Below are 144,179 nucleotides of genomic sequence, written 5' to 3'. Positions count from 1 at the left end.
GCAAAGAACATTGAGCCGACGACGCGGCGGCTGCCTATGTCGTCATCGGCTGCGCCGATTGCTAGATCAGCAAGCTGTCCACGTAGAAACTAAAATGCTTGTTTTAAAAATATCTGCAGCTCCGATGCAGCTGAAACTTTGAGGTTTAGTTGCTTGGCACATCAGAAATAAGATGCAATGAACAGTTTTTGTTCCAAAATTGGTGTCACCCTTTAAAGAAAGGATGCGAAAAATAACGAACATTGCAATTGTCATTTTGCGCCAGTGCAGTTTAGCGCCACTAAGCGCATTTCGAGCGAATGAAGCATCCGCGCTCACCTTCGCAAAGTGAGTCAGACATTCGTCTGGGACATACAGAAATTGCTAAAGTAGTGCGCGTCGTGATAGACGATGGGTGATCGGCAGCCCATCGGAAGTCAATAAAAATGAATATTTTATGGTCCATCTCGCACAGAAAAACAAAAAAGGAAGAAAGAACAGTGAAAGCATTTTGTTAAAAACAGCCGTCATCTTCTTTTTTTTTTTTTTTTAATCGAAACACTGTGCCGCCCGTCAAAGTATGGCGGTGACTGCTCAATTAGACATGGTTAGCACGCATGTTTCGCTCGTTCAAAGCACGGCTTGGAGCACTGCAACATAGTCACGTATGGATATAATCTTGTGGTTTCTCTTTATTTTTATTTCTCCAGGATTTCTTTCAATGCCGGGAAAAAATGGCCATGCAAGAGGCAACTATGTTGTCACCAAAAGCTGGGTCGGTCGTTTCTGAACCCCCTCGAGAACTTAACGAAAATAGCTTGGGCGTAAAGTGAATATAAATTGCATTGAATATTTTGTCGTAGTTGCCTAATTAAGCAGAATATAAAAAGTGGTCTGAGGAGCGTCATATTATGGCAGACAATTAAAACCTTGTTTCACAAAGCTGCAGTCTACCATTGTGCTCAAAGCCGTGAGTGAAGTATTATGATACGCCGTGTATAAGCTACGCACGTAAAAGTCACCCGTCCATGGCGGAATTAAGGAAAGCGGCATTATTTTTCTTCGGTCAAATCCCGTCTATGTGATGTTCCAAATACCATTGAACATTTCTTCATCAGTTGCAAAGATGGAGTATTCGCCTGAAATATTCTACAGCGGGCACAGAAAAAAAAAACGAATTAATTTGACTTCACACTGTGCGTTACATTACTGCTATGCGACCTGATGATGAACACGTAGACGTGTCTTTTGTTACTAGACTGCATACCCTATAGAAAACTCTCATGATGGGGCAAGCATTGTGAATCTTTTGCACCAACGAAATTCCATATAAGTCAAATTATAGCTTATACCAGGGAGGTGCATGCACAGACAAACCTACAGCTGGAGTGGCACTCCCTCTTGGCCGTGTGCTCCGCCTTTTCTCCTTTCTAGAGCTTATTGTTGCCTAAGAGCGACTTGTTTCGAGATGGACATTGCTTCCTAACAAATTCATGATTCCATCTCTAGGAGATTTAGAACTTATGTTTTCGATACCTGTCTTCTTTTGAACTAGATTTTATATTTACTTTCTAAAGACTTTGTAATATTTCATGTGCATAGAACATTATTTCACTACAACATATACCATTCGGGAAAGATCTAGGAGCGCAAAGTACGAACCCGGACGAAGTGAAGTGACAAGACCAATTCCGTATCGTCGTCTTATTTGAAGAAGGGCTTTTATATACCTGCATCTTGACCATGCACAGCCGAACGAACCCCGAACCCCGAACATTAACGTGTTAATAGACAGAAACTAAGAAAAAAACATTCTACTGCTGCGTTACTAGCACTGGTGTGTCACTGATGCACACATCACATCTCTGGATACAGATGGCTTGTACAAATGCACATGCTGCTCTATAACGGCACTGCTGTAGCACTTTACAGTAGGACAGGCGAGGCTCGCAGGCTGCGAGATTCTTCTTCGAGTAGGCTTGAGGGCGGCCGGAAAAATTGTTTTTTTTTTTCTTGATATAATGAGAGATCGTGCTTACACATGTGCTCATGAACACAGCGTTTGCCCAACGTAGGGTCTTTCGCACGTAGGCGGGTGCTCGCGTCGCTTGTTTTGCGCTGAACGAGGACGTTTTAAAGCGAGAAAGTTTAAGGCCCCATCCTCCTGAAAATCCGGCTTTGTTTGCGTCGGCGGTGTCAGCGTAGTGAACGAAAACCCACGAGCATGCCGCGGGCAGCAGGTAGTTGACACGTGACATTACAGAGCCACTGATTGTCGATGGGCTGTGAGACGTAACGATACTGAGTGCTGTCACTAAGTTTGGAGGAGCTGCCAACTCGGGTTGCCTATTTGAGGTGGGAAGGTGGAACAGGAATTAGCCTTCTGGGGCACGGGGATGCCGAGTCAGGCACGTGGCTCCAAGGTCATGTAGCCAAGTTTGTTGCGGCGTGGTTAAAGGGGTGCTTTATGTCTATGTCGGATGGTTAATTTCGAATGTTAGCCGAATAAAGTTGTAGCTTGCTACCGCATACTGATAACAATGTGTGAGATATTGGAGGCACAATTTAAGGGATTGGTGGATAAGCGAACAGATGCTACATGCATGCGCGAACAAGGAACCGCAAGGGCAGCCGCAGGCTGGAGCCATTAACGGTATCGCATCGTGCTCGTAAAGGCTTAAGTGCTCCCCTTATTGTTATGTTATTTATTTAGAAGAACTGCAGGCTCTTACAGTTGGCAAAAATAGGAGGAGCATAAACCCTGTTCTAAGTGCGAATGCACCAAAAGTAAAATTATTACAACGTGCAAATGGAAAATACAAATTGTAAAGAATGGAAAGTACAAATACAAAAATGCAAGGTTGAGAAAATACAAAATAATGCTAAGACAAGACTCTGAAACTAAATGTTGTTATGAAACCATTGTATGAAATGATCAAAGCATGTTGTTATCCCCTAGTGTATTATAATTTGTTTTGTGTGTTTTTCAAACTACAACTTGTCTGCTCACCAATTACAAACAACTTATTCTGTGTCCCAAGCGCCTTAATACTCTGAGATTGCAGGTCTAAGCAATGAAGGCAGGTGGTACACTGCCTGTTTTTCGACTTGATTATGGAAGGAGGAAGGGAGAAAGGGACGTGCGGTCTCGCAGTGTCTCGCCTTCCCTTACAGGGCAGCTTATGAGTCGACCACTGAGAATAAGTGCGCGACTGCGTCTCTTCTCGTAGTTAATTTCGCGCCCTTCTTCCTTGATACGCATTTCCCCCTCTGCATCTCTCCCACTCAGATCGCTTTTTTTTTCCTCCCCTCGGCGCTCCTTCTCTCGCCACTTCTACCTCTTCCTTTCAACTCATTTCTGCTCAGGGCGACGAGGAGGCCACGATCGCGAGAGTTGAAACAACAGCAGCTGTCGCTGTGAAGCACATAGCGACGACACAGACGGTTTCGAAAGGGTTTTGTGCTCTGAGCCGCTTCCAACTTGACGCATGAGCGCAAGACGTGGACATCCTGACCTCCACCTCATCCACCAGATCAAAAGCTTGCTGTGTGAAGCAGCAGGTTCTGGTGCGTATTTTTTCGTTGGCCGTTTACTGCGTAAAAAGCGGCCGTAAATGTCTCATTGGAGACGCAAATAATTATTTATGCTTAATGGAGTTTAATGTCCCAAAGCGACTCAGGTTATGAGCGACGCCGTAGAGGAGGGCTCCGGAAATTTCGACACCTAGCGTTGTTTAACATGCACTACATCGCACAGCACAAGAGTGACTGCTTTTCACCTGCATCAAAAAGCGGCCGTCGCGGCCGAGATTAAATCCCGCATTTTTGGGCACACGAGCCGAGCGCCCTAACCACTGCACCACCGCGGCGGGGTGCGAGGTAAAGAACGATTCCTCCCTCTAACGAAATACCGCGTTGCATTCAAGTGGCATCTATATCCTTAAACATGTTTCCTAACCGTACGCTGTGTTTTTAAGCTACCGCGCCTTTTGCATCGAGCTATAGACTCTATAATTTCGGTTAGTTACTTCGATGAGACGCGGAAATGTGTCCGGCAGCGCACGACTACCGCTTGCTGGACGCTGTTGTCATCTGCCCGTTCCGTGTCGTGGTTTTTTTGTTTTGTTTTGTTTTGTAGTGTAGCTTTTGAAACGCATTTGCTGGCCCGGTAAATCTCTTTTTGCTCATATAACTCAAGCTTCTTTTAATATTTATTAATCTTGCCTCCGCATTTCAAGGAGATGCATGCCACAAAAATGAAAGGGATCAAAATGCGGACGAGTCTACGCCATCGCTGTTTAAAAACCTGCGGCGGCACTAACGGAAAGGCAGCAGCGCGAAGCCTTTCAGAGCACCTCAGTCATCAAACGAAGGAAGGTTAAATTTGTTCGAAATCAAAACTGGTTCTACAAGTTACATGAAGAGAAAAGTGTGAAAGGTCACTGAACAATTGTAGAGGGGGGAGCCTCAGTTCGCAAGCCGAGCCAACGTTAGGACAAGGGGAACTTGTCTTCGTCTGGACAAGTCCACTTGTCGAAGCATGGACTCGATGTAGAGTGCTCTTTCATACTGTGTAGATATCTTCTCTCTCTCGTTCTGCCGTGAAGAGAAAAGCACAAACATGGCGCCCTGCTAAATGATGGCAGCAGAGTGAGTAAATTAAAACGGACCACGAATTTTCAAACCGCCCCTTCCTTTAACTGTTTATATGTATCAACAAACAAACTTACCAAAAAAATTCGCCATCACTCTTAGTCAATACCTTGACATCGATCTTGGCATCGTACTCAGTGAATAGTAAAAGACTAGCTGCAGCAAGCCCAGTCAAATTTGATTATATTAATAGGTCTATAATGTCGCAGTTTGTCCCCAAATGTCCCTGAACACGGTGGCAAAATGCGAAGCGACTGGGGCAGAGCGAGACAGCAGAATTAAGATATATCACAATCTTAACTGTAATTAATGCGCACGAAGTTTTCTCCATGGGCGCCGAATCAACCTTTAGAGCTTATATCGATCTCAAAAACACCGCATCCAGATAGAACTCGGGTCTGTTTTGCCCCATGACTCATTACAGACTAGGGGATTCTGAAGTCACGTTTCGCTCGTGGCCTGTCTACGTGATTCGTTTCAATTTCCTGTCACTTTCGCAACCTATATGTTTGAAGTTCCGCTATATGCTACCCTCTGCGTGTGAAGAAATGCCCGAATTGGTTTCTAAAGAAAGCGGGAAACTAGAAATATAATTATCGACATCATTATTTTGTGCTATGCATGAAGTTGGTTCTAGCAGCTACGGAAGAGAAGTTAACTTTACATCACTGCTGAAACAATTATTAGATCAGCTGAGGAATTATTGAGCTCCCAACATGAAGTGGCAGCTTATATTAGGCGTGCCTGCAAAGTAGCATGGAAGAGGACCGTGGTACTTTGAAATAATTTAAAGCAATTATATAAGATAATAATGACCTCGACAATAGTGCAACCGCACTAACTACCTCACTCACGTTGGACATGCTAAACCCACGAAAGGGAAGACAGGGGTAGAGCACGGGAAAAAAAAAAAAAAAAAAGAATGAAGGCTGCTGTAATGAAGGGTTCCGTGAAAATTTTGACCACCTAGGGGCTATTTACCGTGAGCCGGCATCCTCCAGCCCACGGTCATTTTGAGATCTAGATGCCATCGGAGCACGGTCGCCGGGGCCTAGGTTTGATACCGAGGACCTAGTGTCTACCTAGGTATTAAATCTACCCAGTGTATACCTAGTGTCTTAATGCTATAACCAGCTAGCCACTACGATGGACTCAACATTTCTCCAGTGACTGAAATAAGTAAGCCTAGTTGGATTCAGCTTAGAACTTCCTTGGTAATTCATTAGCATACCCGAACTTACATATCTAAACCCTCCTCCCTTTTTCGTTCTGCAGCACTACTACAAGCATTCTCGCCAAAACCCGATGTCTGAAACCGGTTTCACCTTTGATATTTCTGAGTGTGGACGGGGGAGAGGAGGAAGAACACAGCTGCGTCACGGAGAACCTGCTTACCTCGAACACGTGTTTAAGGTGTTGTGAGCAAAACATACTGCGTGGTGCAGAGAGGAGAGGAAAGGCTGGACAATTACTCGCGTTCAGGACACACTATTTCTGATCGATCATTAACGCATACTAGATTAACGTATACTACTTCTCGAGTTTAGCGTTCGCAACCTTTCCGTGCTGAAATTACGTTTTCAACATGGCGGCGCTCTTTGAAGCAGGCCGTCTTTCTTCGCAGTCAACTTGTCGTTGTTACTGGGTTTTGTGGCTTAATCATTGGTCAGATATGGTGCATCCGACGTTCATTTGGCCTCGTCTCACCTACAGCAACATTCATGAGCGTTAAATTGCCGCGGATTCGTTTGCGCACGATGAATTTAAAGCGCGGACGTGACAAGCAGCGTTACTCAGAAGCCTTTTCTGAAACTTACGAATGTTTTCTTAAGGTTTGGTACACATACAGAATCTATATAAACTCCTTTAAAGCCACATCTGCATACGCCATGACCAGACGGCGTGCAGAAAACGCGGCGCGGAGTAGCACGCTTAACTGCTTAACGATCCCTCGGGATTGACGCTTAACAGGGCTCCTAGCTTCCACAGTACTGCATGCTACTGATGACCCATCCTGTTTTCTGACGAAGAGTACATTCGCGTGCGACGACGGGAACAACGGTCAATACTACAACGGTAGTAGGAATCAACGGAGGTTGATGTCATTGCTAAGAAACAGAAACATGTGTACGCGCAGAGGAGTATGTGCAGAAGAAAAAAAAATGTCAGCAAAAAACCGATAAGAAGGGCAATCCAATAGTTGCAGAGATCGTGTATTTCAAAATGATGTTCTCGTGCAGGACGTTCAGGCCCCGTCAAACTGCTTCATTAACCCCGATTTGTGCTTGCCGAACTATGGTACAAAGTTTGATTCGTATCCAGTACATCACCAATAACAGTATTAGTTCTAAGAAGACCATCTCCATGAAGCACATATAATGTGTGGTCTAGAGGCATGGCCGCCAGATTTAACTCAGATCGTGAGTTCTACACGGCAGCACGTCGGAAGCAAAGCGGCGCAGAAACACCTAAAGGCGTTACTTAATCTACGTCGACTACCACTATGCTTTTATGCTTTGATGCGCGGCCGGTACGAGCGGACGAGCGCTGTCACCCACTCGCGGGTAACTCATCCCAAAGTGGAGCGCCCTGAACACGCGCGCACAAAGTATTACGGCTAGAACGCGCGACATTGACGAGTAAATCTACACTATCTTCTCCGTTGCACATGGTCGTGCACTACAGTAGAACCGGGAAGGCCCGCTATAGGAGTCTAGTATTACCAATAACATACGCAAGTTGGCTTCATCATTCGAAACAAGAGACTCAAACAACCGTTCACGGCGACCGCTCATTTTCTGCGACGTAGCCTAGATACGCTTCCCGCTCCTTATACACACCCAGCGCTCATCGCTTGATCGTTGTTTTTTATTCAGAATAGGCTAAATATTAAAATTAAGGCCTAAACTTAGCATTACGCTCTAAACTTAGAAAAAGCAACATACGTTACCTGTGAATGCAAAAATGTTATTTTTTATTATTATTATTGCATTACTATTTAAAGTCATGAACGAACTGATTCGATGTGAAAGCTTCGTTTTGAATGCCGCATATTTGACTTTCTGTCAGTTGCACAAAACAAGTGCTTTCATGTGCCCGATACCTTTAGTCAGATCATAAAGTAATCTGCTTTTTTTTTTCTTTTCACTGAGGCCTATATTATGAATATCGATGCTGAAATTTCTTTCTCCAATGCTTTCCTTTTAACTAGCTTTGGGTTCCAGTATAATCTGTACCACTGTAATTTAGTTCTACATCCTGATACGTAATATCTCAGGATATTTGCGGCTTAGATATCCTGCGACATTCTTGCACTTGCTAAAAATTAATTAAACATGGCTAATAAGTAGGTTTCGCGTTTCGGGAACTCTGCAAATGAACAACGGCGCATAAACGTAATAGAAACCTAATATATAACAGATTCACAAGCAATGCTGACCTAACACAGATATGACAATATGTGAATGATGCAACGGAAATTATTAACGTCCCACCCCTAGATGGAGTAAAAGCGTATTTGTAAAAATAGAAATTGTGCGCGGATATTAGCAAATCATAAGTTTTCATTTGTTCTCATTAGTATGCAATCTGCCTCATTTTTCTGGTAAATTCCCATCACGCTTTGTTAAAAGGCTTGAAGCCGCATACCTTACCGTATTTATTTATAGAAATATTCCAACTTATACAATACACAGCAAACGAAACCAAAAACAGAAACGTTATTGTCGATAAAAAGGTTCCGCCCAATGCGTCTTTTCTTGCAAGCCCCAGAGTATTAAAATGAGGTCACTACATTCCACCCATTACCATCTCGACGAGCTGGTGTAGGAAATGATTAAAAATAAAAAATCTCCCTGAAAAGGCTAAGTCCCTAGCAGAATCCAGAGATGAAATTCTATACCTTAAGCTCCCCCTGCTACTTCGAAGTAAATGCCGTTCTCCCAGAAAAGGCCATCGTGAGTAATGCGCGCGGATCAAATAAATCACAAAATAAGCCATATATTCGACTGCATTTCTATGCAAGAAGACACTAAGGAAATGTACAAAGGCTGTTTAGCATGCAAAGGCTGTGATTCGACATTAAACAAAAAAAAAAAAAGAAGAAAGACAGAAATCGTCCGTAGATATAAAAGCCTCGCCTCTCTCTCTTTTTGTAGTAATAACTGATTTCGAGCCGTCGCTACATGAATAAATCGAGTATGAACAAAAAAAAAAAGGAATCAAATAGAGCCAAAAATAAAAGTTTCAGCTTTCAGCTACATATTACGGGCCTAACCACGAAACAACTAAAATAAGCAGCAATCGCGAAATCTCATCATCGAGAAGGGACATCAGAAACCAAGAATGATTCTCTGGCACCGTACAGATACCTTTTCTTGGAACATTTCGCTTCATGTAGCTGCTTTATCGTTTTTTTTTTTTTTTTTTACCGGAGAAAAGAGAGGAAGGAGCAAAAAAAAAAAAAGCTCAAATTAAAACGTTGCCAAAATGTGACACCAGAAAGATTTTATTCTTTTGTGCGTGTTTGTGCACACTTAGTATCCGTACAGCTCGAAAATATTTGATTTCGGCACATCTGAACTCAAGCAGGAAAAATTAGGAACTTATTAGGGTCTTGGTGTTCGCGAACAACGCGAAACGTGCCGGCGCGAAGGTATTGGAATTCCTGGCCTTCTTGTGTGCGTTTGTTTCAACACATGCTTGTGAGCGCGCGGAAACAAAACGCACACGCACGAAAAATGGGCCCATTTAGAACTTTCCGGATTCTAAACATTATTCCCAAACAGTGCAGCCAGAGTTTAAAAAAAAAAAACGGCAAAGAAAAGATGAACATGCAGCGGTTTACTTTTACTAACACAGGCACAGACAGAAAACGGCGACGGAAAGAAAACAATGAATAGTCCTTGACTAGTAAGCGAATTTTATTGCAAATGAAACCGACAAACTTGATCAGCCCATTGTCAAATTTTCGGCAACTGATTGCATAGGTTAAGCCTAATTTGCATGCAGTTCTTTACATCTGATTCGAAAAATGCCGCAATCGTTAAAAATAGGGCACTGTGAAAAAAAAAAAAAAGTGCAACCTAGACAACATTTCAAGGCTGCACATTAAAATACGGTTTTGGAGTTGAATGCTAGAATCAGAAAATAAGATCGCCAACTACGTTTTGTATCTCTTGAAAGGCAGCGGGTGCCAGCATGTAATGTGCGTTTCGACTTGAATGAATATTGTGTTTGGCTCAGAAGAATAAAGCGCACAACCTACGCTTCACTGTTTGATACGAATGCCGCGGGCTTTTAAATTGAGAAAACAAAAATTCAGAGAAATTTCGTTAAACTTCTAATATCGTGAAGAAAGCGGTGTTGCAGAGGTTTTGATCTGATGTCGCCTACCTTCGTGTAGTTGACTTGAATGAGACACACATTTGTCGCAATATATTTTTTTATTCATTGCCTTCACGGCTGCAGTGCCATACTACGGGACTTGCCGGCGCCTAGGCAGCGCGTTGTTACGCAGCTGTTAACAAATCGCTAAACATAATAACGCGCATTGCTATGCAGCTGCTGACCAATCACAGCTTGGGTTGGCAGCCTTCGGGTTAGTGCTTTTAGTGCGAAAACATTCATACGTTCACCGCCACCGACCAAGAATCTCGTCCGATCTTGTCTGTGCCGTCACTCTGATTGGCTAAGCTGTTTCGTGAGGTCACGTGGCCTCGAGCGGATAATTCAAACTACTGTCTGGTAAAGCGGCTCCAACGGGCGGGTCTTTCAGGTTCTCCAGCCAACCGAGAGAGTGATGCAGCCTTGCAGTGCTTTCACACTATAAAAAGAAGAATCTGAGCGGATTGAAACCCGAGTACTCGGATTCGAGGGCACGTGCTTTCGCGCGTTATAATATACCTCCCCCTCGAGTAAACAACGTGACGTCAGGGAACGCACGTGCGGCGACTGCAGCGCTCTCCGATGCAGCGGCGATGCAGCGCTCTGAATGCAGCGCGCTTGTGTCTCGATTATTTCTTACACCGTGGTCTCGACCAAGGCCCATTTCTTGTCTCCACTAGCCTCCAATGCGTTCCTGTGTGTTCCAAACCGATGGAGCTGTCCGAGTACGCGATGTTATTGCCTGAAATCGCTCGCCGGCGGTATGTTGAAAAGTTAGTCGTTGACGGGGACTAATACCCCGACCCCTTCGTTTTGAAGGACTAGAAAAATGACCCCAAATTGTGGTCAGATGTTCGTTTTAGTGACATATGCGTGTACCTTGTTCAGACGCCCAGCCGTAGCTACACCACGGATAGCTTGAAGTCCTATCGCTCGTTGAAGGCTTACGTTCTTGCAGCGGAAGGGCATGTGCGCCAAGTTTTCATTGCCGACGCTGGCATAAAGTCCTGCTTTTTAAAAACTAAAGCGGTGCCGTCGCAGAGGACCACCGGCGAACTATATGAAGCTTGCTTTTGCATGAGGAAGGAACCGTACAGGCAGCCCACTGCACATGCATGGCCGGGTAAGCTGTGTTCGGTGTGACGTCGAGCAATAGCGTTTTAACAGGTTACTTTGGTAGGCAGGAATATGAATGCATGCGGCAGATTGGAAATGCATTACATGCAAATCGTCCCACCAGAATATATCATTGACGCATGAAATCAGCCTGCGATATGCAGAGCATAGGATCTCGCATGTTTTGATCGTGTTATACGGTTTTCGACGTCGCTGGTTCGATCCCGGCCGCCGTTGCAGCGGCGGCCACTTATCGATGGCGCCAAAGTTTAAAGTGTGCTCTTGTGTCGTGCAGTGTCAGGCCTTAGGTGGCTAAAATGCTCCGGGTCCATGCTATGCGACGTGCCTCACAACCCATATGCCGCCTGAGCACTTCAGACCCTGCCTATCTAGCCTTTACGCTTGCAAGTCTAGCCTTTACACTTGTAAGTCGTACATATGCTACCAGTTTGCTACAATTAAAATGTTTATTACCCTCTACCGTCCCTGTGCACGCTGAACGTTTTCTAGAGGTTCTGGAGTGCTGTAATAGCTCGATTGGTAATCTACAAGTTTCATAGTGTGTGCGCTCTTGTAATGCTTCACATTTAACAGTAGTAGGTTAGGAGAAACTTGCACGCATGTGGCTTATTTATTCTTCAAGGTGAAAATGCTTGTTTCATCTGGACTCACTCGGTCTACTACGTACTTCACAGCTTTGTGAGTGGAACAACAAGTTCCGGGAAAGTGTACGTAACATTTTTTATGCCCTCTGACTACTTGATCTTCATTACCTCAGTTTTAGCTTAAACTCTCTGACAACATACCTTACTAGTTGTTACTTGCCATTGAGATGAGCTTATATGAGCCCAACAGAGGTTGAGCTAAGCACTCTTTTTGAGGAAACATGAACAAATGTTAACGAAGAAGCTTAAGAATGAGTTACGGCTTGCCTTCTCAAAGCCCCTAATTCTATGGATACAAAACAACCTGAAGTCAAACAGTTTTATGTAAATCACCAAACAGTGTAATAAGTCCAGTGAATGATAAACTAGCTGAACTCTAAAACAATTCAGCATGGGCAAGTTCCGCAGATCCGGTCTGTAGGTGTTGGCTTCCATTTATCTCGGCGTAGTGCGTGCACACACACTTTCAGGAGATTTTCGTCCCGTGGAAACAAAAAAAGCGTATAACAGAGCTTTTCTTGGCGCGGTTGGTGCATCCCACTGCACAGCAGCTAGTAGGCATTACGATTCAGGGTCGAGGCAAAAGTCCCAATGCCCGCAATGAAGAGTTTTGTTGCTCGCGCAGCGAATCTCTATGCGATCGCATGCATTCAGGCGACTGTTTTGCCCATCGGTAGGGTCCCTAGAAATATTGCTAGTCTGTCGTCCGCCGGCCGCGGCGGGGGCTGCCGCTGAATGATCGCCGCGGTGGCGCTGCGGTGAACCGGAGTGCGCCACTGCTGACGGAGCAGACGACGCGCGCGCCCGTGCGCTTCGAAATGCATTCGCTGCATGCTCATTGTCAGGTGCCTTGCACATGCGATGCCCCTCTTTAGTCTTTGATTTCAGTTTAGTCGTAATATTGAATTCGCAGCCGAGTTGTTGGCATAACCACGGATGCGACTTTTTTTTTTTTTCGTGAGCGAAGTTTTGCGCGCATGCCCCTGAGCCGATGTAAAAACGAAGCTGCTTTTTATACCCTATTATCCTGCTGAAGCTACCGCCGTGCCGTATTGTAATGAAGACGTCTGAGGATTTTGTGCAAACAATTACGCTTGCATGGAGAACTATACTAGACGCACATTCTAGGCTCCAAGGACCATGTGTGCGAGCAACAGAGCGCTGTCGCCGGCGTTTTCATTCACGCTATAGTTTCATCTTAACTTCTTCGGACGTTTAGCTAAGTTATAACACGTATGTAGAACTAGAAACTTTCGGATGCATGCACAATTAAAGCACGCAAGATGGGAACCCGAGCCCTTCAAATCGCACCGCGCTTCAGGCAAACTGCTGATAGGCATTCTTTGGTACTTAGGAAGCCTAGTAGCCACTCATCAGAATATGCCATCACTTTTGTTGACTTCCGTTTTGCAACCTCTAAAACATATTTTAACAGCCAGTTGTTAGTTGAGAGGAAGGGCACTAACACTTCTTTCAAACTCTGTCCTTGAAGGTGTTCATTTTCATTTTTCATTTCACCGAGAGCTTTTAGCAGCTTTGCCACCTTGTCCTTCGTACGACAAACTGCTCGAGACATAGAAGTCTGTTTCTTAATTTTTTCTTCTTCTTGACAGGGTGTTCTGAGTTAACTTTCGCAAGTATTTTCAGGCTATATGCATGTTGCATCAGAAATAATGGTGCAGTTCGTCGCAAATTAAGCAACGCCCATTGTAGGTGGGAAATGTCTTGGTAATAGGCTTCAATCCGCTGCCAGGACACAAGCTGAGTTTCGCAATGTCCTGAATAAGATTAATTACCTTTTCTATGTCGACTTTACAGCTATCTCCTTGACTTTGTTTCCTCGAATGCACACAGCAGCATTCATGGCAGCTTCACCACTGCGATGGAACAGAACTCGCCGATGGCAATTGCCTCCGGAGATTCGTCCTCGCTTGAGTGGCACTATGCGAATTTTCATTGTTCAACATCAGAAAGATCGACATTTGTCCCCAGTGGCGGTGGCATGCAGCTTTCTGCATTCCTGGAGCAGGCTCACGTCACACGATCCACCATCGCTGTATTCTTCAACTGGCTCCAGATGCTTCAGGATCAGTGCACTTTTTTTCTTTCTCCACAGGTCTCCCTGCTGACTGTTTTTGCTCGTACAAGTTGCGCTCCTCTCTCTTGAGAGGCAGGGGTTTCAACAAGTATTTTGGAGTGTCAGGAAACAGCGTTGAGATGGCATCCTTCGTGAGTTGCGTAACATCCCGGGGAATCGCAATTACCTTTAGGTATTAAAACTTCGCTCAATAAAGCAGGGTTTGAAGTGTCGCTCACAAACGTCGACACTAGCTTATTCGTGTTACAGTAATGTGAGGGCAACCCCGATCCGCATCATCCGATATTTATATATACCGATATTTATATCAACGTCCAGGATTTCCTGTCTGCAACTCACAAAATAATGAGGAAGATATTCACCACTTGTGGGTTTGCCCGCCACTGAAGCCGACAATATCGGCACCTGACGGCAGTGGGCCTTTCACCGAGCAACCCATCTTCGTACATTGCTTGCACGCAAGGGCCTTATCATCGTTCTCTCTTCAATTTTATTAGAACACAGCCAACCTATTTTCTTTCATTTATTACGCCTTTTAATTTTCTTTTTGCATATTCCTTTATGCCCTAGCTGAGACAATAAACAATGTTATTGCCTTTGCCGCCGCGCTTGATGTTGCGCTCCCACTCTTGCCTCTTCCCTGCGTCTTTCGGCGTCCTGAAGAGAGAACATTTCACCTTGCACGAGCGCTACCCGGTCTTGCACCCGGGCAAGAAACACGTATAAGTGCTATCACGCTTACCCGGTTTTCTGGACATGACGCGATCACATATCCATAAAAAAGGCACACTTGCACACATGCTAGCTAATTTGCGCGCATCCGGCTCGCGAGCGAAAAAAAGTGCAAGTGGTGCACGAGCCTTGTCACGGCACCCACGGATCAGCGCGGCGCACATTCGCAGTACGGTACAACCGCCACAGCATCACGTACACAACGCGACCACGCTCCGAATGCGTACAGCGCCCCCTGCGCTTTCATTCGGGAAGCGGCCAACCGGTTCCATAGGGAACCCCGCTCGGACGGCAGACTAGCAAATACTTCTAGGGGCTCTACCTGTACACGCCGGAATTGAAGGCCGTACTCGATTTGGCCACACGGAACGTCAGCGGCTCAACAACCAGGGAATTCGCGAAATTTATGCAATTCTACAGGAACTGCGGCCGGCTGAGAAAGTGATCCTCATTACTGTGTAATCTATAACTCTTCTGTAATCGTACAGATACTTAAATTATGATTAGTTTTCAGTAAAACACGCACGTACACAATCATCGTTCCGTCTGTAGCCGTCGTCGACGCGGGCTCAGACCGTTGCTGGGCTGGACGTCTCCACGGCTGGCTGTACATGCTTTATGCCATTTGAACATTCGCAGTAAACACATCGCATCATTGCCTTGATCACAACAGTAATTAGTGCCTTGATAGGCAGCCAGTTCCTCCCTGCAGGTGCCCTGTCGTCTGCTCGAAAATTCACACCGAAAACGTACCAAACCTCGAGACATGCGCGCCGCGGCGCCCTGCACGCCAGCCGCGCCGGACTGTAGAAGCGGCAGTTTTTCGACGCGCCCGTCGTAGCCGACGTACCGTAGCCGACGTCGCCGGCTCTGCCAGTCGCGTCAAAAACGTCGGACTATATTGGGGCCTTGAGGGAGTACCTATCTCTCGACCGATTTGCTTTACCCCGTTTTAGGCATTGCATGACCCCTTTAATGTTTTAACCATAGAAGGGCGGATCAACCTGTCCTTTCAAAAGCCATGCCTAGATTTTGATAAAATATTGTGCTTCTATGTCGAGGTGGCTTAGAATAACCTTTTGAAGGCCCTTGGAAAATATTCTTTCGTCTTTTATATATGACCAAAACTTTTCCTCATTTCATGTCATTTAGAAAACTGCCAGATTAAATAAGCAACTAGAGGTTGAAAATTCTGTCTGGTAAATTCTGTCAACATGTAGTGCTAACAAATGTCATCGTCGAAGCTAGTGTACCCCAAAAAAGTATAATACACCTACGATTCATCTGTACGATGGCAAAGAGGGAGTTAAAGTGGCCCCAGAAAAAAAAAAACATTGAAACCAACTGGAATGTCAATCGGTACTGACACACTCAATTTTTTTCCAATTGGAATTTTTCTTCCAAGTGGGCAGCCCAATTGGGTTCAATGGGTTCCAGTTAGAATTCATATTCCATATAGAACCTATTGGAAAGTCTATTCGGAACAGTTGATTCGATTTGAAAATATCATTCCAGTTGGTTCCAATTTGATAGGTCAATTGGATCCTGAAACTACATGTGCAAAGTAGTCTATAGAGTGCCATCTGTGCATAACTATAGTATGAATCAGTTCATATATGTTCCAAATGATTACTCGGTTAGATGAATATTTGCCATCTGGTTAGCCCACTTTGTCAAACCCATTGCATACAGTGAGACAATTACCATCTGAGACCAATTGGTCTGGCCAAATGCACTGGGTGTATCCATGGGAACATTTCCATATTTCACAAAGAAAACAAACACAATATTCAAAATAACAACAATCAGCAGTAAACTTCTGGAAGACAGAAAACTGGACGAGTTGGTTTGGATATATGACTATCAGTAGCTTAACCTGTAAAACAAAATTCTTCCTCTTACTATCGCTGCGCCTACAAAATTAAATAAAATAACGGCACTCGAATGGCAAGACTGACCCCAGCCTGAGAGTAGGAAGAAGTATGTTTGTTGTGTGTATGGAATCTTGTGTTATATGCATCTGTGAAACTGTACAGTATTGTTTCTTATGCGAGACGTATGCTTGCCTGTACTCCTTGATTTTCATCAAGCATGTAATTACCAGTTTCCATGCAAATTGTCAGTTAGTCTTCCTTTTGTCCCATTTGGTATGTTTCATTGGACACAATGTATAATGAGTGTGACCCATAGTATATACCATTGGCACATCCCATTGAACCCACTGAGTGCAATTGGTCTCACCCATTGACTGCAATGGGTTAAGTGTCCCAAAACACCGTTGGTTCCAGTTGGAAAATTAAATGATTGCAGTTGAAAATATTCAATTGGTCTTTTTTGACTGAGCTCGTATAATGCAGGCCCTGAAAGCGTTGATTCAGGTTGAATAAGTACTAGTAAAACCCCTTTATAGTAAAGTCACTTGGATCAGCAAATTACTATATCAGCTAGGGTAATTGTGATAATATCCCATGCAGATACTGGTGAAAATCATAACTGGTCTTACTGGTTTATGGAACAATTCCCAGCTGGTGCCAGTTGGTTCCCATTTAGTTTCAACTAAGTTCCCATTGGTTCCAATGGGAACTCATTAGGAACTGAATTTGGGAACCAACTGGGAATTCCTCCATAAACCATGTAAGCAGTTACGATTTTCACCAGCTATTAAACTACAAATATACGCTTTGCTGCTTTATAAAAACTCTCTATACCTTCCATATCTCTTTCATATCATCTCTCTGTGCAATTTTCTTTCTTTTTTTCAGTTATAAGATTTTTTGTTTACAGCCTGAAAGTATATATACCTTGAGTTCTTAACATGTATGCAACGATCAAATTTATACAGATGAGTTTGATGTCATGTGTAAACCAAAGCCTTGCAAGAAGATGTACAGCATCACTTTCCGCTGTGTCATCGAAGAGGCAATAAACGAGAAATGTGTAGTGCAGCAAAGGAGCAAATGCTGTGTCCCCATGCACTTCTTGCCGCCGCTAGCCTCGCGCTTCAGGCTGCACATTAATTGTTGCGAATGGTTGGCCGTTTTATTCCTTCCATACTTCTCGCTGCCCTTTTATTATCTGAATGAACCGCGCCATTTCTTTTCACGTTTGTTTCCAGCTCTACTTTTGTTTTTTTCCTGCACATCCTTTCCCTCACATGCTTTCCCTCACAACACCAAGGCCTATGTAAAGTTAGCTTCTGATCAGAGCTGCTAAGCCTAGTGGTAAAGCCATTTTAAAAAACTGCTTTTGCGATTTTATAGGTATATCGGGCGTGCGGCGATGTCATTTAATCCATGGGAAGTATGTCGGCGCGGCCAGACGCACTTTACTATAAAAATTTTTGTCAAAAATGTCTTTACTATAAAAGTGAAAAAAATTAGTCATCTACGGAAGACAAACTGGGACTTGAGTTTTCCTTAAATGTAACCGTGTTTGCTGTAGCAAGGTTCTATATTCATTTCAGTACAATTGGCTAGCCGTTTGGTCTGTACATCGGATGCCAGTTTATTTTCAAGATGTTAGTAAGCAGGAGATATATATGGCCTGTCTGTCTTCATTGGTACTTGAAACAACCACAGTCCCAACAATCTTATATTTTAAATAATATTTGCCAAGTGCTGTACTAGAAGCTTCACTTTCAGAAGACTGCAAATATAAATAAAGTAACTGCAGTACTCAAAAGCAGTAGACTACTGCTTCATGTCTCCTTAACCATAAAATGAATGAATGAACATTATATATTTTACACTTGACCACGGCAGCTTGCACTTGGTAATGTTCACGCATAAACATTTCCGCCTGTCTGTCCTTCCCCCCCCCCCCCCCCCCACTCCCCTTTTCGCCTGTGACGGCAAGTGTAAACATGGCACCACTGTTCCTGACACAACAGTGAGTGCTGCTGCGCACTTTCAACTAGTTTTGACCTTCACCCATCTTGCACCATCTGTCCCTTCGATGGACCCTCGACACCACACGTACCTTAAATTCTGCTTGGAGAATGGTTGTGACTCAGCGACCGCAGATGAAAAAGCTACCACTCTGTAGCTTGAAAGTGCATGACCCAATACAAAAGCAACATAAATAATAAAATGGCATACAAGGGAGCTTGCAAACAAAGCTAACGAATTACACGGCAATATGTATATATTGCCACCTGGCAGTTTGAGGTAACACTTGAAAGACGAAGAAGTTGTAGACTCTCATGCGCTTCGGCTAGCTAGGACTGCGAGACTTTTGAGCCTGTGTCTCTGTGTTACCGTTTCCCGTGAACCGCTGTCTTGACTGTGTGTCTCTGCCCCTGTTGTCGTTTCTTATAAATACCTGTATTCGTGACAATATATATATATATATATATATATATATATATATATATATATATATATATATATATATATATATATATATATATATATATATATATATATATATATATATATATATATTGAAATGTGGATTGAATAGTTGATTGGAATGTCTAGCGCTGGCAGTAATTCGGGCACAGCAGGATCGGAATACCAGCCGCAGGGCACAGCTTCAGCGCGAGAGAGAGGGGCGCCGGAGACCAGCGATGGTGATGGCGATGCCGCAGCGATGTTTCTTCTTCGTCTTCTTTACATTTCCCCCGCGTGAACAAGTCGCCATCCTGGCGATTCACGGAGAAGAGACAACTAGAGGGTTGTAATACGGCTTGAGGCGGCTAACATGGACAACTTCACGGCCGCGGCGGCGGTGGTCGGAAGAAGGGGTGACTGGCTCGATGATGTAGTTAACAGGGGATGTGCGTTCCAAGACGCGATAAGCTCCGTGGTATTTCGTTTCTAGTTTGCTGGTGGCAGGAACGCATAGCCAAACGAAGATGTCGGCCAGGAACGTCGGAGCAGGGGTATCGCTATCATGCTGATCTTTGCGATAGCCTTGAGTGTTGGAGGTAAACGTGCGAGCTAGCTGACGGCATTCCTCAGCCTTCTGTACAATATCGGACAAAGCACTGTACTCAGAGGCATCTGGATGGTATGGCAAAATTGTGTCCAGAGTACAAGATGGTTCACGGCCGTATAAGAAAAAGAAGGGCGAAAAACCAGTTGTTGCTTGGGTGGCAGTGTTGTACGCGAATGTTACGAATGGCAGTACCTGGTCCCAGTTGGAGCTCCCAGATTCAGATGTAACATACATTGCGAGCATGTCCCTAAGCGTACGGTTGAAACGCTCCGTGAGGCCGTTGGTTTGCGGACGTGGTACGCGGTTGTAGCCCGATGTATCGATTTGCAAGACGACAGGAGCTCTTGGACTACTTCGGAAAGAAAGACACGACCTCTATCACTGAGCAGCTCGCGAGGGGCACTGTGTCGAAGAATGAAGTGGTGCAGAAGAAAATGGGCTACCTCTCGGGCTGTCGCCGCGGGAAGTGCAGCAGTCTCCGCATAACGGGTCAGGTGGTCGACGGCGGCGATGACCCATCGATTACCAGCGGCACTGCATAGTAGCGGACCATAGAGGTCGATTCCCACGCGATCCAACGGGCGAGCTGGACACGGTAAAGGCTGGAGAGGGCCAGCGGGGTGGCGTGAAATCTTGCGTTGTTGACAGGCGGTACAAGAGCGAATGTAACGACGTACGAAATTGTACATCCCCGCCAGTAATACCTCTGACGAATTCGATCATAGGTTTTCAAGACGCCGGCATGAGCGCTTTGCGGGTCAGTGTGATGGTGGGCACAAACCTCGGAGCGGAGGTGGCGCGGAATGACAAGAAGCCATTTTCTGCCATCTGAGTTGTAGTTCTTTCGTTAGAGCAGGCCGTCCCGAATGGTATCTAATTATCTAATTATCTTTGTATCTAATTATCTTTCCCCTAAACAGATTACATTACTAATTTCTGTGATTATCCAAGTAAACATTTAAAAAAAAGACATAAAGTACCATCCCCAACGCTTTCCTTGGCCTCGACGACTGTTGGCTTCTTTCCTTCATGTATTATAGCGAGCACCCTCATTTTCCCTTGATTGATCTATATATATGTATGTTACATATAATGGAATAATAATGTTGGTGTACATCAACCATACTCAGGACAAAATGCAACTTCAGTGCCCTCAGAGATGGGGAAAAGAAATCATTTACCCTTGAAGTATATTTATTTACCAATTAAATGAGGCAGTAAGAACTGTAGCGCCTGCAGTGTCTTGCATAATTTATTCTTAAGGGTGGCAAAACCCATTTATCAGTGCATCGGGTGAAGATATATTTCTCTTTTGGTTTTACATTTGCGAGGGACACAAGAAAAGTGCTGCTGTGGGAGAAGAGAACCTCAGATAATATACTAGTTGGTATTTAAAGAGGACAATAATACAAATAATCTCATATTTAAGAGAAAAAAAATATTCTGTTATGAGCTGTATAACTGTCCCAGACTATTAATCTGATTACTTTCTCTTGAAGCATTAGTAACTTTTTAATGTTAGTGCTTGATGTGATGGCCCAGACCAAATGGCAATAGTTAAAATAAGATTGAAATATTGTGTTGTAGAATATATCAACTTTAGATTTGGAGAAAATTCAGAGACATCTGCAAAGGATGCCAACAGACTGTGGCACTCTCTTTGCTATATATGTAATCTGTTCTGTCCCTTTCATATGTGCCCCAAAAATGATGCCCAACGATTTAAAGCAATAGATAATTTCTGTTCTGTTATTAATTTTTAAGGTAATTAAAATGGGCATTGATAAAATTACTTTAAAGTTTAAAAGTCAAAAGAATGGACAATTTTAACAAGTCCATTTGATCTTAACCGTGACTGAAGAACAATGGTTCCTCTTTTTAATAGGTTACCTATATATGGATGAATCAGTAAGAAAAAGGTTTTATCTTCAGCATACAGAACATATACGTCGAAAGCAAGTTTATATAACTATATCATTAATATAAGCATTAAAAAGAAACAGACCCAGAAGGCTACCCTGGGAAGCTCCTCCTTGTATAGTTCTTAAACCAGGCAGGCTACCATCTATACAGACAGCCTGTTTACATTGACTTACATACGATCGAAACTGAATAAGAGGAGAGCCGCGGATGACGTACCTTTCAAGTTTATTAAGTAATATTTTATGATTGAATAGATCAAATGCTTTACTAAAGTCTAAAAACATACTTAGCGTTGTATTCTTACATTCAGTACCCTGTAAAATAATTTCTTTTTGCAGCAGCAGAGCAGATTCAGTGGACCGTCGTTTGCAAAATCCAAACTGAAAGTCATTAATATTAAGAGTGTTTATTGAAGAGTTCTCAGTTTTTTTTAACTATAACTTGAGCTTTTGAAAAATCCAATAGAATAGATATTGGTCAGTAGTTAGATATTTCTTTCTTATCTCCTCCCTTAAAGATTATTGAAACCTTGGCAGACAGGAATGAACATCTCAGAAATGATGAAGACACAATTCATCGTTCCTTTTCTTAAAAGAATGACCAGACAAATGAGTACTCATCTTGTTCGTTTGTTGCTATATGTGCCCCTATCCATTTTTGTGTGCTTTCATCCTGTCATGCAACACAAACATGCTCAATCTGCTCCATTAGTGAGCTTCATTTCTTGCCATATTGAACACATAATTTGTTCTCAAATTGCTTCATATCTTCACATTAACACATTCTGGCAGTTGAGCTGACTGCTGTGTCAGCCACTATAGCTGACACCAGGTTGATGTGAGAACCCTCCTGCACTGGACATACAGTAGAATCCCTTTATAGTAAAGTCACTGAGACCAGCAAAAGTCTTTACTATATCAGGGTCTTTGCTATATCAGTTGCTGGTGATGACATGGTCCCGAAGATGCTGTCTAGTAGTTGAATGTCTAGTAGTTGAATGTCGAAGTAGTTGAAGATGTCTTGTTGCTTAATGAAAAAAAAAAGACACTCTCAAATAGGTACCACCCCGCCCGTATTATCTCTTCATTCAATGTTTTTCAGTTACAAAAATTTTTTACATCTAGTGGAAGTACCTCTTAAGCATGAGGATGTGGCTACGAATACAACCAAGTTTTATTTAAAGTGAAAATCAAAGCCTTGCATGAACATGGTGTCACGTTTTGCTATTTCTCTCTTTTAAACGGCAATAAATGATAAATGCGAGTGGCAGTCAAGTGCTGCAAGACTACACACGCTGCACCTTCACGTCTTGCCACCGCTGCCTCATGCTTTCTGCTGCGCAGTGCTGGGAATGTTCGCCCGTTTCTTCCCCTTAACTATTTCGTGGTAAACTTTTACTCTCCTTTACTTTCTGAACGGACCGCGCCGCTTCCTTTCCAAGTTTGTAGAAAGCTTTTTCATTTTTTTTTCTATACGCGCTGCGTGCTTTCCCTCACGGCTCCAAGGCCTTCGTAAAGTAGGCTTCTTCTAAATATTGCTAAGCCTAGGGGTAAAGCCACTTAAAAGGAGATCTCGTGTTATTTTTGTTCTCAAATACAGAAAAAAAATTATTTTCCTCGTGATTCTAGGTAGTGCGTGGGCGGCGATGTCATATCGTGGGAGTCATTGCCGCGGCCAGGCATACTTTACTATAACCAATTTTTACCAAAAATATCCATACTATAAAGGGGGGAAGAAGTACAGCTGTCTATGGAAGATGAACCGGGACTTCAGTTTCACTTTACTATATCCCAATTTATTACAGCGGGGTTCTGCTGTAGTTATATGCTGCATTAAGTGGTGAACAAAGCTCAGTGTTTCTAAATGCATCCGTGAGTTACCAATTAGTACTATCGATATTATCATATACATTCTGTCAGAATCAGTAAAACTGTACGCTGCAGAACATGCATGGTACAGTGAAGTGAAGCTGCAGTTCCCTTTTGCCGCCTATCGATAACATCAGTTGTTTTTTTTTTCATTTGATGTGTGTATCTATATGTAGTACAATCCACATGGTAAGTATAAGTATTTAAATAGCGCCCCAACCTGATGACACAGTTATTGGGTGCTCGACTGCTCTATTCAAGAATATGGGATCGATTCACGGCTGTGGAGACCGCTTTTTGGCAGTGCCAAAAAGCAAGGTGCCCATATGTGCTACGCAAAGTCAGTGCACAGCTATTAAAAATTTATGAAGCCCTCCACTACAGCATGTCGCATAGCCTGAGTCGCTCTGGGATGTTAAAGCTCATCCCAGATGAAAAAAACACTCATTTTCTGCTGGATTATGGAACCATGTACCGAAATTATCCAACTGGAAAACTGTGCTTTCCGGCTGGCAAAAAGCAGTTCCAGCTGGAATGACATCCATTTCCTGCTGGATTATGGAACCAGAAATCATGTCCAGCTGGAGTTTTAGGATTTCCAGCTGGAAAATTTACACCTCCAGTAAAGCCTCTAGCTGGAATATCATATTTTTCCAGCTGGAAAATATGGCAGTCCAGCTAGAAATTCAGCTGGAAATGTGCTTTTCCAGCTGAAATGGGTACGCTTGAACAAAGTCTACCAGGCGTCCATTTTCATGGGGGATAAACCGACTTAAACCTATTACTAAGTGCAATTTAATTAGTACACTCAAATTAATGCACTTGACATGTATGCCATCTTAAATGTGTGTCAAATTCAGCTGCCTAAAAAAACAGCTTGTTATAAATATATGACAGTACAATGCAGATGTTTTAAACATTAAATATCTCACTTCCTCTTAGGCATGAAAATGTTCAACACAGCATGCCTCTTCAGGGCATGTGAGTTTCAAGTTACATATCATTAGCATAAACACATTCACTATACAGCTAGGACAAAGGCCTCTATAGTTTCTCTCCAGCTAACCCTCTCCAGTGTAGACTGCTTTATCCCTACAAGCTATCTACTTCATCAACACACCTGGCTATCGGGTCCCCTTAATTGTTTCATATATTTTTTTCTGGAATTCATTCCTTTGCAACTGACTGTTGGATATCTTGCCTTCGAGCTCTTGCTTGTTCACTAATCCACTAGGCTCTCTTCCTACCTCTGCTGCTGTCTTAGATTCAATTTCAAGCCTTTTTGAAGTTTCTATCTCATCAGTGGTCACAAGCAAGGTATATACTTGACATTTGAGGCATATCGATTACCAGCTGCTAGTCCTGATTTCAGTGGGAATATACTTGCCAGATGCACTACACTAGCATTACAATAAAGGGGCAATTCACAATAGCCCACATTATTATTTTAGACAAATGAAAAGATTATCACTAAAGTCAGGGACCCCGCCGGGGTGGCGCAGTGGTTACAGCACTTGACTACTGTTCCGAAAGACGCGGGATCGAATCCCGGCCTCGGCGGCAGCTTTTCGATGGAGGCGAAAAGCAAGGCGCCTGTGTGCTGTACGATGTCAGTGCACGTTAAACAACCCTAGGTGGTCGAAATTTCCGGAGTCCTCCACTACGGCGTCTCTCATAGCCTGAGTTGCTTTGGGACGTTAAACCCCACAAGCCAACTTAAAGTCAGGGGGTTGTCATAGTGTCTGAGAACCCTCACCAGTTTTTACGAGAGGTCTGAGACCCCCGCACTTGAATATATCCAGTGTCCAGCACTGCACGAATATGAAGCAGGTGCAACCTTTTAAGGCAAAAGCCTTTATTGCCTCATTGTTTTCGTCAGCCAAAGTGTCACACTTTTGCAGCGGCACTGAATGGTGGAGACAGGATGAGGTCATGGAGGTCTCGACCAATCACAGAGCACCACCACAGTATGCGCGAATGCGTGGCTTATATGGCCTAATCGCAATCAATGACTGTTTACTAATCAATGACTATTTAATCAATTAATTGCTAATTAATGGCTAACAACAGATAAATGACTAATTATTTAATTCATTACTAATTACACATGAAGAACCTGTGATGAAGAAAACAAAAGTCAGTCCCTTTACACAGAGGCTGAAACTAATTAAGGTATTCTCACATACCATCTCTTTGGTTTTGCCGGTTCGCACTGTGTTTTAGGTGCTGGCTGAGCACATTGTCAATATGCTCGCGCAATATTATTCACATGCTGTACTTGTTGCCAGTCAGACCAAGATGGTAGCTCTTGCAATATTTTTTGCTAATTTTCATTGCATTCATTTGAAGTGTAAAAATTACAGTATATATTTTTTCTACTTAGTTCATTTTACATTTAACGTGCAATTAAGATTGTACTTCCTATATAAAGTGCTTTAAAGAACATAGCACTCTCACTGCTTAAAGTGTATTCAAAGACATTTGCAAAATTTCTATTTAAACTTATTCACTCTTATAAAATTTTCTTCCCAACCAGACAGTCAGAAGTTCATTTCTCGATGTGAACTGTGCTACAAGATAGCAGTTTCAGATAAAAATATTGCATATGTTACAAGTGCTGACACTTTCTTGTTTCACTATAAGCTGCTTTACATCACACATCATCGATCATGCTGGCAGAGTGCAGGGATCACTTTTTTCAGGTGCATGTCATAAAATGATCACTAAAACTCCCTAATATATATATATATATATATATAATAGAGTGAAGGGTACGCTTCATTTAAAGAAACATTTTATTAGACTCGACGTTTCGATCGGAGACGGATCTTTCTCAAGAGTGAATCTTCTTGGATAGTGTTGCGGCTTTTTAAGCATTTGGACATAGACCACACCTGGGTAGGAAAACAAAACGTGGGAGACAGAGGAAAGAGACAGATACAGTAGGGAAGGATGATGTCCAGGTGTGCCATCGCAGGTGCATCGCAGGTGCTGGACAGGCCTGTCGAACTGCACTGACACAGGTGCCTGGATGCATAGTCTCTGCTGCGAAAGAATGCGGGCTATTTTCACTCTTCCTGGCCACGACGGCCGAAGAGTGGGAGTAGGGGAAAAAAAAAAAATGTCGGAAGCAAGCGAAAGAAAACAGAAAGGGGGGAGGGCGGTAGGAGGTAAGTGGCTCTGACAAGACCAGAACACACCAACACTTTGGTATTCAAAAAAGGTGATGACCTCAGACGACTTGGCCAGGTGTGCACATTTCCTGTGTTCGTGACATCGGAAGAGAGGACAGGACCCCGTGGTTTTCGTTTAAGCCCTGTTGTAGAGTATTAAATTTAAAAATGAAATATGATTCTCGTTGTTCGCGCTCACGAGTGTTTTTGAAGCCACTCTGTAATATTGTGACTTTAAGATTATCGAACTCATGTCCCTCCTTGCGAAGGTGCTTCGAAAGGGGGAGGTTGGGAAGGGTTTGAGCGTGCGAGCGGTGGTTATTAAATCTCAATCGGAAGGAATTATCTGTTTGGCCAATGTACTGCATACCACAGTCACCACACTCGAGCATGTAAACGACATTGCTAGAATCGCAATTTAAATCTTCTCGTATAAAATGTTTGAAATTTGAGTGGGTGCTTTTAGCTAGTGCTGTGGATTGCATGTGTTTACAGATTTGACATCGGCTTTTTCCGCATGACGTGCAACCCAAAGGTCTCGGTTTATTGACAGTTGAGTGGACAACGTGGTTTTGTAAATTCTTTGGTCTTCTGTATGTTACCTGAGGAGCAGTCGAGAATATTTTGGAAAGTCGTTGACTTTGTTCTATGATATTGAAATGTTTTTTAAGGATTTTGTTAATATTTGGGATATTGTCTGCGAAGGTTAGAATGAGATTACAGTGTTGTGGTGTTGGCTGTGATTCCGCAAGGGTGTGATGACGATTACTTATTTCAGCCTTTTTTATGGCATCTTCGATGATAGAGGGCGAGTAGTGTTGTTTCTCTAGTGTTACTCGCATGCGATTAGCATTTTCTTGAAAATCTATGGATTTTGAGCAAATACGTTTGAATCTGATAGCTTGCGAGTATGGGATTGAAGTCTTGCAGTGGCGTGGATGGCAGCTTTTGAAGTGAAGGTATTGTTGTCTGTCTGTGGGTTTTTCGTAAACGCTAGTGATTAATGCGCCCCCTTCAACTCGAACCAGAACATCTAAGAAGTTGATTTTACTAGTTGAGTAGGTGTGTGTGAAAGAGATGCTAGGGTGTATGTTGTTGAATGAGGCGATAAACTTTACGAGTTCGTCCTCTGTTTCATTCCAAATCATGAATATGTCATCCAGAAAGCGTTTGTAAAAAATTGGTTTGATTGCACATGAGGACAGAAAGTCGGACTCAATTTTGCTCATAAATATGTTTGCGTAATTTGGAGCCATTTTGGTGCCCATAGCTGTACCACTAGTTTGAAGATAGTATGAAGATAATTCCTTCCGATTGAGATTTAATAACCACCGCTCGCACGCTCAAACCCTTCCCAACCTCCCCCTTTCGAAGCACCTTCGCAAGGAGGGACATGAGTTCGATAATCTTAAAGTCACAATATTACAGAGTGGCTTCAAAAACACTCGTGAGCGCGAACAACGAGCATCATATTTCATTTTTAAATTTAATACTCTACAACAGGGCTTAAACGAAAACCACGGGGTCCTGTCCTCTCTTCCGATGTCACGAACACAGGAAATGTGCACACCTGGCCAAGTCGTCTGAGGTCATCACCTTTTTTGAATACCAAAGTGTTGGTGTGTTCTGGTCTTGTCAGAGCCACTTACCTCCTACCGCCCTCCCCCCTTTCTGTTTTCTTTCGCTTGCTTCCGACATTTTTTTTTTTCCCTACTCCCACTCTTCGGCCGTCGTGGCCAGGAAGAGTGAAAATAGCCCGCATTCTTTCGCAGCAGAGACTATGCATCCAGGCACCTGTGTCAGCGCAGTTCGACAGGCCTGTCCAACACCTGCGATGCACCTGCGATGGCACACCTGGACATCATCCTTCCCTACTGTATCTGTCTCTTTCATCTGTCTCCCACGTTTTGTTTTCCTACCCAGGTGTGGTCTATGTCCAAATGCTTAAAAAGCCGCAACACTATCCAAGAAGATTCACTCTTGAGAAAGATCGGTCTCCGATCGAAACGTCGAGTCTAATAAAATGTTTCTTTAAATGAAGCGTACCCTTCGCTCTATTATTTTTTAAGCGGCCAAGTACGTTAAATGTTCTCGCATCCTATATATATATATATATATATATATATATATATATTATATATATATATATATATATATATATATATATATATATATATATATATATATATATATTGCCACCTGACGGTTCGAGGTAGCGCTTGAACGACGAAGAAGTTGGAGACTCTCGCGCGCTTCGGCTAGCTAGGACTGTGGACTCTTGAGCTTGTGTCTTCGTGTTACCGCTTCTTGGGAACCTCTGTCTTGACTGTGTGTATCTGCCCCTGTTGCCGATACCCATAAATCCCTGTCTTCGGGACAGTTTTGGTGGAGGTGCTGGGTAATTGTCCTCTCAATGTCGCACACCCCTCCGCGAACCAACGACACCGAGCTTTTGCCTGTGGACACGCCAGTTCATCGCGTCAGCCGAAGGAACCTGGGCCTTCCTCCCGAACACGGGCCCTTGGAGTCCACTTCAACAACGAGCCTCCGGCCAGCCACGCAAAGCACTACGTCGGTCATGCAAGTACTCCTGTTTACGTTCAAAACCCCCGAGTGCCGAAATCGTTGCACGGCACTGCGCATAAAGACGTTGAGGATTGGCTAACTCAGTTCGAACGAGTCGCATCCTGTAATCAGTGGGACGACAACTTAAAGCTAAAACAGATGCCAAACGAGTCCGTCATGATGTATGTTGAGGACATGACGAAACTATTTCGACGTGCGGATCCCAACATGTCTGAAGATAGAAAGCTGCGCCACCTCATGCATGGGGTTAAAGAACAGCTTTTTGCTGGTTTTGTACGTAGCCCACCAACTACAGTTACCTCATTTTTAACAGAGGCGGTCACCATGGAAAAGATCCTACACCAGCGCCGCTCGGCGGTCTACGACAGCCCAATCCTCGCTACGACTGCTGCCGAGCCTCTTACAGCTGTTGTAAGCAATACTGAACAGCTCCGAGATCTTATTCGTGCGATTGTACGCGAGGAACTGCAGAAGGTCTGTGGCACGTTCCAACCCAGGGGTGATTCTCTCGCACATATGATCCGCGAAGAGATTCAGCAAGTCACGCAGCCATCTCTGCATGTTGCTGAAGCTCAAAGTGCCCCTGTTCCTGATTATCCTCGTCCGACTTACGCTGACATTCTCCGACGCCCAGTTCCCGTCCAAGCTCCGTTGTATAACGTTACCACCAACCTAGTGCATGCCCGTCCAGCAGCCAACGCAATACATTCCTGTACAGCAGCCAACGCGGTACGTGCGGCCACCGCGATCAAACATTCGACGAACGGACGTCTGGCAGGCCCCTCGGAGCTGCCGCCTTTGCTACCACTGTGGGGAACCTGGTCACATTTTCCGGTGGTGCCCTTATCGGGAACTCGGACCGGAGGGTTTTTACACCAACGCACCTAGACGCACGTTCGGACAACTACCTCGTGACATTGGAGACAACCTCGCACAAGAGAGCCTCCAGATGGCGCGCCGACAATCCAGGTCTCCATCCCCACGTCGGCAAACCGCTTCAACAACTGGTAACTTCCCGCGAGCACCGCCTGGTCGCTCGCCAAGCCCCCACCGGGAAAACTGAGTAGAGCGACCTCCGGGGGCGGGGCCGCTAAATGTCAGCACAAAGAAGTCCTCCCAATGAGAACAGATATGGATTTTGGAGCAGAAACGAAAGCATTTGGTTCACGAGACCGGCTATCGCTGGACATCCTGTGTGCATCGATGGTCATAATGTCAGCGCTTTAGTGGATACCGGAGCAGACTTTTCGATTTTGAGTGGGAAACTGGCAGCGACCCTTAGGAAAGTTATGACACCATGGTGTAGCACGCAAATACGCACGGCTGGGGGGCATGTAATTACTCCTATTGGACAGTGCACGGCCAGAATCCAGATTCGTACGTCAACGTTCGTTGTCAGCTGCGTCGTTCTCCGGGAATGTTCTCGTGATTTGATTCTCGGTGTGGATTTCCTGCGGGAATATGGCGCCATCATCGATCTCCGACAGCGAACGGTCTCGTTCTCAACGGAAAAAGCGGTTGCCAGCCCCACCGATGGCCAACGTACGTGCGCCCTACGGGTTTCAGCCGAGTGTGTTTCAGTGCCTCCCCGCTCCAGCGTGTTTGTGAGTGTTGTGTGCGACGGGCTTCGTGACGGGCCGATAATAGCTGAAAGCAACCGTTCGCTTTTATTTTCTCATGGCATCTGTGCAGCTCGAAGCTTAATTATTCTCAGCAATGGTCACTCTGAGCTTCTCGTCACGAACTTCACGAATGAATCTCGCGATCGCTCTACTGCCATCGCTTTCGGCGAACTGTTAAAGGAGGTTTCCGAATGTTTTGCGTCTGACATTATTGATACTCCCAGTGTTCTAGACCACATCGATGTTAGCAGTGACCTTTCTTTCTGTCAATAACGCGCCCTGCGTGTTATTGTATCTCGACTGTTATATTATAGTATAGTATTATTATAGTATCTCGACTGTTTGCTAAGAACTTGTCATCCTTCTGTACGCGCGACGGACTCCTCTACAAGAAAAGTGCCGGCAACAGTGACCGAGCCTATCTTCTAGTCATCCCTGCAGATCTCTGCGATGAAATCCTTCATGCTTGTCATGATGAACCCACCGCTGGACACTTGGGCTTTACACGCACTCTTACCAGAGTGCGCCAGGCCTACTACTGGCCCAAACTTACCGCCACCGTTCATCGATATGTTAGAGGTTGCCGCGAGTGTCAGCGACGCAAGACACCGCCATTGAAGCCAGCGGGTTTCCTGCAGCCTATTCCCCCACCACTAGTACCATTCGACCAAATTGGTATGGACTTTCTTGGTCCTTTTCCTCTATCGTCAGCTGGCAATAAGTGGATTATCATGGCTACAGATTATCTGACACGTTACGCGGAAACTGTGGCGGTGCCACGTGCAACACCCTCTGAAGTGGCACAATTTTTCATGACGCAGATTGTCCTCCGCAATGGCGCCCCTTCATACGTCATCACTGATCGTGGCAAGGCATTTACAGCGCGTCTTCTTGAAGAAGTTTTCCAACTAAGCCAGACACATCACAGAAAGACTACTGCTTACCATCCTCAGTCTAATGGCCTTACTGAGCGACTAAACAAAACAATAGCGGACATGCTCGCCATGTATGTCGATGTCCGGCATAAAACATGGGACGAGATATTGCCTTATGTCACATTTGCATATAACACGGCCGTCCAAGAAACAACTCAATTCACTCCGTTTCGCCTAGTATACGGACGCGATGTACAGACCATGCTCGACGCTATGCTGCCATGTGCGGCTGACGACCAGCTGCTTACCGCTGACGCAGAAGACTTCACCAACTACGCTGAGGAAGCTCGCCAACTCGCCCGTAATCACATTACAAAATAGCAAGCAACAGATGCACGCCGATATAACGACCGCCATCGCTATGTCGTGTTCCAGCCTGGTGACAAAGTCTGGGTGTGGACACCTGTCCGGCGCCCAGGCCTGTCAGAAAAACTTCTCAATCGTTACTTCGGACCCTACAGAGTGTTACGTCGCCTCTCAGAAGTTACGTACGAGGTTATTCCAGACGGAACTGTACCGAGTTCTAGTCGTCAGTGCTCGTCTGACCTGGTGCATGTGCTTCGCATGAAGCCGTATTTTACCCGCTGAAAGTCGTATTTGCCATCCGGAGCAGTTTTTTTTCTGTGAGCTTGCGGTTTTTTTTTCGAGGGGGGGGGGGGGGGGAATAATGCCACCTGACGGTTCGAGGTAGCGCTTGAACGACGAAGAAGTTGGAGACTCTCGCGCGCTTCGGCTAGCTAAGACTGTGGACTCTTGAGCTTGTGTCTTCATGTTACCGCTTCTCGGGAACCTCTGTCTTGACTGTGTGTATCTGCCCCTGTTGCCGATACCCATAAATCCCTGTCTTCGTGACAATATATATATATATATATATATATAATTTCTCCCATTTAAATAGAAAGATGTGCAAAGGGTGCCAGCCCTTTCTCTCACCCTCTTAGTTCCCCCTCAACAATTGTGCTCGAATTTCTAGTCTCTCTGATAGAGCCAGACTTTAAGCACTGAAAGTAATTCATTCATTTCAAAATTACTTTTACTAAAGTGAATCACTGCTGTTTCTATACTTCATACTATGTACTCCCGGTACAATGCCAAGAAAGCAGTAATGACATGCAGTAAGCCTGTCCCATCAGTGATGGATAAGCAAAGAAAGACAGAATTGAGTAGAACTACGTGTTAAAGGCCTCAGACCTGCCCTGTGTCTCCGGGTCACAACCATTCTCTAAGCAGAAGGTATACATGTAAGGCATTGAGAGTCCATCAAAGTGACAGATGGTGCAAAATGGTAGAAGGTCAAAACTAGTTGAAAGTGTGCGGTAGCACTCACTGTTGCATATTGGCTATAGGCACAGTGGCACCTGGTTACACTTGCCATCACGGACAAAAAATAGGTTTGGGGGAAGAGACAGCCGGAAATGTTCATGGCGTGTTTGACCATGATTCTGTTTTTGTTGCCATTGTCTTATATTTTTAATAGCCGGTTCTGTAGGAAAAGGGGAGGGAATAGTCTCACTGGATATAATTTGGCGGGAAGATGGAAGAATGTGCTCTAGTGCTTGGAGAGAAGTTTTGTTCACAAGCTTTACTTACTTTATATACGGATGAAATCCGGACAGTAATTAATGAGAAGGAATTAGCTCTGCAGAACTAATTGTAATGTCATTACTTTTTGGGAGCAGTATTTAGTAATTTCATTACATTTTTAAGGCTTAGCAAGTAATTGGTAATGTAATTTGATTGCTTTTAAACAGTAACTTTGCCAAGTATGCTGCCAATTTACCCCAGGCAAAAAGATACCATGTGTCTATTAGGAATGAAATAGATTAAATAAGACATGCCAGCTGGACTTGGGAATGTAATCATGTAGCTCAAATGGTTTCTCTACTTCTGATTGGCACTCACTTCAAAACATTCATTTGGAAGGCCCTGTTGAAGATTCAATAAAAAAATGTTGCAATTTAAATTGCTGTGTAGTTTGCATAATTTCTATAACTAAGTTGTGATTAAACAAAGTAACTCTGACCCCTGAAGATTTGCCACTGAATGCAAGAGGAAGGTCCGATGTGCGAGGTATATAAGCCCCAACAAAGAAAAGATTGTGTCAACTCTTCGGGTATATATAGTGTTCTTATGGTTTGTGTGTCATATGAATGCATGCTTGCCTGTCGTCCACTTGGAGCTGCCATTTCAGGTCCCAGTGCCAGCAAAGTAAGCATTAAAACTGGAAGCCTTAGCTGAATTGCCTAATTGGAATGTTCAATTTATTCAAATTGGAGCTTCGAGTCTGTTCCAAAAGCGTATTTAGAAATTTTGCAACTGCAAACTTTAATTGGAAATAATTTTTTTTTTCTTGACTGGGCCAGTGTCTCGATGAAAATCATACCATACTGCCCATATCGCAACTTTCACATAATAACAAGTCAAAAGACGATGCCACTGCACTGACTTGAACAAATCTCTGAAAGATGGCAACTATAGAAGTATGGGCGGGGAGGCTCCGCGAAAACTGCTGAGTTAATTCAGATACAGGGCATACTCAGTACAACTGCACCTTCCAAAAACAGGAGTTTGCATTATGTACCGTTTTTGCTGACCTACAGATTGACCAGCTGCACTGCTGAGCCATAATGCAAACCCAGTTCGCGCTCATACATATATAGCTTCATATAAGTACTTAAAGGCAACCAACCCCGCCGGGGCGGCGCTCGACTACTGTTCACAAGGTCTTAGGATCGAATCCCGTCCTCGGCGGCCGCTTTTCGATGGAGGCGGAAAGCAAGGCGCCCGTGTGCTGTGCGATGTCAGTGCACGTTAAAGAACCCCAGGTGGTCGAAATTTCCGGAGTCCTCCACAACGGCATCTCTCATGGCCTGAGTTGCTTTGGGACGTTAAACCCCACAAACTAACCAAAGGCAACCAAAGCAACCTCGAATATTCACCAGCTGTTGCTGCCTGCAGTTCCTTTCTGACAAGCGATATTAACCGGCCATACAACCTGTATTTCCTGTCTCTATCAGATACATTAAAAACAGCATTATTAATTAAGGACGCGTAGCCTAGCTGACCGCAAAAAGGAATTCGGAGGTAATAAATGCAGTGCCATAATGTACAGCCTTAGAGCTATGGAACAGAACACTGCAGCAACTGAAGGTCTTTCGTATTTGAAGGCGGAATACCTTCGACAAAACAACGAGATAAGCAGCCCACGGGGAGCCAAATTTCCTTGATTCGAGCGAAGCGCACAATGCACAGCCGAACCCGAAGCCCAGAGCGAAGCTAGAAATTGCACTACACGAGAAAAGCGTCCTCTGTAACTGTACGTCACAGTCAAGCGCGTCCAAACTCCTCGCTTGATGTAGCAATCAAGCGCGGATTCCTCAAATCCTCCTCACGAATCTCTGGATTAGCGAGGAGGATTTGATATACTACGCGAAACGCTTCGACTGAAATCGCGCGTTAGCGCGAGCGGCGCGACCAACGCGCCAAACGGCCAAACGCCGACACCGCCGATACCTACATAAGTTAAAATTACGAATAAAATAAACAGTAACCTTTTTTCAGCCAAAATTTTAAGTTACAAATTAGTATTTTGAATAGCTTACTTGCTGTTGCGCACATTTTTTATTTTACTTCGTTTATGTTGACGTAGCGTGACGTATTTTTATGCGTGGCAGCAGGACGGATCTCAGAGGAGGCCAAAAAGGTTCTTCTCACAAATCCCATTACTAGAACCATATCCATCATATGGATACCAGCACACGAGTCTGCCCCTGGCAACGAAGCTGCGCACCTGCTGGCCCGAGATCTCTACCACCGGGCAGCGATAGAACAGACCGAATGCAAGGGAATTAAAGATTGCGCTATCACATACAATGAGATCACAGAATCTTACAAACTAGATCGAAAAGTATACCCTCCCCCCCAGATCGGTCTCTCACTAACAATGAAGCACGCATCTGGCGATTACAAGCCGATAACTACATCTGCCCTGTCTGGGTTTTCTTAACACAGGCCGGGGAGGAAGAAGATTCTAAATGTAAAAATTGCGGCCAAAAAGGCACGCTATATCATATAATATGGCAATGCGCCGATTCCCCAGGCGCCGGCATTAACATTGATAGTAGAGAAGCCTGGGAGGTTTGGCTGCGGAGCGGAGATCCCTATTTGGGAACACAGCGCGGAACAGGACGCAACATAAGAGAACGAAGGTAGACAGGACGGAGCGCTCCGACGTCCTGTCTACCTTCGTTCTCTTGTGTGCGTACTGTTCCGCGCTGTGTTCCCAAATATGGATTTGAACGAACTAGCCCAACAGCAAGTGTTGCTGTTCAGCGGCACGCGAACGGTGGGATCTCCGCTCGGTGGGATCACTCTTCACGGCACCAGGGCCGTGAAGAGTGCTTGTAACCTCACCTGACCTCAGCCTGCGGAGCCCTCCTGGCCCGCTCTCCGGCCTGCGTGCCGGGGGCGGGAGATGAAGGGCTCCTTTTCGGTGGAAATAAAGTCTTCATTCATTCCTTCAGCAGTTTACTGGTGCCACGGTGCGTGTATATTAAAGGGGGTCGTGAAACGTTTTCCGGGAATTTTGCACGGCTTGTGTGAATGGAATCCTTATCCTTCATCATATAATATACCTCGATTTGTTTCACCGCCCGCGCTGATTTAATAGCGACAAAAACAGAATTTCGGTTTCTTAGCGTGCGTCCTCCTCAACTCAACATAAACGTTATAGCGCTAAGCCAATGAAAAGCTCCGGTTGCCGGAACCTGCTGAGCTAAAGTTGACCGAGCTCGGTGCATTTATAGAGGTTTTAATTGTGCCCTACTCTACTCTCACATAGTGTTTTTTAATATGGCCGACGTGCCCCTACGTTCAAGCATAGTTTCTAGCGTCGCTGCGTCGCTACAGTTAGAAACATGGTTAGATATTGGGCTTTGAGCCTTACGCTACAGTGTTCTGTACTTACGCCGACGCAGCTTTTGGGGTGCGAGGTCGGCGAAGATGGAGACTGCGACCAGTACAGTAACACTTGTGTCGAGAAGCCGTGGTAACCGCGGCACAATTCCGGCTTGCAGAAGCCCCGACCGCCAGCCTCCTGATCCCAGCCGTCTCGGTTATGTCCGAGTCTTGCAGCCTAACCTACGTTCGACCGTTGCGAGAGTGCGCAATCGCTAACCGAAGCTTTCGAACAAGTGCAGCTGCGGGCGGTGCGTGCCGATGCCGACTGCTCTTGAGAACTTCTGGCGAGATCCCGGCGGCGACTACGTAGTTGAAGCAGTCGTCTGGGTGCATTACAGATCATCCGCATTTACTCCAAATGCTTCTTGATCATGGACTGCTCGTCGAGAACACAAGGTAAGAACCTTGAGCGAAAGGCGATATAGCTTGAACAAGCGATCGCCTGTTTTAAATTTTCTCGAGCAAGAAACGCTGTAATGAAATCTATTGCGGAATGCAGTGCTAATAAAAGAAAGCTTTCCCTTTAACGTTACCTACTTGAGATCATCTACACTGTCTCTTAGGAAAATGCGAAAGGAAAAAAGAAACGCTGATGTTTTTGCGCTGTGTTCCAGTGTCGAGTCGACATTGCGCCACGTTAGCGCGAACACAACGTCGCTGGCTTTCATATTTTTCTTGTTTTCGTAGAAGATGCGCATGAGCACGACGTTTCACCGTGCAGATTACTGGTTTGCTTAATTCCATGCTCGAGTAAACGAGAAAACACGCATCATCTGATAGTGTGAACTTGCTGCACATTGATGTGAAGTAATGGAAAAAAAAAAAAAAAAACCCGCTGTCCAGACAAATTTGCTTGTTTTATTAGCCAGGTATAACTTTCAACAAATGCAGCGCTTCAAAACAGGAATACATAAGGTAGGCCACAAGAAATACAGTAAATAAGTACAAAAACAGTCTCATTTTGGAGGAGTCTGTGCTAAGTGAAATTGCATGTAGCGCAGTAGTCTGTCCCCTGCAGAAGCCGTGGGAAAATGCACTAAAAACGACACAGAAGAAAAAAACAGAGCAGGACTGGCTTCTGCAGACGATCACTAACCCACTCGCTGCCAGAACAATAGGGACCTTGCACTGGAGTTTTGAGTAGGGTGGCGCCGCCTCGCGGCGGACAAGAAAAGCCTAACTGGGTAGTACAACGGTGGCTCTGCCTATGCTGCAAAGCGTATCTTGCAGGCTTTCTAGGTCGATTCGTGCTTCTTATTGCCGCTTCGTGAGCAGGAAAAGAGTCGTCACGTATCATTGTGAACCAGCAGTGGCCTAACATTAAAAAAAAGAAAATAGAAGCGCTGCGGCTGCCTTCCGGCGAAATGTTCAAAGCATGCGGCATTGATCTTGCCGTGTACCATCTGTCCCGAAACATCGCCACTGCTGCTATATTTGCTTGCATCGTAGGGTGCCACGGACAAATTAACAATTTCCTCGTTCAACTCTACTGCTTTCTTTCAAGCCGCACGGAACGGGGCTACGATGCGATTGGTACGGGCATGTATGCACTGGTTATAGAAATGCCGTTCGCTCTAAGTTGCCCGCTCCGCCGGCTCAGAGCAGAGCTGAAATTTATATATAGAGTACAGCTATATGTTTATGTGTGATCGAGAGTGAAACCGTCCGTTATGCCACTGTTTTCAGGAGCTGTGTGAGTAATAACTGCACGTGCGTATGTCAAGCAACAAAAGGTGAGGACAAATTAGATTTTACTTAAAACGTTTGCTATCTTGATGAAAGCAGCCATTCACTTTCAAGAGAAAACAGTAATAGACGTCATTTGGGGCATATTTATAATTACTAAGCAGCCGACAATAGCATTTCGGTCATGCACCGCGCCTTCTTGATCTGATAGAGCGCTTAATTCTAATATGCAAAGTCACCACTGCCCCCAACAGGCAAAAGCTCGAGCTCGAGAGCTGCAAGCACATAAATCAAAGGCTATTAGCCGTTGAGCAGTGAAACGAGGTCAGCGTGCCTTCTGATATCTGCTCCTAACGATGAACACAAGTGCCTGCCACGGTGTAATTCGAACGTTTCTGTAGTCCCAGCTTAAGCTTTCTGTGGGACTTTCCAGTACGTGGATTGTATTTCCAAACATTACGAGTGTGACTTATCAGCTAAATGGTGCGTAAAAGGCAAAAACCAGCTTAGAATCAACTTACAAACTCACATGCATGCATTGAACGCAAACCCCAGCGGCCTATGCACTGCCGGCTCAAGGTGCCCATCGAAAGGACTTTTTGTGCCTCAGAGGGGTTGTTTACGCTGCCTATATCCGTGTTTCGGTTTCGTGTATTTACTTCAGCTCAGCTGCGTGTAAAGCTTTCATAGAGCTCCACGAATTCGCACGACTCTCGCCTGGCTATATGGACTGGCAGCGCGCCGAGACTTCGCCTCCAATTGCTGCATGTTGTATAATGCCGGACGTTGGATTATTTATTGCCTTTTTTTTTTACATCATGACAGCCCTAGATGAATTTTCAGTGCCTTAATTTCGTTGTAATTCATACATAATAGAATATAAAACGGTGGATCCATACTGACTCCATGCATTCGAATGCAGACGCCGGCGATTTGTACTACCCAGCAGATGCCTAGGGGGTGCTTTTTAGCACCGTTTTTGCGGCGCCCCCTGGGCAGCGCAAGGCTCCTATCACCATACCAGCACTCAAAGCTTTATTTTCTAGTTTGGTTTGATACTGACATCTTACATGTGCTGAAATATGGGAATTAAAAAAAAAAAAGACATTTTTCCAAAGGCCAGTACACCGAAACTTCCACAGCTTGAGTAAGTGTTGAACATTTTACAGTTAGCAAATGAAGTTGACAAAAAGAATATGTCATAGAGTAGTTTTGTGGCACTTGCAGAAATTTGGCACCAAAGCCAAAGTTTCACTGCTGCCTCTTTATGTGCTGGTTATACTGTCTTATCAAGTCAGTGTTGACAGAAGTGGACTTGTTGTTTATGGCTCCTTCAAATAAAACGACTCTATGCGCACAGCTGCTTAATGCATAAGTTGCATGCTTAACATCTTCGTGCTATGCGGATGATATCAGCGTGCACATTGACATCGGCAACAACCCTAGTATACAGGATGTAAGACAACTACCAGGTTTTGTCAGTCGAAAGCTGCATTGCCTTAGGCATTATTTTGCTGCAATAGCAAATTGTGATTGCACTGCTGCTCTAATATTTGGTGGGTCTCATTCTCTCTCAATCACCTGCAGCAGAATTCAAAGTTTGCCATACTTCCAGGAAGAATGAATAGACAGAGAAAGTTGCACTATACAGCTTGCAACCTGTTAGATGGGAATTAATTGTACAGATGCTGGCAACATGAATAACTTTCAGATTTGTAAAAGACCCAAACCGCCTTTTCGTTTTGCTATGCTGAAAAGTGAATATTGCTTTTTCTCTTGTCAACAGGAGGCACTGCTACATCAGCTAGAGCCAGCTTGCACACTGGCTGTGGGGATGCGGCAGACATCAGTGTAAAGTCCTCCCTGTTTGTGCTGCAAGCCAAATAAGGGAAAGGTTTCCATCTGACAGTTACACTGGTTTCCAGTTTCCACAAGGTTTGTAGAGTCATCCTCTTATTCATTGTGACACAAGCCAGAAGACATGAGAAGAGAGAACTGCAAGACAGCTGGACTAACAACTGAAATTTTACTAAAGGATAGAGGCAAAAGAAGACTTGCACAGAAATGCGCATGTAGAAAAGACCCCAAAATACTGTTTGTTGACCGACTGCTTAGCCACACACACGTCCTTAGCTTTTGCAATATAGTGTGCTTTTGGATTTGGATCTGTGGCTTCCCTTTTGTAACAGGTGGTCCTTGACCATAAGGAATTTGCTTTTTTAGATGATTCAGTAGCACAATGGTGACTTTTGGTTTTGGTTATTTTCCACCCTTTCTGCTTTTCATGCTTTCACTGCTTTGGGGTTTTCGTGCACGTGCATTTCTGTGTGAATCTTCTTTTGTCTCTTTCCTTCAATAACATTTCAGTTGTTAGTCAAGCTTTGTCTTGTGCTCCTCTCTTCTCATGTGTTTTGTCTTCTGGCTGGTTTTAAGATGGGTCAGTACAAACTCATCCAGTTATTAGTCTTGTTGATATCACTAGCCTGACTACACCCATTGCTGGGCAAATGCCTCTCACGTATTCATCTGAATAACTCGATCCTGTGCCAGGTGCATGATTCCCGCAAACTTCCTAATTTCATCTGCCTGCCTGAGTTTCTGCCACCCCCTGCTACACTTGCCTTCCCTTGGAATCTACAAGACATATATAGGCTCGCTTAGAATGAATTTTGTGCACTAAATCCCCACCTATACCTTTGACTGGTGGAATTAGTTTTTTTTTAGTGTTAACCACAAATACATCATAGTTGCGCAGCTGTATATACCTGTTTGTATAGATGCCTCTCCCATATCCATCCAAATTACCCGATCCTCTCTCAGCTGCATTTATCTGATCCCCGCAAACTTCCTTATCTCATCTACCTGCCCAAGTTTCTGTCGCCCCCTGCTACACTTGCCTACCCTTGGAATCTACAAGACATATATAGGCTGACTTAGAATGAATTTTGTGTACTCAATCCCCACCTATACCTTTGACGGGTGGAATTATTTTTTTTAGCACTAACCACAAATACATCATAATTGTGCAGCTGTATATATCTGTTTGTACAGATGCCTCTCCCATATTCATCCAAATAACCCGATCCTCCATCAGCTGCATCCATCTGATCCCTGCAAACTTTCTTATCTCAGCTGCCTGCCTGAGTTTCTGCTGCCTCGTGCTACGCTTACTTTCCCTTGGAATCTACGAGACATATAGGCTCCCTTAGAATGAATTTTGTGTACTCAATCCCCACCTATACCCTTGACGGGTGAATCTTTGTTTTTTTAGCACTGACCGCAAATACATCATAATTGCGCAGCTGTATATATACCTGTTTGTATAGATGCCTCTCCCATATCTATTCAAATAACCCGATCCTCTGTCAGCTACATCCATCGGATCCCCACAAACTTCCTAGCCTCACCTGCCTGAGTTTCTGCTGCCGCCTGTTATACTTGCCTTCCCTTGGAATCTAAAGACATAGGCTCACTTAGAATGAATTTTGTGTACTCAATCCCTACCTATACCTTTCTCGGGTGCTTTTTAAAAATTTTTTTTATTGAGCCTTGACCTCAATACATAATGACTGTGACGCTGTATATACCCATTTGTATATTTAGGAGGGAGGAAGACAGTGAGGAAGCATGAATAAAAGATGTCTTGCTTCACGTCAACTGCTTTCTAGCCTAAAAATTTTTAATGCACAGATGAACCCGCGGCCAACCAATAAATTATTTTGAAAGCAACATGTCTCTCTTTAACACTCATTTGGTAACATTAGACAATGCTCAAAGGTACTACAGAGTGGTGGTTCTTGTGACACTAACAAACCTAGACTTTCTAGTTGCCACGTTCACCTATACACGGCCTCGGAAAGGAGTGGCTCATGCGGAAAAGAAAAATCGAAAGGTTTGCTGCAAAAGCTGCTTTGAAAGGTGGTCACTGCTTGCAGCATTTTGCAATCTCATTCAGAAGCAAGCCAACATAATCTGCTATTAAGTAGACATGCATACCTGCAGACATGCATGAGCCTTATTCTTTGAAACGTACCAGACATTAACCAGTCATAAAACAATGCGCTGAAAAGGCATGTATAATGAAGCCTCCTTTGTTCATGATCATACACACTCATAGTTTGCGTGGAAAATCTGCACTAGAACCTGCATGATATTGAGTTAATTGGCCTGCTCATTGAATACGCCACCGAAACGCTGGTACAGTAGAATCTCTATGATCGAATTCCAAGGGAGCACACAAAATATTCATATCATCCCGAATTTGTATGATCCAAAACAAGTCAACTTCCACATGAGAATGAATTGAAAATGAACCAAACTTTGTTATGGCGAACTACTTGCGGCGAAAAAGTCCGTAATGCTTGTCTGCACTTTTTTGCTGTTGATGTCGCGGACAAGCTCCGCCTGAAAGGCATAAAACCGTGCCGCGGTTTCGTCGCTCACGTAGCTGGCACGATGTGGCGCAGAACGTCCAAAGCGTGAAGAGTATCTGCCGTTGACGGCGGCTGATCACACTCGTCGTCAGCGTCACCATCGCTGTCAGGCTCATTTTCGCAATCATTCGCTTCGTTGACCAAATCTTCAATAGACCTCAGCCCACAGGTCGCGACGTCGTCCGCGGTAACGAAGTCCCGAGAGTACTGTTACTCTCTCCTTGCTTTTCTGGCCGCCCTGGCATGCCTGGCCTTTTACACACAAACTTCTTTCCGGTTGAAGGTTGAAAAAGAGGCCCGCCTCATCGGCATTAAATATGTCGCGTGGCGCGTACTCCGAAATCAGCGCCGGCAGCGTGTTCAGCCACTCATCTACAGCTGACTGGTCCACTTTCTTTCCTTCACCTGAGACGACCCGGTAGACAAGTCCATGCCGCTCCTTAAACTGGTGCAGCCATCCCCCAGACGCTTGGAAATTTTCAATTCCAAGCGAAAGCGCGACGGTGTCAGCTTTTTCACGTAGCACCTTGCCATCCACTGGCGCCAGCCGCTGTCACTTCGCGGAACCAAGTCAGCACAACCTCTTCCAGCTTGGCATGGGTTACTGTTTTAGCCTGCTTCACGTTCGCACCGAAGTGCTGCACGTTCAAGATGGCATCTCGCTGCCCAACAATGGTGCAGAGCGTCGACGGTGCCAACCCTAGCTCTTTTGCTAAGTCGACACGCTTCTTAGGGTTTTCATCAACCCTCTTCAGCACTTCAACTTTTTCCTTAAAAGAAAAGGCTTTACGCTTCCGTGAAATTTCGGCAGCAGCGAACGCTTGCGTCTTTCTAACGTTTGGGCACTTCACGTCACAGCGAATGACAGAAAGAAGCGGCGAACGGAGAACTACCAAGGTGAACTACTGCAGGGGCAGCCAGCGTCACAGGCCTCCTGGGAACAGCCAGCGAGACTTTTCGATAGACCAATGAGCTGCCAGCGAATGAGTGACGTAAACGACTGGGCACGTGCCTCGCCTTGGCCGTCCTTGTCTAGTGCTCGTCAGTTTGCTACGAAAGGGAGGGGGGGTAGGGTGGGTAGTGGGGTGAGGGGGGTTGGAGAGGAGAGGCAGCGGCTGCGGTGGGTACCCTCTCCCCCTGTGAGCTCTTGCGCTGAGCTGCTCGGTGGCTTTGTGCGTTTGTACAACGTTTGTTCGTATCATTCGCAGCGGGGGTAGGGGGAGAGGAGTTAGCGGCGGCCGTGTCAGTTATGTTACCCTCTTGAGGCCAGCCACGCCGGCCTGCTCGCATGCGCAACTGGTTTGCATGTTCGTATCAACCGCGGCGGGTTCAGAAATTCTTCGTACCACCCCGAATCTTAACGTATTTTATAGAATGTAGTCCGTTCAAAGCATTCTTAAAATTCGTATCCCGAAATTCGTACCAGCCGTAATCGTATCATCGAGATTCTACTGTAATGAACTTCCTCTCGTCTTGAGGAAGGACTTCCTCGGTGCTGGGGTCAAGTCTGAAAATATAAAGTTGGGATGGTTAAATTGTTAAATCTTTTGCTGCTGAATTCACTGCAGGCTAGAATGTAACAGGATTAAAGGGCAGCTGTTGACGCTAGGGCAGCCCATACTGGCACTGCATCTTATGTGTCCTAGTGCACATATCTGCATACCGTGCATGTTTTGCTGGTAAACAATGTAACCATAGATTTGCAAAGCTCCAAGAATACTACACTGATGCTGTCGCAGTAAGCATTCGATTATACCCACTTCAAAGTAGGAAACTAATCAATTCCTGCTTCCTCTTCAGCATCCTAAACATTGGAAATACCACAGAATAGGCCGTGGTTAAAACTAAGGCTTAATTATTTGGACACAATGTATGCTGGCGACATGGGAAGAAAACGAGCATATCAGTTCCTCATCCTTCACCTCATACCCTACTGATGCCCTGAGGCAATAAATATTAAAAAAAAAAAAATCTAAAATGCACATATTACTGCTATGAGGGCAGTCTGGAAGGAAGTAATCAAATAGAACAGGTGGCTTCTGCGAGTCGAGTAGTTCTGAAATAAGCATATCTGTAAGGCTACAGATCTCAACTACTTTTGCTACTTTTATCATTTTATCACGCGAACTTGCCTCAGACCACCTACACTTTTGCCAATGCACTGGGCCAGCAGTTTTGCTTCGGTACAACGTCTCGTTTGAGGTGAGCTTTCTTTGTTTCCATACCGAGGCTTCGAATGACGCCGAGGTTCATTTCGGACTTCCAGTAGAAAGTAGTACAAACACATGAACCCAAACTGTGTGCCAAAACTTGTAAAAACAAACGTTACTTCCACTCCGAGAAGTCGTGTTGCAATCTCGCGACGCACACGGTTGGCATAACGAGCACTCAAACCCGCACAACACGCCGAAACCCAGAACCTAACGTCGGGAAAAAGAGGCGAAGACTGAGCACAGTAGAAGTCGTAGGAAGTATAAAGGGAATGAACAAACATGAAAGAGCGCGGGTTCCGGACGCAGCAATTACCACCTGAACAGCTGACAGAGTAGACTATCACAGTCACGTGCTATAAATGCACGGAACACATTTGCGCGAGCAAACTAGTGCAATCCAACAGAAACCTATTATTTTAGGTCTAATGAAGTTTAAAACTGTGTATACGTGTACAATTCTAAATGTTTAACATGATGTCATTGAGAATAGACGCAGACAATAACTCTCAACCTAGCCTACAGATTCGCATGGTCGTTTTGGGAATGAGAAAAGGCTACGATTTCAAATGCTCGTTATTAAATGTAGACTCAAAATTGTGCAGAAATATTTAGGAATCGACATGCCTAAAGCTTACTGAAGCAAAGACAATTACAACCGGGCAGCTACATTTTCTTTTTACGACCCCTTTAAGCCCCGCAACATGTGGGTATACGCCTGCCGTAATACGAACCGAACGGCGACATTTGCCGCCCACTACAGCAAATACAAGTGTGCAGAATTATATTGCTGATTACTGACATCTGTCTCAATCTATACTCCATGGGATTCTTCGAAGAATATTTATGTCGCGTGCCATGTATCTCCTTGGGTGTTGCCATTTTTGCTCATGCCATGCAGTATGACGCATGCCCAGACAGTAACTGATCATGCCTTGAGTTTCGCTGTGTTTGAGGGCATGTGCGAGGGAATAGTGTTATTTAACTTCCTAATCACTTATGTTAAGAACTGATAATAAATATTGGACTCGATCAAATCACTTAACAAGTGAAGAGTCTGGGTTAGCTGATAATCAAATGTCTTCAGCATTGAAGCAAACCATGTGTCACCCCTTCTCTGCTTTCAAGGGGCTCAAAACAGCTATAGCGATAGTTTCCCTATGCCTAGTATGGGATAGAATGTCGATGTAAGATGATCTTCCAGCAAGAATTTTTGAAATGCAGCATTTGGAAGCAGTTATTTGCAATCAAAATTTGAATATCTGTGCCATCGCGGCTTTCCTCCTCCTTTCAACTTTTTATCACGCGCAAAGGCTGGCCCTCCTCCACGGGCCTCGCCCACTGATACGTCACCACTGACGTGTTTGCGCTTTTACTTTTTTACCTAGTGCCGCACGCCGCAACTTCCGTTTTGGCGCGCTTGCTTGCTGATGCGCTGCGGGGAGCACTCGTCGTCTGCTTCGTCTGCTATGGCACACATCGCTCTTCGGTGCAACTCGGAAGTTTTGTTTGCACGCTAAACATCTTTGGTGTTCACCTCACCCGCGATTTTCTGACATCGCGTGTGCGAGGTGTTAGAACAGCTCTGGACTCGACTGCCCACTGTCTGAGTTCGCGAGAGCAGCTGTAGAAGCGTGGAATTGTCGCTTTGATGGGACATGAGCGGCGGGAGGTTGCGACATTGTGCAGTCCCTGGCTGTGAAGGTATTGCAAATGACGGTAGCAAAAAAAGTTTGGCACATAAAAACAACATTAATAGAACATTAAAAAGAGAGACATATTACTGTATTACTGTAGACTTTTCAATGTTATTATAATGTTGTATTATGTTTTATTTTGCATTATAAACATTATTTTAATGTTGATGTATGTTGCACACAAAGTTTTCAATATGTTCTGAACATTGCAGTCCAGATGGAACAACCAAGAAAATAATAAGTTGCGCCTCATAAAGCCTGTACTAGGAGAATGGAAATCGAGCACACATCAACAACGTTTTATGGAAGTGATAGTATGCCGTCTTCGTATTGGACATACACATCTTACACATAACTTTCTGCTAATGAAACATAACAAACCGACCTGTGAAGAATTCGATGAGATACTCACTGTAAACCACATTCTGATTACATGCTCAAAACTTGAGGCACTACGGAGAAAACATTTTACTATATTTTACAATCATACCATCCCATTCCATCCCACCTTGCTTTTAGGAGAAAGAGCACTTGTAAACTGTTGCGACTTGGTTAGCGACGCCATCGGCTCCTCCGGTGTCGGTGCCGTGCTCGAAGAAGCGAGAGGCTCAGTTGAGAGGAGAAGAGAAAGAGACTTTATACAAGAGGTTACATGTTCCAGGTTCACAGTGAGAGAGAGCTCGCATACGATGGAGCTCGGTATATCTACCGAAAAAGTTCCCCAGGTCCCCACACAGAGTCCCTAGGAACGCACGTCACATCACGTAACTGCGGGAGAGAGTCCAGAGGAACGCCCAGGGTCAAAGGGCAGCTTGGCGCGGGTTAAAATTTATGACCGCGGCGGAAGCGGCCGCTCCTTGGAGGTGGTATCCGAAACCCTTGGAAGGGGCTGCGCCGCCGGCTCCGTCCGCTCCGCTTCGCGGCAAATGGCCCCGGAGTCGCGTCTCGGCCGCGGCGCGAAGTGACGAAAACCGAGCAGTTAGACAGCACCGCGTAAACGCAGTTCTTGTAAGATCGGCGCCAACTGCTCTGTGTGTTTCTCTTTTTGGGCGGAGAAGGCGCAGACAGTCATAAATTCCCGATACACGTCGAAACAAGGACCGAAGAGAATGCGTGGCACAGGAAGTCGTTCCCTGTGGCCTCTTCGAAAGGCACTTGGCCAGATGTCCCTTTGAAGCCGCCGTCCGGACGCAACAGCACCCCTGCCGCCAGACACTGCATCAGGAGGTCGCGCAGTTTGGCGCTGCTCGGCTGACTTGATGCGTTGACTCGAAGGCTCGAACGAGTGGTCGGCTCCGCTTTTCTTCGAATCTCTGGTTCTCTCTGCTGCATGGTGTCCTCCTCTCAGCACTCAGCGGCACCCGTCGCTTGGAACTTGTGTACGCCTGGCGCGCTCAGCAAGACTGCCTTTGCCAAACACACCCAGCACAGTAAGCACCCCGTGAAAACCACTCGAAACGCCAGATCTTCAAGAAAACAATCGTTTCTGCTAATATGCTATAAAAAAAAAAACGAACCAGAGTGCCCGACAAGTGTAAAAGCCCAAAGAAGACCTCCCGCAAGGGCGCCTTTACACCACGACGCCATCTGATTATGCAATTCGACTAAATGAATGTCTAAAATGCTAGAGCATATCAGGCAGGCGAAGGGGACAGCTCACTGTACTAGGAGCGTTGTATTATTCCCTTCTATATCTAGCTGTTTCGATTTAAGGTGACTTCGATGCCCCCGAGGTTTCGCACACCCTTTGACAACCTGCACACATTCCCCAGTGCGCATTAAACATAGTGGCACTGCATTAAACTCAAAGCGCGCTTATTCGACTGCATGCGGTACATACCATTCTGAAATCATAAACGTCTATGAATACAATGCATTCGGTTACACAGATGCATAACAAGGTAGGAAAGGGGTTGAATTGATTTCAGAATGCTCGACTGAGACCGTCAGCGTTGGTATGCAGCTTTCCTTTCTTGTATCGCACTTCGAAGTTGTGCTGCTGAAGAGCTAAACTCCACCTAAGTAGGCAGCCGTTCTTTGACGATATGCTTTGCAGCCACGTTAAGGGGCAGTGGTCAGTCTCTATAGTAAACTTTGACCCGGCAACGTAGCAGGCGAGCTTCTGTACAGCCCAAATGAGGCATGCACACTCCTTTTCTGATGTGCTGTACGCTTCTTCTCTAGTGCTCAATTTGCGACTAATGTACAGAATGGGTCGCTCTTGCCCATTCGAGTCGGTCTGACAAAGCACGGCTCCCAAACCTCGGTCGCTGGCATCGCACTGAATGACAAAAGGCTTCGAAAAATCGGGCGCTGTGAGAACAGGTCTTTGACTCAACACCCTTTTCAAACTTTCGAACGCGGCCTCTTTCTTGGCGTCCCACTGAATGATCACGGGCTCTGTTTTTCGCAGACAATCTGTCAAGGGACTTGCAATCTCGGAATATTGCCTGACGTAATGCTGGTAATAACCAGTAAGCCCTAGAAAAGCCCTCATTTCTGTCTTAGTCTTCGGGCGACGATAGTCTGCCACGGCAGCTATTTTCAGTTCAGATGGTCGGCGTCTACCCCTTCCAACGCTATGCCCCAGGTAGGTGACTTCCGCGCAGCCCAAGTGACATTTCTCAGCTCTTACCGTGAGCCCTGCCGCCATCAACCTCTCCATTACCTTACGCAGGTGATCTATATGATCCTCCCACGTGTTTGAAAAAATCGCTACATCATCTAGGTAAGGAAGAGCGAACTTCTCCAGTCCGTGTAGAACCCTGTCCATTAGGCGAGAAAAACAGTAAGGGGCATTCTTCAGCCCAAAGCTGAGCATCACTGGTCGGAATGTTCCTAATGGGGAAATAAAAGCCGCGTAGCGACTGGCACGCTCAGTAAGCGGAACCTGCCAGTATCCGCGAACAAGGTCTAAGGTTGAAATATACTTAGCCTGGGATACTGTTTCAACCCTCTCTTCGATGTTCGGTATAGGGTACGTCTGATCGACCGTTACCGAATTTAAACGCCGGTAATCTATGCAAGGTCTTGGATCTTTGCCAGGGACTTCAACTAAAATCAATGGCGACGTGAAATCGCTTTCGGTTGGAATTATCACCCCTAATTCACACATCCGGCGAATTTCAGCCTCCATAATTTCCCTCTGCTTGGGAGAAACCCGGTACGCCTTGCATCGAATCGGCTTATCATCTGTCAACTCGATATCATGTTCTACCAAGTTTGTTTTGCCTGGTCTGTCTGAGAAGACGAGAGAGAAATCCTGGACTACTTGTTCTAAGTCGCTCTTTTGACTTTCGCTTAAACCGGGCTCTGCCTCGATTTTTGCCAGCAGGACACTGTCTGCCGCAGTGGTTCCCGTCATGACAGGTGGAATCTCAGGGGTTTCCTCCTCTGGGAGGTTAAGTGCCAGATTCACCACCGCCTCTCGCTGAATGTAAGGCTTCATGAGGTTACAGTGGTACACTCTAGATTGTTTTCTTCCAAGCTTCACCTCATAATTGGTGTCAGAAAGCTTGGACACCACTTTGGCTGGCCCTTCCCATTGAACATCGAGCTTTGTCTTTTTCGAAAGGCATAGCAACATGACTTCATCGCCCTCTTTGAAACTTCGCCTGCGAGCCATCCCATCATAGCGTGCCTTGGCAAGCCTCTGCGCCGCTTTCATATTGCTTTCCACTATCTCTCGGGTCTTTCCCAGGCGTTCCAGCAATTGCAACACGTAAGAGACTACGTCAGGATTCTCGCCTTGACCCTCCCACGATTCTCGCAACAATCGTAGCGGACCCCTCAAGTTACGCCCGTACACAAGCTCTGCCGGACTGAAACCTGTGCTCTCGTGAGGAGCCGATCTGAGGGCAAACATTGCCGCAGGAATGCAACTTTCCCAATCACGTTTTTCTTCAAAACAAAGAGCCCTTAAAATTCTCTTCAAAACGGAGTGCATTCGTTCAACCGGATTCGACTGCGGATGGTGAACCGAGCTATGCACGACCTTGATTCCACATCGCTCAAAGAACGTCGTCGTGAGACAACTAGTGAACACGCTTCCGTTGTCACTTTGGATCTCTGCTGGGAATCCGATCCGCGAGAAAATAGCCAGCAAAGCATCCACGACGCATGCAGCAGTTAGCTCTTTCAAGGGGATCGCTTCTGGAAATTTAGTGGCTACGCACAGCGCGGTCAAGACGTAGCGGCAACCTGATTCCGACATTGGTAGCGGTCCAACGATATCAATAACTAGCCGCCGGAATGGCTCAGTAATTATCGGAACCAATTTCATCGGTGCCTTCCACTTGTCAGTGGACTTCCCAATTCTTTGGCATGTGTCACACGAGCGAACATAGTCCTCTACCTCTTTCCAGCACCCGGGCCAGTAGTACTCTTGTACTAACCTTGCTTTAGTTTTTCGTATGCCCAAGTGGCCGGCCCAAGCGTTGCTATGTGCCAGGTCTAGAATCTGCTTGCGATACTTCCGCGGGACCAACAATTGGTCGTATACTCTACCTCTACTGTCAGAGTATCGGCGGTACATTAGATCATCTTTTTCATAGAACGAAATGTTCTTTCTGGGGGCGCCTTGTTTGACACTCTCTAGCAGGGCGCTCAATGAAACATCTCCTTTCTGCTCGGCAACAAGTGTTACCTTGTCGAGCAGAGCGAGCTGCTTCCAGCTGTCGGACGCAGGTGACAATACTGAGCCTGCGCCCGGGTTTTCCTCAGCAGGCGCCTCTGTGCTTTCAGTGCCCTCCCCTTGACTCTCATCGTCTGGAGCGCGGGGCTGAACAACCGGCGGAACAGCGTTGGGCTCAGCTGTCGCATTTACTGGCGCTTCTTTTGGTGGTGTGCTTCCGAGCTTTCCGGAGAGTTCGCGAGCCCTCGAACGGGTTAACGCCATGCAAGCTATGCTATTAGAGAACGACTGACCCCGTTCCTTCAGTATCTGCTCAGATTTATTTGAAAACAGATAGGGGAAATGATCAGGTAGGCTGGGAGAAATCGCCGCATCTGTGCATACTTTCCCGAACGGGCCTTCTATGACCACCTTAGCCAGTGGCAGGCAGACACTCTGCTCTTCTACTACCTGCCGGATCCATGCGCATTCTCCGGTAAAATGTTCCGGAGAAACACAACGCGGATGCGCCACATCCATGGTGGCCGCAGAATCTCTCAACACTCTGCATTTCTTGCCATTAACAAGCAGCTCCTGCATGTACGGCTGTAAAAGCCTCATATTCTCATCAGAATCTGCAATGCTTGCAAAAGCGACTTTCTTTTTGCAGCTTCTAGCCAAGTGGCCCCGTTCCTTGCAGTTATAACATACAACTGGCCTGCGCGCCTCGAATGCTCTTGCGTTGTCATCAGGTGACTTTGACCTTTCCGCTGGATTCGTCGATTTTGCCTGGCCCTCCGTTCCGCTCCCCAGTGCCTGTGGAGGAGCTTTTTCAAGGTTTTTCGGAGGAGGAAATCTCCTTCCTTCGAGCCTGCGTGGAACAAAGTCCGTTCTGTCGCTTTTTTCCTGTTTTGCCAATTTCGGGCGTACATTTCGGCGAATGTTGTATTCTTCAGCCAGTTCGGCTGCTTTATCCAAACTTAGTTCCGTCATTCTATCCTGCACCCAGAATCTAACTTCCTCCGAGATTCCTCGATAGAATTGTTCTAGGCCAATGCACTCGACCACTTTGTCGTGATCTTTATATGCGCCTGCGCTCTTTAGCCATTCTGTCATATTAGCTCTGATCTCATACGCAAACTCCTGATGAGATTCTGTACCCTTCCTCGCGTTTCTAAAACGCTGCCGAAAGGCCTCAGTCGACAGACGGTATTTCCGCAACAGTGCCGCTTTAACTTTATCGTAGTCTTTAGCCTCGTCGTTGCTAAGGCGTGCGACTACCACGGAAGCCTCGCATGGAAGTACAGTCAACAGCTTTTGTGGCCATTCGTCCCTTTCGAAGCCGACCTTTTCGCATGTGCGTTCAAAGTTAACGAGAAAAAGTGCTATGTCCTCGCCCACCCTAAACGGCTGCAGAAGGTCCTTCATTTTGGACTGACCACCTGAAGAAACAGAGCGCCCCGTGGAAATACGAAGTGCCTCTATCTCGAGTTTCTTCAGCTGTAATTCATGCTCTCTTTGTTCTGCTTCCTTTTTTCTCTCCAGCTCCTTCTCTTCTAGTTTTTTTCTCTCTAGAACTGTTTCCCAAGCCTCGTCGGCTTCTTCCTCAGTCACCTCCTCTGCCCGCATTAGCTCTAGAATTGGCTTTTTGCGCTTTGTTGGGCCAACTGATATGCCCAACTCCTGGCAGATTTCAAGAAGGTCTCGGACTTTAAGCTTGTCCATCCTGACTTTGCACTCTGCGTCGTTTGCTCCCTGATAAATTTTGTGCTCAAACCACCCAATTCTTGGCCTGTGGCAACAAAATTTTCTGCAATAATTAAATTTCACCAAACTCGACTAACGACTCCCTGCGCTAGACAATCTGGCGAATCGAGAGACAAACACGCGGCACTCACCGCACCAGGATAGTTGACGCCGGCTCATCCCACCGAACTGCCATCCACTGTTGCGACTTGGTTAGCGACGCCATCGGCTCCTCCGGTGTCGGTGCCGTGCTCGAAGAAGCGAGAGGCTCAGTTGAGTAGAGAAGAGAAAGAGACTTTATACAAGAGGCTACATGTTCCAGGTTCACAGTGAGAGAGAGCTCGCATACGATGGAGCTCGGTATATCTACCGAAAAAGTTCCCCAGGTCCCCACACAGAGTCCCTAGGAACGCACGTCACATCACGTAACTGCGGGAGAGAGTCCAGAGGAACGCCCAGGGTCAAAGGGCAGCTTGGCGCGGGTTAAAATTTATGACCGCGGCGGAAGCGGCCGCTCCTTGGAGGTGGTATCCGAAACCCTTGGAAGGGGCTGCGCCGCCGGCTCCGTCCGCTCCGCTTCGCGGCAAATGGCCCCGGAGTCGCGTCTCGGCCGCGGCGCGAAGTGACGAAAACCGAGCAGTTAGACAGCACCGCGTAAACGCAGTTCTTGTAAGATCGGCGCCAACTGCTCTGTGTGTTTCTCTTTTTGGGCGGAGAAGGCGCAGACAGTCATAAATTCCCGATACACGTCGAAACAAGGACCGAAGAGAATGCGTGGCACAGGAAGTCGTTCCCTGTGGCCTTTTCGAAAGGCACTTGGCCAGATGTCCCTTTGAAGCCGCCATCCGGACGCAACAAAACCTAGCATCTGTTCTCAGTTTCCTAGAAGAAGGAAACTTTTTAAACAAACTATAGATTTAACATATCCATTGCCTCTTTTGCAACCAAAACATACATTAACCTTGCTCTTGGCGCATGATAGCCTTAGTTGCTTATGCGCCATAAAACCCAACACAACACAATCACTAAATATAAGCAGCATTGCATATATATTTAACACTAAGTCCGAGCACTTTTGTCATTTTTTTCCAGCAGCCATGTTTCTTCAATAACACTTCTCACCTAGAGTGTTGAGATGATTCCCACCGTAGAATGAAAGCACAGCCGTAATATTTTGCTATAAATTTTTCCTTATTCATTCGCCACTATCACTCATGGAACACCCATTGCAATGGATATAAAACGTTGACTCTGATATTTGTTCAGAGGTGAGTGTTGGAGTTGGGCTGTATTATGGAGTTGTAATGTATTGTGGTCTTTGCAAAGTGCGCAAGCTGTGTACCATCATGAGTGGTGGCCCTACGTGCTCATGCAATTGATTGCTCTACATTTTCACGAATGCTATACATATGTTGCACATATTAGATTTATATTGTGTAAATGTTTTCAAAACATTACACCAACCTTTATGTGTAACATTGCTAAAGCAATAGAAGAAAAAAGGAAATTAACAACATCCAAATAACGTTCCACCGAAACAAAAAGGTACCATTGCTCTGCTACCTGGGACAATATAGTGTGATTTTTTTTTTTCAACTCGGGTGGTCTTGCTCGGCATTGTGGCATGCATAAGCGGGATTTGTTATGGTCACTGTGAATTACAGTGCTTGAAATAAACAAGTGCTGAGCTTCCGATGGGATTTTGCTATTTTTTACAGTCGCGCTATAACTAGTCGACCCCACACAGCAATGCACCCATATAAACGCAGTGGCGCTTTAGACGAGAGAGTTTAGACTTCCTAAATTCCATCCTCAAAAGACGTCAGGCAAACTCCGTCTCCGACACTTACCAGTCACACCAGCTGTCAAGGCCAAAGTTTGCTTCTTTCTAGCTAAACTTCCTGCCGCCTCCCAGAGAAGATAACCATGAACCCCAAAGAATTCCAGCCTTCCCCACATGTGCAGGGAAGGTCACGCAGCTCCTGCTTGCAGCGTGCTGCTTTCTCCCTCTTCACTCACCGCCTCCCTTTTCTATTGCTTTTTCACCGATTGTAGTCGATGCTACATGTTATTTGTTCACATATTCATTGTACTTCACTGCTGCTCATCCTCTTTCCTCCTCTATCCCCCTCCCATTTGTCTAATTTCTTTTCCACCCTTCGTACCATCGGCGTGCGCACAGGAAAAGGGGGGAAAGGGAGCAGGGGGTTGCCTCCCCCTAATTTTCTCAAAGGGGTGCCAAGTCAACCCCATACCTTTACTGTCGGACTTGCATTGTCAGTTGTAAACGTGGAAGTTCATGGCCATGCAAGCTTTTTTTTTATACTCATGGCTGAGGGCACGTAATGTTGCATTACAAGAACTGTGCACTTGCCACCCTGCAAGGAACCGTTATGAAAGTGCGTCGTCGCATACTTTTTATTCTGTGTCTATGGCGAAGCTTGTTTTACTTTTAAGTGCTCACTATTTCTTTTTTCAATTGCATCATGTCAAAATAAATGTGATAACAAATCCTCATGTTTGCGCTGTGTTGTAGCCGTAGAAGGGAGAGGGGGGGGGGGCTTTGCAGTGAAACGTCGTTCCTCGTAATGCAGAGCCAACTCTGGGCTTGCCTATGCTTTGTATATTATCCTTTCAGTTGTGATGAAGGTGAGCCTCAGCTAGGTTGGGATGTTGATTTAATAAATGTTTCTTTTCGAAGCAGCACCCTCATTTTCATTTACATTACCAGTAGCCCATTAGTCTACCAATCACAAGCTATCTAAGTGAATACAGGCAGTTGGAGTGAAATGCAAGAAACACTAGTGCAAAGCCTGCTGCACAGGCTTGTTTTTACTCTCATTATTTTATGCATGTTTTGATACAAAGAGACTTTTCTCCCAGGAAGCAAAAAGCCCTGACATGATAGTCTGCTTTGAAAAGAAAAAGACACAACAGGACGGTGCAGAAGAAAGTCAAATGAAAGACTGAAAAAAAAAAAAAATGCAGTCTGCAAGAGGAATATTAGATTCTGAAGTTGGGTGCATAGGAGCGAAATGGTACAGCATATGTATAGCATTTGAAAAAAACAAATAGTACAGTATACCATGAAAGCTTTTGGGGCAAGTCTTATAATCTAGTGCACATAACTTTGAAACAAGTACATCACACTAGAGGTGGATACATAGTTGATATTATTGCAGCCATGCCACGTGCCATAGACCAGGCACAAAGCAGCCAGCAAATGTCTGGCTTGTAGTGGCAACTTTTCTATTTTACCTGTGAGTTATGCACATTGTTTGTTGCTGGTTTTGTGTATGAAAGAACACAGCTGTACAATGTACTTTGATTACTGACATTCAGTAAACAGATCAGTTCATTTCATGACTTTAACCGCAGGTCCATATGCCACAGGTGTTGCACAGCTAAGCAATTTCAGCAACTGCGCCTAGTGGCGAGTCATCTGGAGTCTCGTTTTTTGTAAGTTGTGCTTACCTGGATCATTACACAAGCATTATCACCAAGGTTGTTATTATAGATTTAGATGCATGGCACTGAGCTGCTAGTGTGAGAGGTATATGCCACCTATAGTTCTTATCCAGAACGCAGCATGGTGTAGCGTACAATATTTTTTTGGTTCATACACTCGCAGCCGAAGCACAAACTTAGAATAATTGAGCTCTTTGGTGAGTGACAGTAGTCAAGACCCCTCTCTCTCAAAGCCTTCCTTCAGAGGAATTTCCCCTGGTCTGCAACAGAATTGAGCAGATAGTTCTCATTGAAGTGCCCAAAGAGGGTGCACTAAGTACTCCAGCAACAGGTGCAGTTACTTAAAAGTGTTGTGGAAAGCCTGCCCATCTGTGATCATTTTTTGACAGTAAAATATGTATTTTTGCAAATCGTGGAAAAATATTGCATACATCACAATGGTGTATGCTTTTTAGGCTCGGAAATGCCAGTGCAGCTGTCATCCTGTGACAAGTGCTGCAGCCACACAAACTGTTCGAGAGTTGCTCACTGTTGGGACACAAGCCTCAATGATAGGAGTGTTGGTAAGCTTGTCTTTCCTTTGTGCTTGTCATAAAGCTAAGTCTAAAAATAAGATGAATGCCTTCATTCACGTCTAAAAATTCACACTGTGGCTACTTGCTCTTTGTCAAATAAAAAAAAAATGCTTTTTGAGAAAAACCAGCAATTATGCAGATACCAATGGAAAGTTACGGAACAAACATTACTCTTTTATGCTATTAACTTTTAAACACTTGTAGGCATGCAGGTACACTTTGGTGCCAAGATACAGGTTTCAGTATCAACACAGACTGAGGCCAGTCTTGCTGTACAGCCAACAACACAGGATGCTGGGCTATTACTTGACCCTATACTACTACCTAACAGCTTCAAACCACCTGGTAGATCAACAACCCCTGTGCAGTCTGAGGAAGAAATGGAGGTGGAAGAAACGGAGACAGAAGAAATGGAGGCGTCAACAACTGAACGTGATATCACCTACCATGAATCCTTTGATCTCAGCATTCTGAGGTACATGAATTGCAGAGTATTATATTTCTTCTAGAAATTGCTTTTAGCAGGTTTGTACACCAGAGCTGAGGCACATCAAATTTCTCTATTTTTTGCAAAAACAAAAGTCTCAAAGCTACAATGCTCCGATAAGCTCACTATGGAAGACCTGACTGGCAAAGTATGCATATATATTGTTTGCATGTGGAAATCACTAGTAAGAATATGAAAAAAGCAACACAAGCATCATAACCAAGCTAAAGGCAGTACTTACACTCATGAACAATATATTTTTGTAGTGATTACACAGAGGAGCCTCCATACAAGCAACGAAAGTTCTTGGTGTTTGAGAGCAACTTGAGAGAGCTACTTGCCTCTTGCTGCACATGCAAACACCATTGCAACAGCGAATTCAGTGTGACGGGATCAATGCCCCAAGTCACAAGTGGCTGTCCCGATCACCCCATGACATGGCAAAGTCAGCCATCACTTGGTGACAAGCCAGCTGGGAATGTGTTGCTGGCAGCAGCCATTCTGTTCTCTGGTTGCACAGTGGCTCCATTTCTACGTGCCCTCAAGTTCATCAATGTTCAGGTGGTCAGTGAAACGGCTTTCTACGACTACCAGAGAGGGTACCTGCTACCTACTGTGAGAAAAGTAAATACCCCTTTTGTTTTCTTATCACATTTGGGTTGAAAGCAGCTACCAGTGTAAGCAGAGCAAATTAGATTGACACTTGCATTTGATCTCATGCTTCTTCTAGCAGTGCATGGTATTTCATCATGGTGTCTCTGAGGCATGCATGTATTAGTGCAGTTATCATGTTTAACTTTTCATGCCTTTACAAGAGCCTTAAGTGCTTTTTTAGAACTGCCGGTTTACATGCATATACATTTAAATTAATATGTTAGCTTTATATGAATGCTTATATCTCCACACAATGCAGCCTAAACTGGCCAGCATGTTGATCTAAATGTGGAATGCCTTCAAGAATTGCATGGCAGAGACAAACAATGGGACAGAAATCACCAAAATACAATGGGTGATGGCACATCTGAACTAGCGGTGAGTAATCAAGTTGACAGTGTATGAGAAGAAAGGCATATTGGCAATATATTGATCGTTGCAAAGGATTTAAAGGAAGGATAACCAGAAGCATGAAGGTGACAAACATTGGGTAATGCTTCTGTTGCAAGATGCAATGCATATATGTGTCAAGCACGAAAGTGGAACAATGGTCAACCAGTAAACTTTATCTGCTACAAACTGGGCAGGCCTTTGCCAGTTACTGCTGCAGCATATAGTAAACGTTGAGTTAAAGAGAAAGGGTCAGGTTCCCAAATTTGATTTGAGTTCTGCAAGCCTATCCAGGCGTGGTTGGACACACAAACCATGGCCCGAAGGCAAACTGCAATCATAGTCAGTGTAGCATCTTTATAAAATAGAAAACTATTAGGCAAGAAGAAAGTAGCACTAGTACAGTACAGACCCAGCAGAAACACTGAAGACACTGAGGGAAGGGAGAGAGTTTCCAAAAGAGGAAAAATATTGGCTGGGAGCTTACCAATTAAAAATAATTGCTTCACAGCTTGATCACCTAACAATACGTAATGCACAAAGTGCACATATTGTCATGGCCAATGTCATATCTTACAGCTGTTTTTACCATTAAATCAGTGCTGGTTCATGTCTCCATGAGGCCAACTGCATCACAGAGTTGAATTCATGAGACGACAATCCTATAGGTAATAAGTGGGCTTTTATTTACAGTGACGGGAAATGTACACATCATATCTCTTGTCAGCATGCCAGTGTATCGGCATTGATGTTTATAGGGCAGGGTAACGAAATCCGACATAGCTGTCTGAGGGAAATTCACGCCGGATTTGGGAGACAACACAAGCTAGCAGTACGACCCTGTTCCTCCTTCCGAGCGTTCGCCAAATCCAGTGAGTGATTATCCTGTACGCGGTGTACCGGTACACTCTTTAAAAAAAAAAAAAAAGTGGATTAAGTGAAGCATAACAGCGTCTAAGTCGCAAAGAGATATTTCTGAATTACCTGTGCACCTCATCGTCCCGCACAACGTCGACCTCGTTCTCACACATTTCCCAGTAGACAACTCTCAGCATTGTGGGAGACAGTATACGCTTTCGAATGCGTGATGTGTTATGCAGCCATCCTGGTTCACTGCGACGATGGCTGGCATGTCGCGACAACACACCTGTTCCAGTGGCGTGGCCATCTCCTGACAGAAGCCGCAACTGCACCTGCGTTAGCCTTGTATGTAGGCAATCTGCGGGGCATGTCCCTCGGAAAAACATGCACTTTATGTATACCCTAGCCATTATGATTATGCCCTTTCGCATGACTGGCTGCTGTTTCGGGAAGGTGTACCAAAATTTTAAAAAGTGAAGTCATTTATAATTCTTCTTCAGTACTTGTAGACGTATGCAGCAACTTTATCGTGTAAAGCACAATTTTATAAATGAATTCACGTGCTCCCCGAGCACATCATCCAGGTAGTGACTTTGGAAGTTTTCGTTTTGCGCTTGCCCGAAAGAATTTATCGCCCAGTTGCCATGCGTGCACACCTTAGCTGTGTGAAACTAAAAGCAGGATTATTAGCTTAACGAGTTTCGCTTTTCAGGTGCACAGACACCAAATTCAACAGCACCATATGCTGCTGACGCTATTATTTTTTTCATGTAGTATTGAAGAGTGCCTAGATAAGCGAGCCTGTAGAAAATTGAAAAGGTTGAAATACTAATTTTAAGACGTGCTTCAACTAGTTTAGAAGATGGTGTTTTTTCGTGGGCCCGCACCAGAATTCATTATGAAACATCTTAGCTGACGATTTTTTTTATTCGCCTTCGCTGAAACACCAAATAAGAGTTGCAAATAAAAGTTATCGGGATAAATAACGAACATGTTTACAATTGTAACAATCGTAAAGATGTTCCTTATTTATCCTGATTTATTTGAAACTTATGGGGTAGCAGTGGTGTAGTTTGTCAGGCTGGTTTGACTGCATATACGATGCCCCTTCATGAAAGATAACGACCGGTAGTAAGGCGAAAAAATAGGGGGGAATGAGGAGAAGGGGACTGCATATAGTTGTGCACAGTGGTGTAGTTTGTCAGGCTGTGGTTCTGCTCTGCTGACAGAAGGAAAGCGCAGAACGCGCAGAACGCGCGCACCAACAGGAAGTAAACAGACTGTTTGGTGCCTGATTATGATCACACCATGGCTGGATAGCATAGCATGATAGGAAAGAACCATGTGAGAACAGATATAGGCGGTTGATAAAAGAAGGAAGAAGGGGAAGAAAGGAGGCACACTGTCAGGAACAGATGGAAAAATGAAAAAAAAAGGGCCAAGGAGTACCCTGTATTGGGAAAGGGAAAGGGGGGGAGAAAAAGTTATCACTCACGTGAACTCGTTTAGTCGCTTAATCCCTAAACGATCAGAAATGTAAGCGCTGGGTAACAGGAGCTATAAGATTTGTCCTGCCGAGAGAGGGGAGGGGGAGGAGGGAACGCGCAGATGCAGTAGTGCAACCAGTGACACAGTTTGGTTCAACCTTACAAGTGGCTCACAAATGCACATTTATTTTTGTCCCAGCTTTTCCAGGAACAGCAGGTGCAGACCATCAGCCAGCTGGATGGAATGGAAGTGGACCTCGCAGGAGACAGGGGTTGTGACTCCCCCGGCTGCAGCGCGAAGTACTGCACGTACAGCGTTGTTTCCATTCACACTGGCCGCATCCTTCAGTGCGAACAGATAAGAATAGGAGAGGTAAGGCAATGCTGTGATACGGAAATTGGCAAACTTTAATTCATACTAATTTTGTGCAGTCAGCTGCAGTGCCCAATAGCACGAGCATGAAGAAGGAAGGCCTGGCCAGGTGCCTGCAGAAACTTGAAACTCAAGGAGTCTCAGTGCAATCTTTAACTACAGGTAAAAATGTGTGCATATTATTAGGAGAAATTATTTTCAACCTCACCAAGAGTGCCCTTGGCAAGTGCTGCTTGCCTGTGTATAGTCATTTTACAATAAAAACAATTAAGTTATAAAATATTTCATCTTTGCAAACCATTGGGGATGAGGTACATTTGGTGCCATATATTATTATGGAATGAGATTTTAATTTGTTCTACTATCTACAGATCGCCACTCAACTATCCGGACTTATTGCAGAAACAGCAAACCGCATATATGGCACTACTTTGATGCCTGGCATTGTAGTAATGGTGTGTGCAGTTTCTCTATTTAATGATTAGTGCAAACACATTGTCATAACACCATTCTGCACAGGAAAGAAGCTGAAAGCTGTTACCAGGTCAAAGGGCTGTGAAGCAATAGATTGATGGAACCAGACAATAACAAACCATGTCTACTATGTGGCTGCCCTGGGCCAGGGTGATGGCGACAATCATCAGCATGTGGTGCAGCCTATTGAACCACATATGTGATAAGCACGATGGGCATGATGGACCATACAGCAAATGCCTGCACAAGCCTCTTGCGAACAGGCAATGGATGAGCAGAGGTAATATTTTTTATCTAGGTTTTTTGCAGAGTTTTCACTTTGATGCTGTTAGGCAGGTGCATGGCCCACACTTGTGGCATTTGTAAACCGATGATAAATTTAAGGGATAGGTAATGCAAATAGAACTTCACGCAAAAAGCTTTTTACACATCTGCACATAACAGCAAGACATAGCCAAGAAAGAAACCCATAACGAAGTGAAGAAACAACATAAAGTAAATGTGAGTGCTGAGACTGCGAGAATAATTTAATACTGTGGCAGCTTGGTTATAACGCCAGTAAAAAACGCAAAAACAATGGGATGTTCCATACTTTCCTATACTGACAATTGTTTGGTCAACAGCACATCTTAGATTTCTTGTCACAGTAAAATAGCAGTACAAGACCAGGTGTCTTTTAACGAATATGATGCTAAAACTGTTTTCAACTGCAATGCAGCAGCCATAAGCAGGTTCAGCATCTATGATTGACTAGAATACACGCCAACACTACCAACTCATCAGTCGAATATATATATATATATATATATATATATATATATATATATACATACATACATATATACATATGTATATTTTTTACATATTCACGTGCTTTCAAGAAGCTAAACTGCTGTCTCAAGAACTTCCGGTTCCTGAAGGACATTCAACAACTCTTCCCCAAAGCCCAAACATCCTCTCTTGAATCATTTTATAATTTGGTCATCAGATTTGCTCCCAAATCAATTGCATACTCGGATGATGGGATGCAAGCAAGGTAAGTTGAATGAAAGAGAAGGATATGTTATTTTTCACTCCAGTGCCAGTATGCATTCCAACTCTTCTGCATGGCATATGCAAACAATCAATCCTTGCATGAAGCCTTTAATGTATGTACATAATATTGTCATTGTAAAAGGAACAGAGGCCAGAGGAAATAGAACACAGTAAAAAAAAATCAGCAGTTCATCTATGAAAACTTGTGCGTCATTCGCACCATTTCCTTTTCCTCCTTTCGATTCTTCAACTTGCTAAGTAGCCCAACTAAGCACATCGCTTTTAGTCAATTCTACGAATAGCCACTATGACCAGCACTCCCCTTAGTACAGTGCTTGATCTGGAGCTGTCATGTTATCAGGCCAGCCAGGTAATACGGGACCCTACAATTGCGACTCGCAGGAGTCAACTCTGACATCTACCAAAAAAGGGCACCCACCATGTTAAGTCAATCCCAACTCCTGCTCAAAGTATGCACCCAGTGAGAAATTTTCCACAATCCTTCCATCCTGACATTAAATACTCTGCTGTAAAATTAGCTGAACTTATCTTGTGTCTTTCTCTTCGAATCTTAGACTGCTGCCATGTCAAAGGTAGCTTTCATACATTTTGAGGAGACTGCGGTGCACACTTCTGACATTTTAAGAATGCTTCATATATTATCGTAAAAACATATTTTCTAGGATGGTATCACTAGCTATTCTGTAATCCCCTTCCATGGAAAAAGTGAGACAGGAGGCTACAGACTGCACAGGCCATCTAAGGGTCCTCATTGGAAGTCACTGCTCTTATGTTAGACTAGGTAGATGGGATGACAAAGAATGAAGTTGAGGACAAGCATGGAGGGCTGGCTGGAAAAACAACTCGTCTCTTTTGTGCTCCTCATCTTAGTGCAGTCCCAAGATAAAGGTAGTTTTTAAAGGACTAGAAGTTATCAGCGCAAGTTTCCGACCCCTCTAAAACAGTCTCGAATGTCCCGAAGCTACTGTATTGAAATTGCAAGAATGCTCAAGGTTCACTTGACCACTTGGACTAATGATGATCGCTAGAATACATCAGCAGGGAGAACACAGGTGATTCACGATATGATGTATAGCCCATGTCATACATTCATTTTGCTGCTTGGAGATCATTGTATCACATTCTTAATTCTAAAGGCGCTGAACATAGTAGCTAAAACAAGCAATTCCTGCTGCAGTGTTGTGAATATAATGCATTATGGTTCCTTATGGTAGCCTCTACTCTGTATCAATTTGTTGGTAGGCAACAAGAAACATTTTTTTCCAAAGTATGAAAAATTAATTCATATTTACCTTCTTTTTAGGTCACATCTGGCTGTAATTCACTTTAATGAAAATTCTTCAAGGCTCCAGACAGACAAAAAAAGGAGAGGACCACTGGAAAGTGAAGATGGCAAAAGCAAGAAAAGGACATTTCAGTGTCGCTCCAGTGAAAACGCAGCCTACTTTTTGTGAGCTCAAACTTTGTTCTACTTATAATATTACACGAAAAACTAAGTGAAATGTTGTAATCTCGATGACTATTTCATGCAGTGTATGTCCACAGGCTCCTCCAGGATGTGGACAAACGGTCTGAGGGCTCTTCGCACAGAGAGACAGCTGCAAGCACAGCTTCAGAGCGTTACTTTATGACGGATGCCTATAAAAGACCGTCAAAAGAAGAACTGATTGCTGCACACAGGCACAGATTTGCTCTTCATAATGACTAGTCAATTGCACAGTACAACTGTCAGTGTACTTAAACCAAATGCTAAACAGATGGGCATCAGCGCCGCAAAGCATTGGCCGCTGGAGCCGAAACAATTGTTTCTATAATTTTGCTGTGGCTGACAATAGCTGGAGTGCAGCTTCATATGACTTCTGTTGTCTGAGTGAATGCAATCTTGTACCCATATCTCTGCGTTTTGCTTGTGGCTGCGGCCAAGCAAAAGTGCACACAAAGCATGTTTACGGCAACTACACATGGTGTGCGACCGCTCGCAGGCCTTTCCAGTATTGTATCAAAGCTGCTGCTTGAAACAAAAAGTAGGAAAGGCAGAGCAACTGTGGGTTCAAGGTGTGTGAGGCTAGATTGCGAATAATTATGCCGGTCAGTTTTTCAGCTTCTTGAGACCAAACTGTAAGTAAATGGAAGTTTCAAGTGAGCCGACTTCACAAGTGACCATGTCACATCTCTCTTCTCGGGCTTGCTGTTCCCTGTTCTTAAAGCTACACAGTTTACAAGACAACACTGTAATTGTGCTGATTATTATTATGTGCACAAAATAATACAGGGTTCTTAGCGGCAATTTCTACTGCTGAGCGACTCAATCAATTTTATTCAGCATTTTTTTCCTCCTGTGGACAGAAAAACAAATGCTAAGGTAGAAACAAAAGGCTACTAACACAGTAGCTTGACGAGGTTCCTACCCCTGTTTGACATGGATGATAGAGTCATATTTTTACAGTGATCTGCTAGCAAAAAAAAAAATCAGCAATTAAAAGAAATGTGCGATATGGACAGGTGCTGTGTCTGAAACAAAATGTGAGAAATGTACATGTATTTACATTCACTTGCCACAGACTCTTGTACACACTTTGAGTATCTTCAACGCGCAGAACATAAAAGAAAGACATGGTGACAAAAAAGTTTAAAGTGTAACATACACTCAAATGTACTCTGACTCACGCATAAGAAACAACAAGGTGGTCAATTATAAAACTAAGAGAGCACAGCTTTTCGCCAAGGAGAGCAATGCTCTAGGACTTATCTCAAAATAAAGTCGTTTTCTTTGTTTCTTCGGTGGGTCCTCATCACTGCACTTCATGTGAAATCTTGCGAGGGGAAGATACAGCATATGTATCCTAATACATGTTTACCGCGGCAGCTTGTATCTCTCCAGCTCTACCGCTCATTCGTTTGTGGTGAAACTGCGCACGGAGCTTTGATATTGCGGTAAATTTTATTTGCTCTTAGGAAGTTAGGTAAGGGTGCTTAATTCATTGCTGCTGTGTACAATGCAAACCCGCAGTCTATATATATATATATATATATATATATATATATACTGTGAGCCTTCTGTGGACGTTCTTTAATTTGTACATGCCATCATCTTCCTTTCATTTGTACATACCATCATCATTGTCCCGCAGCGCCGGCTCCGGCACGCGCCTGGGCTTTGTCATCGGAGTAAAACGCCAGACACGGCATCCCTTGCCTTGCCGTCTTGACCTTGCCGTCTCGACCTGGTCTTCTTTCACACGTGGTGGAGGTGAGACTTGATCCCCTTGCTGTTTTGTGCCCTGCCTCTCGCTGGAGCTACGTTCCGGTCACTGTTTACCGCCTGCCACCATCGTTATGTCTACCGAGAGTACCCACGAATCGGCAGCACCCTCTACCTCGGCTGCGCCCCCCCCCCCTCCGACTGTGCCCACATGACAACGCGACCCGCCGCTGTTCGCTGGTCGTTGCGATGAAGACGTCGATAACTGGCTGGACACCTATGAACGCTGCAGTAACTACAACCGGTGGGACGATGCTCTAAAATTTCGGAATGTTTCTTTCTACCTCATTGAGGTCGCCAAAACCTGGTTTATTAACCGCGAACCCCACACCACTATCTAGACCACGTTCAAGCAGCAGTTCCGCCAATGTTTTGCGGACCCAGCAGTTCAGACTGAGGTCGCGAAGAATAAGCTCGCCTCTCGCCTCCAAGGTCCCGATGAGTTGTACGCGTCTTACATAAAGGCCATACTTGCACTTTGCAGGCGTATTAGTCCCCCCATGCCGGAACCTGAACGCGTACACCACATCTTGAAAGGAATTAATTCAGTGGCATATAACACCCTGATTGCCCAGAATCCTTCTACTGTTGACGCCATTATTGCGACCTGCCAACGTATCGACCAGCTGCAGTCCTCACGATTGCAGCCCAGCATTGCTACTGGCCCGACCTCTGCTGACCTGGATCTGCGGGCACTGATTCGAGCCATCATCCGGGAGGAGCTCCAAGCCCTCAAGCCTGTCTGTCGACACGGGTGCGATCATTCTTCGGTACCTTCTAATGACGCCGGTCTCCGCAACATCATTAAAGATGAGCTGGCAACAATCACCCGACCTATGGCGTCCGACCCTCCTGCACCCCGCCCAGCATCGACTTACGCACACGTCGCAGCATCACCCCCTTCTTTTGTTCCGCCGCCCTAACTGGCACCGCCCTACAACCACATCAACGCCGTGACGACGGCACAGCCTACGCAACCCTATTATGCACCTTGGCGGCCCTCTCGCCCAGTGTGCTACTGTGGAATCCGAGGGCATATATCCCGCTTCTGTCGTCGACGCATTCAGAACGAGCGGCGTGGTTACGACGCCTTCGAAAGTGACGTACCCTCATATTATCAGCGACGACCTATTCCCAGCCCACCTCGTCGATCCTCTCCACCGCCGGTATCCTCGTCTGAACCAAGTGGCGCCCATGTATCTCGACGCCGGTTCCTTTCCCCATACCGCCGCTCAGTTTCCCCTCTCTGCCCCGCAACCGCTCTCCCTGTACGCCATCCGGAAAACTAAGTGTTGCAGTTTCCGGAGGTCAAACTGCACTCTGCGAACTTACTAAAAGTCCTCCTGATCGCCCGCATAACGTGATTGCTGTAATCGCTGAAGGTTTACCGGTTTAAGGTTTGATTGATACAGGGGCTGCAATTTCTGTCATTCACGCTGATTTGTGCTACCGTTTGCGGAAAGTAACAACCCCATATGATGGGCCTGAACTCCGTGGAGCCAATGACGTCCCTTTGCGCCCTTCAGCGAAGTGCACCGTACGAGTTGTTATCTACGGCATCCGCCATCATGTGCAGTTTGCTGTGCTCTCACCTTGTGCGCATCTGATGATTTTTGGATGGGATTTTTTGTCAACCGCTTCAGCGTTAATTTCTTGTGGTGACTGTGTTATCCATATGACAGACCGATTTTTCATCTGACTTTTCTGAACGACATCATCCCCTCGTTGCCGCCGCTGATACTGTTTTGCCTCCTCAGTGCGAAAAACTGCTTACTGTTGTTTCTGACCACATAACTGATGGGGACGTACTCATAGCACCATCATATAGTCATCTTGCATGCGGCATCGCCTTCCCGTCAAGTCTTGTCCTGTTCCACAACGGCTCAGCGACAGTAGTGGCCACTAACACTTCACGTGAATCCCTCGTGCTCCCAAAAGGAACTTCTCTGCATTGCATGGTGGATGTTCAACCTTTTTCCCTGATGGTGCTCACCGCCCCTCCGCCTCAGCAACGTGTTTCGTCAGACGTCAATCTTTCTGTTCTCGCAAAGACTATTAATCCTAAACTCACGCCGAACCAACGCCAAGAACTGCTGACATTGCTTCGACACCACCAAGCCATTTTTGATGCCACTTCCACACCACTGGGATAGACTAGTGTTGCGCACCATTGCATCATTACTGAAGGTAACTCTATCGTACGCCGACGGCCTTATCGGGTTTCCCCCTCTGAACGAAAAGTAATTGGAGAAAATGTAAATGACATGCTCCATCGCAATATAATTCGTCCCTCAACAAGCCCACGGTCCTCCCCAGTAGTGCTAGTTAAAAAAAAGGATGGCTCGGTACGCTTTTGTGTTGATTACCGCGCACTCAACAAAATTACCCGCGAAGATGTATATCCGATGCCGCGAATTGATGACGCCCTTGACTCTCTCCAAGGCTCTGAATATTTCTCGACCTTGGACCTCCGCTCAGGTTATTGGCAAATACCTATGCACGAGGACGACAAAGAAAAAACCGCTTTCGCAACACCCGATGGCCTTTATGAATTTAATGTTATGCCTTTTGAACTTTGTAATGCACCAGCGACATTTGAAAGAATGATCGATACTGTGCTTCATGGCCTAAAATGGAGAACCTGTTCGTGTTACTTGGACGACATTGTTATCTTTTCGGCAACCTTTAATGACCATCTCACGCTCCTGAATGAAGTCCTCACCTGTCTCGCTTCGGCAGGCCTTCAGCTCAACACCAAGAAGTGCCACTTTGCACAGAAGGAAATTAGAATATTGGGACATCTGGTCAGCCATGACGGCATTCGCCCAGATCCTGAAAAAATCATCACGGTCTTGAACTTTGCTCGTCCACAACGGACTACAGATTTGCACAGTTTCCTCGGACTCGCGTCTTATTTCCGGCGTCTTATAAGGCATTTTGCAACTATTGCTGTACCACTTCATGAGCTACTTAAAGCACGCAGCCCTTTCGTGTGGACTGAACAGTGCGAAACTGCTTTTAATGACCTAAAGCACGCCCTTACATCAGATCCTGTTCTTGGCCACCTCAGTGACAGCGCTCCAACTATCCTGCACACCGATCGATACCAGTGGTCACGGTCTTGGCGCTGTACTTCTGCAGCGTGATGCAACATCGCGTGAGAAAGTGATTGCCTTTGCCAGTCGGACCTTGACTCCAGCTGAGAAAAACTGCACCATTACTGAGCAGGAGTGCCTTGCCGTCGTCTGGGCTGTCCAAAAATTTCGCCCTTGCCTATACGGTCGGCACTTCACAGTTGTGACCGACCACCATGCTCTTTGCTGGTTGTCTTCACTCAAAAATTTGACAGGCCGACTTGGCCGTTGGATTCTACGCCTGCAAGAATACCATTTCGACGTCACTAATAATTTTTTTTCGCCAACACCAAGACGCCGACGCTCTCTCTCGCTGTCCCCTTTCGGAATCAACTTGCTGTTTTTCTTCCCATTGCATTTCCACCTCTGACCAGAGCCGACCGTCTCTTTGCCCGACGTATATCACAACCGTTTGTTTTGATGACTCTGAAAACAAGCACGCTCTCCGCTCACAGCAATTAGCCGATGCCTACTGCCGTCCTATCATCGACCGCCTTATCGGCGCTTCGGGCCCGCCCAATGCTAGGCTTTGCCGACAGCTTCGCAATTTCAAGCTCGAAGATGGCATCCTACTCCGCTATGTGTATTGCCCTGATGGAACTCGCTGGATCCCAGTCGTTCTGCGTGTGCTTCGCCCACGTATACTGGTGGCTTTCCACGATGACGCTACTGCAGGTCACCTTGGTTTTGACAAAACCTACGACCGCGTGAGAAAGCGATTCTTTTGGCCTGGCTTATCTTCCACCGTTGCCAAATACGTCGCATCCTGCCCTCTGTGCCAACGTCGCAAACGGCTGACTTCTTCGCCCGCTGGCCTTCTACAACCTCTTCCTTGTCCCACCACGCCATTCGACGTAGTCAGCATCGACTTATATGGTCCCCTACCTCTCTCCGATGGGGGTAACCATTGGATTATAACGGCTGTCGACCACCTCACACGCTACGCTGAGACAGCACCTGTACCGACTGGTTCCGCTGAAGAAGTAGCAAATTTCTTTTTGCGATCAATTGTATTGCGTCATGGTGCTCCTCGGGTGCTCCTAAGTGACCGCGGTACAGCCCTCTTATCGAAAGTCGTTGCCGAATTTCTTCACGCGTCATCCACCCTTCATAAGACAACCTCAAGCTACCATCCCGACTAATGGTTTCACTGAACGATTTCATCGCACCTTGTCGGACATGATATCCATGCACATCACACCAGATCATGAAATTGGGATACTGTTCTACCATTCGTCACATTCGCCTATAATACAGCAGTACAGTGAACTACCGGTTACTCTCCATTTTTCCTTGTTTATGGCCGTCCTCCCACTACAATTCTCGACGCTTCCTTCTTCTCTACGCCCGACTACTCCACATCAGTACCTGCCCATTTTTTATCTCGTGTGGCCAGATGTCGTCATCTTGCCCGCCTCAACACGGCAGCGTGCCAGGAGACCGCAAGACTCGCTATGATTCTACACATTGAGTGGTCTCTTTTCGTCCTGGTGACGAAGTACTGCTTTATACACCATTGCGCACCCCTGGCCTTAGTGACAAATTCCACCACCGCTACGTAGGTCCCTATGAGGTCATAAGCCAAAGTTCCCCAGTGAACTACAAAGTGACGCCTGTTAATCCCCCAGCTGATCGACGCCACCGTGGAACTGAAATTGTTCATGTGTCTCGCTTGAAACCATTTGTGCGCCGCGATGCATCAATTAGTTAGGAACGGCCAGGCTGGCCGCTTCCGACCCCCCGGGCAGATTGTGTGAGCCTTCTGTAGACGTTCTTTAATTTGTACATGCCATCATCTTCCTTTCATTTGTACATACCATCATCATCATCGCGCGGCGCTGGCTGCGGCACGCGCCTGGGCTTTGTCATCGGAGTAAAACGCCAGACACGGCATCCCTTGCCTTGCCGTCTCGACCTGGCCTTCTTTCACAATATATATGCCCCCACCTCTTATGTAATGTTTATGGGCCTTTAAGGGAGAATAAATGAAATGAAATTTGCAGTAAAATCAGAACTGGATTGTGCAGCACTGTGGACATGTCTATGGTAATGGTTGCATCGCTAATCAACTAAAATTAACTTTTGCATTTTAATTTTAGAGGACAGTATTGTATACCAGAACTGAGGGTCCCTAATATTATAGGTGAGCCCAGTTCTTAAATTTTCCTAAAGAGCAATGTAGTTCAGAATATTGGACAAGGAAAGGCATATTTGAAAACTCTTGTAGTCTTGCTTTCCCACATTGCATGCAAAAAATGTTTCTCCACTTGGTATTGATGCCATAATCATGTTAGCTTCTTCTGCATCATCAAAAACACAAAATATGTCTGTATTCTCTGAATAAGAAATGTCAGCAACACCATATTTTAGTTATGTAATGTGGGAAAGCCAACTTACAAAGCTTTTAAAGGAATATTGACACGCTGCATTCTTTATTTTCCCTCTGTGCTGATCGCGAGCGTGTGCCTCCTCGAGGCGAAGAAACCGATGTTCGTCTCCTCGAGGCGAAGAAACTGAAGTTCTTCTGTCGAAGCGGGCCTGCTAGTTTCCTGCCGCACTGTGACTTCTGTTACTCCTGTGTCCCGCGGTGACTTCTGATCAGAGACATCACACCGTGACATCTGGTGGAGGTGCTGGGTAACGCAACCCATGCTCCGAACACCTCCAACCAGCCGAGACTCCAGCCCTCAAGGATCTCCTACCATCGAGATTACGCCTACCCATCAGAGTAGCCGACGGCTTCGAGGGCTTGATCCTGAATTCGCGCCTCTACAATTTTCTCGTACTGCGAGGCCGCCACCATCTTCTCCAGCACCACCTTCGGAGACAACACAACCACCCGTAATGACGCAGGTAGACACCACTGCCCCCTCCTTCGTGTTGCAGCAGCCGCGGGAGATACCCATCTTCCAAGCCTTTCCCGGCGACGACCCGGAAGACTGGCTAGATAAATTTGAGCGAGTAGCCCAGTACAATCGCTGGGGCGACGATCAGAAACTGCAACATGTATTTTTTTCGCTTGACGGTTCAGCTCGCACATGGTTTGAAAATCATGAGACTACTATCCCAACGTGGAGTTCCTTCAAGGACCAGTTTCTGCAAGCTTTCACCACCGTTTTTCGGAAAGAACGCGCCGAGCTGCTCCTACAGACGAGAGTTCAGCTCCCTAACGAGAGCGTCCTCGTTTACTTCGAGGACATGACGAGGCTATTCCGTCGCGCTGATCCAAACATGTCCGAAGAAAAAAACTTCGATATCTTATGAAGGGAATTAAGGAACAGATCTTCGTTGGATTAGTGCGATGTCCCCCCAAGACCATCGGGGAATTTGTATCCGAGGCCACTACCATTGAGAGGGCTCTAGAGATGCGATCTAAGCACTACGAGCGGCCGTCCATCCCTATTGCTGCCGCCATCGCGGACACTGGTAGCACTGGCGTGCTCCGTGAGACCATACGGGCCATCGTACGCGAGGAGCTGCAAAAACTATTTTCGACGGCAGCACCCCCTCAAGTATCCAGCCTTTCTCAGATGGTTCGGGAGGAGGTCAACCAGGCACTCAACCCACCCGAGCCACTCCCAACAATGCCAGCACAGCAGGCCATGACCTACGCCGCAGTCACTCGTCGTGCCTGTCCACCTCCCAGTCAGCATCCACCTCCAAGTCAGCACCAAGCAGCCCCTGCATACACTCGTCAAGCACCTCCCGCTCGAATTTCTCAGGTGCGTCCACGCAAAAGCGACGTCTGGTGCACTCGCGATAATCGCCCGCTGTGCTTCCACTGTGGCGAAGCTGGTCACCTGTTCCGTGATTGCTATTACCGACGAATGGGTCTGCCGGGATTTAGCGCCGACGCGCGAAAGCCGCAGCGTGGTGAACGACCCCCTGCCATTGACGCGTACCTGGCTGAATCATCCGGAACGCCCTATGACTACTCGCGGTCGCCTTCACCGGGCCAATACTCCTCGCAGACACGTGGTAATGCCGGCCTGACGCGGGTCCGCTCCCCTAGCCCCCATCGGGAAAACTAGACGCGGCAACCTTTGGAGGGAAGGTTGCTCATCGACGAAATTCTCAAGCTCTTCCACCGCTGCAACCGGATGGCCACTCCGTTTTACGACGACACGACGCGCCCCACAATGATCCGCTGCCTCGGCGCTCCAGTTCTCCGACGACACTAAATCAGCTAGTACCACACCGCAGCCGTGACCGGACCCCGCGACGTTCCGGTAACACCACAGCCGTAACCGCCGACCTGAACATTTCAGTGGACGGAACCGACGTGACAGCGCTTGTGGATACCGGCGCCGATTATTCTGTGATGAGTGGGCCTTTCACCGCCACTCTGAAAAAGGTGACTACACCCTGGACAGGCCCACAAATTCGTACCGCCGGAGGCCACTTGACAACGCCGACCGGTACCTGCACTTCTAGGGTAACTGTGCAAGAAGAAACGTACTTAGCAACCTTCGTCGTACTTGTCCAGTGTTCCCGCGACGTCATCCTTGGCATGGATTTCTTAGCAGAGAATGGAGCCGTTATCGACCTGCAGACTAAGTCAGTGACCTTATCGACTGAGAACGCAATACACAGTGCTTCAGAGCGACCGACAGCACTGCACATCCTTGATGATCACGTCACTATTCCGCCCCGTTCCAGCGTGATGACGTCTGTGGCTGCGAATACACTGCGAAACTTTGAAGGTGTCGTGGAGAGTAAACAGATCTTACTTTTCGAACGCAGTCTTGCTGTAGCCAGAGGAGTCGTTCGCCTCGAAGACGGCAAAGCAGACGTCCTACTCACAAATTTTGGCGGTGAGCACCAGCATTTAAGCAGTGGGACTGTAGTGGCCCATATTTGCGGTATCACGCATGTTCGAAAAGCCTCTGGACTTGCGACGCTGTCATTTACCGAAATGGAGAGGCCTACCACCGATTTACACTTCGACATTAACCCTGCACTTTCTCAACTGCAGCATTGCCAAGTGAACCAGCTCCTCCAGCGCTATCGGGCGACCTTCTCCAACTCTTCACGTGTTGGCAGAACCGATCTCGCCAAGCATCGCATTATTACGGATGATACCGTGCCACCTCTCAGACAGTCACCTTACCGAGTGTCTCCGACTGAACGCGCCGCTATCACCCGCCAAGTGAAAGAGATGCTTCGCGACGATGTCATCCAGCCCTCGCGGAGTCCATGGGCTGCACCTGTCGTTCTCGTGAAGAAAAAGGATGGTACGCTGAGGTTTTGTGTGGATTACCGCCGGCTAAACAAAGTTACAAAGAAAGACGTCTATCCCCTGCCACGTATCGACGATGCTTTGGATCGTCTCTGCTCCGCGAAATATTTCTCTTCAATGGACTTGAAATCCGGATACTGGCAAATAGAGGTAGATGAGAGGGACCGCGAGAAAACGGCGTTTAACTACTCCGGATGGGCTCTACGAGTTCAAGGCTATGCCCTTTGGTCTCTGCTCTGCTCCGGCTACTTTCCAACGGCTTATGGACACCGTACTTGCAGATCTCAAGTGGCAGACATGTCTCGTTTACCTTGACGACGTTGTGGTCTTCGCTCCAACGTTCGAGGAGCACCTTCGGCGCCTTGAAACTGTTTTGCAAGCCATAACATCCTCTGGCCTTACGTTAAAGAACGAGAAATGTCATTTTGCTTATACGGAGCTCAAGTTCTTGGGGCACGTCGTAAGCCACGCTGGTGTCCTGCCGGATCCAGAGAAAACGACAGCTATTGCCAACTTCCCTCCGCCCAAAGACCAGAAAGCTGTTCGACGATTTCTTGGCTTATGTGCCTACTACCGGCGCTACGTCAAAGATTTCGCTCGACTCGCCGAGCCCCTAACACGTCTGACAAAGACAGACACGCCTTTCACTTGGAACGCACCACAGGAACAAGCATTCAAAGAGCTTCAATGCCGCCTACAAACACCTCCCATATTGGCTCACTTCGACGAAAACGCCGACACGGAGCTTCACACCGATGCAAGCAACATAGGCCTGGGCGCCGTTCTAGTTCAAATCCAGGGCGGCCAAGAACGTGTAATCGCTTACGCCAGTCGCTGTCTATCTAAAGCAGAAGCGAACTATTCCGCAACAGACAAAGAATGTCTAGCCATTGTGTGGGCGACGTCGAAGTTCCGGCCATACCTTTACGGGAAACCATTCAAGTTAGTAACTGACCACCATGCCCTATGCTGGCTTGCAACCCTAAAGGACCCTTCAACCCGTCTTGTAAGATGGAGTCTACGATTACAGGAATTCGACATAACTGTCACATACAAATCTGGCCGTCAGCATTCGGACGCAGACTGCCTCTCACGGGCCCCTGTAGATCCCCCCGCAGATGAAATTCCTGATGAGGCCATACTGCTAAATGCCATCAGCACAGAGTGCCTCGCTGAAAGACAATCTGCAGATCCCGAACTTCGTCACATCATGGACTATCTAAACGGTGCATGTACAACCGCTCCGAGAGCTTTCAAGCGTGCTCTGTCATCGTTATGTGTGCGCAATGGTGTCCTCATGAAGAAAAACTTTTCCGCCAGCCAAACGCCGTACCTGATTGTTGTACCTATGTGTCTACGTGATGAAATCTTACAAGCTTGCCACGATGAACCAACCTCTGGACATTTGGGAGTCACGCGCACGCTTGCAAGGCTCAAGGAAAAGTACTACTGGCCTCGACTTAACTCAGACGTTTCACACTATGTGAAAACGTGTCGCAACTGTCAGCGTCGTAAGGTGCCGCCGACTAAGCCCACCGGACTCTTGAAGCCAATAGACCCACCGTCGAGGCCTTTCCAGCAGATTGGCATGGACATGCTGGGACCATTTCCCCTTTCACACTCCGGTAACCAGTGGGTCATTATTGCCACGGATTACCTTACACGATACGCGGAAACCTCCGCTCTACCCAACGGTACTGCCTTAGAGGTTGCAAAGTTTTTCATCAATTGCGTTGTCCTGCGCCATGGCGCACCGGAGATTTTGATTACTGACAGAGGAGCCGCATTTACAGCCGAATTGGTGCAGCAGATTTTAATTCACAGTCATACTGAACACAGGAAAGCAACACCTTACCATCCTCAAACGAACGGCTTGACCGAACGCTTGAACAAAACACTCGCTGACATGCTCTCAATGTACGTCGACGTAGAGCACAAAACGTGGGATGAAGTGCTCCCGTACGTTACCTTTGCATACAATACAGCGGTCCAGGAAACAACGAACATGACACCTTTCCGTCTGGTCCATGGCCGCGAAGTGACCACAATGCTTGATGCCATGTTACCACATCTAGACGACGGCAACCAACAACCAGATGTTCACACCTTTCCGCACCTCGCCGAAGAAGCCCGTCAGCTGGCCAGGCTACGAATTCAGAATCAGCAACGCCGCGATGCCCAGCGATACAACCTCCGACACCGTGACGCCCGGTACACAGCTGGAGACCGCGTCTGGGTTTGGTTTCCTGTACGTCGACGAGGCCTCAGCGAGAAACTGCTGTGTCGTTACTTTGGCCCGTACAAAGTGGTAAGCCAAGTTGGGGACCTAAACTATGAGGTTGTTCCTGATGGATTTAAAAAGTCCCGACGCTCCACGCTCCCGGACGTGGTCCACGTGGTCCGCCTGAAACCGTATTACGACCGATAGTGTTGACTCTTTCTGTGCGTGAGCAACTGCCCTTTGTGCAATGGTTTTTTCTTTATCTCTACCCACACTCCCAGCATCGGGACGATGCTTCTTGTACCCGGGGGGCAATGACACGCTGCATTCTTTATTTTCTCTCTGTGCTGATCGCGAGCGTGTGCCTCCTCAAGGCGAAGAAACCGATGTTCGTCTCCTCGAGGCGAAGAAACTGAAGTTCTTCTGTCGAAGCGGGCCTGCTAGTTTCCTGCCGCACTGTGACTTCTGTTACTCCTGTGTCCCGCGGTGACTTCTGATCAGAGACATCACACCGTGACAATATTTTTGATGCTCATTATTTTAGACCACATAGATGATGAAGGGTTTTAGACCTGGGCTCACTCATGATGTTAATAGCCTTCAATTTTGCAGTTTTCATATTGCCTCTTATAAACAAAAAATAGACTGGTTAAATATAGGTAATTAAGTGTGATCATTAAGCTGTACCAAGTACCAAAAGTCCACCTTGCTACGCAACCCACTGGCAGACTGCACGGGTGTCTTCACAGTTCACTTAACTATGACGGTTTCAACAGTATGCAATCTGTAAAGATGAACATCATCTTGGAGAAATTTGTTGGAGACAGTTTTTATAAGCATTCTTGTAGACTATTAATCAGCAGTTACAATTTTATTAGTTAGGCATCTAAAGAGATAGGTGGTGCACTGGACAGTTCTGGCAAATTGCAGTTTATGAGAAATTTTATTCCTGCTGTATGTGCTGCAAGCATTACATGAAGTAGCAATACATAAAATCTCGAGCTTTGTGGTTTGTTCAAGGAATTGGGGGTATTGAAGGGTATTTTTTTGTCTCTTGAAGCAAGATAATGTAGTTTTGAAGTGAAACAGCAGTCTTGAGAAGTCTTTTGCATAGGTATATGCTGATGTGTGGTGTGAAACTAGCAATGAAGTTATGTAAAAGTTTCATTTTATTGCCATGCTTTACATAATTCTGCATCTGTCACATCACTTCAATTATGCACAAGTGCAGAAGGTGCTTTGGATGTGCCTTGCTATTATTGCACTTTTAGCATGAAACGCTCCATCTTTCAGAAGTGGTATCCCCTCTGTGGTATATTCATGCCTTTCTCCAGGAATGTAAACTGCACTAAGGGCAAGAACACTAGAATGGCCTTAGACATACCCCTCCAGGAGCAAGCTTCGTTCTTTATATTCATGGGAAATGAATTTAGAGACAACAAATGCAAGAAAAACAGAACCGACCCCCCCCCCCCCCCTCCCCCACCAAAAAAAAGATGTGCAGTTGTCACTTGTGATGGATGATTGGATGACTACAAGACAGTGTAGTCTCAGGAAACAACACCATAGGCAATATAAGATAATATCATGAAGGACCAGAGACATTGTTTTCTAGGTGGAGGATCAGAACATAGTGACTCTAGAAATAAGACCACTGGGATGGTCAGGTGTGAAAGCAAACTATAATGTTTAGGTGATGGAATGGAAACCAGCAAATAAAGGCGAAAGTGAAGAAGATAAAACAAGGTTTAAAATAAAAAGCTAATGAAAAAAATGGAGAACTACACGGAGGGGTTTTTGAAATCATATCTTTTGCCTTTATTAGACTAGCTTCCATTTTATCAATGTTTTCATTCATATTTCTTGAAACGACCCTCTGGGTAGTGCAACATCAGTGATGCCTGTGGCTTGACCCTGCTCCAAACAAGAATATGTCTCATTGTATATTGTATCTTATTGAGCATATTGTGAATTTTTTCCTGAGATTGCAATGTGCTAGTTATCTATGTATGTGTTAGTGGCACAGGTATAGCTCAGACTTGGAGAATTTTCATTCATCTATATATTGTGTGAGTTCACTTCTCATTATATAAACACTTCGAAGCCTGTACTAGTGTACTATTTCCATTTGTCTTTCTTTTTACCTACCTTTTTTGCAGTGTTTTTATTTTTATTTGTTTATTTAGTACATACTGCAGACCCATTTCAGGGTCCAAGCAGGACAGGCATATATTGTTAAGAAAACTCAAAAGATACAGAACACAATCAAAAGAAATATGCATAAAAATGAGCAAACCAGTTTTGCGAAACTATGACAGTGCCATAACATAGTTCCAATTGGATATCGTCTTTAGAAAGAACAAATATTTAAAACAGTCAGTTTTTGCAAAATACAGCGTCAATGAGAATGTGATGATGTCGGGTATGCCGTGTGGATAGAGGGGATATGTACTGCGAAGTATCCAAAGCTAACCTATGGTTAAGTAAAGAATATAGAAACTCAAGGCTATATTTTCCTCTTCACGTTTCAAGTGATTCAGTATTGTTAGCCACCATGATCTCAGTGGGGGAGTCGGTGATTTTAAATTTTGAATAGATAAACCTAACAGCTTTTCTTTGAACCCTTTCTAATTTATAGATGTTAAGTTTAGTAAATGGGTCCCATACAACCAAAGCACACTCAAGCTTTGGCCTGATGTAAATGTTATACGTCAGCAGTTTTAATGTGAGAAGGAGAATTTCTTAGTTTATGCCTCAGAAAACAGCTTTTTAAATGCAGAGGAGCATATGTTATCTATATGCGAGTTCCAGGAAAGATTGCTTGTTAGTGTTACACCTAGATATTTGTAGATAATTAACCTGCTTTAATGTTGATGATCCGAGGGTGTACATGTGGTTAAATGGGTATTTGTAGCTATTAACCTGCTTTAGTGTTGATGATCCGAGGGTGAACACGTGGTTAATCAGGTTCATTTTATGTGTTATTTGCATCGAAACCGGTCAAGTTCATTTTGATCATTAGTACATGTAATTTTAGAAATACGACACAATCATCAGCAAACAAGCAAATATGCATTCCTGGAGTAACCACATTAACAATGTCATTGATATAAATCTCTAAAAGCAAAGGCCCCAAGATGCTTCCTTGGGGCACCCCAGAGGTGACTAGGAGAGAGACAACTGGAGCTGCACCCATCGACTGAAACAAATTGCACTCTATTGATGGGGTAATCTACAATCCACAATATTAAAATGTCTGGAAAATTACTGTTTTTTTAGTTTTTGAATGGGTTTTCTGTGGTGAACTTTATCAAATGCTTTGCTAAAATTCATAAATATGGTGTCTATTTCACCATTTATATCCAGTGTTTTAGCAAAAGTATGTACTATTGTAACTAATTGTGTTATTTTAAAATAGCCCTTTCTAAACCCATGCTGAAAGTTACTTAATAAGGAGTGTTCTTTAAGAAATTTGTTAATATGTTTAGTGAGCATTTTACAGCATGTGGAAGTTAAAGAAATAGGACGGTAATTTTGTAATAATGTGCATTCACCTTTTTTAAAGATCGGAACAACTCGAACAATCTCATTCAACCAGAAGTTTTGATGACAGCTGAGATTTTTTCTCTGCTATTTTTAAACAACACAAAAAGAAACTTAGCAATTATTTCGGCATAGCGTCGCAAAAATACATTAGGTAAATTATCAGGACCAGAAGTTTTAGGCTTCAATTCTAAAAGCAAAGCAAATACACCAGGGAGGCTACATAGTCCACCTCCGATGCAGGAAAATATGACGCGCTTTGGACACATTGTATACCTGCATCAGAGAATACGCTGTGAAAAAAAGAATTAAAATTGCTTGCAATGTCAATCAAATCAGTCAGTGTATCTCCCTTCACTGTTATTTTTGAGATATGTTTCTTACTATCACTTGGGAAGTTCCAAACTTTACTTGGGTCATTTTTAACAAAACTAGGTAATGTTGTGTTAAAGTACAAGCCCTATGACTCGCGAGTCGCATGTTCAAGATTATTTTTAAGCATTTCAATTTGACTTAACTGGTGGTTGTTTTTCTTACATCTTTTTAATTTTCGCTTCAGTTGAATAATCTTCTGCGTCATCCAAGGTGTGTGTTTGTGAACTTTTTTGCATTTTTTTGGAAGGAAGATATTTAGGCAGTATTGACACATTTCGACGAATCGCTCCCACAGCTTCCAGACATCATCATTTTCATCAAAACTGGATAAACAAGTTTCCATATGTTCAAACACTGCGGCATCATCAGCCCTAGAATAATCCTTGAAAGATTGTACGTGACTAACTTTTTTGTTGAGGGAAGGGAACTTAACTAAATCTATTGATACGCTTTCCAGGTGATGGGCTGAAATGCCTGTTTCAACCGACACAGTATGCATAAAATATTGACAGCTAGCAAAAACTAGGTCTAGTATAGAGGAAGATGTCCCGAGTACACGAGTAGGTTGATGAAAAATTTGAGCTAAATCATGAGTAAGCATGATATCAAACATAATGTCTACACTGTTCCCACATTTAGCACTGCCTTGGAAGTGGTCCCAGCACATATCTGGCAGATTGAAGTCACCTATTAGCAGTATTTTCTTATTTTGGAAATGAGACAGGTGATGCTGTAGCTTAATAAGATAGTCGAATGTGGCATCTGGTGGCCTGTAGCAAGCATACAGGATAAAAGAATGACCCCGGCAAGAAATTTTCATGCAAAGGCATTCAAGGTCAGGAATGTCATATATGAGGTCGCATTCTACAGTCTTAAGAGAACGACTACGCCGCCACCCTTTGAGGTCCTATCCTTGCGAACGACTTTACAATGAGGAGGAAATACCAGGTCATCTGCTAAGTCATCATGTAACCAAGTTTCCCTCAGGACTGATATGTGTGGGTCAAACTCCAGCAGTTTATTTTCAAGCGAGTCTTTCTTGTTTGCAATGCTGCATGCGTTAAAGGTAGCTATTCTCAAGCATTTTTACTAGATTGGCCTGTGTTACTATGGCAAAACAAGCTATCTGTATTAGTGAAAAAACTGAGGTAAATGAGCTGCTCACTTTTTCGGTGAGCGGTTTCGCAACTGCGTACAACTTCACGTCACGGGCCAATTTGCGGCGACTTCGTCGTTTTTTTGAACCCTCACTTTATCATTTTTTTTGCAGTTCCAGACGTAAGGAATATTATTGATATATAACTTTTAATTTTATATGGGCAGTAATTACCCCATAAGCATGTTCTGTGAGACTTTATTAGCAACCAATTACAAGTTCTCTTTTCTGTGCAGGTCAAATACGTGGTGCATCCCGGCCCTGACTGTGCAGAGATTATCCAGTCCGTTGCTGCAACTTGGGTGTACTATGAGGTGAAATAAATACCACGGTATGTTATTTTCACTGATTGTTCTGTGAATTCTTTTTTTTTCACTCTGCAGCAGAACTTACGGCTTGAACACAATATGACACAGCCTATCTCATCTGAAACATTGCTCACTGTCTCACTCCAGACGACATAAAGATATTTCAATATTTCAACATTACTTTTCCTTCCAGAAAATCTTGAAACGTATTGGTCAGCTTTATTCCTGCTTCCAGTGACCAAGTTTCGATGCAGATTGGTAATAGTACTCTTGCGTGGATAGCATATATATATCACGAGATGATGCATAGATACCCTATGTAATATGGCATTACTTTAAACTGCTTGACGGGCAGCATATCCTTCTCCTGGTGGTATAAGCTTGTGTCATAAAGGTGCAAAACTTTGCGCTCTTGGTTGCAATATAAATTTATACTCTAAAATGGTAACTTTGTACCTGTACATACAGGATCACTTTACGTTCTCACGGCGCAAACTAGCATTTTTGATGGAAGGGTATGCTTATGCCATCGACAGACTAAAACATAGGTCTTTATGAAAGGTGCAACACTATACCTAGGTAGATTACAGTTATGCTGTTTATTTATTTATTTATTTATTTATTTATTTATTTATTTATTTATTTATACAAGTACCTGCAGCACCCAGGGGCATTATAGCAGGAGGGGCAATAACGGTAAAAAAATACCTAAAATGAGCATGTTACAATACTGAAAGTATACAGTAAAGCACATTTGTTTAACAATAAAAAGAACAACACTGAAAATGTGAGTGCGAGAAACAGGTTTAAAAGGGTGGAAAGCTACTACGACAAATTGGACGCCAGGAAAGACTGAAAATGTTTACCTGTTTTACATTGTTCTATGCTCTTAGGAAGACTGTTCCAAAGTGAAGAAGTGTGAGGAAAAAAGGAATTACGGAACACATTAGTTCGACATCGCGTTACAAGAACTTTCAGCTTATGATCGCGGCGTTCAGAGATAAAATGTGGAGGTAGAATGTACAAGCTCTTGTTTATTCCCGTAAGATCAGAGTATATTTGGAAAAAAAGTTCTAATTTTGCGGTTAGTCTCCGGTGAGCCAATGTTTTCCATCTAAGGTTTTCTTTAATTAATGTGATGCTACTACGGAAGTTATAGTTGCCGGAAACAAACCTGGCAGCGCGGTTTTGGATGCGTTCAAGTTTTTCCACAAGGTAAGAGCTTTGAGGGTCCCATGCCACACAAGCATACTTGAGTATTGGACGGACGTTAGTTACATATAGCTGTTCTTTTACTTTTGTGGGGGCTTTATAAAAATTTCGTCTAATGAGATTTAGCGTTCTAGATGACTTTAAGGTTAAATATTCTATGTGTCGGTTCCATGTCAAATTTTCTGAAAAATAGACCCCTAGATACTTGTAATGTTGGACCTTTTCAAGTGGTAGCCCGTCCAAATTATAGACTGATCTCACGGGAAGACGTTTACGGGAAAATGACACATACTGGCATTTAGCAGTGTTCAAAGACATGCCCCATTTAGTGCACCAACAATGAATTTTGTTCAGATCACTCTGTATACTACTTACATCAAGATCATTTCGTATATTCCTGTAAATGGCACAATCGTCAGCATATAATCTCACTTTACATTCAAGCCCTTCAACAATGTCATTTATAAAGACTAGAAATAGCAAAGGCCCCAAGACAGACCCTTGGGGCACGCCAGAGGTTACGGTGACATTCGTTGAATTAGTACCATTGATTACAACATTTTGAGTTCGCCCAGATAAGTAATCTCTAATCCAGTCTACTACTTCAGGGTGTATACAGAGAGAAGATAATTTATATAACAATAAAGCATGAGGAACGGTATCAAAGGCTTTGCGGAAATCCAAAAAGATGCAGTCTACCTGAAAACCAAGATCAAAATAATAAAAGAGATCATGAGAAAATTCTACCAGTTGAGTCGTGCACGACAAGCCAGGCCTGAAGCCGTGTTGAGCATTTGAGAAGAAATTATTGTTTTGGAGATGTTTCATCACAGAGCTGTAAATAATGTGTTCTATAGTTTTGCAGCATATGCATGTAAGAGAGATTGGTCTGTAGTTTTGCAATGCCTTTTATGGGACCACTTTTGTGGACTGGGATGACATTTGCTGCCTTCCAGTCTGCAGGTAAAGAAATGCTGTATAGTGATTTATTAAACAAGGCTACTAAGAAATGCGCAATTTCTTGTGAGCAAGATTTCAATACATGCGACGGGATGGCATCAGGCCCACTGGCTGATTTGTTTTTTAGGCTAGAAAGTAACTTGAGGACACCATTATATGTGACAGTAACCGCGGGCATGTCCTCGTAGGCTCTTACTTGTGTTTCAGGCAATTCACCAGAGAATGCGGCAGTAAAGACGGATTGAAAATAAAAATTGAAACAGCAGGCCTTCTCATAATCGTCGGACACTGTTTTCTCGTCAACTAACAAAGTAGGGACAGAGGTCACCTCTTTACTATTGATTTTAACAAATTTCCAAAATTCTTTTGGATTTTCTCTTAACCTTGTATCAAGCGATGAAATATAAATATGTTTATTTACCTTTATTTCTTGCTTAATTTTGTAGCTTATCTGGCGCATTTCCTGGAAAACAGACTGCTTGTGATTTCTTATATATGTGGCATACAGATGGCATTTCTTATTAATTAATGCCCGAATTTTCTTATCCACCCATGGCTTATCATTCCGGCGTCTACGTGTAATAAATTTTGAAGGGATGTGTTGCTCAATTAAAGCCATTAGTTTATCTCTGAAAAGAATCCAAGCTCCATCTATATCCAGTGACTGGATGACTTCATAAAAAAAGAGGGTAGAAACTAGAAAGTTCTCTTGAAATTGACGTGTAATCACCTCGGTCGTAAGAAAACACTTTCCTGGGATGTTTGTGGGCAGATCTGACTGAAGTGGTAGAGCACGCGGCCACAACACTGTCATGGTCACTGATACCAGGGATGACAACTACATCTTTAATCAATGACTCAGAGTTAGCAAAAAACAAATCCAAGGTACTCTCACTATCATGACCTCGTCTGGTGCTCTCAGTCACGAATTGGGTCAGGTCATTAGTTGTAATAAACTGAAAAAGCTAGAGATAAGGTAGTCGAATCAGCCAAAACAGGTTTCCCATTATTCCAGTGAACGGCAGGCATATTAAAGTCTCCTCCAAGTATATAATCACTATTTATGGTAGTTAAAAAGCTTGATAACTCATTAAATGATTCTGGACTAGAAGAACCAGGAGGCCGGTAAAAGGACCCAATAGCGATGTAACTGCCATGGTTAAGTCTAATCCTGCACCACACAGATTCAGAATTATCAAAAGAGCTAGGTAACTCACTACTCTGAAGGCATTCATCAATAAGGACAAAAACACCACCACCATGTGTGTTTCTATCACACCGGTAAACTTCATAGCCACAAGGAAAGACTTCGATATCTGCAACGGATTCATGAAGCCAAGATTCAGTCCCGATAATAACATGTGGTCGAACAGAGGAAAGCAATGCAGCAAATTCGTCTACCTTATTTTTCAAACTTCGGCAGTTAACTAGCAAAATACTAAGCGGAAGGCTGCAAGAAGAATCAGATTTTGCACTGGCGCACGAAGCTTTAGACTTTGAGCAGTGGTTGACATTTAGCTGTCTGTTTATTTCCGTCACCATGTCATCTCCGCTATCGTAGACAAAAATTTTGTTGCCTATATTATGTAGTTTGTCGAAACGCAGTTTGAATGAGAGGTTTGTGGTTTGAGCATATTCGTACAGTTTTGAGCGAGCGCGTCTAACAGCGGGACTGAAATCCTCACGAATAGCATATCGTTTACCCTTTAGCTTTGATCCGCTCGACAACAGTAGTTCTTTAGCTTTAAACCTACAGAAATTTACAATAATCGGCCGGTTCTTTCCTTCACGAAAAGTTCTGAGCCTGTGAGCACGTTCGATATTATCTGCATGGGTGATCTGGTCAAGCTCAGTTTTGAAAAACGCGATAACATTTTTCTCAGATTCTTTCCAACTTTCATTTTGAAAGTCAGATAAGCCAAAAACTATCAAGTTATTTCTGCGTGTCCTGTTATTTGCATCCTCGAGGGACGATTTCGCGTTTACCAGTCTACGCCGATTATCTGAGGCGCCTTCTTTGACTGCAAGTAAATCATTTTGCAGTACAGTGACTGAGTTTTGAAGTTCCTGCAGCGAACGAGCAAGAGCATTCTGTTCCTTCATAACTACTTCAAGATCGGCAAGAAAGCGTGTCTGTCCCTGCTCTAACCTGCGGACAACTGCAAAAATGCCCCCAATAGTACATGCATCAATACTACCACTGTCCGGACTAGGGCCAGGATTTAATTCAACATCTCCCGAGAGGAGTAAAAGCAATGCAGAGAAAGCACGATGGGACAAAGTACGTAAACCCATGCATTTCTTAACCCACTCCAACAGACTGCTTGTTAAGGTACAAGTTTAGGCTACCAGAAGCGTAATGTATGCAATGGTATAAATACATAGTCTTCAAGAAACAGCGTAACCTTACCCTCAAAAAGTTGTCAGTTCAGCGACAAGTGGTTTACCCCCAAAAAGACTAAGATCCCATCTTTTTTTTTTTAGAGTGTAACTGGGTCTACCAATTCAGTGAGTGAAGTCTCCATGCGCGCTAAGCGGCATCGAAGGCGGTGCCTGCTACACCAATGTTCCCCCTCCCACAATTCAGCGCGTGCCATAATCCTAAGGCTATCACAGGGACATTGGAGTAATTTCCGGAGTTGGATGCACTGTGAGGCAAGTTCTTCGGTGACTCCCTGACCTGCAGAAAGAGGCTTAGAAAGCAGGAGGATGACGTCAGAGACGATGGTAATCTCCTGTTGCTCCTCACATTCCCGCCTCATTCCCACTGCCCTGAAACAGTCATGCACATCAGCCTTAATGTTGTCCCATCCAGCACCGTCTAAGTTTGAATTGAGAGAGCTTGGATCTGGCTACCTCGGCCTAGGCAAAGGTGACACCTTAAGCCGTAGATCAGAACTCAGAAACCTTGACTAGGCTCTCGGGCTCAATTTTAATAACGCGGAGCCCAGCCCACACTCGAATCATAGCCAATTGCAGCAAGCATCAACATAATTGGTTACTTGCTGCCTACCACACCCCTTTTGCTGTTACTAATACCAACAACTATCTGCTGAGGCACATATGCGAGCAAGAAGAGCTACAAAACTGTGAAAATACACAAACAGTAGCAGCCCGAGTGCCCATAATTGGCTGCCGAATTCCGAGATTTGCTCCATAACCTTAACCTGTACACGGGCCCCTCTCTTACAGAGGGAAAAACAAACGAACACAAGAATGCAACCTTTCTCTTCATCTCATGCTGCCTGTGCTTCGGCACTGCACCTGATCACTTTAAAGTCACGGTTATCAATGCTCATTTGGCATTGTCGTTTCGAAGCATCCTTTCCGTACTTCAAGACGCATTGCACTGCGATAAGTGGCCATCGCCTTGGCCTGTCGTTTCTCCCAAACTTGCACCATCAGTGATCTTGGTCCTTGTGGGCCACGTTATTAATTGCTGAAACGACACGCAACGTACCCCTCCCAAGCAGATGCATCTCTCTTTTGTCATCATTTGTTCGTTCCAACCGCGACTTATCAGTCGTTTAGAGCTTGTTACGTCTGTCACTCCAACGGCTTTCATCGGTGCCATTTGCCTTGGCATCGCACGAATACTTCAGTGTCGACAGGTGCATTTGTAGTACATACTTTAAGGAACTACTGCTGCAGGGGGCTGATGCTTCACAGTGTCCGTCACATTACCGCACGCCTAAACTGACCTTTACACGCCCCTCCTTAGATTCAGGTATAAGAGCACGACCTCCTCTATTAACTCTCTACTTGCCAATGCCGACGCTCCCCCTGATGTCAGATTTGCATTTGCTTGTTTAGCAACTTTTTTAGTTTGCCAAACTGCTGCCACATGCTGTGGTGCTGCAACTTAACCAATCTTAGAGTCACTCGATAATTTTCAGAGTACCGCAAAGGTCCCATCGTGCACTAGCAACCATGACCGGCGCGGCCTTGAAGCTTGCAACTGCTCGAGGCGTGCTTCTGGCACAGCTATATTCAAATCAAAAGCAGAGGACATTTTGAAAGCAGCATGGGCATTTGCTTGTGCATTATCTTGAAGAGCACCTCAGCTACTTTACAAACATTAGAATTTGAGAACTGTGAATGGTGAGCTTGTATGGAAGGCTGAGCAGCAGTCTGCATGCGGATATTTCCAGCCCACCATAGAGCTCTATCGATTAATCCGATACCTTGCTATTCTGTTGTGGTTTCATGGTATTGATTATCACTCACACTTTCTTGCCTTCCATGATTACAACTGCAAATGATCACATTGAATGATTCTCTATGATGATGCAAATGCAACTAACTGTATGTTGTCGCACATGTGCGCGCACACTTTGACTCAAGCTCACTCAAGCTTGCTTGTTAAACATCTTTACTGATGCAATAAAAATCATTATCACTCATCGCGAAACATTAATACTCGTGTACAGTCAGTTGTGGTCATTCAAGTCATTATTTGACGTATTTGTGGTTTCGTTGTCATGATGAAGCCATTGCATTCATCACTCACTTTTACTCAAGTTTTACTCATTTGCAGTCAGTTCAGACCATTAGAGTCATCGTTTGACATATTGGCCCTTTCGTAGTCATGATGAGTCATGCCTAGTCATTGTATTCCAATCAGTTGCGGTCATTACAAGTCATCGTTTGTCATATTGGTCGTTTTGTAGTCATTAGCGGTTATGATGAGTTATGCCTAGTCATTTTACTTCAGTTCAGTCGTGTCTGACTCTTCGTGACCCTATGGACCATGTCACGCCACGCTTTCCGGTCTCTCACTATCTTCCTAACATCACATAATTTCATCTGCAGTGCCTCGAGGATGCCATCTAACCATTGCGTTCGCTGCCTACCCCTTCTCCGGCGACCCTCAACCTTTCCCAACATCAAATCTTTCTCCAGCGACTCCTCTCTTCTCATCAGATGACCAAAGTAGCTGAGCTTTACCTTTAGAATTTGACCCTCCAATGAGCAGTCAGGGTTTATGGTCGACAATATCGACTGATTTGATCTTCTGGCAGTCCAAGGAACTCTCAAGTGTCTTCGCCAGCACCACAATCCAAACGCGTCAATTCTTCGGCGGTCAGCCTTTTTCACAGTCCAACTCTCGCATCCATACATCACAACTGCAAAGAGCATAGCACGAGTTATACGGATCTTGGTTGGCAGACTAATGTCTCTGCTCTTTACTAGGCGGTCAAGGCTAACCATTGCTCTCTTTCCCAGAAGCAGGCGTCTCCTAATTTCATGGCTGCAGTCTCCTTCCGAGTTAATCTTGGAGCCCAAGAACAGAAAATCGGCCACAGCTTCCACTTCTTGTCCATTGATGCTCCAGGACTTGATAGGGCAAGACGCCATGATCTTTGTCTTTTTACTGTTCAGTTTAAGCCCAAACTTCTCACTCTCTTCTTGTACGCGCATCAGAAGTCTCTTGAGTTCCACTTCACTTTCTGCCATTAAAGTAGTATCATCTGCATATCTAAGGTTGTTGATACGTTTTCCAGCAATCTTCACTCGAGCTGAAGACTCGTCCAGACCGGCCTTCCTCATGATGCACTCTGCATATAGGTTAAATAGGCAGGGCGACAGTATGCAGCCTTGCCTCACTCCTTTCTCAATCGGAAACCAATCAGTAAGACCATGCCCAGTTCTGACTGTGGCCTCTTGTCCTACATACAGGTTCCTGAGGAGACAGATGAGGCGAATTGGAACTCCCATCTCTTGGAGAGCTTGCCACAATCTGCTGTGATCTACGCAGTCAAACGCTTTTGCATAATCAATAAAGCAGAAGTAGATGGGTTTCTGGAACTCTCTTGCTTTTTCCATGATCCAGCATTTTCCATGATCCAGTCATTTTACTTATTCCCAATCAATTCCGATCATTTCATGTCGTCGTTTGATATATTTGTTGTTTGGTAGTCATGATGGGTCATATCTACTCATTGTAGTCATTACAATTCATAACTAAGCATTTTTACTCATTTCCAATCAGATGCAGTCATTAGAAGTCATCGTTTGGCATATTGGTCGTTTTGTTGCCATTAGCAGTCATGACGAGCCATGCCTAGTGATTGTGGTCATTACCACTCATCGCAAAGCGTTTTTACTCATTTCCAATCAGTTGCGGTCATTGCAAGTCGTAGTTTGACATACTGGTCATTACAATTGTAATTATTGATCATCATTAGTCATTACCTGTCGTTTTCATTCTTAAACTCCCTCCTCACACGTCCGCTATTTGCGACACATTAGCGCACATATGCGACACACAGATCATGCGCACACATTTTCACTAAACGAGCTAGCCTAGAAAGGCTTTCGCCTTAAAATACTTTCCGAACTCATGCAGGTTGCTGCAGCCGAAGGCGCTGTAGCCCGGCATTCTGCCGCTAAGTACTTCGTGCAAGAAAAAAAAAACCCGAGCAACAAAATCCAGGCGTGAAATACAGCAATCTCCGCTCAGGCACTGCGATGAAAGACGTCCACGCTGTGACTGGAAGCTTGATGGCTAAAACGGACCGCGGCGCACTACGTGACCCATACTTACCATTTGATGGCGCAGCGGCGCGAGGAAAAGAATCGCTGTACTCTGAAAATTATCAAGTGATTCTAATATTATATAAAACCCCTCTACAGGGGGAATACAGAGGCTATAATATTGGACACCTACTGGCGCCATCTATGCAGCATTGATGAAAATACATCGTTGATTTCCGCCGAAACAATTGGAACGGCGACAAGCGGCGCCTGCTTTTTGGTGACCCCTCGTAGAAGTAAGTACTGTTTGTCCTATTTCTACCTACCTTTAGATCATTTGATTTTATTTTAAAGTTAATACAACGGGGAACGCGCAGAACGCAAAATTTAAACTGTAGACGCGCTCACTTTTATCTAAGCTTCATTTTATTTTGATTGTCCATTATGTTCGACTCTGGGACTCAATTCGGTTATTGTCACCGCCATTTTGCGATAGCCTTTTTATGAACAGTAGAGTAGAACTGTTGTTATTTAATGCCCTGTGGATAAAGTCGCATCTCCTTGTGGCTCAAGGAATGAACCAGGATGAAACGAAGAGCGAGGACTGAATGGTATCCGCCATCAAATCAGGCTTAACTAACTACCGGAGGACCCCAAGATAAGAGCACTGGCCACTTCCCAAGACTGGCTGACACTCTCAACTCTGCCCGTTGCACACTACAGGGCTGCAACATGAAAACGAAGATTTTCTGCAAAAAAAAAAAAAAACTAAATTGCCTTGCCGCGGAGGTGCAGTGGTAATAGTTGGCGCGGTGCGAACTCCCTGGTCGTCGCTAGGCCTATAAATTGTTTCGCATCGGCGCCACAGCAGACGACCCTTGGAAATTGAGCAGCGCTGTAGTAAACGGGCTACTCGTAGAACTGCCTACTGTAAATCACTTTGTCTCACAATGAAATGAAGATATTTATCACGGTGCCGTTTTAGAAGAATGTATACATACAAGAACGTCGGATGAGCCGCGATGGCACCGGCGATTGCCGCTACAGCCGTGAAGAGAAACTCGCTTGTATCGCAGTTATTCCACCAGCATCTCGGTACGGGTCGGCGAGCCTCAATAAGGATTAACTTTTGACATTCCGTTATCCCTGCCCTACTGAAAAAATTGTATGAGGCAATAACCTCACATTTTCTCACACAATCTCACTCAATTAACATAAGAAATCACAAGTCGCATATAATTGCATAAGGTCATAGCTTCTTGTACATTATCATAAATTATGTACGATATTTTATGATAATGATGTGAACCGTTTGAGAGTATATGCGATTAGATGAGATTTTATGAGGTTATTGCCACGTAGAACTTTTGGTTTTTCAGTAGGGTGGGCTTAATAAGACAGCAATCAATTTGAGCACGCTTTCTTGACACTAGCGCAAAGGATCCACGGGCAGCTTGCGGAAGGCGTGGCATGTGGAGGCAGTGCTGCGTTCGGACGATGCTTGAGCGCGCTGTTGCCGCGCGAGCAGCACGGCACTCCAAACACTGCGTTATAAATTACTATTCCAAATGCAGCTTCCGATCATATGCATTTCGTTTGCTGTACCTAATTGGTAATTGTTGACGTAGCCGAGAACGGCGGCGAGCTGTAACAACAGTGAGCGGCAAATGCGTTTTAAGTTCGGTATTCTCGGTTAAGCGTAACGACAGTGAAGCCACCCGTGCAACAGCGGTATTAAACTAATTAGGTGCGGGAACAACGAGGAACAACGACAGAACGGCCGCGGACTTCAGCTGTGCTGATTTAGTTGGAATCGCAAATGGCTGCAATCGCTGCCAAGATTCCATTATCGTCATCGGCATGCAAATCATCAGTGCAAAACATATGATTCCAAAGGCAAGATTTTTTTTTCCTTTTCATGACAGAGGCCCACAATGCCGAAAATTTCTTATCCTCTGGCAGGATATAAAGCACCATGTCGCCTGGACCACCGATGTTCGTACAACGGAACGTGGGGCTAATAGCCACCAGTTGCTTCACACACTCACAAGAATGATTGTTTTCTAATGACACGAGAAAATAATTTTCGAACGAACGACGTTTATTTTACAACTGAGCAAAAGAGGCCCACTAGTCGGAGTGCGTCGAACCGCGCGGAGCACCACTTCGCAACAGCTGCGTATCTGCTGGTTAACCTCATGGGATCTTTGAACACGCAGAACCTTCAGCACAGAACGATAGAACTGGAGAAAACAAACGGCACCAGCAGCAGATTGCGCTGATCCGTAGATCTCCGAAGTGCGGGACGGAGCGCCGGCCGGCATTCCGACATTGAGGTCACATGCGCCTGTTCCCCAGTTTCGACGCCCCGCCCCCGCCGCTCCCGGCAACGACGAGGGCGTGACAGCGACGCGTTTTTAACAAGCGATTGCTGTTTTTCTTATCGACAGAATTAAAAAAAATTGACACACATGATTAACAAAACCTCTTCTTTCCAACCACTGAATTTCATGCAATTTGAAAACCGTTTCAGCTTCCCTTTAAAGATCTCCAGATGGTCGAAATTATTCCGGAGCCCTCCACTACGGCACCCCTTTCTCTCCGCTTTCAGTCCCACCTTCCTACATTTCCTTATGGCGCGGGTCTGGTGTCCACTGAACAAGTGTGACAGATAGTACGCCTTCCTTTCCTGTGAACCAGTTATTATTACTGTTATTCTGCACTCAATGCCGGCTGTTCTTCTGCATCACTAATAAGCGAACATGTTTTGAAAGTGCCCACAGGAAGTGAACCAAAGGGCAACATTTTTGTTCAGCAGAGGAAGGCTCATTTTTGTGTCCTTTATTCACTGTTTTTGCTTTCAATTAATAAATCATTTTTAACCACGAGTTTGTCAGTGGTTAAAATGTCCGTTTTGTCAGTTCATAGCAATGGCCACAGCTGAAATGAACGGCCGCCGACAGCTCAGCTGCTTGTTGGCATTGCCGTCCAAAACCACTCAGCTGTCACAATAAATTCAGTAGGCGTGTAACAGAGGCATTAGGTGAGAGGTAGTATATACATATCGAAAAAAAAAAAGCAGCGTGAGTGACGGGTCCAATAAAGCTGCTATAGTTCGTGGTCATGAAAGTGAGAGAGAGAGAGATTTTAGCTGCCGCCTAGGGCATGCTTGGGTATTGCTTTAGTTTACGTTATACTAATTAATTAGCAGCATTTAATGAATAAAATTTAGCCCGCTGAAGATAACTGCTTCAAGTAGAGAATAGAAAAGTAATGCTCCACTGTGTGATCAAAAATTCTCTCGGTTAGACATCAAAGTGGCCAATTTCAAAACATTTTTTTTCCCTGCAGCAGCTTTAAAACTACATCTATCTGAGAAAAAACAGAGGCAATCTCGATTCTTAAAGTTTTTTTATACAGCATAAAAATGCCTCTTTCCGGTAAATAGTTATGCTTCATATTACTTGGAAATGGAAAAAATCTCAAGAACTTACGGAACACCACTGAACAGAGATTTGCTTCCTTCGTTCAGTGTTGCCGCCTCTTAAATAAGGCGCGTGGGAAATCAAAATTCCCCAGGGCAGCAACGCGAGCTCGGAACATTTTGCTTTCGGCGGCGCTTTGCATAAGTACTCATAGTTTCTTGTACATTATCATAAATTATGTACGATATTTTATGATAATGATGTGCACCATATGAGACTCTATGCGATTAAATAAGATTTTATGAAGTTATCGCCCCGTAGAACTTTTGGTATTTCAGTAGCGTTAAGTACCGATTGAAGCGCTTTTTTCATGCTCACGAGAAAGAATGTTTAGAATGATGTACCTTCAGAAGTTCCGTCATTCATTCCTTATTTTTACGCTTTGCCAGTAGTTCGGAACGTAACCACCAGCTTTATTTAAATAACTGATTCAGTGCAAAGAAAAATCTGCGTTTCTGCCCCTCGGAAATGGCCATCAGGTGGCTTCAGTCTCACTGCTGCTGCAAGTTCAACTTTCTCAAAAACTCTTGACTTGTATTACGTTAGGCTTCGTGCAAGATTAAGACGGGAACTGGATTATAGCGCCCTTAGCAGCATAATGTTTTGAAAACTGCCGACGACGGTTGTTCTCGACCTATGTACAGAGATTTGAATCTTCATAGGTTTAGCACTACGTGACTGAAAAGGAGGTACCAGTTCAGCCTGAAGACCTTCGAGTAAGGTTGTAGTCCGAAACACGTATTTTCTTGACGCTGATCACATCCATCTCCCGTTCTCAATGCCGTTAAACAGAAATGTAAAATTAATTAAATAAAGCTTCCACCTGGGCTCTTTCAGATTAAGAAATGCCATAACTCAGTGTGTATACACCACTGGGTGCATTGGTCTCATTAGGTACTTTGCCCCGGACGGCTTTCCACGGATGGGCTGACGCTGTGGATGCCGCAGGTGCTGAACTGCACCATGGACCCGCGGAGCACGGCGCAGCCGCTGGTCCGGTCGCAACCCCAGATCCCGCTGCTGCCGCAGCTGATGCTGCCATCGCACTCCTCGCGCAAAAATTGGGTAAGGCTGCGCGGGCTGCCCTACGAGGCCGAACTCGCGACCATCATCGAGTTCATGGGCGAGCACGCGCAGGCCATCGTCGACCAGGGAGTATACATGGTCTACAACCCGCAGGTGGGCGAGGAGTCATTTTCACCGAATCCTACTTAGTCTAGTTATTGTCGCCATTACATGTATGGGCTGAGTGAAAACCTAGTTTAGCTTAAATCTCTGCAGTCCCGCTGTATAACTGCATCATTTCGAAGGCAACCACTAAATTGTGGTGTTGTGAACGGCACAGACAGGGAAATTCATTTCAGACGCGGTCAGTGATCTACAAAAAGACCATAGCGGAGCAACGTTCCTTGCGCCGTCGACCCCCGTCCTGCCTCGGAATGCAGAGTAAGGGAAATAAAATAGGGGAGAAATTATTGGACATTTTATTAGGACGGGGAGTGTAAAATGCCTAATGGAAAAATAGGAAGCGGGAATGGAAAGCGAGCCCAGATTGTGACTTGCAAAGAAGACAAAAGGGAAAAAGGAAGAGAAAACAAAAAAAAGCTCACTAGAATCCCATGCTCAACCTCGAACGCTTCTTTTATTGTTTGCTTACGCAACAGCTACATGTTTAAAAGCTACCGTCATTATGCTCGTGGTAGTGCCCACAGTATTAAAACAATCTTGTTTGGGCAGGCCGTCCAACGTACGCTCTACCGCATCCAGTACACTGCGAAGTCAGTCGTAAATTTCGCGACTTTTTACTATGACGTGTGTTTGCGTTTCTCTTGTTTTTCAAGCGAGGGAAGAATGTGCGGTGCTTGCCGCTGAACTTGCGCCTTTTTCAAGGCCGCAGCTGCTACTGCAACGTATCTTCATGCGCATTTTAGTAACTGTTCAAACTTTATGCACTTGGACTTTCAAAGCGCCATGGCTTTTATAACTGTCTGGGACACTAACGCCCATAATTCTCGCTCTGATGATCTCTTCTATAGTGTTCAGGTTCCTGGCTTAATGCGGTATGTTGCCTCATAATCGTCCAGCGGAGAAGCTGGTCTATTACGAACGAACCTGCCACTAAACATTTTATAAATGCACAGACACTTAGTGCGTTCGAGATGATCGACAGCTGGCACATAACCGAATGAACTGCGCGAAAAGAAAGAGACGCTGCAGGAATAATGGAGATCAGGCGCTGTCCTCGGTTTTTTCTTCATCCTTATACGCAGATTCATTACCCGCTGGTCACTTGCAGTCCTGCTGCGTTCCTTAACAGAGGCGGACCTATGAATTGTTCATGTTCGCCCCGCTCTCTACACCATGCAATACGTGTATAAGCCATGAATATTTTGTTACCGGTTTACTTCTCACTGTACGGAAGAAAAGCTACTTTATTGTTTTTATTTTTGTGTCAAAATTTGTTGCCGACCAAGCAGCACAACGAACGGGTAGCATGACCGCTCGCCTACAGACTCGAGAAGAAAAAAAAATGGATTTGTCGTGAGGTATGGAGTGTTAGGTAGTTCACGGTAAAGAACACTTTTTTTTTTTTCGCAAGAGTTCCACTTTTCATAGCAACGCTGTTCCAGTGCTCCGAGTGATACCAGTCGTTGTTCCAGCGTAGTCCACAAAATCCAACGCCGCCCAGCTGGAATTCCAGCACACCTCCATCGAATCCCAGTGAGCACCATTGTCATAAGTCAAAGTCATCGAGGCTAACATGCTGGCTTTACGCTGGACATCACTGAAGGGCACTCGTTTTGCAATAGGCGAAGTAAAAGAAAATTGAAGGACTTGCGAAGAACTTGTTCTGCACTGCGCAGCACGTAGGAGACTAAGGAGCTTAAGTTGTTAGCTTTCACGCAAAAAAAAAGTGTTCAATGCTAGTGCACTTGCTAGGACAGTAGAGAAATGAAATAGACCGCGAATGAAACTATCACGAAACTCTGTCCCATTTTATTTGGTTCCTTGCTGTTTTGATTTGGGAAGGTTCTACCTTAGCTGATGCTAAACCTGCAGTGCCAGTTCGAGGCGTCAGCCCTTGGGCTGCGCAAATTAAGAAGGTCGAGGTCAATATGCTTTGATCGTAGCACTGATGAAAGCACCACAATGTCGACTTTGCCAACGGTGAGCATGCGCTCATGTCTCGGTCCAGGGGCAGCCATCCGGCGAGGCATTCATACAGATGAATTCGGAGGTCTCGGCCTTCTTAGCAGCCCGGCAACGCCACCATCAATACATCGGAGGAATAAATCCGCGCCGCATCGACGTATATCAGTGCTCCATTGACGACTTGAAGCTGACCCTAACGGTAGACGTCCGCATACAAAGGCCCCTGCTCTCTCCAGGTGAGCCACCACGCTGCCTCCTCTCTTTCTACGGGCACAGCAAATGCTCTTTCGGTGCCGTGTAGTATATTCACGACCAGTAGGCTGTCGGCCAGCCCTTGGAAATAAAGGCGCTACCGAGGGCTGTGCTCGATTTGCTCTTGTTGCCGCCTGAGCGCGCTTTGCTTGGTTCTTTTATCCTCGTGTCACATGTCGTAAAGAAAGCGCGTTGCGTAGTTTACAAACTGGCCCGGCAGTCGTTTTGTTCGCCCATTTTTCAATGTTATAGGCTAGATATATCGGGCGCAAGGCCGATTCGCTTGAGAGGTGTAATGCAATACTTCCTTCACTTCGGCGCAGGCTGCCTGCTGAGAGAGCTGAACGCCTTGTGTGAGTACAATTCAATAAGTAGCCGCTTAGTCAGGTATTATCGGGATTACTCTAGTTTATGTAGTCTGCAATTTTGTGGTCTTTTTTTCTTTTTCAGAGCAAAGCATTAGAATCACTCGTGGGAGTGTTTCCTTTTTGGGTTGGTAGCCATACAGGAGAGACTGTTGCTTTGTGGTAGGAATTGTTAGAGAACGGCATGGTGCACGAGCCCTGTTGAAGCAGCACGGGTTATGCCTTGTCGATAGGATGGACGCACAAGAAGAACACGGAAACGGGTCCAGGGACGCATTTACACCTTCGCGGTTTGTGACTGGTGTGCCTGATTTTCTTGGAAGCTCACACTCAGCAGGCGACCCTGTCCTGTCCGTGTTCTTCCGCGCGCTCCCTGCATGCGGTTGGTGTGTAGCACGGTCGGTGCACTCTGGCGCTGCCTCACTGTGTGTCTGCCTCGGGCAGGGGGTGGCGCAGCGACGTGGGCCATGCTTCCGCCGGACCCGTACGGCGCCTATCCATACGAGCAGCTTCCGGCGCCCGCGCTGCCGGCGGCCACCATGACCACCCCGGCGCCCACCATGACCGCCCCGGCGCCGCGGGTGTCCACCTACAACCTGCCCGTCAAATCGTCCTACCTGGGTCTGCCTCGGGCAGGGGGGGATGCAGCGACGCGGGCCATGCTTCCGCCGGACCCGTACGGCGCCTATCCATACGAGCAGCTTCCGGCGCCCACCATGACCGCCCCGGCGCCGCGGGTGTCCACCTACAACCTGCCCGTCAAATCGTCCTACCTGGGTCTGCCTCGGGCAGGGGGGGATGCAGCGACGCGGGCCATGCTTCCGCCGGACCCGTACGGCGCCTATCCATACAATCAGCTTCCGGCGCCTGCGCTGCCGGCGGCCACCATGACCACCCCGGCGCCGCGGGTGTCCACCTACAACCTGCCCATCAACTCGTCCTACCCGGGTTTGCCTCGGGCAGGGGGGGGTGCAGCAACGCGGGCCATGCTTCCGCCGGACCCGTACGGCGCCTATCCATACGAGCAGCTTCCGGCGCCCGCGCTACCAGCGGCCACCATGACCACCCCGGCGCCGCGGGTGTCCACCTACAATCTGCCCATCAACTCGTCCTACCCGGGTTTGCCTCGGGCAGGGAGGGGTGCAGCGACGCGGGCCATGCTTCCGCCGGACCCGTACGGCACCTATCCATACGAGCAGCTTCCGGCGCCCACCATGACCACCCCGGCGCCGCGGGTGTCCACATACAACCTGCCCGTCAACTCGTCCTACCCGGGTCGCCCGGTGCCCCCAACCACGTACTACCCTTACTCGGCAGGCCCCACCGCGATATTTTTGCGCGGCCTGCCGTATAGCACCACGACCCAGGACATTCTAATCTTCTTCCACGACTTTCCAGCGGTCAGGGCTTTTTCCTTCTTTTTCTCTTGGCTCTGCCCGGACACGGCGCCCTGCACGCCTCCTGTGTGGCGGGAAGCGGGCTTTCCCCCGTCGTTGTGGTCAGTGGGCAGTCAGCGTACACCTCAGGTGCGGTGTGCCGGGCGGCGCGTCTCGGTGGTGTGTGTGCATGGGTTAGAAGCGTTTCGGGATAGCTCGGCTGGAAACGCTGATTGGCCCAAAATTCGTGACGTCATATATGGCGTCACAAACAACGTCATGGGTCACGTGATATTTTATGATGTCATGTCCGGACATAGGGCGCAGGTGTTTTCCATAGACTGTCCCTGGATTCCCCATGATTTTGAGAGCGCCCGGACGCGACTTGGTGGCATGGCCGGCGGTGTCGGCATCTAAGACAGAGGAGCGGCTTCTACTCCGTCTGTATACCACCATTCTGCTGTGCCCGGCAGCACTTAAACATTTTAATCCCTCCTTCACGGGCAGTTGTCCGCACTGTGCGGAGAAGTCTTCGGACATCTACCACATGGTGTGGGCTTGCCCATCCAACCCAGCTATTCCTCCTCACCCCAACCCCACTCGGGAGGACTGGGAGGCGACCCTGCTCGGCTGCTATCACCTGCAGGCCCAAAAGGCCTTGTTCGAGCGCGCCCGGGCAGCGGCCGACGCCACTGGGGTCCCGTATTAGGGGCATACATCCACCCCTTTTAAATGAATAAACGTTTATCACCACCACGCCGCAAGCAAACGGCAGCTGCCCAGCCGATGGCCGTCGGCGGAGAGGCGCGAGGCCTAGCTTGCGTGCGGTGCGGACACTGTGGAAACGGCAGCGACGTCAAATAACATATGCACGCTTCGAGCCGCGAAGAAGTTTCCGAACCACCTTGTCACGCCACACGAATTGCCGGGGAAATCAAGTTTAATTGCTTTTCCTTTATCTAGATCTGTGTGAGACCTTTCGGCGACAAAAACAATCGAGGTTCGCCAACGCGGTTTGACCTGTTCGTAGGCCGGCCGGGCAAATTTTCCAGTGACAACTTTACACCATGTTTGCGGTGATCCCGCTCTTTTGGACATTTCGTATATTTGCAAAACGTTTCCTTGCAAAATGGCTTTCTCGGTGCGACGTCTTTCAGGCGCGCAGGCTCTCGTCAACGGTCGCCCGTCCCGTTGCCACGCGTCCCGATATAATTCGGTCTTTTTCTAAGCGAAATAGTTCATTATGAATTGTTTTAACCAGAAATGCTCTTGGTGACCGCTCTTATTGGCTAAAAAGGGCCTAATTTCCTCACTCCAAACTAATACGCCAGCGAATGCATATGATGCCGGCCGACAACACCGCGGTGCCGGCGCTATTATAAGCACTCCCTAGCTGCAATAGCTAGCTAGTCGATGACTGTAGGGGGCAAAAAAGAAAAGTCTTGAGGACAAAAGGAATAGAGATACGATACTAGGTCATTCAACTTTACAAATTTTTTAGGTCAGAATTGTGATGCTGGGAGTGATATGTTAATTAGGGAAAACAAAACTAAATAAGCGGTAGTATTAAAGGATGACCTCTCAATGTTTTGGTTACCCTGTTGCCAAAAACAATTAGGTGCTTAATGAATATCCTATTCTCATTTGGGCTATGATTATTATAAAACTATGTAAGTCATTTCACATTGATCAGGGCTTGTTTTAGATTAAGTTTAATAAAGCAAATCCCCATCTTGCACTTAGAGCATAATGCCTTCATACCTCAAATAAAGTTATGGAGCATATCATAAAGTCAAAATTAATACAACCGGATTTCAAAACATTCAGCCTCAGGATTTCAGGCTAACAAGAAGAAATGTTGTACATTGTTACTAAGGCGGTCATGTTATATTTGGGTAACTATAGGGGCATTGTAAAATATGTACTTTTTAGGTAGTACAGAACTGTGCGTAGCCTTTAGAAAACATGAAAATGTTGCAGTCTATATCACATGACGAGTAATGGCATTGTATGTTTTGTCAATGTCAACATATGTTTGCTGTCAAATTGAGATCCATGTGATGCATGCATCTTTTAATGACACAGTGCTTGTTCTAAAGCAACGCATGGATCATTTCAGCTTGTCATGCCTTCGCATGTCTAATATGTAATAAATAGCGTCTTACATCTGCATTTCTTTCACGGCAACAAGTTTTGCATCCGTCATATGTGTCAATTGTAATTTTTAACTGGACTTGTAGCCTGAAACAGACTGCTGACTGCCATCACAAATTTGTTTGTTATATATTCAAACACTGCATTTATTTTTTTCATAAAAACATTGAAATGCTTTAATAACTTTCTTTGCCTTGAGTAAATGATTGTCATTCGTTACATTGATTGCTCGCACTCCAGAAATTCTTCACATTCTTATTTGGCTATACTTTACACTTACAAACACATATAAAGTTATATATGTTCTACACTATTTTTCCTTCCATTTAGTATCTCTTTCACACAACCTCAGAGTTTAAAGACAATTATTTATCAAACAGCACTTGTGAATATATCCAAGTGGACACTTTTTTAATTGCACAATGATGGCATAATGCAATGATGAATAAGTTAATGTGGTCCACCACTTCAGTTTGCAAAAGACTTATGAAAGAGAAAGGTAGCATGCAATATAGCCAATTTTTAACAAAATTTTCTGGGCATATGCCACCTTTTATGCAACTAATATGTCAACAGCAAAAAAGAAAAAAAAAACTTTCTTATACATTACTAAGGTGCAAAGATGAGTAAAACGAGTATTTGCTGAATTTCAGGCGGTCCAGACATTGCGAGATTGCTTTTCATGATATAAAAAGGCATTTTTTTAGCATAAAGGAGGGGTTAGAAACCTTGCTGTCCATAGGGGTGTGTGGACTGCACTGAGTGCAGTGCTCAGGGAAGTGTGGCTGGGAATGGGGGGTTGGGGAGAGGGTGAGAATGCAGAGAAATGAGTAGGCACAGATGCTTTTTTTAGGAAGGGCATTTTTGGAAAACTTTGAAAGAGCGCAAACACACACGACCACTAAAGACAAGAGACGAGACACAAGCGTCTTGTCTTTAGTAGTCGTGTGTGTTTGCGCTCTTCAAAGTTTTCCAAAAATGTACCAACTCGCCCAAAAAGAAGTGTTGATTGGATGATTTAGTTGGATGATTTAAAGCTCTTTCTCAAAGATGATGTGTGGCCACAGTGTGTAACGCTATTTAGCAGAAATTCATAAAATCAAATGAGCTCAGAATATCAGTAGACAGACCCCAGAAGTTAAAAAAGAGTATGGTTGAGGAATGTGTCTGAGGTTCAGGGTTTTCATTGCAGGAAGAAAATAAAAGGGGTGATGCTTGACTGCGCTGGTAGATTTTATGCCGAGCTCTGCATTAAATCAAAAGCGATTTTAGAAGCCGCAGAACATATCTGGTCCTCTTGAAGTGAAGAGATTTCTTTATTCTACTGAGGAACCTCTCAAGCCTTAAAGTATGTATTCCGTAGCTTACATGCTGTATGATAGAGCACATTTCATCGAAATTCCTTGGCTGAGGAGACACCTCAAATTAAAGTGACAAGCATTGGACTCGAAGAGGCCAACAACTGGGCAGCATTGGAGTTCCCCGGATTGAGATTTTCTAGAGCCTCTCCCCAGCCTGCAGCTATTCCTAACATATGAGTGTCTGTTGTATCCTCTGAGAGGAGGAGGTTGTATCCTGTGAGGAGGAGGACCTATGATGGGTCAGTGTACACTTTCAGATCTTGCATTATCATCTCTCGAAAGTGAGCTGGCAAAAAACATTGATTCTGACAAACCAAGTAGCAGCTTTGAAGCCTTAAAGACCGGAAATGGAAAATGTTGGCATTTCGAGTTGTTTTTTTTTTTTGCTTTATGCTCTTTAGATCATTACCCGCTTTCAAAACAAGATTTATAATATCTGAAATTAATTGCTCAAAGCAAGATGACTTCAGTGTTTCCCACTTTTTGTACACAATTTCTATAATCGATCGAGGGGTATGCTTATTTCGTTTGTGCGGCAGGCTTAATTATGTGCTTGTCCCTCTGCAAACTTTGTCTTTCACAGCGTAGTCATTGAAGGCCTCAATTATAATTGCTTGCTTGTTTTTGTAACTTCAGTTCTTTTGTGTCTGTTCGAGTTGTCCTTTCGCTATTAGCATGGTTACTTCTCAAATGGCATTTCTATGCCCACATTTGCATGTGAATGCTCAGTCCAACATTCTGGCTGGTTTGTATTTACTTTATTCTTTGTCACTGTGGCCGATGTAATTGCAGTTGTCTTGTGCATGTTCAAAGGTTTCAACAGTCCTTATGAAGAGTTTGTGGAAGCATAAAAAATATGAACTGCAATACAGCACATTGGCCAGTTCTCGAGGGTTTTGCTGGCACTGCTCTATACCTGATGTAAACGAAATAGTTCACAATGGCACTGTGCTATAATCCTGGTCGCATCTGCCAGTTTGCCACTTTTTAGTTACTGTGAGTGTTACCAAGTATTTCTACATGCTTTGAGCATGTAGAAATACTTGGTAACTTGGTTTGCAATTCAATTGTGGTTTTTATACGCCCTTTTATTTGTGTGGTCCCAATCTAGCAATTCATCTGTCAAAAACCTCTACTTAGTTCTTCACAAATGCGCCTTTCTTAAGAAAAGAAAAGATATGACATGCCCCTCGTAATATAGCTTATTATCAGTTGTGGGGTATGCTTGTTTCGTTGAAGTCTTAAGAAATGAAGGAAAAAAATGCCTCGGCTTGCACCATGTTGTGCGATACGAAAAACAAACTTTCCTCATCCAAGAAAGCCTTGACGACAAAGTAGGTGATGGTATTGCGCTCAGGTGTGTTCATGAGGAGGGGGGGGGGGTGCCCCGCATTATTACACCAGATGCCGCAGACCTATGCCATTGGGGGTTATAAATGGAGTGCTTTCATGGGATACAGAGGAACGAATACAACCGGTCATGGAGACTGCAAACAAGCGCCTTATCTGCACTTGTGCCCTCGTTTTTGTGTTCTTTCTGAGTTGTAAACCATCAACAGGTAGCAAGGCTTGCATGCAACAGGTACCTTATACGCATGAACGTTGTTCCAAGTTGAATTCCAGTTGGAGATCCATTGTTATCCAACTGGAATGAACTGGAAGTTTGTTCCTTAAATCAGTTACACCAGTTAGGATTTTTGCCTGGGTTGTTTCAAAGTAATGTAGAAATGTTGTCAGTGTTGTTCAAATTACTGCCTATGAAGCAACACAATTTTACAAAAAAACAATGGTTGTGAGCCACCTCATGCATTTATTTTTTTGTTTTGAAAATGTTTCAAGCTACAGTACTTGCCATGTCACTTTGAGTAAAAGAATCTATAGCTTTTTGCAGGAATGGTTTTAGAGTGTGCTAAAGAAAGAAAGTGTAAAGAAAGATGGAATAGTGATATGTGGCCTCTTTTATGCATGATGTTATTGTGCCGCACATGAAGTGAAAAGATATCTCTGCTGGTTAACGGCTTTGCAATCAGTGGATTAGTCATGCAGTCTCACATGACAGGCCACTGAAGGCCCAATATATCCTAAAAAAAAAACTAAAAATGAGAAAACATGACGATGAAGCTGAAGGCCCATGATCTGCCAGGAAACAATGGGGTGGCTCTGAGAAGGACTTTTATATTGGCAGTAGTAAGGATGGCAGTCCTCTTCTTGGTGGCTCTTCACTTCGCAGTGACAACACTGGTGTATACTGCACTAACATCTACTGTAGTTTTGCCCATGCTGTCAGTTATTCTGAGAGCTGCGGCGGTGAGCATCAGCCAGTGCTCTTTAAGTTTCAAGTGTTCATTTGTAAAAGGTGTGTTCTAGATCCTGCTAAAGAGTCTTGCATTATCCAATTGAGTTTACAGAATTTACACATTCTCTAGAAGCCCTCATTCCATTTAGGCATCTTTTCATTCTTTCCAATTAGAATTTTCAGTCCTGATTGAATTTCCATAATCAAATGTCTTCCAGTTTCCAGATGACCTCCCAGCTGGAATAAGTACTTAGTCCCAACTGCATATTTTTAACTCTCTGTAAACAAGCAATTTATTTTTATTATGGGCTGCTAAGTTATGGTCATCTCACAGGTTAGAATTGTTATTCCTAATGAACATCCAACATGAATGGACAATTGTTATGCATGGTGAAACTGGAATTCAAACTACATTTTAATGATGCATTGTGTGTGTGCTGGCTAAGATGTTAAAGGAAGCTGGTGCACTTCGCTCCCTAGTAAAGATACACCCAAACATATTCGATTCAATAGGCTTTGCAGTTAAAAATTTTGCAACTAATTTCAAAGTCCAATCTAGAGTCAATGATTTCAATTTGAGCATATTAGATAGTCTCGAGAGCTAAATTAAATGTTTCAGAGAGCAACTCATGCACTTAGGTCCTGGACCCATTTACAAAGGAGCAGCAGACGTTAGCTGCAGAGTAGGATAAAAAAAATTACACATTATTTAAAAAAAAGTGCAAGAATTAGAGACCCTGTGTCTAGATCTATTAATGCGAAAGTATTACTTCGCTATGTTCACAGATTTCTGTCCGCAGACCGCGTCCGCACACCGCATCCGCAGAACGTGTCTGCAAAATCATGTCCGCAGCAGTTGTGAATAATTGAAAAGTGGTAGAGGTTAAAGAGTGGTGTCAATCGATGGAGGGTGATGTAATGTTGCAGCAGCATCCGTTCTTTTGCATTGCTCCAATGCAGATTCTGCAGTGCTCTTTAACTTTTGCAACATTTCAGATTTTACAACCCTAAAAAGTGTATTCATAGCTGTTTTCACAATTTCAGGAATACTTGTTTGTTCATTCAGTGAGACCATTAGATTGTGTTTTATTGATTGCAGGTTGCACCGAGTATAAAAGTGCGGAGAAACCAGAGGTTAGAGTTTTGAGTTAAAAACGGAGTGGCTCTAAATTGCAACAGTGCCATCGAGTAAAGAAAGCTTTTACTGTCCTGCCAAGAAAAATAGTAAACATGGAAGAAGTGGTACTCATAGTTAAAGATAATTATACTGTACTCTGCGAGGAGGTGTCGTCAACCGGTGGTCAATATCGATTATGTAAGATACACACATTTAATTTACTGAGAATTATCATTTTATTGATATTTGCTCTTGGGGTGCTTGCCCGCATAAAACTGCAATACCATATCTGTGGGGACTTGCATAATTAAAGGCAAGGACAGTACCACATCAAGATAAAGCTCACTCATTGAAGAAATCTTTTTTTTTTTGCAGTGTTGTTTATATGAATTTCCTATCTCAAATGAAAAAAATTCGCACTAAGACTTATGCGAGTTTCTACAAGGTCAATATTTTTATTATAGATCGGTAGCCATCTCCTACATCATTTTCTTATTTCAGGCTCAAAACAAAATAGTTTTTCTGTGTTTATTTCTTCATAAAATTGGACCAGGCAACCGATGTGCTAAGTAAATAATTTCAATGTAAAACAGTCTCATTGAGATCAAAGCCAGTAATAAACACACTATTATCAGCATACATGATGAGCTGAACACTGTTGTCAATATGTCATTTATGTACAAATTCTGCAAAAGTGTGCCTAATACTCTTCATTGAGGTACTAAACAAAATATATAAAGGATTTGTTTTTGTTACTGTTCATCTGATTCCTTGAATGGGACTTGATTCAATTATTTCCAATACCTTAGCGAGTGCTAGTAATTCAAGAAAATATCTCTACGAACGTGTGCTCCATGCTCTAGCAGATTTCACAGAGTTCCCTGATAGAATATTGAGCTTTTATATTAGCATTGCATGACATGTTAATTGGATGTGAAGCATGTTTGTTTGATGTTCACAAATGCATGCCATTTCCATAATCTCGACTCCCTTAACTGTACAAATTGTTGGCACAGAGCTGAACTCTTGCCATTGAATTGGACTCCAAATTGTTGACTGAGGGCCAATATCCAAGTTGGAAATGGTCATTTCTGATTTTGATTTGGCCTCAACTTTTTTGTTAAACTTGGAACAAAGCCATACTGCCACGGTGCAATCCATCGTTACGTACGTGGTTCGGCCAGAGCAGTTCTTTCGACACAGTGACAGACACAGAGACCAATGACAATTTTTATGTAAGAAACAGGCAACAAAAGTTAACTGAAAACATGACAACTGCTCACCCCATGCATGGTTACTATACAAAGGCACACTACACTTGAACCTTGTCTAGGACGCCTAGCGCGTCGTATGATTTTGTAAAAAAAAAATATATATATAAAAAACGGCGTTGTACCGTTGTACACGGCATCGAATCCAGGTCGTACACTTCTGCCTTCTCCCGTGCTCTCGAGTTAAGCGATCCTTGGATGACGACTATAACCTTTGAAATGTGATGCATTTATAAAAAAATACACAGCGACACAAAGCCGTGCTGTATTTTGTAGCCTATCGCGAGGCCTATAGTTTGTCCTCACTGCAGAGAACGACGCTGGCCACGTGCTAGCTGCAGCAGCTGTGGAATGCACGAGGTTAGTGGGAATTAAGCAGTACAGTACTGTATGAAGCAATATTCAAGACGATTATGCAGTTGTTATATAAAATGTCGATACTTCCATTAACATCGCTGAACAAAGCTGCACCACACTGAGAATACTCTAGCTGTTAACCGTTGTATAGGCTTAGTTAGCGTTCGTCACGGCAGCAGAGTGACTCTTGCCACGTGTTCTGCAGCTACTCGGAAGAATGCGTGAGGGAAGCAGGTAATAAGCACTGTAGCACTTTATTAAATCAAATTTGACACGATTATGCATGCGTGTATTTACGTATAACCTGGTAAAGAGGCCTAGCGCGCAAGTTATTTTGGTGGCTGCGGCGATTGATACGAAGCCACATTTTTTTTTTTAAATACACAGCGCTGAACAAACATGTTTGTTGCACTGTGTATTTTTTAAAAATGATGCACCAACTAGCTCAACTCACAGTTCTTTTGCATACGAAGCCACGTGCAACATAGAGAAGGAAGAGTAGTACGGGATGTGCAGGTCTGCGGTCTGCCAGGGGAGGCACCTAGCGATTCCCTACAGCGTCTAGGGACGAAAAAAACAAGTAAACCCAGTTTTTGACGACGTCACGTCCGGTTAAGCATCGAGCCGACGCAAAAAACGTCACGCCAGGCCGCGGCGTGTCCACCAATCAGCGTTTCCAGCCGAGCTACCCCGAAACGCTTCTCATTGGTGTGTTGTGGGGGATGCTGGTGTGCGGGTTGTTTGTTTTTAATCTTCCTACTAATATCGGCTGTATTAACGCTTCGTGTGGGGAACTGTGGCAGCTACCGACTGTTGGCTGGTGTTTGTTGCTGATGCGCCGGACTGGAGGGCACGCAGTTGGGACGGGGTGTAGCAGAGCATGCGTACTACACAGGGACTCCTCTTCTCTTTCCCTCTGCACAGCGCCCGCGGTGGCGACCGCTCTGCGTAGTGTTTGTGGGAAGCGTATTGTTGCTGGGTTTCACATTGCTGCTACCATCAGTGGTAGCTACCAACAGTGTTTTCGTTCCAACTTGTAGCAAGTGTGTTTGAAAGTGTAAATTTATTTCCCAGCGGCTTCATTCGGACTTGCGTCTCGTTCGAAACAGTGATTATCGACTGCGACCCGAAATGTAATCAGCACTCAACAGTAAATATATTGTCGGGCTAAAAATGCCGTCAGCGTGTTAATGCGTCAAACGGTTTAATTATTGCCGGTCATTGATGAGCACGGCTGTTCATGGTCACTCCCTCTTGACCACTCTCCGCACTGCGCCGCTTGAATTCCGCCGCCCAGGTTTACTTCTTCGCTGAGACCGTGCAGCGTTGTTGACAGTTGAGAAGCTGAGGGCAGAAGGCTATTTTGGACCAGCGAACGGGGTCAGAATAAACCGATTTCCCGCATTGTACTTGCCCCCTTCTTATCAATCAGCTGACTCTGTGAGCTGCGGATTGAAGCCAGCAGTATCGCTGCGCAAGGTAGCGGTTCTTTTGTTGCCACATTCCACGCAAGACTAGACTTAAATGGGTCAAACGGCTTCGCGAACTACATGTCCACGTTGTTAGTAAGGCACGTCAGGACCACGAAAGTGAATATGAAGGGCATTTGACAAGTGCTCGCAGGTCATGAATATAGCAGCTTACTGGTATCGCTCAATAGGAAAGTATATTACAGTTGCGTCTTAGCGGTGCTCACCTATGGCTCTGAAACGTGGTGGCTAACGAAAGGGTTCTACTTAAGTTGAGGAAAATGCAGAGGGTTATGGTACAAAAAATGGTAGGTGTAACGTTAAGAGATAGGAAGCGCGCAGAGTGAGTCAGATAAATAACTTGAGTTAATGACATTCGAGTAGAAATAAACAAGAAATAGGCAGGACAAGTAGTGCGGAGAGGATTGCCTGTGGTCGTTGAGGGTGACAAATTGGATTCTAAGGGAAGAAAAACATAGCAGGGGGCAGCAGAAAGTTAGGTGGGCTAATGAGTTTAAAAAGTTCGCAGGGATCAAGTGAATGCAGCTAGCACATGACCGGGTTAATTGCAGGAATATGGGAGAGACCTTTGCCCTTCAGAGAGTATAATCCGGTTGATGAGGTTAATAAGGTCGAGGAGGTGAACGATAAAGAGGAACACACATATACATTGTAATATAGAGCATTCTTGGTGGATTCTACGATAGATACTCTCCACTAGGGTGAGAGGTGGTCAAAACGTCGTTGCCGCTGCTTCCGGTGTATACGCGGATGAGCTTTACGTTGCCGTCGCATCACTATAATTCCAGATCCAGCTACAAATGCGTGCGCTGAAATGTCCTATATAAGCCGCCCTCTTCGGTAAAACTATAAAATGAGAGCACGTGCGTTGGCTTGTGAAGGCCCGTTATCTAGGGTTCTGTCTGAGGCTCTTCCATGACAATTGTACGACGTTTCTCGGGAAAGCAATCAGGCTTGTCGTGCCGTCTGCTTCGCACAACGGTGCCTGGCCTAGTGTTTGATTCTTCAAGACGCGAAGCAAGACCCGAGCATTTGTGCCGATATTTTGGCGCCGATGGAGCCAAAAACCACATTCGAAGCTAACTGACCTCAGCTGAACCGTGCCACTGCTGGCAATCGAAAAACCTTGACGATCATTCATTAATCTGCGAATGTAATCAGGCTGGCCACAGGAGAGGATTATGGGGGAATGTATAAAGAGCGCGTACATTCACAAAGCGTACACATTGACATTTCGTAGACGAAATAAAAAGAAAACATTAAGTAATGCACTTTTCAATTCGACACACTCCCAAACCACCTTCAAACATTGGTCACAAATCCGCCCCTGACTGGCGACAAGTCACCGTAGGTACATTTTCCTCCGTGTAATGAAGGCGTTTATTTTGGACGGAAGCGCTCCGGCATGCGTGAGACGCGATCGCATAGCGTGCCCTGTGCATGTGACGCGGTAGCCGCGGTGTGATGTAGAGAGAGGCAGTGCACGTGTAATGGCTATGCGACCTGATTCCACCTGCATTATTCTTTTTTGTTTTCTTTTGCAGCGATGGCTCAGTCGCCATTTCGCTTGTTACCGGAAAGTCTGCGCTGACATCACAAGAGCTAATTTATTTTCCATACCACTCGTATACTCAGAAATTCAGGAAGTCTGAACAAGCGCACTCATAAAAGAAAAGTTCTTTATGACCGTGTAGTATTTTATTAGCGTTTCGTAAAATTTCGCCATAAGAATGAGTGTATACACTCGCGGATCCTTCTCGATGACTCTTCTAGGTTTCGCTATTTATTATAAAAAGCTCCAGCTTCTGAAGCACGGTTAATATATTGTTTAGTTGGCACACGATCATAAGTGATGTCCCAGACTTGGCCTGGAAGCGCGGATATTATCAGCGTTAAAAAAGCGAGCGTTGGCGAAGAAGGTGGCGGGAAGCAAACGCGTGTGCTGCGACCTTGTTCGTCCCCGTTGCAGTGCTGCCCAGTTCCCCGCAGCAGCGCAAAGCCAGCGGCGCTTTGTCGGGATAAAAAGCGGCGCCATATTTCCTCGTGACTACGCGAATGTGCGCTCCGCCCTGCGCATTATACTTGAACCTTCAGTGCGTAGCGGCACATGGAGTCATGTAGGGAACTTGCGGCAAGAAGCGTCTGGAAGAGTGCCATAAGAAGGCGCAAATTATAAACAGAAAGCGGAATGCGTAGATTGAAAAAGGAACTCGGAGAAATGAGTTTTGTGCGCATTTTACCCTCCTTTCCGGCCTCCTTTATCCCTTGCTTTCTATCGCGACTGCGACTGTAGTTTTACGACTCGCGCAGCAGGAAGGAAAAACTGTATGCTACAGTTTCTTTTTTTTCGTGTGAATTCTTTCTGTGGTGTTCTTTTATTTATTGTTAGTTTTCGGACAGGTTTGGGTTGGGGGTTAGCGTATCGAATTTTATACAGCTTCAACCAGCTACATAGGCCGCATGCACCTCCTCCTTTATTCGTCTCTTTATTAGATAGAAATTGTGTGAAAGAAGGGACGAAAATGACGCGCGCCTCTAAAGTGTGGGCTATAAAATTCCTTGATAGTGCATAATGGTCGTATACCAGCGTCATAGCGTAGTGAACTCAGTCGATATTATTTATGGGCAAAAGTAGATATGGTGGCGAGACCGCGGGGTCACGTCTGCACAGTTGACAGGAAAACAATACAACTGAGTTAATACGAATACCGATTCAGAATACATCTCTCACTTGACCGTATGGCGCGGTTCGCAGTTGGTTTCGTCTCCGCTGCAATCCCAGCGATACATGGCGGCACAAGCGGTGGTATGTGGGTCTTAATGACGTCACATGCCGTCCCGCAAAACGGTGTCCGAGTTCGGAAAACAGCGCTCAGAACTGAGCAAGAGTCGGTGAGCGCAGACAAGGAGACAGAAGACGGAATGAAAGGGCAACTGTTTAGTGCGGTGGCCTCGTCTTCGGGGTTTTGGAAACTTTGGGTGCCATGCAAAGCTCGTCGTATTCTGCTTGCAGCTGCCCAATGGTTATAGGAACTGCGCATACATTGGCACAGCTGCATCACAGCTGCATCAGGTCACTGTTAACTACACTTGTCATTTTTGTTTTTGTTAAGGAATTTCAATGCTTTATCTCTCTATTGCAGCGACTAGCGATTGACAAAATACAGTAACCTGACTTATGCCAGCGAAACTTGTCTCATTCAGTGGTTAACTAGTCGCCAGTGCATTTGCTGTTCTCGAGTCGAAATCAAGAGGGGGTAGCTCTATCACTTGCATTCTCTGCAAAGTTACTTTGCGTATATGGCTTAAACTTACGACTTCAACATAACATTTGGTTTTATTTTCTCCTACATCTTGCGATCAACGAGGCGCTGGACGGTTTTATAAATCTACATGAAATAACCAGCTGTTAAGGCCGCTCCTACTAACTAGGATACGCGTAGATTCAGTGTTAGCGCGAATGTTGTGCAAGATTCAACGCGCTTACAGGGGTGGCCATTATTTTCCCATTTCGTCAGCCTTGTATATTAGCGTACAGCGACAGTCAAAGCTAGCGACGCCCAATGGAACCGTATGCAGTCTCGCGGCTGGCAGTCCCTAGCTGCCGGACGAGGACCAGAGAGTGAACGTGGTGGCGCCTCTCTGCGCAGCTTACGGCTGACCGCATCCAGATCCGGCGCAACTCGTACGGGTGCCCTGACGGCGCAGCCGTCGTCACCTTCCCGAGCCGAGCGGAGGCCGAGCGAGCCATCAGAGAGAAGAACCACCACTTCATCGGCCGCCGCTACATCGAGCTTTTCATGTTATCACCGGTGCTAACCACCTAGAGGCGGCGGCGCCCAGGAATGCTCTCGGGTCCAGCGACTCGCCTCATCAGCGCCGAACTGCCACGTTGTCTCTCGGCGTCCTTCCGGTTCGATTTGCGGGCACTACTCGCTACAACGGTGGCGGGTGGCCCGAAACCCTTCGGATGCGGTCCGAGCTCGCGTGACCCTCCTTCTGAGTTACCTCTCTCTCCTGCGCAACCCCTCATCCGCGATTTTGTATTTTTAGCTTACTTTTGCTATTGTTCCTTTGTTGTGTTTTTTCTTCTTTTTCAAGTGCGCTCTTTGCTGTTACGAGTGCCCCTGAACTTTTTTTTTTCCCCGAGTGATAGCGCACAGCGTGCGAGTTTGACTACCGCCTTACGCAAGTGTCCATTTGCATTCTTTCGTCGTGGCCAGGAGTGAGGGCACCACCTCGCAGGTAGCTCGCTCTCTCCGCCCCGTCATTCATTCTTCGCCGGCTGGATTTTGTCTCAAAGTTGAAACTTTAGTCGACGTTTATGTTTCTCAAAACCAGTGATTTGTTATCCGTAATCTCGTCCGTGTTCACGCATACAAAAAAAAAAAAATCTCAAAAGGAAAAAAAAGGGAAAAGTTATGTAAATTAAGAGAAAACATTGAAAGAGCTGTTTGGCTTCTGTCAATAAAGAACGTAACTAAAAACGTGTGTTACTTGCCTGCGCAATATGCGGACAGCGCGAACGCTTGTCCATCCTATGCAAGCATTGTCTTTAGATCTTGGGTGCGGGCATGCCAGAGGATTCAAGTTTTAAGGCGAAAGCCTTTAATGGCTCATGCTGTCGTGGACAAAATGTGCCCCACTTTTGCGGCGGCTCTGATTGGCCGAGGCGGGATGACGTTATAGAGGTCTCGACCAATCACAAAGCACCATCACAGTATGCGCGAATGCGTGCCTTATAAGGCCATATGCCAGTCAATGATCAATTACGAATTAATTACTAAGTAAACAATTAATTACTAACCAGTGACTGACAGCATACTCCATTAATTACCTGATTAAAGAACTATTAATCAATCACCAAATAATTCGCGTTTTAATGACTAAATAATTAATTAATATTTAGTGTCAATTGCGTAGCAGATTGCGGCACTCAGGCTTTCACCTTTCAACACTTTAGTCGCCAAAGTGTCGTAATTTTTGTTCCAGCGCCATATTATACCATCGTGCGGGACTTTTGCCCAAGTTCTCCATATCGACAGGAACGCCGTAACAGAACGAGCACAACAAGAAAGCGTGAAGAAATTGGTCAGGGCTAAACGATTCGGCACGTAAGTCAACGAAAATGAGGGCACCGAAAAGGCCTGGCCGCACAGGACGTCTTGTCATGTGCTCGCCTTTTTTGGTGCTCTCGTATAATTAGGCCGCCTGTTAGCTGTCAGCAGAAGCCGCCGCTAAGGCGCCTTGTCTGTGTGGTTTCGCGGTGCCACCTGGCACTGCATTTATCGTTCGCATTTTACATTTAACTGCCCCAATACACTAAAGGGCTGGGCGTCACAAAGCTGGAAGAAGACTTTCATTCGTCCAGGCTCCGTCCAAATCCTTACGCCAAGGTAACAGGTTTGAATTGGGCAAACATGTGTTGGTTTCCCTAGACAGAACGCAACCCAAGTAGGTTCTAATATACCTCCATAGCGTGACCTGGGCCTCGCATCATCGGTTTGGCCCACCGCCTTTCCGAAAGAGGCTGCGGCCTGCTTTGGGCGAGTAAATGGTGAACTTTGCTCCCCGCCCTCCTTTTCTTTTCTTTTTTTTTTTTTTCAACCGGCGGCAGTTATCGTGGAGGTAAAATACGCAGAACGCGTCCAAGGTCCATTCCTTGTCGCTGATGCTGTGCTGGGAGGGCGCACCGGCATCTTGTGAAGTTGCGTGTGCACCCAAAACTTGTTTGAGCAAACTTGTAGTGGGTGAACCAGTCATCCACGTATTCCCCAGGCTTGCCATAAATGTGCCGGGGTTCCCGATAAGGGTGTGTGGTGGTTGGTTGTGCTGCTGGCATTGGCTACGTTTGAACATCTGCTTACGCCATCTCCGTCCCGGGGGGGGGGGGGGGGGGGGGGTGTAGGCCAGCAATTCTGCTCAGCGGTGTAGGGGAGGTTCCGTGGTGATTTACCCTGCAAGCTCCACCTCAGTTGTTACGAGGTTTATTTACACGTCGGATGTTAGATGCGCTAGATGATAGTACACCCTGATTGGATAGACCCAGCTTCTTCTTCTGTTTCTCCCGCCACACCTCATCTTCCTCCACTACAGGACCGCGCGAAGTGCGTGAAAATATTTTAAAGAACCTGGATCTCTTTTTACATGAGAATGCACCGACGAGGCGGCTTTATATACAGCAACCGCAGGACGTGGAGAGATTTAGAGCAGCGGTCCAGCAGCCACGTCTCGCGCACTAAGAACAGACGTCCTTTTCCTCTTCGAATTCTTGCACGGTGTCCGTGCTAGTCTGCACTACTGCAATCTCCCTCCGGCGAAGAAGGGGCCATCTTGGCGACTCAAAGCGAACACATAACGATGGGGTCATAAATGTAATAGTGATCCTTTAGACGATCGGCATGGACGTTTTCGCGGCCACGACGACGCAGATCCGACGAGGAGGCGAGTGGTTCGACAAGATAATTGACGGACAAAGTTTGCTGATGATGCAGTAGGAGCTGTTATACCGGGAAAGAAGTGTCTTTGACAGGCCGGAGGGGGGAGGATGGGACCCAGAGCCAAACTAGGAAGTCTGGTGGGTAGAAGGGAGCTGTAATGGAAGTTTCATGGTTAACTTGCTGTCGTTGTGTGTCTGTAGTCTTTACCACTCATAGTTAAGCATTTGTACTCATTTCCAATCAGTTGCGGCCAGTACAAGTCATCGTTGTCATATTGATCATTTTGTAGTCATCAGCAATCATGAAGAGTCATGCATAGTCACTGTAGTCATTACCACTCATCGAAAGCATTTTTCCTCATTTCCAAACAGTTCCGGTCATTACAAGTCATAGTTCGACATACTGGTTAATACAAGTCATTATTAATCATCGTTATTAGTTTTTAGCATTAGTCATTAAAGGGGCCCAAAACAGCCATAGCAATACAGTTTCCCTATGCCTAGTATGTGAAAGAATGTCGATGTAAGATAACCTTCCCGCAAAAATTTTTTAAATGCGGCATTTGGAAGCAGAGTTATTTGCAATCAAATTTTGAATATCTGCGCCTTCGCGGCTTTCCTCCTCTTTTCAACTTTTTAGCGCGCGCCAAGGCTGGCCCTCCTCCAAGGCCTCGCCCACTGACACGTCACAACTGACGCATCTGCGCTTTTACTTTTTTTGCTTAGCGCCGCACGCCGCAACTTCCGTTTTGTCGCGCTTGCTTGCCGACGCGCCGCCGGGGGCCTCTTGTCGTCTGCTTCATCGTCATCGCCCTTCGGCACGAACTCGCAAGTTTTGTTGCCACGCTATACATCCCTGGCGTTGACCTCACATTTGATTTTGTGTTACGTCGTGTGCGCGACGGGTGCAGGACAGTTCTGGACTAGACTGGTCGCTGTCTTGAATTCGCGAAGGCAGTTATCGAAGCGCTGAATTGTTGTTGACGGGACATGAGCGGGAGGTTGTTACAGTGTGCAGTCCCTGGCCTGGCTGCGAAGGTATTGCTAGTGATGGGAGGAAAAAAATTCTGCATCAAGTGCTTCAAAACGCCAACCTCCGGAAACAGTGGCTACAGCTCATCGGATAGCCAGCATCGGTGAACAAAGCGTTTATCTACGTTTGCTTTACCAGGATATGTGGTTCGCGATTGGGGGATCCTAACAAGACTGAGTCTGCTTGAAGGAGCGGTACCAACGCTGTTTCTTCCAACCCTGCCGGTAAGTGTAAAATGAAAAGATTGTGATAATATTAGCTTTAGACGCGTTATCACAGTACAGTGTGGATTGTGTTTTTTTTTAAATTCAGGCGATCTTGCTCGGCGTTGTGGCATGCATATAGCAAGATTTGTCATGATCACTGTGAACTACACTGCTCAAAATAAACCAGTGGCGAGCTTACGATGGGATTTTATTTTTTAATGTTACGCTAGTCGACCCCACGCACCAATGCACCCATATAAGCCGTATACTATCATCGTCGGGGTTCAGCAGCGGATTCTTCAACGGCGTGTACATATGGGGGTCGAGTCCCTTCTCGGTACTCATTCGCCGAAGTCGCTTTTCGAGCTCGGGGTCCATAATATCGGTACCGCAGCAAGGGCATGAGATGTTAGCGAAAGACTAGAAATTCAGAATCGAGATCGCAGAGAGCGGTCTTCCGGGCGTTGCGGAGGGAAACTCTCTCGTGCACCTTGCCCGAACCGCCCGAACCTTGAAACCATCGTGTTTAGGCTCCTCTTGCGCTTGACTATACGATGCCCCTTCGTGAAAGATAACGATCGATTGTAAAGAAAAAAAAAAAAAAAAAGGAAGGGGATGAGGAGAAGGGGACTGCGTAGTTGTGCGCTGTGGTGTAGTTTGTCAGCCGCGGTTCGGCGTCAGCTGACTGCAATGGAGAACGCGCGCGCCGACAGGAAGTAAACAAACTCTGTTCGGTGCCCGATTATTATCGCAGCATGACTCCCGCCCTGTAGCATTTTTTTTTCTTTTTTTTTTACGTCATGTGGTGTTTGTACAGAGCGCACTCTGAAATGTTGCGCGAATGGAGCCGCGTCCAAGTTCACCAACCGAGGCAGCCAGGAAAGAAACACGTGAAACCGAGATGGGCGTTGATAAGAAGAAAGAGAAGAAAGGAGGGACACTGTCAGGAATGAAGAGATGGAAACAGAAAAAAAAAGTGCCAAGAGGCTTTACCCTTCATCAAAAAGGGGGAGAGGGGGGATCGCAAAATAAACGTTATCACTCGCGTGAACTGCCTTAGTCGCTCAAAGTTGTGCCTCTTTATCCCTAAGCGATCAGCTGCCGATCGGAAGTGTAAGGTTGGTTTTGACAGGAGCATAGACAGGAGTTATACACAACTAGATTTTTCCTGCGGAAAGGGCGGGGGAGATAAACCGCAACAAGGGAAGAGGACTTCTCCAAATGGCTTACCGACAGCAATATGAGCAGGAGCCTTCTCCGGTTCCTAACGGAAAATAATTTGCACGGCTTCTTATAATATGCCTTATGGCAAGCTTGCGTAATAAAAAAAAGAAAAAACAGCGCGCGCATGCAGTAGTGCAACGATCGAGTGACACAGTTCGGCACAATATTACAAGTGGCTCACAAATGCACATTTATTTTTGTCCCAGATTTTCCAGGAACAGCGGGCACAGATCATCAGCCAGCTGGATGGAATGGAAGTGGACCTCGCAGGAGATGGGCGTTGCGACTCCCCGGGCTACAGCGCCAAGTACTGCACGTGCAACGTTGTTATCATTCAGACTGACCATATTCTACAATGGGAACAGGTAAAAATAGGAAAGGTAAGGCAATGCTGCGATAATTCCTTTTAACTGTGTGAAGTCAGCTGCAGTGCCCAATAGTGCGAGCATGGGGCCTGGCCTCAACTAACGAGTCTCAGTGCAGTCTTTAACAAAAGGCGCCAATTTCTGCATATTATTAGGAGAAATTTATTTCAGCCTCACCAAGAGTGCCCTTGGCAAGTGCTGCTTGCATGTCTATATATAAAAAGAATCAAATTAATCATTATATAATACAAACAATTGAATTACAAAATGTTTCATCGTTGCAAACCATTGGGGAAGAGGTACATTTGCTGACATATATTATTATGTAATGAGGTTTTAATTTCATCTATCTACAAACTGCCACCCAGCTATCTGGACATATTGCAAGAGCAGCAAATCGCCCATACAGCACTACTTTGACGCTTGGCGCATTACTAAAGATGCATGCAGTTGCTTGCTTTAATAATTAGGGCGAATACATGGTAATAACATTATTCTATACTGCATTTACTAAGTTAAAAGCTGTGAGCAGGTCAAAGGGCTGTGAAGCAACAGAACCATGGATCCAGACAATCACAAGTCTATGTTGCTGCCCTGGGCCAGGGTAATGATGACCTGATCATCAGCATGTAGTGCAGCCTGTTGAACCACATATGCGATAAGCGTGATGGCCATGATAGACCATACAGCAAATGCCTGCATTAGCTCCTTGCAAACAGGCAATGGATGAGCAGAGGTAATCTGTTTTGTATAGGTTTTTTTTTCTAAAGTTTTTCACTTTGATGTTGTTTGGAAGGTGCACGGCTCACACTTGTGGCATTTGTCAACCAATGCCAATGATAAATTTAAGAGATAGGTAATGCAAATAGAACTTCACGGAAAAAACTTTTTACACATCTGCACATTACAGCAAGACATAGCCAAGAAAGAAACCCATAATGAAGTGAGGAAACAACATAATGTAAATGTGAATCCTGAGACTGCGAGATTAATTTAATACAGAGGCAGCTTGGTTATAACGCCAGTAAGAAACACAAAAACAATGGGATGTTCTATACTTTCTTATACTGACAATTGTTGGTCAACAACACCTCTTAGATTTCTTGTCACAGTAAAATAGCAGTACAAGACCAGGCGTCTTTTAACGAATATGTTGCTAAAACTGTTTTCAACTGCAATGCAGCAGCTGTAAGCAGGTTCAGCATCTATGATTGACTAGAATACACACCAACACTACCAACTCATCAGTCAAATATATATATATTTTCCTTCCGCTTTGCATTTAATGCTCTTTATTCCAATAATCATCATAAGAGGAATTCCTGTAAATGTCAACAGTATAAACATAAAAAAAAAAATGTTTGCCTTGCACTCGCTGACTGTTCGCTCCTTTAAATGCTATATATATATATATATGTATATATGTACATTTTTTACAGACTCATGTGCTTTCAGGAAGCTAAACTGCATTCTCATGAACTCCTTGTTCCTGAAGGACATTCGACAACTCTCCCCTAAAGCCCAAACATCCTCCCTTGAATCATTTCATAATTTGGTCATCAGATTTGCTCCCAAATCAATTGCATACTCGGATGATGGGATGCAAGCAAGGTAAGTTGAATGAAAGAGAAGGATACGACATTATTTTTTACTACAGTGCCAGTACGCATTCCAACTTTTCTGCATTGCATATGCAAACAATCAATCCTTGCATGAAGCATTTAATGTATGTTCATAATATTGTCATTGTAAAAGGAACAGAGGCCAGAGGAAATAGAACTCAGTAAAAAAAAAAAATCAGAAGTTCATCTATGAAAGCCTGTGCTTCATTCGCACCATATCCTTTTCCTCCTTTCGATTCTTCAACTTGCTAAGTAGCCCAACTAAGCAGATCGAGTTTAGTTAATGCTACAATAGCCACTACGACCAGCACTCCCCTTAGTACAGTGCTTGATCTGGAGCTGTCATGTTATCGGGCCAGGTAATATGAGACCTTACAATTACGACTCACAGGAGTCAATTCTGACATCTGCCAAAAAAGGGCACCCACTATGTCAAGTGAATCCCAACTCCTGCTCAAAGTATGCACCCAATGAGAAATTTTCCACAATCCTTCCATCCTGACAATAAATACTCTGCTGTAAAATTAGCTGAACCTATCTTGTGTCTTTCTCTTCGAATCTCAAGACTGCTGCCATGTCAAAGGTAGTTTTCATACATTTTGAGGAGACTGCGGTGCACACTTCTGACATTCTAAGAATGCTTCATATATTGTAAAAACATATTTGTTAGCATGGTAGCACTAGCCATTCTATAATCCCCTTCCATAGAAAAAGTGAGACAGGAGTCTGCAGACTGCACAGGCCATCTAAGGGTCCTCATTGGAAGTCACTGCTCTTATGTTAGAATAGGCAGATGGGATGACATAAAGAACGAAGTTGAGGACAAGCATGAAGCGCAGGCTGAAAAAACACCTCGTCCCTCTTTTGTGCTCCTCATCTTAGTGCAGTCCCAAGACAAAGGCAGTTTTTAAAGAACTGGAAGTTATCAGCGCAAGTTTCCGACCCCTCTAGAACCATCTCGAATGTCCCGAGGCTACTGTATTGAAGCTGAAGGAATGCTCAAGGTTCACTTGACCACTTGAACTAATGATGATCGCTAGAATACAACAGCAGGGAGAACACAGGTGATTCACGATATGATGTTGTATAGCCCATGTCATACATTCATTTTGCTGCTTGGAGATCATTGCATCACATTCTTAATTCTAAAGGCGCTGAACATAGTAGCTAAATCAGAAGCAATTTCTGCTGCAGTGTTGTGAATATAATGCATAATGGTTCCTTATGGTAGCCTCTTCTGTATAATTTTGCTGGTAGGCAACAAGAAACACATTTTTTTCCAAAGTATGAAAAATTAATTCATATTTACCTTCTTTATAGGTCACATCTGGCTGTAATTCACTTTAATGAAAATTCCTCAAGGCTCCAGGCACAAACAAAAAAAAGGAGATGACCGCTGGAAAGTAAAGATGGCAAAAGCAAGGAAAGGACATTTCAGTGTCGCTCCAGTGAAAACGCAGCCTACGTTTTGTAAGTTCAAAGTTTGTTCTACTTATAATATTACACGAAAAACTAAGTGCACTGTTGTAATCTCGATGACTATTTCATGCAGCGTACGTCCACAAGCTCCTCCAAGATGTGGAGAAACGGTCTGAGGGCTCTTCGCACAGAGAGACAGCTGCAAGCACAGCTTCAGAGCGTCACTTTATGACGGATGCCTATGAAAGACTGTCAAAAGAAGAACTGATTGCTGCTCACAGACACAGATTTGGTCTTCACAATGACTAGTAAATTACACAGTACAACTGTCAGTGTGCTGAACCTAAATGCTAAACAGACTGGCATCATTTTTTAAAAATACACAGCGCAACAAACATAGGACAAGCGAGTAGACGGGAACAGCGCTGACTGTCAACTGCATGATTTATTGAAAGAACACTAATAAATACAAAAATGCTCTGACAACCAAGTGCGCATGTTCGCAGATAAAACAACATTTCAAGTTTTATCTGCGAACATGCGCACTTGGTTGTCAGATCATTTTTGTATATATTCGTGTTCTTTCAATAAATCATGCAGTTTATAGTCAGCGCTGTTCTCGTCTACTCGCTTGTCCTATGTTTGTTGCGCTGTGTATTTTTAAAAAATGATGCACCAACTAGCTCAACTCACAGTTCTTTTGAGACTGGCATCAGCACCGCAAATCATTGGCCACTGGAGCCAAGAAAATTGTTTCAATATGTTTGCTGCGGCTGACAATAGCTGGAGCGCAGTTTCATATGACTTTTGTTGTCTGAGTGAGTGCAATCTTGTACCCATATCTCTGCGTTTTCCTTGTAGCTGCGGCTAAGCAAAAGTGCACACAAAACATGTTGCTGTTTGCTTATCGCGGCAACTACACATGGTGTGCGACCACTCGCAGGCCTTTCCAGTATTATATCAAAGCTGCCGCTTGAAACAAAAGTGATAAAGGCAGAGCAACTGTGGGTTCAAGGTGTGCAAGGCTAGATTGCGAATAATTATGCCAGTCAGAGTTTTTCAGCTTCTTGAGGCCAAACTAGAAGTAAATGGAAATTTCAAGTGAGCCGGCTTCACAAGTGACCATGTAACATCTCTCTTTTCATGGGCTTGCTGTTCCCCATCCGTTAAGCTGCATAGTTTACAAGATAACAGTGTAATTATGCTGATTATTATTATGTGCGCGAAATAATACAGTGTTCTTAGCGGCAATTTAAACTGCTGAGTGACTCAATCAACTTCATTCAGATTTTTTTCCTCCTGTCGACAGAAAAACAAATGCTAAGGTAGGAACAAAAGGCTACTAATACAGTAGCTTGACGAGGTTTTTACCCCTGTTTGACATGGACGACAGACAGTCATATTTTTACAGTGATCTGCTAGCGAAAAAAATAAAAAAAAAAGATCAGCAAGTAAAAGAAATGTGCAATATGGACAGGTGCTGTGTCGGAAACAAAGTGTGAGAAATGTACATGTAGTTACATTCACTTGCCACTGACTCTTGTACACACTTTGAGTATCTTTAACGCGCAGAACATAAAAGAAAGACATGGTGACAAAAAAAATATTAAAGTGTCACATACATTCGAATGTACATCGGCTCAAGCATAAGAAACAACAAGGTGGTCAGTTATAAAACTAAGAAAGCACAGTTTTTCGCCGAGGAGAGCAATTCTCTAGGAATAATCGCGAAATAAAGTCGTTTTCTTTGTCTCTTCGGTGCGTCCTCATCAATGCACGTCATGTGAAACCTTGCAAGGGCCAGATACAGCATGCGTATCCTAATACTACGTGTTTACCGCGGCGGCTTGTACCTCTCCGGCTCTACCGCTCAGTCGTTTGTGGTGAAACTGCGCACGGAGCTTTGATATTACGGTAAACTTTATTTGCTCGTAGGAAGTTAGGTAAGGGTACTTAATTCGTTGCTGCTGCGTACAATGCAAACCCGCAGTCTGTACCGGGATCGGGGCCGAAAGCCGCCAACGCCGGCGCACGATTCCGCGGGTTCGCGCACGGCCGAGCCAGGTAGGCGCAGTTGTCTTAGGTAATTTACTATAAGGCAAAAGTTTATAACCTACAAACTTACTACGAGACAAAATGCAACCTCCGTGAGTAGTTTCACGCAATCAAGTCAACGGTTAAGACGGTAGGATTTTAATAGCCGCCACAGTAATGATGCATCACAACAATGAATAACTCATTGCACCTGTGAAACCGTCGCTTATCTGTGCGCTATGTTCAAGCTAGTAAACACATTACTTACCAGCGTATGTTGTCGCCTTGACTTGATCCGAGGTGCGTATTTTGGTTTGGTTGACACAGGAACGGAGCAGCGGTTGCCTCCGAAATTTTGCTGCACTACGTAAGGCGCAGTGGATTGGGGCCCGACATTTAAAGCACCGACTTAATGCTGTAAACCTGCAAGCCGACTTCGAAGTTCATTCCGCATGGGCGACACAAGAAACGAGAACATTCACAAGCGGAAAGTGCCCCGCAAGTACACTGCAAGGAACTGAAACGAGACCGCCGCTTGCGACCGCGCCGCGATTGCCGTGGTGCCTGCGCTGCCTGCGCGAAGGGCAAAGATGTGCGCGTGCGCGCGCGAGACCGGAAGTGCAGGAAAAAAAAGCTTTGAAAAAATGTTTCTGTCTACAGAACATCCTAATTTTCTTTCCTGATAATTAAAAGTTAAGCGTATTTCGATTTTTCTGGCATAAGCGATAGTTTAATGGCTGTGTGACGTCGTAAAGAAGCAGACCAATAGTCATTCGAAAACGCATGCACGTAGCAGCGTTGCACAGAGGAGAAGGAGGACTGGCAAAAGTCGAAGGAAAGAACGCGCCAACTTTCGAATGGGATTGTGGGACCTGCACTGCGCGTAGACGTGTATTATTGCGTTCAAATGTGTATCGCAGCATAATCTAGCGACTGAGATAGTTTGTGAGGAGTGCTCGGGAGGTGTTTGTGGGCTCCTTTAACTATATCGATGCCTATATTTATAAGTTGTATTCATTACCTATCACCATCAATCGTTCTCATTCTTAATCTCCTCCTCACACGTCTGCTGTTTCTGAGCGAAACATAAGCGCACAGATGCGACGCACAGATCACGCGCACATATTTAATCTTTCCGGACTCATGCAGGTTGCTGCAGCCGAGGGCGCTGTAGCCCGGCATTCTGCCGTTAGATACTTCTTACAAGAAAAGAAAAAAAAACCCGAGCAACAAAACCCAGACGCGAAATACAGCAATCTCCGCACACATGCTGACGTGACAGGCGTCCACGCTGCGACTGTTTGGAAGCTGGATGGCGAAAGCGGGCCGCTCCGCACCACGTGACCCATGCTGACCAATCGATGGCGCAGCGACGCGGGGAAGAGAATAGCGGTATTCTGAAAATTATCGAGTGATTCTACCCAATCTAGGGTGCCTACACCAGTCACTTCGCTCTCCACCACAGCCTTTGCGTGGTCCGCTAGCTGTGTGCGGAAGGCGCTTGCCTTTGTGACATTCGGAGGAGATCGTGTATCAGCGAATGCTTGGGACTCGGGTGTCGCTGGACGGAACTTCGGCCGCATTGACGCCCGCTCCACCTCAGGAAGAAGTGCCGCTGAGCGAGGGAGTTGGGAGTAGAAGGACGAAAACTTGGTTTATTTACATTGTTAGTAGTGGGATTGAATTCCGGAGAAGAACTACGGAGAACTGATGATGCCCGCACACACACATAGTTTTAAAGGGTCCGTGTTCCCCAGGCTCCCTAGGTGAAGGGCGGGCTCGTCGTCGAGGGAGTGTCCTTATCACTCTAATGTCACTCAAATTGCCACACTTTCACTCTCACAGACACGCCCCCTCGAAAATTTAGACTTGGTAGGGAAGGAGGAAGTCGCTGTGGCGGTGTAGAGGGCAGCATACGAGGAGCTCGCTGTCTGCCGGCGTCGCATAGTTTGGGACACACCTTCGTCGAACGAACCACCGCGCGCCGTCGGCGAGACAAATCGCAAAAGCGTTGACCGCCGCCGCCTCATGGTCTGGGCGCAAACGTCTGCTTCGCAAGGGCCGCTGCGCGCTGTCGGCCAGATGAAGGGGATGACCGCGGCCGCCTTGAGGGTACTGACCCATGCGGGAGACGCCGGGATCCACTTGAACCTTTGTGCTTCCCGATGGCCCTACTTGGACTGCTGTCGCCGTCCGGCCGAACACCCCGCGTTCCTTTCCAGTTGGGAATTCTTGTCTCGATGGTTGAAAGCGACAGCTCTCGCGCCCGTCTCGTTGTCGCCATTCTTAACAGCTCCTCTGTGGCCGGGGAAAATCTCGAGCGGCCAGTGGTCGCAATCACTTGCCGAAGAGAGATGGGCTTGCGTTCGCTCTAGTGGCCTGCCTTGAAGGGGATCGTCTTCCCAGGCAACAACACCCAAAGCCAACCAACACCAACAATAGAAAGCATAGGTCAAACTTTCCACACAGCACAGCACTGCCACGCGCGCAAGTGCTCGGAATCCACTTAAGATGCACCAGGCTTTTAAATCAAACAAATTATATTTCTGCATCCTGATTCCCTCAATTTGTCCCGAATTTCGAATCAGAGCAAGCTCCCATGTCCAGTATGAGGCAACCAAAGGCAAGTCCGACAGGCTTTATACGATAAAGTGGGTGGGTGTTCTACAGAGCTAGAAAATAAAAACTAAAATTTTCATCACCACTCCCATCCCCTTATAATCAGAATAATTAAAACAGCCTTCCAATTTTTTTGCTGAACGTTCAGACTGACCTTGGAGCGCTCACAGTAGAAGCATCAATGCTCAGAATTGAGATGACCCGAAAATGGCAGTCTCCGATCGGCAAGCTTGTTTCTCTAATGTTGCACTTGCAAAAGGCGAGAAACACAACTCTGCAGTTGCCAGCTGTCTTTGCACCTGAGGGTTACAATTACCGCAAAATGTAACTCGCACTCAAACTCAGTGTCAACTTCTCAATGCTTCTCTCGTCTATTTGAGATTTCACAAGCTCTTCTAGTGCCTCTTTTTCCCTTCTTATTAGCGGTACCATTACGAGTCCTTTGCATTTGCACCTGAAAGAAATATCTACATTGAAATTCGAGGTGAATCTCATATGCCTGAAAACTTCGAAGCAGTAGCTCAAAACAAAGTAGCAATTCTTTCCAGGAATCCGCAAGGTAAAAAAAAAGAACAACTTCTTCGAAATGCTACGCGGGGGTGACTACGCCCCTGCCCCGTCGAAAGGGTTACTCTTTCAAGCGCGCCCTGCGGGGTCGCAGTCTGACTCTTTGTACCTCTGTCGAGGCGTGACAAAAGGTGGCGTGACGAAAAGCGTCGCGACAAGTCTCTGCTTGACCACCGTCTCCCTGGGCACTCGCGGCTTCATTCATACTTTTAGCCTGTGCATGAAATCGAAAAGCAGGGCCGAACAATGAAGCACAAGCCAGACAAGTCTTTTGCCTCCCCTGTCATGTGGTACCTTTGCTAGAGCTATTCCCTGACATTTGTTCTTTCCCTCTGGAATTTCGTGCGGTGGTGATAGTGGTTGGTTTATTTTTCTTTTAAATAATCAAAAAGAAGGAAAAGAGTATTGCCGGCCGCGGCGACTGCTATCTAAAAAACTGAAGCACTTGAGCTGCGGCCGGCGGGAAGGAAAAGGGGATAGGGAGAGGATAGCGAGGGGAAGTAGAAAGGGGAGCGATAGGAAGAAAGGACAGGGGGAGCTTTGTACATAATTTACAAGGTACAGATGGTCAACGAGTTCGCATTGCTCGCGCGCAAGTGTAATGCCTGTGTGCGAGCGGCCACTGCAATTGTTTAGAATATATATATATATATATATATATATATATATATATATATATATATATATATATATATATATATATATATATATATATAATACCATTGATGCGTATACATAGTCACGCGCACGCAGACAGATCGCGCGCGCGACACAATGCACCAGCTGCCGGGGTGGGGCGCCCGGCAGCATACGTCTAAGGTAGCACACACGGAGCGTTCAGGTCACGCACGCACTACCTGGCGAAGAGCAAGCGAGGCTTCAAGCCCGCCCGCTCGATGAACGCACAGAGGCTCACCATTGCCCTGTCACGGGTGCGCGCACTGCCTCGCGGCCATAGGAGCGTCTCGATGCTGTCCGGGATGATTCCGAGCGCCCAATAAGCCGCGAGCATCTCGCGACGTGGCTCTGCGGATGCGGTACAGCGAAGCAGCATGTGCTCCAATGTCTCCACTGCACCGCAATCACCACACACGTGGCTCGACGAAAGTCCGTGGCGCACCCGTCTTATCCCGGGCCACATGCAACCGACGCGCGCTCGGATGAGCATTGCACGCTGTAGGCGCGACATTGAGCGCGCGCCGACAGCAGGGATGCGCTCTCCTCGCGCGATGCGTGGGTCCGAGTGTTGCTGCCGGAGGTGGCCATAGACTACCGCGCGCACGTCCTCCAAAGCGAGAAGTTCGTCGCTGGGAGAGAGTTGATGTGCGGCGGTGGCGAGTTCATCGGCTTGCTCATTGCCGTGTATGCCGCAGTGGCCGGGCACCCACTGCGCGCGAATGCTGCACTTTCGCTCTGCGAGGTGCTCGAGGCGCTCGCGTATCGCGCACAGCAGCGGTGTGCCACGGCCGGGAGTCTGCAGGCGGCTGAGTGCGGCGCGGGAGTCATACAGCAGTGCACACCTGGGTGGTGGCGGAGCAATGGTGAGCAGTAGGTCCAGGTCCAGGCGAAGGCCCAGTAGTTCCGCCGTGGTCGAAGAGCCCAGGTGTGTCACTCTTTGGTGGCGGTGCAACTGCAGGGCAGGGATGGTGGCCGCTGCGGCGAGCGAGCAGCTTTCTCTCGCCACGGAGCCGTCAGTGAAAACAAGCAGGTGGTCGCTTAGTTGCTCGTGTATGCGGCTCTGGCTAGCTGTTGCACCGCACAGAGTGGTGTGCTGCGTTTTCCCGCGATGCCGACGATCTCGCGCTGTACCTCCGTCGTGAGGGGCCAGGGGGAACAGGGGCCATAGCGGGCGTGGCACGCGTCAGCTGGTCATACTCCTGCAGCGCCGCCCCCACTCTAGAGCGTGGGAAATTCCTAAGGCGCTGCAGGAGTTCGCCGCCGTCTGGTGCGCGGTGAAGGCGGTCGACGTGGTGCAGCGCTCGCTGTGTGGCCTGTAGCTGCAGTGGCCACGCGCCTGCCTCGGCGAGTGTCGCTTCGCATTGAGTTACCCGGCAGGCCAAGGCAGGTTCGCAGCGCTTTGCGATGCTGCACCTCCAGTGTCCTCCACGGTGGTTTGCGCACCGTCACGAGTGGCAGTGCGTAGAGAATCACCCCCATGGCTGCTGCGTTGTAGAGGCGCAGCGCAGCCTTCTGGGAAATCCCCTGGCCCCGGGCGGTGAGCTTGTGCACGGCGGCTGTGGTCCTCTTCATCTGCTGGCATGCCCTGGTCGCCGCGGGACGGAAGGAAAGGCGCTGGTCGATATCTAGGCCCAGGTACCGCACGGAGCTTTTCCACGGCAGCGGCATCCCAGCCAACGTTAGCGGGGAAAGACGGGCGCCCCTGCGAACGCCGCAGGCCATGGCCGCGGACTTGCCCAGGCAAAGCGCCAGACCGAGATCCCGCAACAGGGCGTCTATCGCATAAAGGGCCCCCTGGAGGCACTCTCTGACGCGGGAAGCCTCGCCCGGCGGCCCCAGGCACCACAGTGCGATGTCGTCCGCGTACATGGAGATGTACACACGGTGCCGGTTGACTGCGGGCAGACAGCCCGGCACCGCCGACATCGCCACATTGAATAGAAACAGCGACAACACCGATCCTTGCGGAATGCCTAGATCCACCGGACGGGGTCGCGAGAGAGCCCGTCCTACACGCACGCGAATAGTGCGCGCGTTGAGGAAGCCCTGCACATAGCGCAACAAGCACCTGTTCACGCCTGCCTCTTCAAAGCCTCACGAGGATCACCGCACGGCGGACGTTGTCAAACGCACTCGACACGTCGAGCAGCAACAGCAGTGCGACCTGCCGCGCCGCTATGGTGTGCTCGAGCGCAGAAATCACGTCTGCTATTGAGTCCGCAGTGCAGCGCATCCTTCGAAAGCCTGTCTGACGCTCATCGAACAAGTCCGCCTCCGCGGCCCGCGTGTGTAACCGCTGAAGCGCCATATGCTCCATCACCTTATCGGCCGCCGACGTCAGCGCCACAGGGCGATATCCGCTGAGCTCCGTGGGTGAGCGACCTGGCTTCGGTAGCGGGCAGACAACCGCTGTGCGCCACTCCTCCGGTAGCTCCCCGCGTTCCCACACCAGGTTCAGTTGCCGCAGAAGGACTTGACGTTGCTACGCGTCCAGGTTGCGCAGCATCTGGTAGGTCACCCCGTCGGGCCCGGGCGCTGAGCGGCGGGTGCAGTGGTGCAGGGCGTCATTCAATTCCACCGCTGTGAAGAGCGCGTTGCACGGGCCGTCGTCCGGGGCGGAAGAATGGACATCGGGACTCGGGCTCGGTGTAGTCGCTGCGATGGCAGCGGTGCTCGCGGGGCGTTGCGGCGCAAACCGGTCAGCGAACCGCTCAGCTAGTTGTTGGGTTGTTTGGCCGCTTGAGATGGTGAGGGGCTGAGGGTTCGCCTGAGGTGTAGTGATGCGCCGCAGGGTGGTGAAGAGCCGCCGGGAGCTGCGATCCTTCTCCATCGTATTGCTCAGAGAAGCCCACTGCCGGCGGTAGAGCTTGTTAGCGTGCCGCTTTGCTGCCGCGTCCAGCCGATTGTAAACCGTCCAGTCTTCCGGTCTGTCCGTCCGTAGCGCCCTGCGTTCTGCGATGTCTTTCTTGTCACGCAGATCGAGCAGCTTTTTGTTGGGTGTTGGCTGACCAGCTCGCACTTCTGCGTGACCCGTGGCTGCGAGAGCGCTCCGGACGAGACTGGTGAAGAAATCGTCACCGGATGCAGCGGCGGCGCCTATCTCGAAAGTGGCCCCAATCTACTATTGAGTAGGTACGCATGGGGCGCGCTTCTTTAGCAGTGGGCTTTATGGTGATGGAGAAGTGGTCCGAGCCCCAGAGAGATGGTGCACGATGCCAGGTCGCCTCGATGCCGCTGGACGCGAACGCTATGTCGATGCAGGAGCCGGGCGAACCGCGTCGTCAGAAGATGGGCTGGCCAGTGTTGAGGGCGGCGAGTCCCAGCTGTGTTGCCGTGTTGTGCAAGTCGTCACCGCGCCGATCATTGCGCGCACTTCCCCACGCACAATGATGAGCATTGAAGTCCCCAACGATTAGTTGGCGTGGGGCACAACACGATGACACTGCACGGAAACACAACACGTTCCAGGCCACAGCTGGGCGCACATAAACACTTGCCACTGATGTGTCAACACCTCCGACGCGCACTGTCACTGCCACGCACTGCTGGGCGTTGCTCGTCGCCGCCGCCATGCCGACGAGAGCATGCTGAACGTCGCGCCGCACATAAATAGAGGCCCGAGATTTCCCAGGTCGGTGGTTCGGGTCGCCGCAGGGGATATCCGTACATGACACCTCCTCACAATTTGTTGGTGAATGGTGGCCAACGTATCCGGGCAGTCTCATTCGGGGCTCCCCTTCCCAGAGGCGCACGTACATCTCCTGTAGCGCGATTACCTCTGGTTGCTCTGATGTTATGCGCGAGCGGAACTCGGGATATCGCGCCGCGAGGGAACGCATGTTCCACTGCAGGACTGAGGGAATGCGAGGGGCTGCCCTGCGACTAGCCATGGTGTTGGCTGTGTGGTGTATGAGGGCCTGTCGCTTCCTCGCAGATGCGGCGACCCTCAGAGCCCTCCGGTAGCATCACGCTGAGTGCGCGCAGCGCGGCCTATAGGCGCGCAATTAGGGTATCCGCAGGGCCGCAACGGAGGTGGTGAAAGCGGGCCTTGCGTGGGTAAGGGGCTGCTGCTGTTGCTGCTGCAGCGGCTGCCGGGACTGTCGCCTCTGGGACTGCTGCTGCTGGGGCCGCCGTCGCTGCTGCTGCTGCTGCTGGAGCTGCCGCGGCTGCGGCTGTTTGCTGAGGCTCGCAACATGCGCGTAGTTGCGCTTGCTTCCTTGTTGTTGCAGGGCTGGCGAGACCGTTTCTTCAAGAACAACAGCGCGCACGGCGGGCACTTCTGACGTAGCCAATATAGTAGCGACATGCCGGGTCTGTGGCCGCATGCCGGCCGCCGCAGTTTGAGCAGCGTGGTTTCCCATGCACTAGTGCACGCGCCGATGTCGTGTGGTCCACTGCAGCGGGTACAGCGCGCGGCAGCTCTGCAGGCCTCGGTGGCATGTCCCAGGCTGGAGCAGTGGCAACACTGCAGTGGCCGCGGGCGGCAGGGCCGGACGGGGAGACGCCGCCTGTATATCGATACATGTGACAGCGGCGTCGGCACCACAAACCGGAGAAGCAGCGTACTTCCCGACAGCGACGCCGAAGTCACAGCCACTGTCGACTCCGTAGCGGCAAGCAGCTGATCTGCCGAGCGGCGCGCGTCAACGCCGAATACGAGTCCGGTGGACTGATTGCGAGGGGCTGGTTCCTTAGCGCGCACTGCCAGGCCACGGATCACAGTTGTGGCGAGCAGCGAGCCAAAGGTGATCTCACACCCAACGTCCACCGCTACCACGTTCCGGCGTGTGCTAACGCGAACCGCCAGCACACTCGGGCGTGGGCTCAGCTCCTCAGCAATCTCCTGTTCCTTTGTGATGGCAGCGCCGCGGTCCTCCGGCCGGAACAGCACTGTCCAGTGAAGCCCCTCGTGAGATGGCACAGCAGCAGCAGCTTTCTGGAGGGCAGCCTTGCGTCTCCGTTGGGCTCCTGTTGAGACCTGGCACCAGGGAATCAGGTCAGTGGCCTCCTGTGAGCACGCGGATGCCGTGGGGGGGGGGGGGTGGCTTTCTTCACTGTCAAGCGGGCGTACGAACGGACTGCCGTTCGTCTGGTCCCGCGTCGGGCTCAGGCTGGCTGCAGCACGCTCACGGGCGGTGTCCGTTGGCGCCTGCTGCTCCTCCTCAGCTTGTGTCCTCGCCATCAGCTGATCATCCGTAGTGCTGGTTCCCCTTCCTTCGAGAGCAGATGGAAGACGGCCGGCAGGTGTGAGAGGGGAGGCAGAAGGAGTGAAACAGCGCTTCGCGCTTAACAGCAGATTCCTTCCCACCGCTGCCATTGTCCTCCTCTATCTCCCTTGAGTTGGTGGAACGATGGGTCGTCTCATCCATGGCATTTTCCGCATTGTTGAGGGCCTCCTGAACAATAGCTGCCCCTGCTGCAGGAATGTGGTCCCCACTGGCTGGTGGCTGCAGGCGCTGCGCCGAGCTGGCAATGGCGGCTTCCTCGTGCTCACCGGCTTGCGCCGCCATCTCTGCAACACGTGGCGGAAGGGCCATGGTTCGCAGCGTCTCCTTCGCCGTCTCCGGGGTTAGGGCAGCGCGCTGAGCTGCACGCTGCACGCACTCGATCCATCTCCCCAAAAGCGGTGACGCATCGAAAGACCCGTCGCGGCGGGCGCTGTGCGAGCGAAATCCACCTTGGTGTATTTTCGCCTGCTTTCGCAACCCGCGGTGGCGGGTTTCTTGGGAGGGCTCCATGGCCGGGGCCCCTTGGAGGTGATTATCCCAGGTCCAGGCCAGGGGCGTGCGAGACGATCGGGCGCGAGGTGCGGGCCCAACACGAGGTGCCGGAGCGCGCGGCCAGTCCAGTCCGAAGTCGAGGGAGCATGAAAAACACGTCCTGCTCCGTCGGAGGTCGGCGAGAGTCGGAATTTCGGGCCCGTCTCCGTTCAGTCGCGGGCCGTCTGTTCGCTCTAGACACCTCAGGCTGCTTTACCTGCGATCCTATTGCCTTTGTTTTTGGACGGCAGCTTTTTATTCCTTCCGGGGCCTGCCGCATTTTCAGGGCCTTCGCGTCCTGTGTTGTTCGTAAAAGTGCTTTTCCTTTCCCGTTTCCATGGCCAGCGCTAGCGCTGGGATCTCTCACAAAAGTCACCTGATCACAAACCGCTTTCGCGCGTTTCCGAGGCGCCCCGCGGGAAAGGTTTTTCCTTGAGAGTCCAGCATTCCTGTTACTACGGCTACCATGCAGTCGTTCGAGAGAGCAAATTTGGAGCCTCACACTTAGTCTGCTTCAATCTCGCACTGGCTCCAGCTCTTTCATGCCTAGAGTGTTTCTTGCGCTTTTCGCCAACAAAATTGGCTTCCTGCGGATTTTGACTTGCACGGCGTGAGCAATCTACTTCTTTATCCAAAATGGCCTCTCGGCCCTTGCAGCGCAGTAACATCGCTCCTGAATCAACTGGCTGTACTTCAGATGATCCTACTTGCACATTTCGCTGGTCTGTATACTCCGCTACTCTTTCCTGACAGTCCTCCACACTGAGCTGTTCTGGCCTGTGTAGCACAGCTTCTAATGGCCTTTCGGTGTCAGAGTCCGTGTGGTTCAAACTCGGCACGCTCTTGCTGCAGAATTCCGCGATTGTCTCCCACTGACTAGGAGTTACTTCTGCCAACTTAGTGTCCTCAGAAGACAATTGCCCTTCACTCTTTTTGAGCTTAGCCTCTGAACAATCCGCACGCGCCGCACAATCATAATTTATACTCTCTGGTATCTGATACGCAATACGGATGTTATCTTTCGGCTTCACATAGAGAACCTCACCCTTCTCTTCATCAGTATTCATTAGCACTGCTAACTCAAGATTAGGGTCTTTGTTCTCTTCCACCTCCGGCAGTAATGCTCTTTCTCCTCGCGGCTGTGTGCCTTTCACGTTTATACCTCGTGTTCGTTAACAAATTCCCCGGGATTCTCATAGGCACTGCGGGTACACTGCCCTCCCAGTTCACGAACACCGCTCTCAATGGCCTCGCAGCTAAGGGCATACTCTAGAGCATCTACCCAACAATGGATCCCTACCTCAAACTCACTTTCCTGAGGGTTGCTTTGGGCCGTTTGCATGTTTTCCTTTTTGAGGTCGCTTAGCTCCCCTGCGTCACAGATAATGTGTTGGCACTGCTCCACAAAGCATTGTGCACACCTTCCAAGGTTACACTCAACTTCGCGACCTGCACATGGGGCATCCCACCTGTTTCTTTTTTGTGACCATGCCGATTGGATGCTCGCGCTAACGTTTTTCTCATGTTGTCGCGCTTAACCAACTCGGTCTCGCTTGCCGCCTTCCTTCGGACTGGGGTCACACTTTCCCATTTTCTAGCTTTCTCTCCGCTGGACACTTTTATGGGATCCCCTATCCTGCTAATGTGCGACTCGGCTGGTCAGCTGTTTGCTTTGCCTCTACTACACCTCTCTAAAGTTCTCACTTTCCTTTTCCATTTGAAACGATTAGGAGCTCTTTCCTTTTTCGCGGTGTTTGAAGGTGGTAACCTGCCGACAGTCTGAAGCGGAGCGGGTCTCAGTTGAACAGGGGTCGGAACGCGCTTACCTCTAGCATCGGAGTGCGTCCTGCAATTTTGGCTCTCGGGCTTTACTTTTAGGCGCCGCAGTTGAGCAGTAGTCCTTAGTGAATAGTCGTTCATCCCCTCGTCTAATAGATCACGACTACCCTCTCGCCCTTGTTCTTGGCGCTCTACTTTATCGCCATTTCCGCCCTCTGAGGTTACAACTTTACCATTTTGGACTGCACTTCGCTTCATCTCAAGTCTGAGCTCAAGCACCTCTAGTTCAGCGTCTAACCTTTCCATTTCTTTTCGGTGCTTCGCTAATTTTGCTTCCCACACTTGTTGCTTTTTTGCTGCTTCCCTGCACTCTAGCTTCGCTTCTTCGGCTTCTAGCCGGCGTTCTTCCTCTTCCTTTTTCCTACGGTCTGATTTGAGGAGTTCCCACGTAAAGCTTAATAACTCTTCATCCCCAGTTTCCAAAAGAACTTTACAAATATCAGATTTGTCCATCTGATCCTCAGCGTCCGCACCCATGTCCTCGCACATCGCTAGCAAATCTGCCTCCGGCCAACACATAAGACCCATGGTTGCTGCTCTGAGTTTTGACTTTGCTGATATACGGTTGTCATGAGGCTATCACACGCGCCTCAACTAACAACTTCCCTTGATTCCCAGCAGTTCAAATTAAATAATCCAAAATTTGAATCCTGGCGAACCTCAAGTAAAAGTCCAAGCACTTACCCGCAGAAGCAGTACCAGGTCGAATGGTCGATCCAACCGCTGCCATCCAGTTGTTAGAGGTGGGACTCTGGTGTCGCTGGACGGAACTTCGACCGCATCGACGTCCGCTCCACCTCAGAAAGAAGTGCTGCTGAGCGAAGAAGTTGGAAGTAGAAGAACGAAAACTTGGTTTATTTACATTGTTAGTAGTGGGATTGAACTCCGGAGAAGTACGGAGAAGAACTGATGATGCCCGCACACACACACACATAGTTTTAAAGGGTCCGTGTTCCCCAGGTTCCCTAGGTGAAGGACGGGCTCGTCGTCGAGGGAGTGTCCTTATCACTCTAATGTCATTCAAATTGCCACACTTTCACTCTCACAGACACGCCCCCTCGAAGGTTTAGACTTTGCGGGGAAGGAGGAAGCCGCTGTGGCGGTGCAGAGGGCAGCACACAAGGAGCTCGCTGTCTGCCGGCGTCGCATAGTCTGGGACACACCTGTGTCGAAAGAGCCACCGCGCGCCGTCGGCGAGACAAATCGGAAAAGCGTTGACCGCTGGCGCCTCATGGTCTGGGCGCAAACGTCTGCGTCGCAAGGGCCTCTGCGCGCTGTCGGCCAGACGAAGGGGATGACCGCGTGGCCGCCTTGAGGGTACTGACCCATGCGGGAGACGCCGGGATCCACTTGTACCTTTGTGCTTCCCGGTGGCCCTACTTGGACTGCTGTCGCCGTCCGGCCGAACACCCCGCGTTCCTTTCCGGTTGGGAATTCTTGTCTCCATGGTTGAAAGCGACAGGTCTCGCATCCGTCTCATTGTCGCCATCCTTAACAATGCACAGTTAACAACAGCATTAGGGCAAGGCAGCAGTAAGACCGTTTCCCGCAATGGTAAACTGTTGCACTCTTTTCTGCAAGTCGAGCAGGTGGTGGTCAAGGATATCACGACTGGGATATCGTTCCACGAGACGCACCCAAATTTGACATAAATAGTTGAAGAAGGTCTCTTTGTATGTTACCATTTGGTCTTGATTATGTCCAGTTTGGTAGGCTGCCCGATCGTCAATTGTGCTTCTGGGGAGGCCGGAGCTAATTAGGTTGCTTCTCAGCTTTTTCTCCTAGCCTCGCTCTCCAAAATAAAAATTAATGGAGCAATTATTATTATTAATATATATATATATATATATATATATATATATATGGTCCTTTTTGCATATATGTCATGTCCATGGTCACCATTCTGTTTATATTGGAGCATATGGCTGATTTTATTCTGCCAGAGGAACTGCAGAATTGATGTGTATAGTTATTTCAGATATATGTGATGTCCATGAGCTGTCGATAAATTTCTGAGTGCTAGGAAGTTGGGGCTCGATATATACTCGAATGGGTCCTTGTCATACAGCCCGTTTTAATTGGTAGTATAGTGATTAGATTTGAGCATTTCATTTTGAGGGGAACGCATTCTGCACCAAAACTTTTGCTCCTGAACTTCATGGTACAGAGGCGTTTGAGATGTTAAAATGGGGTTAATAAGTGTTAATCTAAATTAACTATGTAGGTTAATATAGTGCTGCAAACCACAGGATGTGCCATCTAAAAATGTTCAACTAGAATACTTGTCCAATATGGAAATCCTACGAAATTGGTTTTTCCGCACAAGATTTTTATGAGTGCAATATCAAAATGGTAGTACTAAATTAAGCTTGGATTTCTACGTAACATTTACGTGGATCAGTAGAGCCCACAAGGGTTGCTGATTTCAGTGTAGTTAACTGCATCCTAATGCTTTTATCTGAAATCGCGAGAGCACGATGATGCAAGATAAACGGCAATTTTAATGCCAGCGAAGCTTCATCCGCGCTCATACATTATTTTAACCGCGAGAAATAACTGTGTTAGGGGTCATTTTAAAATATTGTTGGCGTGAATAGTCGGTGTAGCACGTAGCGGTACGCCGGCGGTTGTTCACATGCACTTTAGCCCAACGCGCATAAAACACGGCCGCTCCTTCCGCTCGCTTTAGTCTCTCTCCCCTTGTGGACAGGCTGATAAAGGTAATGAAGGTAAAGAAGGTAAATTTTAGGCAGGGGGACAGGTAGTAAAGGTAAATAACTTTTACGGGCGACCATGCACGTTGTTTGTATATATTATGTTTAGTCGCACTACAGGAACATCGGTTTTCAAGATCAATGCATCAACTATCACATGGACGAATTATTTTTGCAGCAGACAGCGAGGCACCGCTGCACAAAATAAAGACAAATGAAAGGCATATAAGGCATATAAAGGCATACCGTCGTGCGCGACATTGCATCGTCTGCTGCACCGCTGCATTCAGTCCGGCCCTGCAAGTTTTAGGTCAGCGCGCCGCCGCAGGGGTGGCGTCAGTGAGCAGGTCGGAAGTTTATAGAGGAGGTCGGGAGTAAGGGTTACAAACCCCTGCGTGAATCAGACCCAAAATAAAGGAGGTGTATACGCTGAGGAACAATATGTCACTCTAAACATACGCGCTTTTAAAACGACCAGCGGCTAATGCCATCGTTACACGCGCCCCGCCTAGATTCTGCAAGGCACCAAAAGGCCATTTATAAAGTTGGTTACCAAGCGCGCACTCAAAAAAAAAAAAAAAAAAAAAAAAAAACCTTGCTCGGTAATTCAAGATGAACAAATGCAAATGATAATGCATGCAAAACGTGCGTCTTTATTTAAGTCCAAGTTCGCAGGCTGTGCTTCTCCTGCTCGCGAACGCAAACAAAACCGGGGCGTCCATTTACACTTGAGCAAACACTCGAGTGAGCCTCCTCAGTCGCACTCACCGACCCTGCGTGCGTCCGAGTCACAACGTTATTAGGCCGCCGCCACAACGGGGCTAAAACTCGAGAGTCTGCCTTCCAGGATCGAAGAAGTCTTGGCCATCACAACGGCTGATTGATCAACTGCTCATACAATACACCGGAAGATCCGCTCTCCACGTTGAGTGGCGATACGGAGCCGTATGGTGTACCTGGAGCACAAAACTTGCTTTGTCATCCAGGCCGGTGCGGTCGCGTTTCTTATGCTACATTTGGTGTGGGCCAAAGGCTGTGCTGTTGCCTGCAACAGCTTTCGATGCGCGAGCCGCACAACGGTCTTTTGCCCGTTCGTCTCACTTGGAACAATTTACCCCTTTCCGGACTGAGCAAATCTGATTTCGGCACCTTGCTCGACACAAATGTTCCGGCTCGGTCGCATAACCTGAACATGAACGTATACCTTGCCCTCACCTGGCTCAAATTTGTCTGGTGGACTGCCCTGTCCTTGAACAGTGTGATTGGACTAGCTTTAGAACACTCTCTATGTTCAGCGCGACTGGCCCATCTTCGTTGTTCACTGCCTCAGCTGAAGAATTGCAACCGCAGTCAATACATGAAACTTCAGGCTCTCTGCCTGGCCCAGTCCGCTCTAGCGAAAACGGTAAATTTCCGCCTTCCGCTGCCTCGCTGAGCTGATCTCTCTCATTCTAATCGGTTTCACGCGTGGTGAAAGCCTCCTTTTCATAGGCTATATAAGGTAGCTTTTGCGAAATCGTGCAGCACACTTCTAAAAGCTCTTAACTATAGATCCTCGTACCCGTTTTCAGCCTCAACACCGCCAATCGTGAACAGCGAAACTGCCAGAACGGGCAACTTCTTATTTAAATACAGAGCCACTGTACTCCGTCAGGAGACTTCTTCCCTTGAGCTGTCGGTTTCATAGCGAAACGACGTTATGTCTACTTCAACCTGCTCACTTTTTTCTTGTTTTTTTTTTTGTAAGAGTCGAAGGTTACCACCATGTCCTTACTTTATAACAACGCGGAACTTTTGCTGCTATATCTGGCCCGTTAAACCCTAGAAAAAATTCTGATACAATAAACTGATTAACAACCTACCAGTTTTGTCTATTGCATTATGAAACGATACAACTAATACACTCATAAAATTTCTTTTAGTTCTATTGTGACCTATCAGTGCTATTTTTTCTATTAGGGTAATAGTGTATTTGTATTGGTATATAAGTTCTATGGTTTATCAGTTTCTATGTGTTGTATAGTTGTAATGCAATGACAAGAAACAAGCTTTCGGAAACAAGTGAAAAATGTATATTATCACAAAAGGCAATACATATATTTCAAATGACAAAGCTCACAATTTGTGAAGGAAAAGTTAAACAAATCTAAACACACACATACACACACATATATATATACATATATAAAACAACACTAAAAGGCTTCTTTATCACATTTAACAACAGGTTTTTACATTAAAAGCAATGAAACCCTCAGGCGACTCGGCATTGCTTTGGCTTGAAGGTGGCCGAAAAATCTACCATAGAAAAATAAATAACTGCAATTAAAGCTATCATACCATAGGTGAAGGGACATACAAAATATGCAAAAATTGCCTCCCCTACTTAGCAAAAACCAAAAAACTAAAACAAAAGGAGTCAGTGTCTAGAATAAGAGCAATGAAACCCATACCTGCTTTGGCTTGCAGGCGGCCATAAAATCCGCTATATAGGAAAACTGGTGCTTTATTTATTCAAATTTCATATTACATTTTCACAAAATAGATATTGCTGCTGCACTTCAAAAGACATGTGCATTGAATTAAAATGCATTTAAGGTTATGCATATCAACTGAAAAAAGAAAATTCATCAATAACAACAAACTAGCCTGTATTTCAACGAATGAAAAAAAGAGATTATCATAGTATCACAGTTTAGTCTGAGTTCATTTCATTTTATATTCTATTATTGCATTGAATATGCAACTGTGTTTAATAATCAGTACACATGGCAGGCAGCCCATTGGGGGTTGTTGTCATCAGGTGTGGAGGTGCCATATAAGTTCATGCTATCTCTACTATGGCTTTATTATTGCTTCAGTTAGATTTATGTGCGCTGTGTGATGAACTCTATTTGGCTGTAAAAGACTGATACATCATCATTTCAGGTTTGTATTAGGGCACACAATGAGATCTATGTGCTGCCTATCAGTTTTGTAAAGAGGTTTATGGGTCAGGTAGGAATATGTACCAGACTTGTAGAAGGACCCATAGGTGACACATTGATATCTATATGCCGTATACAAGTCTGGTAAAAAGTTCTATGGGTCAGGTAGGGATATCTACCAGACTCATAGAAGGACCTACAGGACTTATACATATTCCTAAGAGACTTGTAGAAATTTGTATCAGTTTTTTTGCTAGGGAAGGATCTATTGGCCTCAACTAGCTTGAAATCCTCGCATATTAAGTTCCGCGGCTTTTCCTCGCTGAGAGGCACCTTCCCACCATTTATTTTGGCCCGTTTCGACAGAAGTTGCTTCAAACGTGCCTTCGCCGCTTCCAGCTCGAGCTCTCTCTCGCGTATGGATCAGCAGCAACGACCTTCCATGTCGCCTTGTGTACAAAATACACCTTTCCTATCGGCTTGAACGCATGTGAAGAAGCGGGAATAATGCGACCAAGGAAACTGACCGTTTCAATGCGGCGATGCACACTGTTTCCCTTGCCGCCGTCCGCTTCAGCCTCCTGGTATATAGGTGTTGATCAGGCTTTTGGATACTGCAGCTGGTTCCGTTGACACAGCGCTACATGCTCCCAACTCGGGATCCCGATCTCTGCAGGCGGTCCTTATGACACGCCGCTGCTCGTTCCAACCGAGGATCTTGATTTTCGCAGCCGGTTCTTATGACACGCCGTTGCTCGCTCCAAATCAAGATCTCGGTGTCAGCAGCTGGTTCTTTTCACAACTCACCTCGGGTCCGTTGGATTCAGCAGCCGGTCCTTTTGACGCGCCGCTGCTCGTTCCAGCGGTAGCCTCCTAACTGCCACTGTCCTTGCTGCTGCTTCTCTTGCTTCATCTCCGCGAGTGCCGCTTCCCTCCAGTGTCTCCTTTCAGGAACGTCATTTCTCGTCTGTTTTCGCTCTTCATCCCGTGCGGCCACAGGATCCTCATCGACTGGTTTGGTTCTTCCCAAAAAGGGCTGAGAAACGACGAGGAGGATAGAAGGCGAAGACACTTGATGAGATAGAGAGATTACCTGAAGCTTATGCACAAAACTTTACAATATATACGGCACCTACAACAAGGTTAGGCAAAACCATGAATCTGGCCTTGCCGAAGGAGATACCTTAAACCATAACTCAGAACTCAGAACTCTCGCTCGGAGCACAGCTCAATCAACATGATTGGTTACTTGCTGCCTACCACTCCCCTTTTGCTGTTACTAATATCAATCTCTTCCGAGACACATATCCCAGTCGAAAAAGACGGCAGAAATTTTTGTAGTACTGCAGAAATTTCTATCGCGCTACAGAAATGTTTGATGTTACTACAGATATTTCTGTCGCGACAACAGAACTTTTGTTGTTACGTCAGAACTTTGTGTCGGTAAGACAAAACATTGTGTTGTAACAACAGAACGTTGTGTTGTTACGTCAGAGCATTTTGTTGTGGCGACAGAACGTTGCGTTGTTACGTCAAAACTTTGTGTTGTCGGAACAGACAACGCAGTTTTGACGTAACGACACAACATTCTGTCTGTTGCGACCACAAAACTTTGTGATGTCACTGCAGACAACACAATGTTTTGACGTACCATCACAACGTTCTGTCGCAACAACAAAATGTTCTAACGAAACACAACCTTCTGACGTAATTGTCGCGACAACCTAAGGTATGTAGGTAATAGCGGGGTCAGGTAGCGAGGTCACAAGAAAAATTCTATAATGTGTTCTGCAGTGGCAAGCAATTTTTTTTTTCGCGCATGTAGAACCGCCCATATTTTTCTTGTCCCAAATAAAACATGAGGTTTTTCTTTGTTGCGTATCAACATGTTTATTTCAGTTCAAAATACAAAATTCGTAAAAAGACACTGAACAGTGTTAGAGACAGTTCCATGTAGAGGCTAATTTTTTACCAGCCGTATTTTTTTTTTCTGCGCGACTACCTCTCTGCCCTCAGCCGCCTTCGAACAACCTTAAAATCAACTCATTGGGCCAAAACAGAGCGCGCATTCAGTGTCTATCTGCTGCCGTGCATGCATACCGCTAATTGCGCCATTCGCGCGCACGTCAAGTAGCATCACGGGCGATTGCCGGCGCAGTCGCGACCGCAACACTCATGTTTTGTTCCACGCAGGGATTAGCTTCTCGATGAGTGCGAATGAGTTTCACAGGAACAATCGCAACGCTACTTCTGTTTTATCTCAATCCTTAAGACAACCGGATGAATAAATCTTTCTCACCTGTGAAATCTGCTTCCAAATTTGTAGCGATCTCTTCAAATGATCTATCCTTGTTCTCACGTCCATGATACATTCCATCCTTTATGCCCTACAAAAGATTTGACTCTCGTGGAGCAACCTGATATCACACGTTCTAGGCCAAAAACGAGGATGGCATATGCTTGCACAAGCAACTTCCCCGCACGTCTCCAGCACTCGCACGCAGTCCTTGCTGGCTCGCGCCCAGCTCGGCGGGACCGACGCTACAGACACGGCAGATGCACGGGCAGTCTCAGAGGGAAAAGGGGCTTTCTGTATATTTTAGTGCGGTAGAAGAACACGCTAATTTCAGTACGATAATGGTACGGCTTTTGAAGGGAATTGATTTTTCACTGTAACCTGCCCACCTACACGCATTAGCTCGCTACAAGGCACCCATTCCTCCGCGGTGGAGAACGGGATAAGAGACAAGTTTTGCAAACTACGTTTCGGAGTGCTTGCAGGCAAAAAGCCTCTCTGGAGGATCGGATTCGGGAACTGGCGAGTTCTCTCCGAGCAAGCACCGAGAGCAGACGTGTTTGTCGACAGCTCCGGTGTTTCTCGTGCGAACCCCGCCGCCCCGCACGGGGCCCCAGTTTTTCCCCGAAAAACGTCTGGCTAAAGGCCCCCGTACGGTCGTTTTTAGAGGCGCTGCGCTCGTCCGCCTTCCGCCAGCTGGCGGACGCGTTCGGCACGGGTGGCGCATAGGGTGCTATACGGTCACTTTGGGGCATCTTTTGGGTGGCGGATTTCTCCAGCGCTCTGATTGGCGCGCCCGGCGCGCGCTGCTTCGAACGTCGAAACGCTGCATATGACGGCTGCGGCGCTGGTTTGGGGAAACTTTTCCTCTTCACGGTGACTCTCGATCGTCGGCTATCAAATTAATTTGCACCCTAGCTGTAGAGTTATTGAGCCCCCGAATATACAGCACAAACAGTATAAACTGACCATTAGTAGAGCGATTAAGTCGCCGGCGATGCAATCATCCAGCAACAGCGTAGACGCACGCATG

The 144,179-nt window shown here is 46.1% G+C and overlaps 2 protein-coding genes and 1 long non-coding RNA gene across 6 annotated transcripts; 2 read left to right on the top strand and 1 right to left on the bottom strand.

The window, feature by feature from the left end:
- Nucleotides 1-36,537: 36,537 nt before the first annotated feature.
- On the top strand, nucleotides 36,538-61,275 carry LOC146205577 (uncharacterized). Of its 3 annotated transcripts, XM_084590265.1 has the most exons (8): nucleotides 36,538-37,028; nucleotides 40,105-40,253; nucleotides 56,395-56,475; nucleotides 56,940-57,047; nucleotides 57,264-57,534; nucleotides 57,813-58,170; nucleotides 59,691-59,796; nucleotides 61,138-61,275. In XM_084590265.1, the coding sequence occupies exons 4-7, from the start codon at nucleotides 56,948-56,950 to the stop codon at nucleotides 59,763-59,765; spliced, it is 804 nt and encodes a 267-aa protein (XP_084446391.1). In that variant the 5' UTR covers nucleotides 36,538-37,028; nucleotides 40,105-40,253; nucleotides 56,395-56,475; nucleotides 56,940-56,947; the 3' UTR covers nucleotides 59,766-59,796; nucleotides 61,138-61,275. The 3 variants fall into 3 exon arrangements, 2 of the variants coding, with proteins under 2 accessions (XP_084446391.1, XP_084446392.1); XR_014704207.1 differs by lacking the exons at nucleotides 57,813-58,170; nucleotides 59,691-59,796; nucleotides 61,138-61,275 and adding an exon at nucleotides 38,319-38,365 and having other exon boundaries at nucleotides 56,940-57,400; XM_084590266.1 differs by lacking the exons at nucleotides 56,395-56,475; nucleotides 56,940-57,047; nucleotides 57,264-57,534; ... (1 more) ...; nucleotides 59,691-59,796; nucleotides 61,138-61,275 and adding an exon at nucleotides 38,319-38,365 and having other exon boundaries at nucleotides 40,105-42,039.
- A 613-nt stretch (nucleotides 61,276-61,888) lies between these two features.
- Nucleotides 61,889-113,784, top strand: LOC146205575 (uncharacterized). 2 transcript variants are annotated; one of them, XM_084590262.1, is made up of 8 exons: nucleotides 61,889-62,065; nucleotides 64,145-64,291; nucleotides 65,973-66,091; nucleotides 82,008-82,102; nucleotides 95,162-95,392; nucleotides 97,410-97,602; nucleotides 98,428-99,383; nucleotides 113,056-113,784. In XM_084590262.1, exons 5-8 carry the CDS (start codon nucleotides 95,177-95,179, stop codon nucleotides 113,230-113,232), a joined length of 1,542 nt encoding a protein of 513 aa, XP_084446388.1. In that variant the 5' UTR covers nucleotides 61,889-62,065; nucleotides 64,145-64,291; nucleotides 65,973-66,091; nucleotides 82,008-82,102; nucleotides 95,162-95,176; the 3' UTR covers nucleotides 113,233-113,784. The 2 variants fall into 2 exon arrangements, with proteins under 2 accessions (XP_084446388.1, XP_084446389.1); XM_084590263.1 differs by lacking the exon at nucleotides 65,973-66,091.
- Nucleotides 81,860-91,811, bottom strand: LOC146205576 (uncharacterized). The gene is made up of 4 exons (XR_014704208.1): nucleotides 91,730-91,811; nucleotides 86,932-87,023; nucleotides 82,946-82,977; nucleotides 81,860-82,078 (listed from the first exon to the last, which is right to left on the bottom strand). It is a non-coding gene; the product is annotated as an uncharacterized LOC146205576 (long non-coding RNA).
- Nucleotides 113,785-144,179: the final 30,395 nt, after the last annotated feature.

This window comes from Amblyomma maculatum, chromosome 1 (assembly GCF_055883805.1).
Source record: "Amblyomma maculatum isolate TAMU_Amacu chromosome 1, ASM5588380v1, whole genome shotgun sequence".
NCBI classification, from domain to species: domain Eukaryota; kingdom Metazoa; phylum Arthropoda; class Arachnida; order Ixodida; family Ixodidae; genus Amblyomma; species Amblyomma maculatum.
This window is presented reverse-complemented; position numbering and strand designations above follow the sequence as displayed.

Excerpts from the sequence above, each read along its gene's own strand:
- LOC146205577 (XM_084590265.1), top strand. The coding sequence starts at position 56,948 with ATGCCAGTGCAGCTGTCATCCTGTGACAAGTGCTGCAGCCACACAAAC. Across the intron at positions 57,048-57,263 it reads CCTCAATGATAGGAGTGTTG|GCATGCAGGTACACTTTGGT; the intron begins GTAAGCTTGTCT and ends AAACACTTGTAG. Across the intron at positions 57,535-57,812 it reads TTTGATCTCAGCATTCTGAG|TGATTACACAGAGGAGCCTC; the intron begins GTACATGAATTG and ends ATATTTTTGTAG.
- LOC146205575 (XM_084590263.1), top strand. The coding sequence starts at position 95,177 with ATGGACCCGCGGAGCACGGCGCAGCCGCTGGTCCGGTCGCAACCCCAG. Across the intron at positions 95,393-97,409 it reads ACATGGTCTACAACCCGCAG|GGGCAGCCATCCGGCGAGGC; the intron begins GTGGGCGAGGAG and ends GTCTCGGTCCAG. Across the intron at positions 99,384-113,055 it reads TCTTCCACGACTTTCCAGCG|CTTACGGCTGACCGCATCCA; the intron begins GTCAGGGCTTTT and ends CTCTCTGCGCAG.